At 41.1% G+C, this 140021-nt stretch overlaps 10 protein-coding genes and 1 long non-coding RNA gene across 17 annotated transcripts; 5 read left to right on the top strand and 6 right to left on the bottom strand.

The window, feature by feature from the left end:
* Positions 1-5862: 5862 nt before the first annotated feature.
* rxrba (retinoid x receptor, beta a) lies at positions 5863-24128 on the top strand. 4 transcript variants are annotated; one of them, XM_026299723.1, is made up of 13 exons: positions 5863-6087; positions 6782-6930; positions 7911-8146; positions 8803-8956; positions 9139-9318; positions 10931-10951; positions 12787-12947; positions 13116-13245; positions 13907-14039; positions 16194-16229; positions 17703-17794; positions 17941-18046; positions 18372-24128. In XM_026299723.1, the coding sequence occupies exons 2-13, from the start codon at positions 6915-6917 to the stop codon at positions 18517-18519; spliced, it is 1413 nt and encodes a 470-aa protein (XP_026155508.1). In that variant the 5' UTR covers positions 5863-6087; positions 6782-6914; the 3' UTR covers positions 18520-24128. The 4 variants fall into 4 exon arrangements, with proteins under 4 accessions (XP_026155508.1, XP_026155509.1, XP_026155510.1 ...); XM_026299724.1 differs by lacking the exon at positions 10931-10951; XM_026299725.1 differs by lacking the exon at positions 16194-16229.
* A 10324-nt stretch (positions 24129-34452) lies between these two features.
* On the top strand, positions 34453-73142 carry col11a2 (collagen, type XI, alpha 2). Of its 2 annotated transcripts, XM_026299718.1 has the most exons (65): positions 34453-34958; positions 46038-46199; positions 47570-47780; positions 47937-48099; positions 48337-48459; positions 52207-53193; positions 54394-54513; positions 55964-56179; positions 57165-57218; positions 57451-57492; positions 57650-57712; positions 57893-57967; positions 58218-58304; positions 58468-58524; positions 58673-58726; positions 58867-58920; positions 59177-59230; positions 59615-59668; positions 59787-59840; positions 59952-59996; positions 60238-60291; positions 60850-60894; positions 61101-61154; positions 61354-61398; positions 61822-61875; positions 61977-62021; positions 62136-62189; positions 62335-62379; positions 62556-62609; positions 62743-62850; positions 63173-63226; positions 63359-63412; positions 63540-63584; positions 63928-63981; positions 64179-64223; positions 64336-64389; positions 64585-64638; positions 64963-65016; positions 65132-65329; positions 65468-65521; positions 65782-65889; positions 65987-66094; positions 66259-66312; positions 66425-66478; positions 66702-66809; positions 66901-66954; positions 67061-67114; positions 67237-67290; positions 67414-67467; positions 67555-67662; positions 67862-67915; positions 68030-68083; positions 68168-68221; positions 68543-68596; positions 68724-68831; positions 68963-69016; positions 69171-69332; positions 69456-69509; positions 69590-69625; positions 69705-69758; positions 69851-70136; positions 70244-70356; positions 70529-70597; positions 70753-70989; positions 71201-73142. In XM_026299718.1, the coding sequence occupies exons 1-65, from the start codon at positions 34841-34843 to the stop codon at positions 71345-71347; spliced, it is 6309 nt and encodes a 2102-aa protein (XP_026155503.1). In that variant the 5' UTR covers positions 34453-34840; the 3' UTR covers positions 71348-73142. The 2 variants fall into 2 exon arrangements, with proteins under 2 accessions (XP_026155503.1, XP_026155504.1); XM_026299719.1 differs by lacking the exon at positions 52207-53193.
* Positions 73143-75578: 2436 nt separating this feature from the next.
* Positions 75579-79360, bottom strand: hsd17b8 (hydroxysteroid (17-beta) dehydrogenase 8). The gene is made up of 9 exons (XM_026299750.2): positions 79283-79360; positions 78310-78512; positions 78067-78183; positions 77598-77693; positions 77001-77086; positions 76829-76913; positions 76403-76445; positions 76199-76273; positions 75579-76072 (listed from the first exon to the last, which is right to left on the bottom strand). The coding sequence occupies exons 1-9, from the start codon at positions 79329-79331 to the stop codon at positions 76053-76055; spliced, it is 774 nt and encodes a 257-aa protein (XP_026155535.1). The 5' UTR covers positions 79332-79360; the 3' UTR covers positions 75579-76052.
* LOC113126020 (uncharacterized) lies at positions 76069-78315 on the top strand. Its single transcript, XR_003295240.2, has 3 exons — positions 76069-76308; positions 76838-76945; positions 77621-78315. It is a non-coding gene; the product is annotated as an uncharacterized LOC113126020 (long non-coding RNA).
* A 752-nt stretch (positions 79361-80112) lies between the features above and the next one.
* brd2a (bromodomain containing 2a) lies at positions 80113-91204 on the bottom strand. Its single transcript, XM_026299720.1, has 12 exons — positions 89056-91204; positions 85711-86023; positions 85162-85299; positions 84919-85060; positions 84587-84786; positions 83946-84464; positions 83689-83817; positions 83384-83575; positions 82987-83249; positions 82486-82805; positions 82249-82377; positions 80113-82123 (listed from the first exon to the last, which is right to left on the bottom strand). Exons 1-12 carry the CDS (start codon positions 89085-89087, stop codon positions 81996-81998), a joined length of 2505 nt encoding a protein of 834 aa, XP_026155505.1. The 5' UTR covers positions 89088-91204; the 3' UTR covers positions 80113-81995.
* Positions 91205-100273: 9069 nt separating this feature from the next.
* On the bottom strand, positions 100274-105667 carry tap2a (transporter associated with antigen processing, subunit type a). Of its 2 annotated transcripts, none has more exons than XM_026300067.2 (11): positions 105109-105667; positions 104557-104666; positions 104330-104460; positions 103865-104070; positions 103523-103720; positions 103247-103375; positions 102719-102907; positions 102265-102438; positions 101928-102087; positions 101544-101680; positions 100274-101152 (listed from the first exon to the last, which is right to left on the bottom strand). In XM_026300067.2, the coding sequence occupies exons 1-11, from the start codon at positions 105625-105627 to the stop codon at positions 100949-100951; spliced, it is 2157 nt and encodes a 718-aa protein (XP_026155852.1). In that variant the 5' UTR covers positions 105628-105667; the 3' UTR covers positions 100274-100948. The 2 variants fall into 2 exon arrangements, with proteins under 2 accessions (XP_026155852.1, XP_026155850.1); XM_026300065.2 differs by having other exon boundaries at positions 104557-104671; positions 105114-105667.
* A 193-nt stretch (positions 105668-105860) lies between these two features.
* psmb9a (proteasome 20S subunit beta 9a) lies at positions 105861-109208 on the bottom strand. Its single transcript, XM_026300068.2, has 6 exons — positions 108931-109208; positions 108763-108830; positions 108534-108665; positions 108070-108199; positions 106913-107054; positions 105861-106726 (listed from the first exon to the last, which is right to left on the bottom strand). Exons 1-6 carry the CDS (start codon positions 108979-108981, stop codon positions 106599-106601), a joined length of 651 nt encoding a protein of 216 aa, XP_026155853.1. The 5' UTR covers positions 108982-109208; the 3' UTR covers positions 105861-106598.
* A 1394-nt stretch (positions 109209-110602) lies between these two features.
* On the bottom strand, positions 110603-113330 carry psmb12 (proteasome 20S subunit beta 12). The gene is made up of 6 exons (XM_026300481.1): positions 113198-113330; positions 112732-112802; positions 112105-112236; positions 111683-111812; positions 111376-111520; positions 110603-110950 (listed from the first exon to the last, which is right to left on the bottom strand). Exons 1-6 carry the CDS (start codon positions 113243-113245, stop codon positions 110823-110825), a joined length of 654 nt encoding a protein of 217 aa, XP_026156266.1. The 5' UTR covers positions 113246-113330; the 3' UTR covers positions 110603-110822.
* Positions 113283-116261, top strand: LOC113126463 (proteasome subunit beta type-7-like). Its single transcript, XM_026300479.1, has 8 exons — positions 113283-113418; positions 113654-113741; positions 113897-113994; positions 114468-114608; positions 114724-114839; positions 115187-115245; positions 115586-115737; positions 115891-116261. The coding sequence occupies exons 1-8, from the start codon at positions 113357-113359 to the stop codon at positions 116000-116002; spliced, it is 828 nt and encodes a 275-aa protein (XP_026156264.1). The 5' UTR covers positions 113283-113356; the 3' UTR covers positions 116003-116261.
* Positions 116262-116571: 310 nt separating this feature from the next.
* On the top strand, positions 116572-125912 carry psmb8a (proteasome 20S subunit beta 8A). Of its 2 annotated transcripts, none has more exons than XM_026300743.2 (6): positions 116572-117004; positions 117259-117400; positions 117803-117914; positions 118350-118479; positions 119206-119410; positions 125750-125912. In XM_026300743.2, the coding sequence occupies exons 1-6, from the start codon at positions 116855-116857 to the stop codon at positions 125836-125838; spliced, it is 828 nt and encodes a 275-aa protein (XP_026156528.1). In that variant the 5' UTR covers positions 116572-116854; the 3' UTR covers positions 125839-125912. The 2 variants fall into 2 exon arrangements, with proteins under 2 accessions (XP_026156528.1, XP_026156527.1); XM_026300742.2 differs by lacking the exon at positions 125750-125912 and adding an exon at positions 119834-120584 and having other exon boundaries at positions 116573-117004.
* A 1369-nt stretch (positions 125913-127281) lies between these two features.
* LOC113126623 (H-2 class I histocompatibility antigen, Q9 alpha chain-like) lies at positions 127282-139371 on the bottom strand. The gene is made up of 8 exons (XM_026300741.1): positions 139212-139371; positions 137334-137600; positions 131920-132198; positions 131261-131560; positions 129483-129581; positions 129171-129188; positions 128997-129061; positions 127282-128572 (listed from the first exon to the last, which is right to left on the bottom strand). The coding sequence occupies exons 1-7, from the start codon at positions 139264-139266 to the stop codon at positions 129015-129017; spliced, it is 1065 nt and encodes a 354-aa protein (XP_026156526.1). The 5' UTR covers positions 139267-139371; the 3' UTR covers positions 127282-128572; positions 128997-129014.
* Positions 139372-140021: the final 650 nt, after the last annotated feature.

Below are 140021 nucleotides of genomic sequence, written 5' to 3'. Positions count from 1 at the left end.
AAACAGACACCCTAAAGTCACCCACATATCCCATTTCACACTGCTGGTATTTATGGTTCAGGGCGTAGGAGCTCTAACTTCATCACTGTGTTGTAATTATCTCCACTTCTTTTATTAGCCCTATTGTTTTCTCACATCCTCTGATGAGAAAAGGGGCTGGGGGAAGAGTTGTAAAGACACAGAGCTGAGCAACGGGGGATCTGTTTGCTAACCCAGAGACAAATGACAAACTGAATAGCATCACTGAGGAGCTCAATAAGGTGCAGCAGGAAAATGAACTGCAACAGTTTTGGTGCTAATCAGTAACTAACCTCTAAACAAGGTTGTGTGTGTTTTGTCCCCTTCTTCAGGGAGCACCTCTCCGACAGAGACAGTGAAAAGATTAAAGGGGAACAGTGTAATTACTGGTGCTGAATGGGGTCTGCACGGTGCACAGGACGAGAGGGGTTTACGCTGTCGAAACACACTTGTCTTTGTAAAGAGAGCTCTGATCGGCTTGGTCTCATCTCACACTCCCTGCCAAGAGCAAATAAAACAAGTAAACAAACAAAATGGCGACCACTGACATGGAGGCCTCCCATCTCAAGATTAGTCTTCAACTCTGTCTGAGGCAATTTTAGAAAAAAAGAAATAAGGAGAGAGAATTTTTCCATTAAGGTAACTTTAGACCACTTTATCTTCTTGAGGTAATTTTTTTGAGGTTTCATTATTTTGTTTAATGGAAATGCCTTAAATATGTGTGTGTATGTTTGTAGTTATATGAACTGGACTGACTGGGGAGCAGGTGGGGGCTGAATATTCAGGCGAAATCACACAAGCGAAGCCACTTATTCAATTTTTGGGATTTCGCATCCCCCTTCCATCCCTGCATGCATCTGCATCCCACTATCTCTCTAGTTTAACTCACCCCTCCCTCCACTCCTGTGTCCAGCACCCCCTCATCCTACCCTGCTCCCCCCTTTTCTCCCCCCCTCCCCCTTCCTCTCGCCCAGTTCATTGTACCAAAGGAGATTTTCTCCATTGAGGCCCAGTCTCTTAGGTAACCCCAGCACTGCATGAAATGAGGAGAGGGAGAGAGCAAGAGACAGGCAATGAGAGAAAGAGAGAGAGGGCGGGGAAATTGAGAGAGCGAGAGAGAGGGCGAAGGAAATGTAAAGGCGGAGGGAGGGTCGGACAGAAAGGGTTGAAGAAGGAGAGGGAGAAGGACGTAGGATCAGAAGAGGCAGAGGCGGCGAGAGTGAAAGATGGAGAAGTAGGACAAGTGCGGTCAGACGTCGACAGCGATGCAGCTTAAACTCGACCCAGAACTGAGGAGGAAGAATGAGAGGCGAGGATGTCTGTCGCACATGTAAGGATGAAGCCTCTGTGGCTGAGAAGGACTTTATCACGTGCTTTTTGCAGTAATTCCTGGTCCAGATTTTAGGCCCCAAAGGGTCCAAACACTGGGCACCACTGTGCTTTGGTTTCTTATCTTTTTCTTGTTTTTGTGCTCTGGGCTGCTATTAACTAATGTGAACATAGATATTACACTCTTTTTCAAATTTTTAACAGGACACGTCTTTCTGAAATGGGGTCCATTAGCCTGTGTGGTGAAGATCAGTGTAGACCAGGTTAAGTTTAGGCCTTCAGGCCTCTTTTTAGATCTGCTGTGGAGTTTTGGGGCGTTTTTTTTTTAGGAAAATGAAACTTTCTGCGTTAGTTTACAGTAGATAGAAATATACATGTGTGTTTTAATATAAGTGTTTAACAGGACCTGCAAACTTCACTGCAAAGTTTGACCTATTACTGGAAAAAGTTCCACCCATTACATGTTATTGGCATTAACGTCAGAAACTATTACTCCCATGTTCCTTAGAGAATACGAAGAACAGCAAAGTCACATGTTGTTTGCTTTACTGGTTGTTAGGTTATATACGTCCTTTCATGTCAGCATTCAACACCTAAATGCTTTTGCTTTTTAAAGTATGTGGTGGATTTTCTGTCTCTGTGCTCTAACTGTAAACTTTGTTCTGAACAGAGACTTTAACTGTAAGGAAAAGACTCTGAAACGCTGCCATCCTTTGTGGCCATGCTGCTCTGCACCTCAATGGTGGGCACACAGCACATGGGGTTCCCATGAATAGGCCAGGCCTCACCAAAGACCACATCATTTGGATAAAGACAGGCTCCCACAGAAAGAGAGAATGCCTCACGGAGCGACTCAGATAAAGAGAAAATGTTGCGTACGGCAAATCAGATTAGGGCGAGTCAGAGCTTTACTTTTTCGTTTTCAGGTTTTTTTCCTCCTCCACCCTCCTGCCTCAGTTAAATTTACTACCGTTGCTGCTCATGAGTCTGATAATAATGCGCTCTACTGCTGTGCTGAGTTATCATCTCAGGCTTTTGTCTTCTTTGATCCATGTGACCGTTGGGGGACCCACTTCTTCTTTTGTAGGGGGTCACATTGCCGGCTCCTTTTGGACGGGCCTGCCCCTGGGTGGTGACCCCTTCGTTCATCATGGTGTCACCCACACAGAGGAAAAGCATGAGTTAGAGCTTTCTCCCGCTCTTGTTCTCTTGCTGAGTTCTTTTCTTCATTTCTTTTTACCTTCCCTCTCAGTCCTCTGTTCTACTCTCACCATCACTTTGGTCTTGTCCGTCCATACGTGCTGACCTGAGGCACAGTGGGGGTCGAACACCGTTATGAAACTGAGCTTGAGAAAATGGAGGAAGTGATATTTGAGTGGAAACTGAACCACCTAAAGTTGGCAGCCAGGGAACCAGGGCATGCACCTGATCGTCCAGGTGTGTGAACATCCATCAAGAGAAGAGTGGAGGTCTGGAGCTGATTGTCCAAACGCAATTCTTGCGTCTGCCTTTGTGAAACCAGGAGTTGTGGATGGACATCACGCCCCTGATCTCCGAGAGTCAGCGAGGGACAGACCACCAATGATGGGCTAAACCTCAGTGGCTTTGTGGGCGGATGAGCGAGAGACAGTGAAAGGCAAACAGAGAAAGTGTAGAGAGAGACTGAATAAGGGAGAGTGTGTGTTTATGTAAATGTAAAGCCTTTAAGAACCTCTCAGGTCAGCTTAACATTTTTCCCAAACAAGATCAGAATAGTTTGAAGTTGCTCCTGTAAAACTTTCTCTTCCAAGCTGAAACTGTCATTTTTCCTTTTTCAGGCCGACTCAGGTGTGCACTGAAAAGTCTGTGTGAAAGTTTCCTTCTTCCTTGAATTCGACAAGTAATGGCAGCAAAAGGCGGCAGCAGGTGGAAAGCAGCCAAATAGGAAGTGAAGAGAAAGTCAGTTAATTAATTTGGCATTCACACAACAGAACTGTGTGAAATTCTGTGAACCCAACACATATTTCATGCAAGCAAACATTTTCCAAAATGAAAAACATACTCTGGACCTTATCTTTTTCACACTGACAAGAAAATGTGAGTTTCAACAGGTTTTAAAACGTCAGAGGTTGAAAGTGGCTGTGAACATATATCCATGTTAACATTCAGGAAGAGAAAGGAACGAATGATCCAACTGCCAATGTCCTTTTTTAACTTTTTGTCCATTTTCCTGCTCAGGTGTGAAGCCTAATGCTCTGACAGGCCTGGCTCTGCAAATCAGGGCTTAGACTCTGTCTGTGGAGCAGAAAGGGCTAAATAGCTCTCACCATGTTAAGTACAGTTGAATGTGTCCGGTTCGTACTTCAGTGTCGGAGTCTAGAGAGGGTCTTGCTAAATTTGCACGGGAGAAGGGGTGAGAGTGGCAGAAAAGGAGAATGAATGTGCAGAGGGAGGTGTGTGCATGTGTGTGTACTCACCCTCTCTATGTTTGCTTCTCTGTGTGTTTTCTTGTGTTGTACAAAGTTCAGGGGGGCAAACCTGCAGAAAGAAAAGGGAAAATGAGAGAAAGTAAAGGATTTGAATGAGGCGGAGAGAGAGGGAGATCGACACTGAGAAGGATGAAAAAGAAGGCAAAGATCTGACACAGAGAGAGGAGGACAAGAGGATATTTTTGGAGGGAAAAGAGGACCAGGCACCTTGAAATTTTTGTTGCAAGATAGTCTGCTGCTTCACAGCACGAGTGTCGTAAATTGGTGAGATTTATAGATTGAAGCTGCAGGAAGCAACAACTCAGTCTGGGAAATATGTACAGAGAAAGAGAAAGACGAGGCAGAGAGTGCGCGGGAGAGAGAGGGTGGGAGGGAGATCAAGAGCGAGGCTGCATTAATATGCTAATGGCCTGAGTGAATGCACAACAGGCCCACTGACCAGGCTAATCACTGGTGGACACACACTGAGGCTAATCCCTCACGCACACATGCAGAAACGCACGCACATACAGTGCAGACTGAAATATCTGACAGTAACATAGTTCGTGTTGCTTGGTCTCCTTCTTCCAGCACATCAGCTTTAAAATGAAACAGTATGAGGTTAAACTGTTTATTTCCATTTTAACAAAAGTGTTTATGTGTATGGTGTGATGCAGACTGTAGTACAGCAGCATCACTGTGAAGATGCTAAGTGTCTGCTAACGTTAGTGGGTTCAGACAGAAACTTATTCATTTAAGTTCAATTCAAAAACATGTAACTTGGTATAGAATAAAACCACGTTATCCAAAATGTGTCAGAGAAGACGGAAAATATAAATAAAAAACATCCACATGTTGATGTTATGTCTCTTGTTTTTATCCAGTTATGTACATTGATAAAACATATCCAGAGTATGAATAATAAATTTAATCTTTCAAATACTGCTTTTGTTCTTTTGGTCTGTTTTTTCTTCTCAGGGCATCTGAACTACAGAACAAGTCTCAAGTCTGCATTTTAGGAAACAGATAAACCTGTAGATTCTTTTACAAATGAATGAATTTCCACAAAATTTGACAGATGTGTCTGAAAACACAACTTTAGCAGTAACTAAACTAAAAATAAGCAGCACATACGAATTACTTCTCTCTGATAGTTTGTTTTCAAATTGTAATGTAATGAAGGCACAGTGAAGGTTGGCTGCACTGCAGGGAGAAAGGTATTCAGTGGCTTGTTTTATAAAGGCTGATGGCAACACATGAAATTTAAAATATTTCCTGACACCTGCTTGGATCTTTACTGTAGATGGGGTTTGTGTAATGCCACGTTAGCCCCCTTGAGGGTGATAACGCATAAAAAACTCAGCATACAAAAGATGAACTAAACCCCTTGACCACATTGTGTCTTATTATTTATTACTGGTGTGTTTTTGTTTGCCTGATGTTTTTAAAAATAATTGTGTAAATGCAATATCTGAAAACTGTGAAGGCAACACCCACACAGCCTCTGTCTAACCTTGGTGTCAAACACAGCCACAGCAAAAATAACAAACGTACTAATGAATATTTGAATAAACAAAACTGTGCTATAAAACACTCTTGTAATAGTATTGATTGTTGATAACATCTGTGTCTGTTGAACTTTTCTGTGGCTCTGGGGAGCTTTTTTTTTAAAATTTTTTCTCATTATTTGTCGTAATACTTATTATTATTATTAGTTTATCTTATCTTATTGTTAAGATGACACACAGTGTAGCCTACACTATACAGTTTATCATCACAAAAATGTACACAGCTGAATCCTAAAGCACTTTTGTGTTTGGAATCAACCCAGTGAAGATGTTTTTCTTTATTTTCTGATGTTTTATCTATTTCTATAAAGGAAAGCAGGCTCTTAATACTTAAGGGATTATAAAATATCCCATAATATGCTTCTCCCACAGAGACCATGGGACTGTCTTCCAGTGCGGCAGGTGCAGTGCCCTCCAGTAACCTTTGCATAAGCTACTGGGCTGAACTCGTCTTGACCTCTTGACCTCTTGCACTGGATGCGTCTCCCTCAGTCCGTCCCTTGTCCCGCGTTAAGGAGCGTGGTTGCGGTGTGTTTTTGCGGCGATTCAGAGCCGATGTTCCGCTGTAAGAGAGCTGTAAGACAGCCTGATCCTCCACCATCATCATGTTTTCATCCATGCAGGGGGAGGGAGGGCTGACTACGAGGCAAAGTGGGGGGAGACACAGACACGCACGGGGCCTAGTCGCCACATCTTTTCATGCGAAGGAGCTGTGCTGCTAAACCGTCAGTAACCCTTGTTATTTCCACTGTCTGCACCGGTTAGCTGGTTTATGACTCGTAGAGAGATGTACTGGTCAAACAATCCGCGCTGCGTTTGTCGGTTTTCGGTGTATTCGGGCTAACTAGCTTGCTAGCTCGTCTAGGTGGCTAAACGTAGTTAGCTGTAGCATTTAGCTTGTTTTGCCAACTTAGCTCCACCAAACGTAGCATGTTTTGTACAAGATGAGACGTCATAGACTTGTTGGCTTCAAACGCCACATGGAGATACGTTATAGCGATTTATTTCGTGTTGATGAAGGGTAGTAAACACAGGTCAGTTAGCTTTACGATAGGTAAATGTTAGCCGGTGAATGAGCTAACGTTATCGTTGTGTTGCTAACGTTTGTTGCCATATGTCTGGGATCTGTCTATGTGCTGGAATGGGTCGTTTTTTTACTGCAATGAACCAAGAGACATATTGAGTATTTAGTCTTAATATATGGGGTTGTATCTATTAAATGTTGTACTGCAATGCTTCGGGACAGCGCCGCTCCAGGCATCAGACATGAGTAGCTGGACCAAATGGCAAAAAAGTGTTTTCTGTCGATAATCACATTGATAGCTCATAACCCAGCAATGGGCTGAGGTTTATTCGTTTTGATTTTTATGGGATTTGTCCATGCCACACCACTGAGCTTCTCTTGTGTTGGCATTTCAGACCCGTCTTTGGTTTCCCCAAACGACTCCGGCCCGGGCCTCAGTCCGCGGTCTAGAGTTTGATAGCGGGCCGTTTGAGACGGGAGCACGTCGGTGTACAGCTGCCAGCCAGCCGCTGTGCCCCAGCCACCATCATGGGAGACAGTCGAGGTGAGAAAATAATTGTTTATTTTGTAAACAGCATCGCAACAACATGAATGTTTACCGCACTAACTATTGTTGACATTACCCAGACAGTCCAACATTAGTTATCATGGTTTCCTATGAAGTGTGTGCATGTTGTGGGAAGGTTGACCTATAATATAATGTCTCCCAGACGTATAAAATCATTTGGAATAATTCAGTCACAGACTTTACCTTTTCATTTTTTAAATTAGGTGTTTTTGAAATTAAGTTTCTTGTGTGTCTGAACATAACTTAATCATGTCTGTTACTGTGACTGTGTTAATAACATTTGGCATTAAGATGATCATTGTTTGGTCTAGTTAGAATTTACCCCTAACCAAAACACCTTTCAGTATCATCAGAGCATTTAATCCATGTTACACCATTTTGATTTGAATCTTTATTTCTACCTCAGGAAAAAAGTACAGTGTCTGAAATTTACTTTTGAGGTTATAATCCCCTAAATCAAGCATCATGAGGAGAAAATAAATGTCCTTAGTAATTAAGAGCATGATTTCTGTTGATGTATCCAAATGTTGGTGTGAGCACTGGCCTTCATAAGCCCCAGTAGATGATTTGTGTAAGCACATGATTGGCTGATGTTCTTTCCAGTGTGTTTGAGAGAAGAAAAACATAGATTAGATCACACGACAACTAAGAGCACAGCCTGAAGCAGAGAAAATGCAGCACTTGACCAGCTGCAGACGAAAGTGCCAAGTTTTTGGAAGGATGGTAGAGGGCTCGTAAAATCAGCAATAACTAACCAAAAATGTAGCAAAAAGTACTTTACATTGGTGGATTTGTTAATCACCTTTCCCCACCTTTTGGTTGTTTTCATGTTGATGCATCAGCTCTTTTATTCTATTTTTCAAACATGTTTTGCGTTTAAGAACATATTTGTGTATGCCCTTTATTCCAAGTGTTACATTAGCTATTTGTCCTTTCTCCTTGTTACTGTTTGTCAGATTCCCGAAGCCCAGACAGTTCGTCTGTGTCCTCCCCTCCATCAGGCCAACACTCACCTCCATTGGTTCCCTCAGCTGCAGCTTCCATGACCTCCCTTCCTCCCATCACCACCACCGGGGTCAATAGTCCCATCAGTAGCATCGGTTCCCCCTTTTCTGTCATCAGCTCTTCACTGGGTTCGCCCTGCCTGCCTGGCACACCTTCAGTGGGTTATGGTCCCATTAGCAGCCCTCAGGTAAGGGTCGGCTGTTGTTATTAGACATGTTTTTTTTAACATAAATTCCTGTCCATTCAATTGTTTCCTTTTCTACCACAGGTCATGACTTGGTTTGTTTTATGTGTTGGGGTCATGAGGTCAAAAGTACAATTGTTGTCATTGTGTAACATGATTTGAAGACAATACCATGTTTGTGTGAGATGTTTTAGCAGGTGTCTGTTTTACCAGATAAACCACACAACCTTATGAACTATGTAACTGAAAACTAACTGCACCCACGCACCCTTTGCCTTGTTTGTTCCTCACTATAAAAATAAAAGACTGCTCAGTGAAAGGAGGAAAAAGAGAGTCAAGGTCGCATGGGGGAGAGAAGAAAGTCTCTTCTCTCCGTCTGCAACTGAGGCGTTTTTCACTTGCAGAGCATATACTCGGTACAAAGTTGTCGTGTGTTTCATTGCCTTTAGGGAAAAGAACCATGTCAGTGTAGCGTAAACCTGACATTATGTTTTTTTACAGAATTTACAGTATAAATATGATTTGCCAATATTTCTGATAGCCAGAATTTTGTGTTTAACACCAAAGCAGGTTTTAAAATGACTGTATTTAATTAGAAAACGCTTTGATGTTTTGTGTCTTGTTGTATTCAGACTCTTTCATCTTTTCTGTCCTTCCAGATCAACTCAACAGTGTCCATGTCAGGGCTCCATGCAGTGAGTAGCTCTGATGACGTGAAACCTCCTTTGGGCCTAAAGCAGCTGTCGTCTCACAGCCCGGGGCCAATGCTTTCCCAGAAACGCCTTTGTTCTATCTGTGGAGACAGATCCTCCGGTGATTAAATTCCTTAAATACAACGTCTATGATTTATGCCTTGTCTTTGAGTACGGGCTATGTAATTTACAGATAAAGTTAATCAGAAGCCCTGAGATCCTTTAAATTTCAGATTTAAAAAATACTTGCCTGCTTGTCTTACTTCTTTGGCTCTTTTCCTCCTCCCTTCCTACACCCTCCAGGTAAGCACTATGGGGTCTACAGCTGTGAGGGCTGTAAAGGCTTCTTCAAGCGAACAGTGCGCAAAGACTTGACCTACACCTGTCGAGACAATAAAGACTGTATGGTAGATAAGAGACAGAGGAACCGCTGCCAGTACTGCCGCTACCAGAAATGCCTGGCAATGGGCATGAAGAGAGAAGGTGAGCAACAAGGGCACTTCAGAGTCATTTATTCTCAACCCATTCTGCCCATGACTCCTAACAGTGACTCCTTTTCACACACTAAGTTTAAACACACAAGGTTGTGCATTTTCTCATATAGTGATGAGTTATTTGTTATATGTAAGTAGTTAGGTGGCCGAGAAGCTGTGGTTATAGACAGACACACATTTGACTGAACCTTCCCACAGCACTCTCATGTTATGCATTGTCCGTTCTATATGTGTTTTAAAGACAGTAGCTAGAGGAAAACAAAGATGTCGTAACACGTCAGTTATGATATTTATTGATAAAATGAGGTGGAAGAAATCAGTTTCTTTTAACAGTGGCAGGTGGTGGGACTGGCACTACTAATAAAAAGCCCACTGCTCATTTTACTCTGGAAAATCTAAAATTTTGCCAATTTCACTGACACGATCCTACAAACACTGTCTGTTTCCTAGCTTAGGGGCTGCTGCTTTCAGAGTCAACATTTCGGTGTCATTAAGGGTCTCCCTTTCCCAGAACCTTTCCTGATCTGTTTACATAATGTCAGCCCTCTGCTCAAAATGTTCTAAATCTCTGCCAAGATTTTTTTTACCTAAAAGTTATTCACTGCATTGTGAGATTAAGGTCTTTGTGTTGTCAATCTCCATCCATTGTGAAATAATACACTAAGAAAATTTCAAGAGGGTTGAGTAATTTGAATAGGGATAATGGCGTGTTGTGGCAGTAGTGGTGAATACATCCCATCATTGGGACCAGGGTAAAAGTGAGTGCAGCAGCGAAGCCCCTGTATTGTAACTAAACCCTGTATTGTAACTAAACTGTAACACTGTTGAAAATATTGCTATCATATTTAAAACCAAACTTCAAACTTGCATTTGTTGATTTTAAACAAATGCAGTATATAATTGTTGTAATAGTGACAGCAATACGCCAGCTGCACAACTGATATGGCAACTTTTATTCAGTAGTGCTCGAAGTGGTGTACCTTTTAAAAATCTGTAAAAGCTACAGCTGTTCTGTATGCTGTGTCTAGACACTAAAAATCACATTTGATCCATTTTAAGCTTCTCGGTCTGGGATTATTTCCTGTTAAGTGTTTTAAAGTTGAGCAGAGAATGTAAGGACCGACTGTACTCATCTGTCTTTTCTATTATTAGATGATTAGATTAAGATCAAATTCCCCAGCTCACTAAGATGTGGGTGAAAATAACTCAGTTTATGTTAGATAAATTGCTGAGATGTGTGGTGGCTGTTGTTACTATAATGATCACTGTAGTCATGGTGTATTGGGTTTAAACAAATGAGCTGGTTTCTCTGGCAGATATTTTCCAGATACTCTGCAAAGCTTCATGAGCCTAACTTAAATGAGGTCTTATACCTCTTCTATCTATCAATCAGCCGTCCATGATTGTTTTAGTGTTATTTTTCCTGTGCATCTTAAGACGGCTCCAGTGATATTTCTTAAATAGGGGGCAGAAAGAACGAGTACTGAGGTGTAGAGAGGGAGATGGGGGGTGGGAAAACCTTGTAAACACTAACCCCCTTTCCCCCTCTCTTCCTCTTTTGTTTCCTCTCGTTCTCTCTCTCCCCCTTCCTCCTTCTGTAGTGGCCAAGATGAACGACAGATGTAAGGAGAAGAGGGAGGGAGGGGTGTGTGTCTGTGTTTGTATGAGTGAGCAAGAAGCAGAGAGATTTTACATTGCATATTAAGTAGATGGAGCTAGTTTAAAATATTTTTCTTGCCATTGCTCAGAGGTGGGCCACCATATGTTTTTTTTTTTTTAACATTTAAAGGTGCAGGGAAAGTTGGCTCAGGGTGCACGCTCTGTTTAGTCCAGTAAGGTCGTAGTTACAGCCACAGCGCAGTTCCACCATGAAGGAAACTGAAGCTTCTTGTGTAGGAAGTACAGATTCTGACTAAATTTCCCACACAGACTTTTCCAGCCAATCTCGACATCCAAAGTGGCAGCTTCCCATCACAGGCCCACTCTTCAAAACTGCTGTTTTCTTTTTTTTTTCTGTTTCTTTTTTAATCAAATACACACAATGCAGACTGATCGGGATTTCATTACATTAAAATAAAAGGTTTTTCAAACCATTTTCTTTGGTTGACTTTAAATGCCCATATAAGGATTCAAACATTAAACAATGACTTTAATCTATTGCAGAACATGTTTAAATCAATATCAACTGTATATTTTAAAAAACCTTTTTGGAGTTAATGAGAAAGTTGTTTAACACTGTCATCCGTTTGTATTTGAGCAGGGATATTTTCCACTATATGACAAGAGATGAGATGATTGGTAAACATTTTATTCACAGCATCAAATTTCAGGACAGTGAGACTGTTCATTTATCAATCCACCAAAACACCCTCAGACAAATTTGAAGGATCGACCATCTGGATGTTCTTGTCCGACCACACACCCTCAGGCAGTGTCTGCTGATGTCTGTGGGTGGTGACAGTCTGACTGCACAGGATTTGCGCTGATATATAAAATAGTGACTTGAACTCTGTTCATTTAATTTGTCCAGTTATTTTAGTCACCTGAAAGTGGTGTACTGTGTATAAAAAAAAAAAAATTCCAGACATTTTTGTCTGAAGTGAAGGAAATTCTCCATCCGTATTGTTTTACCTGGCACATTCTTTAGAACCTCAAGTAAGGGAAAACAGTTAGTGCACTTAAATAATTGTCGTCTCAATACCCAGTTTTTAAAAATCTTATGAAAATGAGAGATCTAGTTTCATTAATCGGGTTAAGGGATTAAGAGAAACACCGTCATTGTTTTTTGTCATGATCAGACTTGATGTTCTCAAAATGAATAATTGTGGACCTGTTTTCATAAGTTCCCTTAAAACCTGACTTTAAAATGGATAGTTAATTTACGTTTGTCTTGTATAGTTGGTTTTTGCCTTGGTAGTGGCCCTTAAAGAAGTATGAAAGAGTATGAAAGACTGAATCATGAATTGTGCACATCTCTCTTCCTTCTCACTGTTTGCACAACTTTTCACATTAATTTGATCTTGCTTTTCTATCTTTCCCCTTTTTTGTATGCAAACCCCTTTACTAATCTTTCTTATTTCTCTTTATTGTCCACAAATTTTCTGTTCATCTCCAATTATATGCCTCTCGTTTTCTCCGTTTTGTTATAATTTCTACTGATCCCTATCCCACTACCTGAAAATGATTTTCTTTGGCGTGTTCTCCTCATCTTGAATGATTCCTTTCGTTCTCTGCCATTGCCTGCCTGCCTATAAACCCTTTGCTTCTCTTTCCTTGGCCATTCTTCACCTTTTCTGCTACTGCATTCTGTCCCATTGATCATTATTTACCCATTTCCCCCACTCCCCCACCCACATTTGTTCTTTATGCTCTTCTTTTTCTCCCTTCCTTCTTTATCCTTTCCTTCACTGTTTTCTCCTGTGCTCCTTTCTGTCCACTCCAATCCCCTGTCCTGCAGCTGTCCAAGAGGAGCGGCAAAGAAACAAGGATCGAGAGGGCGAGGTGGAGTCGACAAGTGCAGTGAACGAGGAGATGCCTGTGGAGAAGATTTTAGAGGCGGAGATGGCTGTGGAGCAGAAGACGGAGCTTCATGCAGATGGCAGTTCGGGTGGCAGCTCTGTGAGTAGTCGGGATGGTCGAAATTAACCACAAACATTTAAGAATATTATCAAATGCAAACATTAATTTGACGCGCTAGTTTTAATGTTTCCTGTTGGTATGAATAGTGTCGTGCTTCCTGGTCAAGTCATTTGATTAGTAATGATCCTGTAACTCTTCCCTCTTCAGCCAAACGATCCTGTCACCAACATCTGTCAGGCAGCAGACAAGCAGCTCTTCACCCTGGTGGAGTGGGCCAAGAGGATCCCTCACTTCTCTGAGCTGCCCCTGGACGACCAAGTCATCCTGCTACGTGCAGGTAAGCTGTCAGGCTGACTTGAGAAGGTTTAGAGAATCGATAGTGACTCTACAGATAGATTTTTCTCTCTCTCTCTCTCTCTCTCTCTCTCTCTCTCTCTCTCTCTCTCTCTCTCTCTCTCTCTCTCTCTCTCTCTCTCTCTCTCTCTCTCTCTCTCTCTCTCTCTCTCTCTCTCCCCTCCATGACCTTGTTCCCATATGTCAATGCTGTGCTGCCTTTGTGTCATGCAAATGAAGTCAAACAATAGCTAACACAAGACTGCTGACCCAGACCTCAAAGTTTTGGAAACTGCAGCAACAAAAAACAAATTTGATGCAAACTGAATATGTTTCTGTGTTTCTTTTATACAGTGGCTTCAGTGTTTTAACCTGCACTCCCAGCATGAAAATGAAGGGAAAATAAGTGGGGCGTATGTTATGTCACTGCTACGTGACACTAAAGTGTGTAGCACTTGACTTTTCAGGGTTTTGTGCTGCTCCATTTTAATTTACTATTGCGTCATCATCAGACTGCTCCCAGTACAGCATGTGAGCTCCCTAATGTATGTAAAGGGGAATGCTTGAAACATTAGATGCCGTTGTTAGATAGTAGAGTGTCAGACAGCAGTAAGAAGTGAGTATTTTCATTCGCTAGAAATATTGAGACAGCAACTCTTCAACAGGCTGGAATGAACTCCTGATTGCGTCATTCTCCCATCGCTCCATCTCGGTGAAGGACGGGATTTTACTGGCGACCGGTCTGCACGTCCACAGGAACAGTGCTCACAGTGCAGGTGTTGGAGCCATCTTTGACAGGTAATACACAGATGCAAAGACGCAGACAGTGGAACTCTGACAGACATTGCATTAGTTTGGTTGGGTGACCTAATTAGAGAGGACATGTCATCATAAAAATATTCTGTTTGCTGGAGAGTTTTAGCATTGGAGTCTTCTTCTCTACTTCCAACCTGCACAGGATAACAGATTAGAATAGATCCATATTTGCTGAACCTGAAAATCCAGGTAAAATCCAAAATCCCCTCTTGAAATCACCCTGTAAATCCACATCAGTCCTAAACGGTAGATAAATAATAAAGAACACTGTCTTTATTTGTACACATGACCCTTTTTGTTTTTGATGGTTTTACTCTCTGCTTTTGCAATCTGAACACACGTTGTTCAGGTTAGGTTAGATTAGAGACTTGGGTAAGAATTTAGGATACTGCATTTTCATCTTTGGTTGGCTGCAGCTGCTGTGTTCTGCGTGGGCTGTGATTGGCTGAGAGACATTGTGGCTTTAGTAGTTTGACAGCGCATGTCAGAAAGGCTGGTGACTAATGCTTCCCAATACACTTGCACATGCACACACTCAGTGGCATAGCACCTATTGCAGCATTTGATAATGTGATAATGGCTGGCTAATGTACAGTACTAACGTCAGAATATATAATCAAAATGTCCTGTAAAATATTTTTAAAAAAGGTTCATTTAGTAGTTTCATGAACACTGTAGAAGACATGAATACATGATTGGGTGATATATATTCTTTTCCTGCTAACTGCAGCATAATTGTGATCCCATCTTGATGTAAAGACCTGTCCTTGGGTTCATACATTAATTACCATCTTCACATCGATCACACTGTCTTTTTAGGATCGTTAGATCCAAATGCAGATCATTTTTATGCTTGTGACTAATTTGTAGGCATAAGGAAGTCACTGCACTGCTTTATACCTAGTCTGAGATCAGTGTCGTAAAATAACTTCTTTGATTAAATTATCTGCAGATCTAAAACCCCAACTATGTCACAACGTGTCAATTCATTGTTAATTACACAGTAGTTACATTGGTAAAGGTTAAGTTTACCTGAAAATCTAGCCAGGGTTAAAGCAAGCTAACTGGGCTCAATGCATACGGCTCAATAAACCAGTTTATTCTTTTCTCATAGCACTGCTTTCTTCTAGCAGCAGGCCTCTGTTTCAGCATGGCATCAGTGTCTGTCTGACACTATGAAATCAGATTTTATCAAGAAGGATATGACTAGTCAGATATCTGTTATTCCTTTGTAATGCATTACTTGAAGTACACGTCTCACTGGGGAGCAGGGGCTGAAGTGCAAAACACAGCAACCTTGACAATAATGCAGAAAATACACACACGACGGCAGGACAAACACGATTCACGACACTAATTGACAAAAGATAATATGTCAGGAAACACAACGTTATTCAAACGATATTGGGTGGGCACCTACTATGTTTGTCATTCCAAGCAGTGTGGGGCTCTTGTCAACCCAGGTACCCCCAAAATTTATCAGTGAAGGAATTATGATAATCTGAAACGGGAGCAAGCACAAAAAGCTTTTGTTTACATACTGTTTGTACTTGAATGGCAATGATAGTAGGAACCTCTCTCTATGAAATGTTGTGCTTTTCTGTTTTGTCAATATGTTTATCTATTTGGTTGACTTGTGTGTTAATTCATTTTAAAAGCTGTATTTTGCACTTTGAGCCTGTGTTTTTCAGACACTATCCATAGTTCAGTAAAATATAAAGTCCCCTTTTAAGATCTGTTAAATGTTTAGGAAGCAGAATCTATTAAAGTATGAAGGTTTTAGTGTTTTTGAGCATTTCTGTGTATTTCAATTTTTTGCTGTTATGCATTTGGCTCATAAGATTAATCATGACCTCCTTTCTGCTTATTTTAATACATGTTAATATAGTGGTGCCTTATGTAAGACTGTAGTTCAGGTTGTTATAAAACAGATAATATGTTTAGGTCCACATTTAGCACAACCAGTATTGAGGTGCCAGATAAAGACCTGGAGCCCAGACATGAAAAAGTGAAGAATCCCAAATCATACAACTTAAATATATTTGACAATGTAAAATGATATGCCAGCCTTAAGACTGTAATGACAATGTAACCGTGTAATGACATTGTAATAACACATTGTGATTGAATACACAGGGCGCACAATGCTGAGGTTGGGGCCATATTTGACAGGTAATTACTCCACTACACAAACACCTTTCTTAAACCCCTCCTCTTGAGTCAATATTGAAACGAGCACAGAACCAAAAGGTCGGTGCTTTTAAGTATTTCCACAGCTCTGCAGAAGCCAGCCTGTTTTCACTAAACGATATTATTCAGAACAACGTGCAGTAAGAATTGTTCGAACCAGTCGCTGGGTGAACTACAGCGACGTGGTTTAGATGCGTTTAGCACCATATCTGACTTTGACTGCTAGAAGCTTCTTCCAGTTGCATGTGGAATCATTTTCATTTTATTCCCATTGCTGATGCCTCGTCTTACCAAACCAAGTGCTCGTTGAGCCCCGCCAGACCATAAACAAATCAAAATGTGTGCCCTGGCTTTACCAAGCTACTTTTGGGATTATTTTTGGTATCTCCATTGTATGGGGAAAATACTTCAGTCCAGGATGCTGCGTAAGACAAGCAGTTACCCTTTAGGTTGTGTAATTTACTGTTGAGCCTGTTGGGCGTGTTGTTGGTCCTTTTCAATCCAGAAATGACTCCTGCTTTCCTCCACTGTCCAAACTGAGAATCAGAAGCAATTATCTCTGGTGCTGGTGTGTATAAAATTTGGCAGTGCTCTATTGTGTCCAGTCCACGTCACTCGTCCCCTATGGTCCATCTAAGTCATATTCCTTACAGGAGAAACCTCTGAAGTTCAGACTGATGTTCTGCATGTTATTGTGCTTCTTTGATTGAAGTTGTATTGTTACATAAGATAAGGCTTTGGTGTTTATTTTGTTTTTGCCAAGTTATTTTAGATACACATACAGGGTAGCACCAGAACTCATCAGGACTCGTTTCATTCTTGTTTCAACTCTTTCCATCTTAAGTAAAACAACTTACACTTAGAGATGCATGTGGATACCACAGCAGTTTTAACATTGAGGATTTTGACCAAAACCATTGGCAACCTTAAAATGAGCCATTTTTAATTTTAAAAAGTATTAAATGTTTGGTGTGTTTATTCCTTTGTGGTGGTGAGAATGTTTGCCTGAGCCCATTTTCACTGACCATCATTGTCAAGACAAAACAGCAGAAGACAGACCTTGTGGAAAATGTATATTTCTTTTATGATTTTTACTCTCCAGCCTTGGTGCAAGTATATGTACCTGTCAGTCATGTTTTCCAACACACATTAGCTAATCAGTCAAAAATCTGAATGAGCCACAGCCAGAACCAGTTTGCCACCCTGGTCACTTTAATAGTGTGTGTTTGTTTGTTTGTTTTTCTGCAGAACCAGCAGTGCAGCCCTGCCTTAACTACTCTTGTCATTTCTGTGATAAGTAGTCATAGATAACATTATAATTATGGAGTCTGTTGTTCTTACACTCCTTTTCCCTCCCTTTCTTCCTCGTTTTTTTATCACTTTCCCACTGTTTTTTCCTTATCCTCCTCTGCTCTCCTCTCCCCTTCTCCCCTCCTCCCTTCCTCTTCCTCTCAGAGTTTTGACAGAGCTTGTTAGCAAGATGAGAGACATGCAAATGGACAAAACAGAGCTAGGCTGCCTTCGAGCCATCATCCTGTTCAACCCAGGTACACAGTTGCAATATTGAAAATCGTGCAAAATGTGTTTGTCACCAAACTAAAGTGAAGAAATAAATTGGGGAATTTCAAAACGAGAACACGTAAAATGTTTCATCCCTGGTTAGAAATGATGCAGATGTTGTTTTTATCTGAAGATGCAAAGGGTCTGTCCAACCCCAATGAGGTGGAGCTCCTGAGGGAGAGGGTGTATGCATCTCTTGAGGCTTACTGCAAACAGAAATACCCCGATCAGCAGGGCAGGTAAGTTACTTCAAAAGTCTACATTTTGTTCAGTCTTCCCATTTTTCTGTAGTAATCTGTACATTCAAGACCAGGGCAGTAGGTTACTTTTGAGTAGGTCAACACAATTAGCATAAATTAAGCCTTAGATGTTATTCCATATAGTTATGTTTGGGAATGCATATTGTGATGTGTCCCAACCCACATGATTCAGCACTGAGCACAGTAAGCAATTAACTCTTCTCTGGTAAGTTAAGTTTCCAGAATACCCTCCAACAATAATTATATTTTCATGTATGTTCTCTGCTTCCTGCATCTTCTGAATTACTTCCCTCTGTCTGTCCAGGTTTGCGAAACTCCTCCTCCGGCTCCCAGCACTGCGCTCCATTGGTCTGAAGTGCCTGGAGCACCTGTTTTTCTTTAAACTGATTGGTGACACGCCCATTGACACCTTCCTGATGGAGATGCTTGAGGCACCTCACCAGCTCACTTAGAGGAGCCAGGTTCGGTCCGGTCAGGATCTGATGCACACCAGGATTGCCGGCACGTCGCCCCGTGTCTGGTCATTGGCTCTTCTCGTTGGGCCTCACTTAACTGCAGCACCTGCTGGTTTAAACGTACCGGCTCTCACACTTCAACACACACACATACATATTCTCTGTCATCGGCTAATTGTCTTGACACATGCACATGCAGCTCATGCATACATGAGGTGACATACAGCATAACAAATTCACAGATACTATGGCTCTGAACGAACAGTATGCTAACACATAAACATACAGTAACACACACACATTTCTACCATCTTTTCCCATATTCAGTTTTCCACCATAGGGGTTATGACTTGAGGAATACATCCCCTTTTTAAATCACATATACAGTAAATGTCTTAATTTTAAGTTAGAATATTAGCCTTCAGTTTTCACGTCTTCATCTCAGAGTGGGTTTTTGCTTCTGCAGAACTGGTATACTTCCTGTTTCTACTTGGGTTGCTTAGCTACACTGCATCTCTGTATATTCTATCCATCACTAGCCGGTTAGTTATTCATGTATGGTTTTAGCTGAAAAATCAGGTGTGTAGCGTTTCAGTCAGCTGTCCACCATCAGACAAGTTCAGGATGTGTCATATAATGGACAGGCAGACACACCCTCCCAGTGAGTTCATCCAATCTTGTAAACATTGAAATATTTTATGCTTTTTTTTTTTAATATTCGTGCTGAAACTTGTTGAAGTTTCTATTTTGAAGTACTGTACTCATAAAATGAGAGCTTTTTTTCCAAGGCATTGAAATCCAGGAAAAGGGGGCTGGGAGCACTTTGTCAAAAAAAAAAACTTAGTCCCTCCCACCCTGATGCGCACAGCGGGCTTTGTAAGACGAGAAGAATGACTTGAATTTTTTTTTTTTTTTTTTAAAGTTTTGATTTTATTCTTTTCTCTACTTTGGCAGTTGGTTGGCATTTTCACAGCTTGAGGCTCACAGGAAGTACAGCTTCATGCCTCTTCATCCTGTTCCTCCAAATTTGTTCTTTATTGGTGGTCATTTATGCACTTTTATTAGCTCTGACTGTTGAAACGTTCCCATCAATTATCAGACACCTAAGATGACCTAGAAGGTACTATGTGTAGGGTTTTCACATCGAAGCATCATCAAATCACGTTATATAACTTAAGTAATTGGCCACTCCGTGTACGGCGGTTTTGGGAAATAACACTAACCATAAGTCAGATTGTTCAAATTTTGACCAGCCTGTCCGGACACCCAGTCCAGCTGAAAGCCTATTGTTCTTGGTAGGTCGCTCTGTGTTCCAACAATCTTCTTTGTGTGAATTGTTGATCAGCCATGGAAGAGAAAAGTCTTTTCTGTGCTCTCTAATCATTTCAGCGTGTAATTAGTCAGACTGTGTCTAAGGTCTGTGGCCTGTCACGTAATTCAGTCTGGCATTTGACCTGCCTATTGAAGTGTCCTTGTACAAAATGGCTTGGGTTTGAGGAGCATTCCTCTGTGTTCCTATGCTGCACTCTGTATTTTCTGTAAATGAGATGTGTAAAGCTGGATTTTTGACACAAAACAGCCTCAGAGATGGGAAATGCAAAGAGCAGCTGAAATGACCTGACAGTGTCAGTAATGCAACGTTTATTTCACCTGGTAGTACATCAGTAACTACAATACCACCACGTGTTTTAAAATAATTCAATTAATTAGTGATATATAATGGAAATCCTACACCTAGTACCTTTTAGAAAGGTTATTCAGTGTGTATTGGCTCCATTGTTCTGATTTCTGTCTTGCAGAAACAAAGGCCTGTTCACACTCATGTGAATGTGAAATATATGACCCCAACAAACAAATTTAAAAGCTCTATTTTCTGCAGTCAAACCTGCATTTGACTCACCTCCCATGTGATCACATCAGTCTGAAGTTGTTTTTGAGCCCAGGGCCAAACTGGACCTCACTGCTGCTTATGCACCAACTTCTGCCAATGTTTCCTGGTGTTCTTGATAATTGATTAGGTGGATTTCAATGGCAATGGCACTTGACAATTACTGTGATAGAAAATTGTGTAAAACTGCATCAGAGTATTGCAGTGAGAAATCCAATGCAGCTACCACGTGATCAGGAGATCTAAAGCAAACTATGAATGAAACCGTCTAAACACGCTCAGCGATGAGCAGTACGGGGGTACACAAAGATTTATTACCATTTTAGTAAAGTTATTTAAAAGAGTGTTGACATTCTGAGGTATAATTACCTTCATTAGCAGTCACCACGTTTATTAGAAGTTAGAAACATACATTTTGCAGTATCATTCTACAGGGAAGAGGTAATGCTGTCCTCTCCCAGGTGCTAAATAACTAAAAAGGTCTTTTAATTTAAGACTTGAACATTTACATCAATGCAAATACAGTATGCAAGTAGACAGATCAGACATCCATTCTTCACTCTTTAAACAGGTCTAATGAAGTTGTTGATGTCCCTCATAGATTCATATTTTCTTTTTATTTTATGAGCCCTAACTTTATTGCAGAACTTTATTGTGGAACAATGACCACCAGCTAAGTGTTTGTACATTCTGGCTGTGATTCAACCAGCCAGGGTCTTTTGTGTTTTAGAAAGCAGTTAAACTGGTGGAAACAATGAAGGTAGCTGTTGAATTTTGAGGTCCACTAACTACAGAATAATCAGCGAGCTTCCTATCCTGCAGCTAGTCCAAATACGTCTTCTCAGAGAGGATCTTTGGCCACCGATAAATGGTGTGGACCTGGAGGGTGATGGCCTGTAAGACAGGTGGCTTTTTTTTTTTTTTTTTTTACCGTGTCAGTCCGTTGGGCTAACCTTAGAGTGGTGGTTTTTCAGTTTTCCCATATCCATCTATATATTTAAGGCTCACTCAGTAAGGTTGTCTCCAGATGTCCTTTCATTCCTGCACGCAGAGAAAAATCAGCTCTGGCATCATCGATGCCTCATTTCTGCTGTTTGTTGGAGAACGAAGTCAAGGTGGTGGTGAGGTTATGAATTGATGACAAACATCTGCCAGTCTGTACCTATCTGTAGTATCGCCTCAGTACTTTAGTTTAGTTGAGTTGGTTCAGCTGAGGTGAAACTAGAAGTCTGGGTCTTAAGACTTGAGGGAATGGATTTTGAGGCAACCAGGCTTTGAAATCTATGATTTGGATTAGAGTTCAAGTGTCCTGCATTGTGGATTAAAGTTTGTAATGCAAAAAGAGCATTTCCCCTGATGTCTCTCAGAGAGTATGCTGACTTTATGGTGTGGGCTTTTGTAAATAATCTCATCTTCCCTTAGGTTGACATATCAGCAAGCTTCTCCATAGGATTATCTTTTCAAAGCTTCCTCCGTTGAAGGTTTAAGCTGCTGCATCATGTTTATAGCAGGGGATGGGGATGATTAGAGTCAAATGGCTGAGGACCACTGACATTTAAAATATTAGTACACAGCAGTTTGAACAGTCTTTGTTGGGAGTTTATCAGCCAGTTACAATCTACAGCTAGTTTGTTAATATTGACGTAACATGTCGGGCAATAAGTTCACTGTGTTTCTGACACATGTACGTTTAAGGCTTAGTCTGTTACAAATTTTGATTATTGGCATTATAAAAATGAATTCCCATCCCTCCAAATAACAGGAAGGCAGTTCAGTTTTGCTGTGACATTTCTGTATTTTTTACACTGAGCCATGAGCTTAGGTTATTTAGAGAATCATTTCGGTCAGTGCAGGTTCTGCTAAGCCACTTTCAGCTATGATGATCAGGCAGACTTTTTACCCATGTGCCTGGGTATTCCAGTTTTTTTAGCATTAGTTAAGTTAGGGTGTGTGTTGTCACGAGTGTATGGAAGCTGTCTGCAGCTACACTGGCAGATACTGTAGCCTGGGCTGTGATAGTACTGAGCACTGATCATTTTACTTGGGCAAAACATTGAAAGGATGCTCAGACTATGAGTCTGGTTGGAGGGGCAGTTAACTAAACAAAAGCTTTTTCACTGACCCACATGGACTGAAAATTGCTGGGTCTGCATCAGTAAATAAAACTATGGTTTTTTTGGACTGTTTTAAAAAGGATGTGAAGCTTTTCGTGGGATAAGTGTTGGCGAGCTGTAAGGAGGGGATTCAGTGCCGTGTGTCCCTCTTTGCTTACTGTACTTGACGGCAGAGCAGCCGTGATCTGCAGTTGCCATGAGAAACTGCCGGATCGCACCACACGGCCCACAAATGTTTGTCGTTGCAACCATGTGCACTCAAGGCAGACGCATGCTGTGACCTTTGGATTGTGTAGCAGTATTGTTGTCGCCATCTTTGTTACATTTTAAAATGACTGGCTTTTTGAAAGTAAAAACATTAATGAAAATCCTTTTCTAAATGGATCGCAGGCTGCGACTGAAGAGTTGATCATCGTGTACAGATTAGGTATCAGGCGTTTTTACCTATTGACGGGCCCCCTCTGTAGCTGAGGCCCGTCCCGTTAGGATCAGTGAGGCGCAGTGTGAGCTATGCACCCCAACCACCACCACCCTCACTGGTTTATTTATCACTGCCAAGCTCTTCGATGTGGCTGAGTGAAATGCAGAGCCACTCAGTCCCCAGTGTTTGTTATGGACGTGTGATTCTTGTGCAGCACACTAGGCAGCATGTGCTGTGTAGTGCATCTTAAAGTGGGATCCTGATAGGAATGGAGCGACAGCTCGTGTGGAGAGGGGACGACTGGTCACGGTAGAGAGACGTAGACCAGGATGTGGACCCCTCTCAGGGTTCCAGCTGTGCATTGATGCTTTTTCTAGGGTCCCCTAGCCTGAAAACATCTGCCTTGGTTTCCAGTGCACAGGTAAATGTAGATATGAGATGAATGCAAATGAAGACTGATTGAACAGGGTTAGATTAACCTATCCCAAGACCTGATCTTCAGTCGGATTTGGTCAAATGTCTTCTGCAAAACTTCCAGAAACTGTTGAAGACTGAGGGGAAAACTGTGGCTCTAAATGTAGACACAGTTAAAGGGCCCTGAAATCCACAGGTCTGGTTTGCAGGCAACACCTCTGAGCAGGATCTGATTTCATTGAATGACCTTGATGGGAGGGATTAAATGAATATTACTGGTCTTCCTGTTGAGGAGCTTGTTGTTTTTAAGGTTGGAGGAGTTGTCAAGTGTAGGTCAGAGTGTAATGGAAATAAACAAAGGGCAGGGACATAAAGAACTTGGATCAGGTCTTCAATGGATGATCTTGAAAAACAGAAAAACCTATTTTCTGGTAGATCTAGAATCTTCCTAAATTTACTCTTCAGCTTAAAGATTTCGCACATTCTCTTTGTCTCTCTCTTCTCCAACTATGCTGTTCTTCTTTTGTTTATTACGGAGTATTAAACAAATACATGAACTGTAACATGAGGATGGAATCTGTCACTATTTTTAATTTTTCTTCCTCTTGTCTGTTCTTTGTCCTGTTTGTATCCTACTCCATCGTACATGTGGAGCTGATGATAACTATCGTGTGCTTTGGGGATTGAAGAAAAAAAAATTCTTTGTCATTAATTCTGAATTTTGTTTCTGTTTGTTGTATCATGTCTGAGTAAAGGTTTTAATACTGTATGAGGTGTTTTTTCATTTTAAATAGCATTTGATGCTTCATGATTTTACTGTTAAATTTGCTAAGTTGAGTCAAATAATTTGAATATAATGCAAGATGTAAATAAATTTAGACTACGTAAAACATTTAAAACATGTTCTAGGTTAAAGATGATCATTTCTTTTAGGCTCTATATAAAACACCCACTCTGTTTCTATGAAATGGACTGTCCCAACTCCGCTGTGTCCAGGAGAAATGATGGTACACTCCTCAGTCCAGCAGGACCCCAGGGCGCTGGGTGACTGCCGGCACCACACTCCCTCCTTTTGACCTCTAGAGGGAGCGCTGACCTCTTATCCTTGTCCAAGTTTGAACAACGGCGTCATGGTGCGCTCCACCCAGCTCCTCCTCCTCCTCCTCCTCCTCCTCCTCCTCCTCCTTTGAATGCAGGATGGTGAAATTGCTCTACTTTCCCTCGTCTCCAACTTTATGCATCTTGGCCAATAAGGAAGCAGCAGAAATTAGACCAGACAAATTTATAGGTAAATCACACCAACCAGTGGGTCTATTCCCCCTGAGTATGAGTTTCTATTGGTTTCCCCCCTCCACTGTGACAGTCCACGTTAGCTCTTCTTCCTCCTGTGTCACTGCAAAGTCCCTTCACAGCGTAGCTCACACTCACACAAGGCCTGAAATGATGTGCACAACTTAAGTTCCACTCCTGTTATCTATAAATGTATTTTTAGGTCATATTATTAAATGAATTGAAAGTTATAAATCCACACCCTTGGGGTTTGAGGTTGTTTTTTTCCTAGAATTTGTTAATGGTTATAATTCATCAAATGTATAATCCACCTTTTTAGGCTGAGCAGTGATTCACTCGTGGCTAATTTACATTTAAAAGCTCAGTATTTCACACTGAACATCTGTCATTTTCCTAAATCGAGTTTTACTTCCAACCAGGTTTAGAAGCTGTGGACATAGCAGTAGTTCTAGTTTTATATATACATATGTATATGTGTATGTATTTCCTCTTTGCTTAATGTGTGGTTGGAATTTTTGGCCTCTTTTATTTTTGTGTTTTATTGAGTTCAGGGTTATTCACCCTCTCCCTTACTCTCCTCCCCAGTAGTGGTGAAAATGCTATAAAACCAGGGTGTTTGGTCCCCCTAACTTGAATAAAGGCAAATGCAACAGCTTCACTGTCCATGTTGCAAATGTGTGAGCTCCTGTAGTTCCAGCAGCAGCCAGCAGAGGGAGCAGGCACAATTGGTTCTCTGTTCAGGACCATGAAGCACATTTCAGCCATGTGAGCAGCATCAGCATTAGGGAAGACCCTGAGACCCGACAGCTGGTAGACAGTAAATTCCCACACTCAGTAAAGTAGCCTCCCTAATCCAAAGTACCATGTTCAGTTGAGTTCAGAGCAGAAACTGTTTCTATCATCTGAAAAATTGGCCCTTTGTCAAGTCAAACCAGTTAATTATCAGTGACTCCTTTTTGTGTTAAACACCTTGTCCATCTGACAACAATATTCTCTCTGGATTTTTAATTCAGCATCTTGTTCCTCCTTGTCTTTATATTCCTGCCTCACTTTTCTTGTCTCAGATTTTTGTTCTTGCATTCTTCTCATTCACTTTCTGTCCACCTCTCATTCAAATTCAACTCCCTCCATCTGTATCTGTCCTCTCACCCTCTCCTATCTCCTCCTCTCCAGCCTGTGATGGTGAACGCTGCAGAAAGATACCTTTATACCCGGGGTCACATTCCTCTTCGTTTCTGCTTCACAAACAGCAGTTTTCACCGGGTGACCTGCTGTGCAATCAGTAAATGAGCCATCTTTAAAGTCACTTGCCAACAGCAACATGGTGGATGCTGTGTGGCTGAGATACCCCACACATTGCATCCACACATACACACACACACAACACACCACACCACACAGAAAGACAGAGCTTTATTGAGCTTGTGTACTCTCTGCTCAGGGCAAATACCAACCAGGAGGGCAAGATGTCAGGTGTGTTTGCTGCTCACTGTTATTTTCGCTTCTCTTGGGTTGACCTGCACAGTCAAATAAATACTGTGATCCTTCCAGGGTTGGGTTGCATCATTTTTGCTCAACTGTGCAAAAAAGGACCTTTGTTAAGTCTAAATTTTAAACTCTGGCCCAAATACAGGGCGTTAATGCTGCAGTTTTTTGTTTTTTGGTTTGCTGTTTAACAATTTGTGCTCCTTATGGCTGGTTATGCTGATTAAAGTGTAATTATAGTAAGTGTAATAACAGATGTTGGACCTAGTCAAAATTTGCACCCAAAGTTCATGAAGACATTTAAAAAATTCACACTCTAGTTGCTCAGTTTTAAACATTTATCTTACTGATTAAAACCATAAGTGTTTACTGCAGTAGACAACATATCCAACATATCCATGTTCACTTTCATTCTGCAGCAGGTTATTATGTCTGCTGGGTGACAGTAAATGGTGAAAGCATTGCTGGTTTTTGTCAGTTTTATTTACTGTCTCATTCATGTGTTTTATTGCTTTAAAATGAAACTGATGCATTTTAAGGGCTGTTTCTTTTGTGGGGCTCAAACCGTTGGGATGGGAAGAGACTTTGGTATGACAAGTGACAACATTTAGCAAAGCCACATCACTGGTCAGTCACTGTCCCTGTGTCCCTTCAGCACTAATGATATTCTTGGATTAGGGTGTACAAAGACCACATGTGAGCCAGGGTACACTTAGATGACCGAGAGCTCCTCCTGAGCAAACCTAAATCTGGGTGAAACTGAGAATAGTTCTCATGTAAAGTATATGATTCTCTCTCTGAGGGTTGAGCCTACTGTGTAGTGAGGGGAATGTGCTGAGAGAAGCGTTTTAGAAAGACATGATCATGGTGCCGCTCACAGCTTGGGATGGACTGTTTCAATATTTAATCCAAACTGCATTCAATGTAAAAGCCTGCATCATGAATTTAAATGCGTTTCTTGTATAGTTGTGGAGCAAATATCGAATTTAATTATTTAAAATAAAATAGTCTGTGCATGAGCGGTCTGCAGAGGAAGGGGGAACTATTTTTCCTGGAAAGACAGCGAAACACCAACTCTTAATTCCACTGTCATGACGGGAGAGACTGGGCGTGTGTGTGAGTGTGAGTGTGAGTGTGTGTGTGTGAGGATTAACAGGCTCTCGTGTGTTTACCAGGAGGGAACGTGTGAGGGACGACGTGTCAGCGAGGGGAAACCAGCGGACGGGGGAGGCAGAGTGGAGTGTAGATGGAAAGACAGAACAAGGAAGAGGGAGGGCAGTATTTTCATTCTGCAGCATCAGTAATTTGTCCTGCTGCTCTGGCATGTGCATGTTTTGTTGGTGCGGTAATGGCCCGGATGTGACTGTGCTGAAGGCTGAGATGAAAAGCTCTTTGATGGCTCTTCACAGGACGCACTGGAATGAGCTCATGGCCGTAACAGCACAGATTGTTTTTATTGCTCATTTTCCCTGACCTCATTAAGAGGCTGCTGTGTCTGTTCACATTCAGCCTCCATGTTCAGCCTCTTGTTGTGGAAATCACTGATTTATTTTCTCCTTTTTGATCTTTTGTGGTCCTCCTTCAAGTCCCACCAACCACACAGGGTCCTGATTCTTTTCTCATCTTTCTGTTCACTCCTTCACTTTCATCTCTTTCAAATCACTTTCTTGTTTTAAAATATCCCCTAATTAACCCAGCGGCATTTTGGGTTAAAAACATTCACACAAATGGAAGTTAGATAGAGCAGATCCACTGGAGCAGCCGAGAGTTCAGGGCCTTGCTTCAGGGCGTCTCGGTGGTGATGGTGATTCCAAGTGCTGATCTTGGCAGGCTTGTCTTGGGAATAAACTGGCTGCTTCCTAATCTCATGGCTGCTTCTGAGAACTTCATGAGACTGTAATCGATGTGCTGGTGTCACATGCAGATTTTATTATTATAATAATTGACTGTGTTCATTTTAAGACTCAAACTCCAAGTCGTCTAACTACAGGAGAAATAAACACCTGGACACCCAGTGTGACCCTCCCCTGCTCTGCCACCTCCCAGCTGTCGTCTTCTTCCCTCACGTTGTCTTCATCCACTCCAGTCAGGTCTCTCTGCTCCACTACTGTACCCACAGAGAGGGCCCTGGTCTCAGCAGCTTCCCGTCTCACAAAAGACCCCTCTGTTCGGCCGCCCTCCATGTTTCCTCCGCTGCCACCCCACCCCCTTCCTCAACACCCCTGTGGTACATTCCCTCCCTCTCCCCTGGTGCATTCCTTATGGACCTGGGCCGGTTGAGGGGCTGAGGAGTCCCTCTGTCAGTGGCTCTGTGAGAATGGACCTGAGTCTGCACTGTGGAACAGTTTTTAGGTTTGACAGCACAGACTATCCCTTTAATTTACATTAGTGCATTAGGACACAAGGTGATTGTTCATGAACTTGCCTTGCTGAGCTCACAGTGAGTACGGTTCTTTGTAATGGTCAGATTGACCAGGTACATCCAGGTGTCACTCCGGCGACAAAATGACCCACCTGACCTTCGCCTCGACCTCACAGTGCCCAGATGACCAGTCTGACCTCCAGCTGGGCTTAGCTGCCCTCCCTTCACTGTTCAACCACCTGAATGCTTTTAATGCTTCACATACTTGCAGCTCTTTCATCCCTTACAATGAAGAAACCCTTTAAAGACAGGCGTGTTTTTTTTATTCAGTCATCACTTTCTAAAAATGGCCTCCTGGCCTGGTAGAGTCCACGGGGACTTCTTTCTTAACCCAAACAGTTCAGTGTCTTTTCACAGAAAACTGCAACTTGAAATAGGAAATGAGTCAAACCTTCGTCCTGATTGTTTATTCATTCTAACCTGCAGAAATGAAATTGGAGCATTTAAGTTAGAGTAGCCTTTACTGTGGCAGCACAGTGTCTTTATTGCACTTCTCCTCAGTGGGAACCCAAGAGCCTGTTATGTTATTATGCATTTAAGTCGAGAAGGTTTGAAGGAGCCATGAAACTGTTTAGATGATGCCATTTTGTTCTTCAGTTTGGTGTTTTAATTAGTTAATGCAGACAGATTCACACTGGGAGGAGGTTTTGAAGATTGATTGAAGCCCTGAGCTGTGGAAAGTTATTGATCCCCATAAAACACATTTATGATCATACCCTGGGGTTTAATGTTTGAGATATTTGGAGATATTATCTAGTGGCAATGTTGTGCTTTGGTATTGGGGTCATATTTTATTCCTAGGTGTTTTTAATAATAATCTGACCTCGTGTGTAAACGTAGAGGTCAAACACCTCTCAGTGTAACATAGTCTTGAACTATGACCTCAGTAAAAAACATAAATGATTTTAAAACTTTCTGAACATTGAAAGCTTTGAACTGCATTAGTCTGTATAGGTGTACCTATTAAAGTGGCCACTTTGTGTCTGTTATAACAAATTCACCAGGGATAAAAGCTCAAGATGTAAAAAAAATGGTCTTTTGTTTAACTGAGTAACCTTTTGTGTGTTTTTTCCCGTCCTGAAGGAAACTGCAGGACACGTCTGCAGGCTGCTGAGAACTGCACCAACAGCCGCTGACGTGACTTCATTTGTGGAAAAACTTGCAAATATGTTGCTGTGTCAGTCACCATGGTCCCGCTCTGTGTTTCAGTCAGTGGGTCAGCAGGAGATGCTTCTGTCCATCCTTCCATGCATCCACCTTTTCCCTCCCCACCTCAGCTTTTTTCTGAAGCCTCCGCATGTAAATACCTTTGATCCCTCATTCCTCCTGCTGCTCTCGCTTTCTCTGTCCCCTCTCTGCTTCTTCATCAATGGCCCTCATTCATTCCCTCTCACCCTCTGCATGCCTCTGTGCCCCCCACCACCAGCTCTCCCCCAGTCATTCCTGTGATTTTTTTTTTTTTTTTTTTTTTTTGGCTGTACCTTTCCACAGCCCTAACGTCCCCTCCCAGGCAGCGGTTTCCTCCAACCCTTATGTGAGTCCTATCTCTCTCCTCCATCGTTGGATGCGTTTCATTTCAGGGATTTTGGAATTTAGATGCAGGTCTAGATGTGGTTATTTCAGGCTGAGGCAATATTCACCAGCATTTATGTGGGAAAAAATGAACTGGTGCTGCTTGTGGGCAGTGTTAGGTATTTGACTGTTGGATGCAGGTATTTCTGCTCCTGCCTCTGTGTATCACAATGAGACTTTTACTTTAGGCTTGTGAAAAATTAAAATACTCTACATGTGCTGAAAAGATTTTCATTGTGGCTCTTTGTAGTTCATGCTGTATCACCAGTCCGTCTAACTGCCTTTTATTATTACAGCCATTATGCACCGTTTGGGCAAACTCCCGGTGAGTAATTGTGCTAAATTGAGCAAATCTCTCTGAGTTCACCTATTGCTGCATTTAACGTCAAAGAGTCAGCAAGCTGCTCTTACACTCCTAAAAAAAGAAAGACTAAGCATTTAAAGCTAGTACTGAAACACGTACACAAGAGATCCTGAGAATGAAAGAGGAGGGAACACACACACTGCATTTTTTACTTCAGTTTACCAAATATCAAGAAACTAGTATACTTTGGCAGAATGTCTTGTGTACTCATGTATATAAGCGCTATCTCTGTCCTGAACACACACATACTTTTATACATCAGTTAGGATGCAAACCTGGGAGCCTGTAAACACTTACCCCGAGAAAACACACCCAATTGTGTGTACCTTTGCTGGACCTGCCTCCCCTTGCCCCCTCTTCGCTCTGGTCCTCCCTCCTCCTCCTCCTCCTCCTCCTCTCCTGCCTATTTCGAGGTATGTGGTTAGTTGGGTGTGTTCTGTGGCCAGATTCAAAATCACTGACCCATTCTCTGTCTAAATTCCCCTTTTTACCTGGCCCTGCACAGCTCCAGCTCCTTCACCGGGCAGAGCAGTGTGTGTATTCATCACACAGGCATACACAAACTCTTTGACTCCACTGTTAGTGCTCAGAGTATCAGTCCACTCCTTTCACCGTTTCCTCCCAGGCGAGCCCCTGCTCTGATCTATTTCGGTGTGTTGTGGCTAGCAGGGTGTGTGTGCATTTGCGGCCCTGCCCAGTAAAATACAGACTTTTCAAGGAAGTCAGCAGTATAATATGGCTGCTTTACTGTAATTACAAGTTTCTTCTTTTGGAAGAAGCACAGAGAGCTGCCCACAGTCACTTGCTGAGTGCCACCTCTTGCTCTTGTCTCCCTCGCTTGCATTGACCCAGATGTTGCCACACCAGGCAGCTCAATCAGCTGGAAGCTAGTCACCCTTTGGCACTACAGCCGGTTCAGATTCCAGTGCCGTCTGACTGGTTGTGTCAGTGGGTGGCCACGTCTGCTAGAGTTTCCCCTCAGGGAAGTCTTGTGGTTGCTGGGCTCTTATAACCCTCACATTACTGCCCTGCAAATTATAAGGCATTATTAATTCAAATATGACTAAAACATATCCAATTGTGTAATTGAAGGGTCACGTTGACCTGTTCACAAATGGAAGCACTGTGACATTGAAGCAGCCTCACCTCTTGGTGAAGTGGTCACTGGGATGTTACTCCAGTCTGTTTCAGGGTGATGAAGTCATGCAGTTGGTGGGGCAATATATGCAACTACTGTTCTTTGGAATCTGTGATACCTCTATAATGTGGATGCTCAGCAGATTTTAAGGATCATACTGTTTCGTGCCACAGTTGGTTAAGGGTGTGGGCACTGAAGCTAAAACTGATCTTTCATCTTACATGTTGTAACAGCAGAATAATAATGAGGTGCCACATTAAACCAAGTGGTGACACTAAAGCAGTGTGAATGTTTGATACTTCAAAAACTATGAACATGTACTGTGGTGAAAAAACATAATATCCAGCTTCAATCAGTTCCTGCAGAGAAATATGTGTATGTTAGTAGGATCATTACTATATGTGTTGTTGGTTGCTGTTTTGTGTTTGTGTTTTTATGTTTCTTCCATTTTCAGACTGAGTCCACATCCAGTCACGTTACCTAAAGGGACCCACAACCCGTCAAAGGAAGTGGAAGCTGCAGGGCCAGTCTGAAAACAGGTAGGCACCTGGTAACACCTGGTAACACTGAGGATAAAATTAGTTTTAAAAAGTCAAACTATAATATTTGGTCAAATTCTTGCAGTTCATGAATATGAATTGTTGAGTCAACACCGACACATACCAAATGTCTCTTGGGGTGTCTCTTTTTTACGGCCTGTGGCATTTACTTTCAGTGCACAGGCAGAACAGAGCCAAACATCAAGTCCTCAAAAAACACCCTGTGTCCAGGAAGCCAAAATAAAAACCCAGAGCTGCCACACTGAGGGAGAGTTTCCTGGACCTTCTGGTTCAGTCCAAATATCTGTTTGTAGACTGAGCCCACATAGAGGAAAATAACTACCAGCTAGAATTTCAGGTCATTGACAGATTTAGGATTTTGTTTGTTTCTTCTTCATTTGACAACATCAATATTTGCAGCTCTCCTGCTGCTCTGTTGATTTCCTCTGTCCTCTGGGTCTTTTCACTCCATCAAAGAAGCAATTTATGTTTTTTCTTTTACATCTTTTACATATACTTGTATATTTTCCTTTCTAATAGTAATGTTTGCAATATCCTCCTTTTTTCTATGGATCCTGATGGATAATTGCTGGGTGTAGCAGCTTGGTTTGATGGTTTGACAGAAAGATCATACAACAGCTGCTTCTTCTTCTCCAACGTACCTCAACATTCTCCACTGTAGTTTCTTATGAGAGGGCAGAGCGGTTTTCTTCTTTTGCCACCATCATAGACATTATCACTGGACACGACCTAAAACATGGCCATCGTACTTTAAGCGTGTCCCTTTTCACGTTACCTGGTGTTTATCATCCAACAGACATGAATTCAGGGTAAGAGCCTATAGGCCTAAAAAAGAAAATCATATGTTGCATTAAAAGACGTGAGGGCTATAGGGTTAAGTTGGTGACCAGGTTAAAGCATCATAAGAGATGACCGGTTGTAGTTAGTGATAGTAGATTCAGTAAAGAGAAATCAGTACTGACAGGAGACGGACACTGATGATTCATTTAAAACAAATTGAATGGACAATCTGCCACAGTGATAGAAAAAATATGATAAAACTGTAAGTTCTGGATGTTTCTGAGCAAAACACTATAAAAAAAAACCTAAAGAAAACTGAGTGAAAAGTGTTGAAACTGTTTTAGTTTATTTTGCTCTAAAAAAAAAAACTCCAGAGATAATCATCTGTCATCAGGATATATTATATTTGTTTAATCGAAGGTTTTACTCTTTATGATCTTTTTTTATCTGCTAACCCGTGAAGGAAAGATAGTGAGGGCTGTTATTATGAAATACCACAGAATGCAAACACATCCCTCCTTTTCCTCAGAGAATCAGACAGAAATGAAAGGTAGAGAGCGTGAGTGAGTGGTATAGAGCATCAGGGGATGATTATGGCTAATTACTGCTTGGTGGATGTGAAGTCTGCATTCAAAGAAAGTAACTACCCATAGGCTGTTTGACTGTGGAAACAGCTGAAGTCAGACGACTGCAAATAGAAATATCACTGTGTGCATGAAAGTGACTTTGGAAATGTAGAAGAATGTCTCTGTACAGCTTCAGGTAAGATTTATGTCCCAGTCATTTGATGTTGTCTAGTCTGTGGTGTGAAAAAGTAAAAGTATTGTTTTCCAGATGTTCATACAGTGAGTGCATGCAATATAACAGAACACCTGTTGAACACAATACAGGCAGAAGCACCTTCAGTCTGACAAGATAAGTCCAGTCATGCTCTGTATTTTCTTATGACCAGTATTCATGGCCTGATATACTGTAGTACTGCATCACTGTGTTGTACTGTAGTACTGCATCACTGTGTTGTACTGTAGTACTACATCACTGTGTTGCACCGTAGTACCACAGACAGGTTTTGGAAGATGGATACTATGAGATGCAGGTCGACCTCTTGGCGTCGTTTCGCTCTTTCTCAATTCCTGCATACCTGAACTGATGCAGTACCCCGAGGGGGGACTGACCAATCGGGAACAGCTCCCGGGATTAGGTGAAAGGGGCGTGGCGAGCAGCGCGGACAAAAGTCTGATTGGCTGGCCCAACGCTCCCTGAGCAAGCACTAACTCACAGCTGAAAAGGCCCCATTGTTGGGTATGAGCTGAGGTATTTGGATAGGCCTGTCATTAGATACGCTCAGGTCGCACTCTCAGACGCTCCTCCGTGCTCTGTAGTGCGCAATTACGCACGCCCTCTCTCTCCCCCTTTGCCCTTCACTCTCTCTCTCTCTCCACACACACATTCACACACGCTCTCACTCTTCGTGGGAGAAAGTAAAGAAGGGAGAGGGAAAGACAGAGAAGGGAGAGAGAGCGTGCTTCCAGGTCTCTCTCTGCTGCTCTCTCCACTTTGGGTACCTGTACCTAATCCGACTCAATGGGGCTTTAGCACTAAGGGGCTAAACGTTAAAATTAAAGATATTTATTCACCCCAAGCCCCTTTTAGTGCTCAGGTTTCGTGCATCAACACAGACAGACATAGGTAACTTAAAGACAGTCTCCGGGAGAGTGGTAGAGGCGTCTCCAGAGGCGTGCCTTTTGTGTCTGTCGCCTCGCAGAAGGTTCAGTCGGGACCCCGTTGTCGGCTGGCTTTCTGTGCGAGGATAACTTCCACCATATCCTGCATTTACAGCTCACCCAGGCCGACACACAACTGCAACACTATGGATATTGGAGCTTGTCACTGCCGGAAGAAACCGAGACCATGGCACATGAACTTCTCATCCTTCGCCTTGCTGACCGTGGCGCTCGCTGTGTGCCAAACGACCGTGGCTCGGGCAGGTAAGACGATTTCTCTCGTTAACTGTTTATTTATTTGTATAAGGTGCTTTTTAAACATAAGCTCTGGAAATTATTTGGCTACTTTTTGTATTTTTCACTCCTCGCTGTCCACACGGATTAACCTGTGTGCAATAAAAATACTCTGCATCCATTATCGGACACTTGCGCACCTGTTTCTATTTTCTCCCCAGAATAATTTTCAGCAGTTTCCTGAGAGAATCAAAAATATGAATCTATTTGACATTTATTGCCTGTAGAATCTTACACCACATAGAAGCTGCTTTCTGCATTTTCTAAATTCCTGAAGCACCCCAGGGTGACAAGTTTTCTCCCTGGTCCTTAAAGGCCTTATGTGACTGGACCATCATACCGACTGTGAATCTGGCACATGACTGAGTGGAAACTTGTGAGATCTTAGTCTGAACATTCAGCCTTTAAAGACCAAACAGTAAAATGACACTGACGTTGTTTTCTGTCTGATTGTTGTGACTCAGTTGAAAACTTTTTTCTTCTTATCGGGAAGAATCAAAGCTCGTCAGTACGTCTGATAAAGGATGTTACGCACGGTCACTCGCTAATGACCACAGAGGAGAGAGGTTCCCAAACACTTGCTGCTGTTAAACGAACAGACATTATTGCGTTTTTGCTTCTGTGGACAACTGCGCTCAGTTTAGTCTCTGCGCTGACAGGTGTCATCTCACTCAGTGTCACTGAGATGAGCTCTTTCTCTTTATTCTCCAGTAAACTTGATTTTATATTATTTATTCTAATCAGTTTTTACAGCGCCCTCCATCCTGAGGGGCCATAGGGTAGGACGGTGCCTTTGAGGCGGTTAATCGAATAAAGATCCCTTTAATGAAATGTGCACTGGTATTTTTCTGAACTACAGTCTGTGATTAACTGGCAGCAGAGACCGTGTGCGGTCGGCTGGAGGTTTACCAGCTCAACCTGTGCACCAGTCTCCCCATCACTGCCTCTGGTTGCACAGGGAGGAGGAATTTCTGCGTCAACTTAGTGGGACGTGACAATACGAGGATTTTGCATTTCCCCTGAACAACAGGTCGTGTTTGCATAGTTAGTGCTAACAACATACGTACATTGACTTTAAGAAAAATGGTTTGCACTTCAGGATTCAGACGATTTTGAGGACATTTTCCCGAGTCAGCAACTGTCAGCTCTGTTTAACGCTGTGGTAAAGTGTTAACCTGAGTTAGTTTTACACGGACTGATTCACCTGAGCCCAGATCAGATCTGACTGGGCAGTTTTGGTGCGGACACATGACTCAGAATTGTAACGTTTGAATAAACTATTAGATGTTCGCATAATGAACTACAGGTGATTTTATTCGACTTCAGCAGATCAGGGTTTTTTATTATTTTCTTATTTCAATCTTTTCTTACTGAGAAGCTTCATTCTCGGCTGAAACATATGATGCAGTTTGCTTCAAAAGCTCCTGCGGGCAGATGGAGCAGTGGCGCTTTATTTTTCTTTGGTAGTTTGACAGTTGTGCAGCTTGTGGACCAAAGGGGCTTTTGTAGCATAAATTGCCCTCCTTCGGTGTATTCTTTGGCCCCGTTTCCAATTTCAGATCGCAAGCGGCTATTGCACCTTCCCGTCGTCTCCCGTGTGTATTTTGGAGGCGGAAGCCTGAGACATTTTTGCTTCTTATGAATAGCTTATTATGCGGGGTTTGGGATTGAAAGCGTTTAGTGTGTCCGTGTCTGTGAGCTATGGATGTTTTTCCCAGGTCAGGGTGTGGAAATGTATGCCACATATTAATGAATGTGCCTCTGTGTGCTGCACCTTTAGCCACGTTATGTTTCTCATCTCATGGCTGCGGAATTAACGTGATGTGCGCGCGGGGGGTGTTCATTTAATTGGAGAAAACATTTTTTAATGATCTGACCCAGTGATAATGTCAGAGTGACATAAATCAAACACGCATCTTACATCTGTGCTCGTACCTGGTCCCCTCGCGCCCACGGGATTATAGAGGTACCCTTGGCCAGATGCGCTAAACGGTGAGTCTATGTGCGCGTTCCTGTGCGCACAGTGCGGCGCAGGAGCAGATGTTGGTGTGAGTCCTGACAGCGCCACACCCAGGCAGTGAAAGACCGATTTAGAGCCCAGAGTGGTCAGAAGCTTTCATGTTTATTCTGTCTTCTCTGGGAGAACTGGACTAGAAAAAAGGAGGAGGGATGGATGAGGCGCAGTCCTCACCCATAGAGCTGTGGCCATAGGAAAAGCCATGAAAGGCGCATTTTGTTCAAAGGAGGAGAAAATCAGAGCAATATTTTCTTGACATGGATGTTCCCAACCTCATTTCAAAGCGAAGTGTTCCTCAAAGGGCAGTTTGTCTCAGTCTGGCCAAACATAACATAGCCCACTCTCCCTCCCCCTGCTGCTGAATGGAGCTTCTGTGAGTGATGGCCGAGCAGGGTCTGACAGCTCACTCCCTGAGACTGTATGGAAGTGTCAGGTGTTTCAGGCTTCTGCTGCTCACTTGACCTGGTCTGGCTGCTTTAACCTTGGCCCCTTGATTTTCCTCTGCTTGCCATCATTTTCCCATGAGGCCTTGTGGTGGCTCTGATGATTCACATCCATCATGTCTCCGCTTCTTGTCCTGACTGACCTTAGTTAAGTGCTTCAGATGCCTCAGATGTCAGTGCTGCACGTTTTTCTCAGCAGCCATAGTCATGAAGCTGAGACGAAGAGCTATGAGCCATTCAAGAAGATACTTTTCAGCCGTGTAGTCATCAATTCATTTGGTGGTTGTAATTTAATCTGACTGGGTTTTCACCTGTAAGAACCAGACTGTCACACACAGGTGTGTCAGGTGCTTTCATATGGCTGAGGGGACCCTTTGCTCTGGCCTGAGCCTCCCAGGCTGTGCCTGCTCACATTGTGCATTCAAATTCCACCTCCTGTGCCAGGATTAACAAACTTAAACCACAGCTCAACCATAACCCTAACCATGTGTAATGTGAGATTGCTATGTTGGACAGGCTGCCTGGGAGAGTCTGAGACAAAAATCCTTTTCTCAGAATGGCCTGTTTTTTCTTTTTTTCTGTCGACATGTCATTCACGTCTGCCTCCTCACAGGCTGATTTCAGTGGACAGCTAAACATGTAGAGGCTGATTTTGTTAATGGATTAGTTTGGATGTGAACTGATCACCCTCATCATCACTGTCAGTCTGTCACAGGTGCAGACTCACATTGTTTTTACACGGACAGATGAGGCCCAGGCTGTGGGTCTGGATTAAAACTCATAGAAGTCAAAGCGGAGACACATAAACATTTTTGAGGCTTCAGCTCTTCACCATGACATCCCCTCAAACTGTGAACATGTGAAAGTTGTTCTCAGACAAAACCACAGAGTTAAGGGAACAAAGTGAGTGGAAGATAGTATTTTCTTCTTCATTGGTTTCATAGATGATGATTTAGTGGTTTGTGTCTGTGGAGATCCAGGCGTCGTGACTTTGAGACATTCTGTTTAGCAGAAGATGTACAAGGAGGATAGGAGAGTGTGCCAGTTTATAATGACAGGCTGTCTGTATAGGATGCTATTCCCAGATTCCCAGTCACTGTTATTTTGCTGCTTCTAGGAAGTTGGTGCAGGAGGGAGTGGAGACCAGCGGCGTGTCTTTACGTGTAATGTACATCTTTTCCAGACATTGAATCAGTCTAAGAAAGTGGAAATAGTCTCATGTTGGTGTAGGCTGCATGCCTGACTGGGATGAGTGGAAGATGTTGTTCTTTGGTCTGTTGACTGGAGTTTAAAATACAGAAAACATTTAATTTATCACTGGAAAGCACTTAGCATACCTCTCCATGCAAGTTTATTACTTGTCTGGAGCTATTTGAAGTGGGCCAATGCTGTAATGTCCAGTTATCTAAAAATATAAGTAGAATCCAACATTACAACTCAAGTCAAACCAAACATGCACTGGGAGGAAGACAGGAAAACACACAGGAGAGAAAACACAAGTAAACAGGGGAAAAGTGCTTCATATATAGAAAACAACCCGGTCATGTAAATAATCAGTGTGACTGTGCAGTGTTCACCTGCAGATAATCATTATCCACTACAAGCACCCATGAGTTCTACTATATTTAGTAAGACCCTCCCCCCCTCATAGCTTTTCACCCACCGTCTCCTCACACTTGTTTTTGCAGCTAAATTACAGCTCTGAGGATCCTCAGAATGTAGGGTAGATTTCTCATGTGGGGATTTCCATGCTGAAAAGGAGTCGTTACAAACAGTGATGATGATTATTATGTCATGGTCGCCCACCGCTCTTTTACCCTTCTCTTTATTATAAGTCTGACTTGTCACCTCCTTGGCTAGACTTTATAAATGTGTATGTTCAGAGAGACGAGTTTCACATCTAAGTTGGTTCATTAGGGTTCGAGCAATGAACTGAGGAAAGTGAGGTTGAGGGTTTTAACATCTTCAGTTTATGAATGTGTAATAAAAAAACAACAACTTTGAGTTTTCCATAAAAGACAAGTTTAACTGTTATTTTATTTGTTTATTATTGTGTGTGATTTGCATCATGGACCAGTTTTCAGAGGGAAGATAATATAATATTGTTTAAACTCTTACAGCTTTACTCCAGTTACACTGAGCAGTAATATGTTATTTTTAGTTGAACTCAAGTCAAATGTCAGTGGCTTTTGTTTTATTGTTTAGTTTCTTTCCCATTAAAATGGAAAACTTTGCTTTCTAAACTAATGCGGTCAGACGGTTTTCCAATCAGCACAGACACATCAGGCAGCTGAAGATGTCTTTCTAATTTGTGCCTTGCTGGGCGTCTGTCCATGTGATAGTATGTTACAGGGAACCGCTGACTGTCTGCTGGTCAGGGCCCTGTAGTCTCCTGTAGGCCTTGTGGTGTCAGTATCCACCCTCAGATCCAAACTAAGACTGTGGCCTGCAGCCCTGAAACCACAGCAGCCTCCAGCACGATACACGTTGGCAGCACACAGACCGGCTGGGTCCACATCATGGTTCACATGGGACTGTACAGGCCCTGGACACATCCTGGCAGCATATCCTCAGAAACCACAAAAGGCTGTAGTACAGTGTAGTACAGTCCTGCACAGGGACCGTTAGATTCAGTAGTACAGATACTCTGGACTTAGACCAGATAGAGTCAGGTGTTAAAAACATCAGAAACAGTTTCTTGCTTATCATAATAACTGAATATTGTTTGGGTTTATTATGCTGAAACACATAAAGTCGCACAGAAACTCTCAGCACATGTACAATATGACTGTTCACAGGTTAGAGCCTCTTCACCTCTGTCACCTCCTGCTGTTCATGTTGAAGATGCATTGATAAAACAGATATTTAGTTTCACTTTAACATGATTCATTCTCCCTTTAGTTCTCCATCCTCTCTACAAACCTTCTGAAGTCACTAACTCATGGACATTCAGCATTGTGTTCATTCACTTTTAAAAATGGGTGTTTGACTCTCTCTGTTTCTGTGTGTGTGTGTGTGTGCGCGCGCGCGCGCGCGTGTGTGTGTGTGTGTGTGTGTGTGTGTCAACACAAACCAAAGCCTGGACTGGAGCAAACAAACTGGACAGTGTGAGACAGCTGAGCTCCTTGTTTGTTCAGTGATCCGTCTCTTCTCTCAGACACTATTGCAGAGTTACACTGTGTGTTTTAACTCCTCTCAGCTTTTCGTGGAGATGTAGTGCAAAAGGAGAAGTTAGACGTTAGAAGGTTGTTGCACATTGTGTGTCTCATCCTTTATGAAACTCATTCATCAGGTGTGTAGTAGATCAGTTGCAGCACAGTGTGTGTTTGAGTTGATGTGGAATTTGATCAGATTATAAATTAGCATGTTGTTGTTCAGATGATCTGCTGTCACTGCCATCAAGGCTCAGGTTCATTTCATCAGACTCTTTAACGTTTCATCTACATCTCATTTCCAACTTTCTGCTGAGACTGATATTCACTGTGACAACAGGATCACCTGCTCACTGCTCTCACACCTGTGGATCTGTTAGTCTTTCTTCTTTTATTGGTCAGACAGATTTGCTGTAGCTTCTACATGATGATCAACCCCACACTGATCAATGCAGCTCATTCTTTTTTCCATAGAAATAATATAAATTCTACTCACCCTGTTTTTACAACATGGGTTCTCATAATGGCTTTTCTCTGTGTACACAAGGCATTATAAATAAATCATAACTATAGGGCACCATGCTGAAAATTATAACCTACAGGAGCTCGTATTCCCGGCCATCGTGGTCAGGTGGGTGGAAGGGGACACAGCTGGTGACTGAGGAACAACTGGAGTTTAGTTTATGGTTTTCAGTTTTGAAAATATGTTTATATCTGACTTTTTGTAATTTATTATGCTTTTATTTTTGAAAATGCAATTGTGGTTTATTCTTGGAAATGCAAAGGAAACTGAAATACTGAGAGAATTCATGTACGTGTGTGTGTGTGTGTGTGTGTGTGCGTGCGTGCGTGCGTGCTGATATTTGGTCAATATCACACGTCCCTCTTGCTCTGTGCCTCTAACAATGTGATGGTTGTGTAAAGGTGAGAGGTAAGAGGTCAATGTGTCAGCTGGAGTGTGTGTCTGGTATTTGGCACAGCTGTAGCAGAAGAGGAGAGGACACACACACACACACACACACACACACACACATCTTTACTGAATGTACATAGAAATGGTCACACACATCACCTAAGGCAGAAAGAGCAGCAGAGGAAACAAAGGTTTTCCTCTGAAACAAACTGAGAATCACACAGTTGTCACCTCACACACGTCTGCAGTGATGGTAGGACACACAGGCCTGATATAACTGTGTGTGCACTATATATGCACACATATAGTATTTTAATATAATTATTTTTTTAATATACTGTTAAGCTGACTGTGGTGCCCTCTGCCTCATGCTGCATCCAGACTCCAGTAATGATACTTTGCATCACATCTATCCCCCATAGATGTTTCCTGATTGAATTCTTTATTGAGTCATTCTGTGTTGTTTTGTGGTGTCTCTATGACAAACACAAGCCTTTACTGTGGAAATGTCTTGACCAGTGTGTGCAGGCTGTAATCTGTGCCTCCAGCTGCTGTGTGTTCAGACAGATGCTCTGTGTGTGTGTGTGTGTGTGTGTGTGTGTGTGTGTGTGTGTGTGTGTGTGTGTGCGTGCGTGCGTGCGTGCGTGCGTGTTCGTGTGTGTGTGTGTGTGTGTGTGTGTGTGTGTGTTCTGGTGGTCAGTTTGTTTGTCCTGTTAACCGACACAAGCTACAGACTCTGCTGCTTGTTCAGTCAGTTTTAGCATTGTTGATTTCTCACTCCTGTGAGTGTGTGTGTGGATGTAAACATTGATATGTGTGTGTGCGCCTACAGACTTCACTGTACCTTGTTAACAGTGACACCCATCGAGTTAATTTAATTTGTTTCAGCTCCATCTAGTGGCAGCTTAGAGGAGCTGCAATACTCCGAGTACAGCACATTTCACTGATTTGTTTTAGCAGCACATCTCATTTGACACAGTGACTGCAAACCTGGGCGTCACACATGTTTCCTATCAGGCTGTGTGTGTTTGGTCGGTTGTGGTTTTTTGTGGAGTGTGTTGAATATAACAGTGACAGGATTGTTTCATTTCTGGGTCACCTGATGAAAAAAAACCTTACCCCTAGGTACAGTGCTCTATTATCCACCAGACAGCACATCATTATTTCAGTTGTTCTCTTTCACATATTATAGAATAGAACCAAGAATTTATTGGACACTCTTCAAAATATTGGTATTTTAGAGATATAAGATCTTTTGATTCAGCTACAATATATTGTCACATTATTTAACTTCAGTGATCATATTATTTTACCTAACCCATAATCCCTGTATTATATAAATATATCAAATAACAATTAAAGGCCACATTTCACATTCACTTGAGTATAATCAATTAATGCTCCCCGCTCAGTGTCGTGTGCACCGAGGGACCTGGACAGTGGCCAGTGCAGCTGTCAGTAGGTATAACTGTAATCTGTATTACAGCACGGGCTGTAACTGCCCTCACGTGCCTGGGAGCCCTGTTTCCCGTCTTAATGACAGCAGTGCAATAGACCCACTTTACATGAAAGAGGTGCAGCCATCTGTGAGTGCTTATGGTACGTAGGTCTGATGGGGCGGAAAGGGGAGGAAAAAGAAAGTAAAGAAAGAGAGTGTGTGCCCCTGGGCAGGCTGTTTTCCTACCTTGTCTAGTCCTATATTTGCCACCGCTCGTCTCGTGAGGTGGATCGACACACTTTTCCTGCCTGGGCTGTGTGACTGTGTACCTCTGTGGTTCTGTGTATTATTTTTGTGGGTGTGTTTTTGTCGTGATTGTGGTCCTGTGGGCAGGAAGGGCCTCGGCTGCAGATGTGAGCCGGGCAGGCAGCGGGGAACAGAGCGGCACATTGTGCTGGACGTGCTGGGGGGAGCTCAGGTTGCAATCTGATCCAGCATCCTGGGATCACAGAACCACGCTGCTGTCACTGGTCGACCCCTGAAACACACACACACACACACAGTTACACACAGTTACACACTCGCTCCACCTTTGCCTGAACATCTCTATCTTTCTTGCTCATCACTGCCCTCCATTCCTTTCCTCCCTCCCCCACAGTCTAATTCCCAGCGTTCCTGTCCAGGTCTGCAAAAGTCCTTAAAAGTATAGAAAAAAAATTCAAGGCTCCTCATGTGTTTGAGTTCTGATTAGACCTGTCACACTTTTCATCTCCACCTTCAGGCAGCTGTTTGCAAGGAAGTTAAAGTTTTGTATGTTGAATGTTCACCTCTCACTTTCCCTCCTTACAGAACATACTGCAGCTTCTACACCTTCCTCTTTTTCTCTCTTCCCTCTTCGCTCCATCACTTCCTCCTGCTCCCCTCCTCTTCCTCTTCCTCTCTCTGGTGACGTTAATGGGCTGTGGTCAAGACGCCCTGTGAGATTAATGCACCATTTGCTCTGTCTGAATAAATATTGCCATCTGTGGGCCCATTTGACCAAGTGTTAGCTCTGACACACTGGGTGTCACCTAAACACACTCCCTGCTGATGGGATCAGTGTGATTTCAGAACAAACACAAGGGAACGTCACATTAGAAGCCAAATGAAATATTGTGAGTGGTTGATAAGCACATTATGATGCTTTTATCCTGCAGTGTTACAGCATTGTCAGATTGGTGCTTCTTTCTGTGACTTTGCGTCTTCACAGCTCCAGGCTGTGGCAGTAGATCACACGTTTAGCGAGTGCTAATGGGACGCCTCATCTCTGGGAGGGATGGTTACATGATCTCTGCATGAATATGATGCTTTTAAATGTGCCTGGAAATTACAGTTTAATAATGTACGTAGCTGTTACTTTAAATGTTGAATCACAACAGGGCTCAGTAAAAATCTATTTTAAATGGAGCAATGCATCACTGCCACTGTAAGTTTATTATGAGAGGTGGCACAGCAGTGCTGCCTGTAAACGTATTTAATTGGTTGTTAACAGCAAAGTTAGCTCTCTGGTGCACCTCAATCACAGGACGGCTGGCCAAGACTGAGGGACGGTGGCTTCCTTCAGGAAAATGTGAATACCGCTTACTAAAAACTTTGACTTTATATTTGTCTCATTTCAAAACCATAAGGACACATCAAGATGGTGAAAGTGCCTAAGGTGGACTTTACAATTACATTAGATTTAGGCTCTCGGTCTGCAGCAGTGTGGGAAAACCTTATTGCCAGAATGTGTCGGACATATTTGTCTGTTGTCTTGAATTAGACAGCAGGGCACACGGCAGCTCGGCATCTTGGGAGAAAAAGTGAAAATCTGTAGCATGCATGATAATCTAACAAAAAATGATCTAACTTCTCATCTGTCATGAAAAAAGAGCCAGCGTTAATGTCAGAGTTATTTAAAATAATCTGTTTCCCAAACAGTCAGTCTTCAGGAAACATTTTCAAAACAGAAACTACATGAAGCGTAACAGAGACTTTGTAGTGTTGCTCCTCTAGATTTCCATCAGCTTTTAACATGAGCTGCTCATTTATGGAAATGAATTATAATAAAATATAATCTACTCAGTTGTTTTTATCCAGAGTGTTTGATGGGAAAGTATTTATTTTAGAGCGTCTGAGCAATGTGCAAAGGTTAAAGTAAATGTTACTGTAGACTGAGGCTGCAGAAGCTGGTTAACCTCCCCGTGTGAAACTGGAGGGAGGATGTGAGACTGGTGCTGCCGAGTCTGTGTGTGTTTGTGTCCATGTGATGTGAGGATGCAGATATTTGGAGCATGTGGGTGTGCATACTTATCCTGACCAGCCAGACTAACTTTTCCCACTCTATACAAAAGGTTTTGCTAAGAAAGCAGTGGGTCTGGCTGGCCAGGCTGGTGCATACCTGCATTTTTGTGTGTTTGTGCATGTTTGGTGAAACTGTGAAATGATTATGTGTCTGCAGGTTAACATTCACTTGACTCAGCACCATCACATCAACAGCCACTTGTTTCAGCTGCTTGATAAATGTGAGGAGAACAGAAGGCTCTGTGTCCACTCGGATTCAGACTGAGCTTTACTGTACCTGCCCTGCACTGCTTCACATATATGACTGGGACTGTTGCCCATTTTCTCTGGCACAGTGCTTCCTTTATTGCATTATACCTTAATGTACAGTAGTAACCAGTGTGTCATCCCTTCTGCCATCTCTCACATTGCATTAGTTAACATTTAAGATTAGTTTCAAAATAAAATGTTTTGACCTTCTAGCCAAAGTGAAGTCACTGCAGCTGTAAAGAATAACTGCAGTAGAAGACAGAAGTGTTCTTTATTTTGGATTTTAACAATATCACAGTGTAGAGTTGGGTTTTAAAATGAAAGCGTCTGAAAAGCTGTTGGAGGAAATGCCAAACATATTTAAGTCTGCTGTAATTTATTTAATAAACTGTCTTGTTGACTTGTTTACAGTAGTAAAGGACTGAACCTTTGTGTCACATCATTGCATGTATTCTAATGAAGTTGTTATTAATAAATTTAATCTCACAGTAAATGTTTCTCTCTCTCTCCGTCAGACCCAGTGGATGTGTTGCGGGCTCTGCAGGTTCCCTCTCTCCCTGAGGGTGTGAAGAAAGTCCCTGGTTTCTGTGCATCCCGTCGCTCCAGCAGCCCCGATCAGGCCTACCGCATCAACAAGAAGGCCCAGATCTCAGCCCCCACCAAGCAGCTCTTCCCAGGTAGGATCCAACTGGACCAGACATCCGGCTGTTTTTGAGAAACTGCTGTGTAAATTTTACATTATGATGCTGTTTGATCTCTCTTGATGGAAAAAACAATAGAAAAGTTCTTTAAGTTTCTATAATTGTTCGTGCATGTGTCAGATATTTATTTTATTGGTTAATGTAAACGAGCAGCAAGCAGCTGGATCAAACCAGACACCTCAAACATAAAGTAGATCCTGCCAACAGATCTCAGTCAGAATGCAGTGGTATCTCAGTGCTGGAAACTGCTGCTGCTTTCTCCCCTGATAATAAGATGCACTGATCTATGGATTTCACTTCCAGTGTGAGGCAAATGCTCAGTGATGAAAAAACATGCAACAGTAGTGTCCTGATGTATTAGTGAATGCAACAATCTTTTATATTCAGGGACCTTCCTTATGCAGTTTAAGGTAAATTGCCATAACAGTTATCAAACATGTTTATTGCTGTGCTGCTGCAAAAATAGCCAAGATTAGGCAAAGTAATTCTTCATGAACGATTTTTAGAGCATTTAATTGTTTTTCCTGCAATAGCAAAAAAAGCAACCACTCTGTGCACTTTATCATGGGCTTAATATTTAATATTTAACATTAATTCCTGAGTGCAGAAAGCTGTAATTATCATTGCAGGCTGCTATTTGTGTTTGGATGCATTTTAATTGAGCTCTCTGGAGTTAAGTGAGGCTGTTGTGTCCTACTCAAGATTGCCCAGGGATATAAAGTGTAATTATGTGTTGCGGCTGAGTGAGACTGTTTAGGAGAGCTATGACAAATGAGCAGTAGACACCCTGGAGTGAGGAGAGAAACGAGAAAGTAGCACTTATGTGGTTGGGAATAAATCCTCAAAAGTCAAAGCTGATTTTCTTCAACTCATTTTCTGAGGTTCAGGCCTCGTTCTCTGGCTGTGCCCACCTGTTATTATGTGTCCTCATCATCTGTACCAGCTTCACATGGGGCTATATTCTGCTATTCCATACGCCTGACACAAATCTCTTACTTCAATTACTTTAAATTCGTAACTAGTGTGATTTTCACATTTTGTTTTTCATCTCTCACCCTACACTACGTCTGCATTCTTGTTTTTCTCTCCTCCTTCACCATTTGTTCATCTCTCCTGCTCGAAACATGTTTCTCTTGCCTGCATTTTCTTTCACCTTTACCTCCCTGCCCTCATTTATTTATTATTTATTATATATTATATATAGTCAGTGTACACACCTTCCTCCTGTGACCATACACACCTTTTCTCTTTCTAAAATACCCACACACACCAGTCCAGCAGCTGTCCATGATTATGATCTAACCTTTCTTCCATGATCTCTCCTACTTCCCTTCCCTCACCCATAGGCCGTTTCCCAGAGAACTTCTCCATCATGGCTCTGGTTAAGGCCCAGGCTGGTCTCCAGGCTTTCCTCCTCTCCATCTACAGCGAGCAGGGCATCCAGCAGCTGGGCATAGAACTGGGCCGCTCACCTGTTTTTCTGTATGAGGACCAGAACGGCAAGCCAGCCCCTGAGGACTACCCACTGTTCAGAGGCGTCAACCTGGCTGATGGCAAGTCAGTAACCAGCAACTGAGATTACACGATCAGGTCATGTGTGTTTGGTGGTTGGGAGTAGTGTGTGTGTGTGTGAGTTGGTGTGATGTCTTTTTTATTAGACCTGCTGTCACATTAGACATTTATTTGCCTCTGGCTCCTCCTCCTTGTCTCTAGGTGGCATCGCATCGCTTTCTCTGTTTCCAAGAAAAATGTGACACTGCTGCTGGACTGCAAGAAGACGATGACCAGTTCTCTGCCCCGTGGCAACAATGCAGAGATCGACACCAATGGCATCACGGTGTTTGGAGCCCGCTTGCTGGATGAGGAGGTTTTCCAGGTCAGGATTTGATCAGTATAACCAGAAAACTATGGACCATCTGCAGCAGCAAAATGCAAAAGGAAAATCATATATTAGTTGATGCTTTGGTTTGCAAAATTACATTTTTTGGTCAGTTAAAGCAGATGGAAGCATTAATCATAAAAGGTAACATTAATCGCAGTAATACTTTGACTCAGCCACCTAAGATGAAGCAGCTGTGCAGGTTTTGTTGATCTGTTTTTATTCTGTCCACAGGGAGACATCCAGCAGCTGCTGGTCGCCTCCAACCCCCAGGCTGCCTATGACTTCTGTGAACACTACAGCCCAGACTGTGACTCCCCTCTGCCCAAGACCCAGGCTCAGGACCCCAACACATACGTGAGTAACACCACCACAACCTGAGACCCAGTCCTCCACACGTCACATTTTAACCTGTAATTATCCTGAATACCTTCCCACACAGTACAATAACTAGACTTTATATTTCACACCTCTGTCTCTTATAAAGGTCACACTAAGTGAATGCACAGGACTACAGTTACATCAGTTTTATAGCAGATAACCTCAGATATAATCCACATAAAATTACAGGCTCATCTGTGTCTCCAATAAAAACAGACCCAGTCATGGACTTTGCTTTTCTTTTCTCTGGCAGTTTTTAAAATAAAATAGTCTCTTTTCATGTCATTGTTTTTTTTTACTTTAACTACATTTAAAAATTTACAACTTCAAAGAAAAGATATGAAGGAGAAATATTAGGAATTTAGGAAAAACCAATCACAGTTCTAAAAATGAAAATACCAAAGTTTTTCTTCTCTTGATGGTTATCTATATTCTGTAGCAAATGAGACTGGAGGTCATGGTCGTCATTTTAATAAGATATCTGAGTCAGTTTAGTCAGTCAGGGAACCTTCTAACTGAAAAATACTCTTTACATGTACAGAACCTCTCATTTAGTGAATTGTCACTTGAGCCCAGTGAAAGAAAAGTCCTCAGGTTCAGTCTGGGTCATCTGATAAAAGTCATCAAAGTGCTGCTCTGCCTTTCTGTCTTTCTGGCACATCTTCGTCATCAGCAACAGTTTGTATCCATCCACTTTCCTCCTCAGCTCCTCTGTCTGTGTGTCCCTGAGGTAAAGCACAGGTGCTAAACATCACCTTCATTTCCTGCACATTGAATTAGAGAAACATAAGCTTGAATTGTTAAATCAGTGGATTAGTTGTCACTTTATTCTGATGTACTGCATTACAACACAGAGAAATATGGGAAAGAGGATGATACAAGCCAACATCTGTGTCTGTCTCTAATTATTTCCCATGGATTGAAAGAAAGAAAGAACTTCTGAATGCAGATTAGTTTCCTGTTAAACCGAGGCCTAGGAGGATTTGGCATGAAGATGGCTTAAGGTGGAGTCTCTTTTCTTACTGAGACTGGTTATGCACATTACTTTTCAAGCACATTGTGACTTTTGGGCTCTTGAAACATCCAGACATTTGGGAGCTGACAGTTCCCTGACACCATTTTCATCTGCATTCATCCATCCAAAGTACACACTTATAAGCTTGCATGTCGGATCTTAAGTCAGATTTATAATCAGTCACTTTACAGACTCTTTGCAGCCCAAACCCTGATGATGCTGTTGAGATGACTACCTCCCCATGAATATAAATCATCATGGTTTTATTCAGTGGCTTCACCCATTGCTTTCTTGTTATTCCGGCTTCTCATCCATCTGATTCTGTGTATGTCCATTTTAATATCAGCATCTTTTAACCAGCAGTACAGATTCCTCCTGATGATGGGAAAATAAAAGCTTTGCATTTTGTTATTGTCTCTTTTTCTGTGTCTTTTATTTTTCCTTGACTTGCTGCTTCACCCACATTCATGCTTTTTCTTCTTTATCTTCATTTATTCCTCTGTGGTCTCTGAAACTCCTTGTCACCCCCCGTTGGAAGCCTGTGCTCTTCATGCGTTTATCTCCTTTCATTCATCTTGCTTTCGTGGACCGTCCTCCCCCTGCCGACTCATCCTTTCAATCTTTCAAGCCTTTCATTCGCTCCATCTCTCTCAGTACTTTGATGAGGAGCAGGATGACCATGAATACCCCTATTATCATGAGGACACAACACGCGTTCCCTCCTACTCTGTGCCCCCCTCTCCCCAGTCTGGGGCCCCCAGTCAGCAGGTAAAGAGGGAGAACATGATTGGGGTTTGTGAAAGGGAAGAAGGAGAATGAGAGAGAGAGAGAGGTGTTAAATAACAGAAATACAGCTTCAGTTTTAACTGACATGGTCCCTAAAATATTTGTTTCTGGATCTACGTGTTTGGTTCCAGCTCTCCATATGCCTCTCAACCCTCATCACTCCATGCCTCCCTAGTTTTATTTACACATTTTCTTCAATCATTTCCACTGCCTCCATCACACAGGATTACCTTTGCTGCTTTGGAATTTCTTTCCTGTTGTCATGTCCATGTTGTTATATATATATAAATATAAATATATAAGTGCTCAGATGTGGTCCAAGTGGGGGCACTGGGGTGGTGTAGGTGTAGCTGTGTTGTTAATACACCCACACACATTTTGTCTCACATTCTCCTCCACTCATTCCCACGAATAGTCATTTGATTTTCATATATCTCTTCCAGTTCCACCCTGAACCAAACCAAAAACAAGTGAAAAAAATTTGAAAACCTGAGTAACAAAAATTTCACTCAGTAAATGATGAACTGTGCATGGAAAAAGCTGAAAACAGTCAAATATGTATGTTATCATGAGAGAAACACACAAAAAAATGTCTTTCTATATATATCTGCTCTTGGTCAAATAGTTTTGTCTCAACATAACTATAGGACATTTAAAGATGTCTTGTGATTGATTGTTTAATTACCTGACACTTAATCCATGTTTGTTTATGACAAGTCTTGTCCATTTGCTATATTAAAACCTACAGGTAGATTTGCAATGCTGTTTGACCAGTGCATGCATCTGTATTGTCTTGTTACCTGCATGATTTCTTTAGTGTCTTGGAGGATCAGAGCATGCACTTCCTGTCAACATGGGAATATCAGTGCACATGTTTTTTTGCTGGTAAATTCATTCATGGTTGTACATCTGACCTTTGTACAGCATATATGACATACACCATGAGGTGTACCACTGTCTGTCTCCTTTAAGCCTGTTTGTCTTCTGGATTGCTCATATGAGGAGTTTATATTCATGTCGATGGCCTGTTTACTCTTCACACTATATTTATATTTTTTGGGTGACAGTTTTGTTTTGTTTACAATTTTAATTTGCACGAGTTTTCATTGTAGCAGCATGAGTAGTAAAGTAGTAAGGATTTATCATGTACAACAGTTTTCAGTTAGTTTTTTATACAACTAACATGCATGTGCATGGCAGCCTGACATCCATCCTCCTTTGTCTGCCCAGCTGAACTACAGCAACCTTCTCTGTCTTACAGCTGGACGGCTCTGTGCACTATAAGCTGTGTGTGTGTGTGTGTGTGTGTGTGTGTGTGTGTGTGTGTGTGTGCGTGCGTGCGTGCGTGCGTGCGTGCGTGCGTGCGTGCGTGCGTGCGTGCGTGCGTGCACAGTAAGTCAGTGCATCAGTTAACTGTACAGTATGTTGTGTGTGTGTGTGTGTGTGTGTGTGTGTGTGTGTGTGTGTGTGTTCAGCACCAGCTTTACCTGACCGGTCAGTGCCTCTGCCAAACCACAGGCTCCAGTTCTTATTAGCACAACGATGCTGCTTTGTTATTGACTATTGGGTCTGGCATTACTGGAGAGATCAGCAACAACCTGTCAATCACTCAGGCCAAACACGTCAATTTTCAGATGCTGTGTATTTATGTATTGGTACCTTTTCGGTTGCATTATTGTTTACTGACTTAAAAACTTGTATTAATCCTCTGCTGTATCCAGTAATGCCTGTACAGTCTCAGTAAATCATCCAAGCCTTAGCCATCTTTATGTCATTGTTTCTCTCTTTCTGTCCACCCCTTGTGCTTTTCACCCCCCTCCCAACCCCATGTGTCTTTGTCGTCCTCTTCTCTGTCTCCTTGTCTGCCAATATGCACTTTTACATGCTAAACAACATCTAAAAACAATAACCGTGGGTATTAGAAGAAGGAGCTCAGTGGAAAAGCAGTTCCCACTAAACCCAGCCCTGTCAAAGCCAAACCCACTCCAGCTAAGTCGGCCAAGACTGGATCATACAAAGTTGTAGTCAAGCCGCCTATGCCCACCAAAGCTCCCAAGGCCTCCAAAGGAAAGCCCACTGCAGTAAAGAGCTTCTTGTCTAAGATCAAACCGACAGCAGCAGCTAAAGCTAAGCCCACGGCTGCTCCAGCTAAGAACGGCAATGGTAAACCAGCTAAGCCTACAGCTCAGCCCAAGGTGAATGGGAATGGAAATGGAAATGGGGCTGAGAAGAAAGTCAATGGTAATGGAAATGGAAAATCCTCAGCAGAAAAAAAAGCCAGTGGAAATGGAAAAACCACTGTTGTGGCTAAGGCTAATGGAAACAGCAAAACCTCAGCAGAGAAGAAAACAAATGGAAATACTGTCGAGATTAAGGAAGTTAAAGTCAAAGTTAATGGCAAAGCTGAGAATAAAGTCAATGGGGAGGCAAAGGCTAATGGCAAAGTTACCACTGTGGTAGAAAAGAAATCCATCAGTAATGGTGCTGCAAGTCAGGCAAAAATTGAAACCACTACAAAAACAAAGACTGAGAAAGTTGTTAAAGTACAAAAGACTGTGGTCAATGCAGATAAATCGGCTAAAGCACCTAAACCCACCAAAGTGACAAAGGCCATGGCCACCAAAGCTCCAACAGTAAAAACTCAAGGGAAGGCAGAGGTCAAAGAGGTCACCAAAGTTAAAACTGTAAAAGTCACCAAGTCACCAGCTGAGGCTGGGACAGTTTACGTCTCCAAGAACAGAGCTCCGACGACCCCGCCTCTCCGGCCCACTCCGTTCAGACCTCCGAAATCCAAGCCCGTACTGGACATTAATGTCAAATCCCAGCACAGACCTCTCCCGCCCTTTGGCACAACTGCGCTGAGTGGAACTACAGTCCCAGGGAAGAAAAATATCAACGGGTATCAACAGGTACAACAAGTGGGCTCATGTTTGGGTCAAACCTCCAGAGTCATATGTCCCATCTGGCCCATCTGGTTGTCGGCACTTTCCGCCATCCAGGCTCTGCAGCAAAATAGTTGTGAGACTTCGTATTCTGATGTAAAGCCTTGATGGTGGACAAGCTGGTGTCCAGAATGGACGTTGGTTCATACGAAGCTGGTCTCCTTCTTCTCTGTCTGTATATCATATGATCTTCATGATCATCCCAACTTCTCCATATGATATGAAGCAGCGGTGCACACTGAAGCATGGCTGATTGTACAGTTTCATTGTTCTTTACTTCACTTCATGCTTGTGCCCTCGAGCTGCTCACACTGGATCTCAGAAGCTGAACTCCGTCTCTTTTTCTGGGAGACCTTTAGCGTGTCAGTGAGCTGAATGAGCATGGACCTGCTATGGCACAGAAACTAAACCTGAGAAAACCTGAACACTGCCACACTCTGCACACAAGCTACACAACAGCCTGTCACTCTGCCGTTACCTGTTTCGTCTGAAGGATCCTGTGTTTTCTCTCTGACACCTGTCGCCCTGTGTCTGGTCATAGTTTGTGTCGAATATGAAAACAGCAGCTTCACAGAAAGTTAAAAGCAAACCTGAAGTGTGGTCTCACTGTGAGGTCTGCTCTGAAGCTGTGATGTTTCAGGCTAGACACACAGTGAGAGGGTAATTCATGTGTTCAGAGCATGGGTTGCCTGTTTATATGAACAGTATTATGTTCTGTGAGGCTGTTAACTGGGTTTGTCTCTGTTTTCTGGTCTCGGGTGAAACTAGACATCCAAAGCATGAAGTCATGATGTTTTAAGGGATGGATAGAGGCTCTCAGAAATCTACCAATGAGAGCAGACTTCACCCTTTCATGAAACTTGGCTTTGTGAGCTTTAAAAGGCAAAATGGTTCAACAATGCAAAGAAAAGAAATCTCAGCAGTGTAGTCTCAGACTCCCTAAATCTTGCACCTGGCAAAATTTATAGTCACAGAGACTCTGAAACTGCTTGAAACTTCTTTTCTAAAATGGATCTCGACAGCTTTAAAAACGTGAGGACCATTTTATGACGTGTTCCATTTTCTTCTTTTAACTCATCATTACCTACAAGCAGACTTTGAACTAACCATGCTCTTCCAATCAAATCTGCTTACCTCCTCCCTGCTCCTGTCCACCCGACCACTCAGGACGTAGACACTGAATATGCCGAGGCTGGCCACACCCCTACAGAGACTGATTATTTCTATGAGGAGACGGTCCCACTGCCAGAGGGTGAGGTGGTTGGACAAGAAGAGATCCCTGTGCAGGTAAAAGGAGAAATCCACATTGATCAGTGACACAAACCAAAGTGATCAAACAGTCCAAGACCAGAGAATAGAGAGGGAACATACATGTCAAGTAAATGCTAAAGCCCCAGACAGATTTGCACAGTGAATATATATTCCAGATGTTAACAATAACAAATAAGAATAAATAATCAGCTGAATACAAGAGGTCGCTACAGGGAGAGGACGGTGTGAGACCTGTGTGGTGGTGAGCCCAGTCTTCGTAGTTAGAGCTCCATGTCTCTGCACTTTTCTAACCACACATCACTGTTTTGTCGGCACTGATGCCACGTGATGAGACTCTGTCAGAAGAGGATGCACCACGTTCATCTGTTTATATTGTCAGACATTTTTATGTGGTTCCACTTTTCTCTAACAGCAAGATTTCCTGTTTTGTTCTCATCTCAAGACCCTCTGTTGATCAGGTTTGGGTCTTGACATAAGAACAAAGATCTTGTGAAAAGGGGGATTCACATGGGAATATCTGACATCAGATTTACCCCGAGCCAACAAAGACAGATGAATATAGTGCATTCTGGTCTGAGAGAAAATCTAACAGAACCAGAGAATAGAGCACTGTCACTCACTTTACAGCCCATAACTGTGAGAATGAGCTTCTCACAGTTATGATCTGTTTCTCAAGGTTCAGATATTTTGGCAATAATCCTTATTGTCATCGTGACCATTTTATGTATATATGATGACTTCATTTGGTTTTCTGCTACTGTGTTGGAGAAAAACTGTTCTATACGGCACATTTTAGGAACAAATATACTCTGTTGTTGCTTTTTAAATAAATAAATAACAGTACAGTATATTGCCACTGGATTTATATTTGTTTTCCAACCCTTATGGTAAGTAAAATAGAATATAACCTAGTTCTTGCTTTGCATAGAGAGTAGCAGCAGCTTGTTTTCATGAAGTGTTTCATATCAGATCAGTGTGTTTAGTGACTGTGGAAACACATTTTATATCCCAGTGTCTTTAAAACTAACTTTTACAGTGGTAACTCAGGTCATCACACACAAGCTGATGATGATACGTCTTTATGGAAACAAATACTATTATAAATGGAATAATAGATAATTAACACAGTATTTGAGGCTGCAGGAGAAACCTGCTAATCCATAATTCACCTGACAAAAATTAGGCTGAAGTTACAGAGAAGTTGCACATCTGTTTTTTTTGTTTTCTGTCCCTGTGTCACTTTTTATTTGCAAAGGTAAGACTCACTTCTTTCTATATATGCCTCTCTCACCCCATTTTTCATTCTGAATTTCTCTTTCTTTTATTTAATGTTTCCCCATTATACATTTATCTACCTCCTCCTTGCACTGTTCCCTCTTCCTCCTGCACCTTTATTTCCTTTGCTTGATTTACACTTTCACCCCACTCCATCTGTCCCATTGTGGCTCTGATAAACCCAACCCAGCCCCAGGTGGAGCCGACGCTGGGGGGAGAGGAGGTAGATGGCACCAAGGCAGGCGGTGTGGGCGAGGAGGCCTTCACTGAGGAGTATGTGACAGGGGACGTGGGCCTTAAGGAATACGACTATTCCTACAGGGACTACAATGAGCCGTTACCAGAGACCGGAGAGATTGAAGGCAACATGGGCCCTGCCCTGTCTGCTGTGACAGACGAGGGAGGCGTAAGTTATTTTGCTTCAGAGACAAAAACTAAATCGATTTCAACCCGAGCTGAACCCTGGTCTTTGTCAAATTGTGTTCAGTGTCCTCTGAAATGATCTGGTTGAGGTTGCCTTATGAAACACACTCATTCTTATTGATCTTCCTGTCCATGGTGGCTCATTTTCAACATGAGACATGGAAACATCTTGAAACACTGGGATAGTCTGTAGACATAGTCACCTTGACTTTAACACAAGGGTGGACTTCAGATACACCTAAACATTAGAACATATCAGGACCTGTTAGTTACCTGATCAGTCTAAAGCTTTTTTCTAAGTCTTAAAACCTTAAAACTTCAGACTTTGACCCAAAGTATGATGTAAGTAAATCCAAAATATCCACCATGCACATAACATCTCCATACAGATTCAGTTTCATACCAGTCAAGCTCAATCAGTCACAGAAACATGGATTTGAATGCATTTCAAATACCAAGACCTGGTCCTCACTTCGAGGTTGAAATGGGTTTAGTTCTCTACGGTGTAATGTGAGTAACTCTGGAACAACAGCTCTTATCATGGTTGAAGCTATTTGGGATCCTAATACACATGAACAATAACTTCAACGATCACATTCACTGCATAAAGAGGCATTTCGAGCGCAGCCACCAACTGATGGCTGCACCTTTAGTTCTGAATGCCATCTTACTGCAAAGCTCAGATGATTCTCTGTGTCTGTGCGTCTGGACCAACAGTTTGGAGAACCATTAAATCAGGTTTTCACTTTATCACAGTGACATAATTAAGTTTGACTTAAGGTGGCAAACTAATGTGGGCGTGTTTATGTCAGTGTGTATTTTCCAGCCAAAACACTATTGTTCATCTTATGTATTCTGTGTGTGTATTTTTTCTTTTCAATGTGTGTGTGTGTGCGTGTGTGTGGGAGTGTGTGTGTGCCTCTGTACTGACTGCACTGTGTTGTTTGTTACATGTATGTTTTCCTCAGGCCACCATCAGAGGCCAGAAAGGAGAGAAGGGAGAGTCAGCAGTCCTGGAGCCTGTGAGTTACTAACAGTCTTTAAGCAGTTTTACCTGGACAGGTGTGTTTGACCTGTAGAAGACATCTGTTCATCCTGTCCTGTTTCCTGTTTCACATTCATTTGAGTTTATGTTTAAAATGCACCTTTTAAAGAGCCTTACCTGTTCTCTACCTATAGCTGTAATCACTAGTATTCTTTTAAAGTGCACAGACTTTTTGTTCCTTATTTTTAACTTCATGTTGACGTTTGCAGGGTATGCTGATTGAAGGACCTCCAGGACCTGAAGGACCTTCTGTAAGTAAACAATATTTATTTATTACCATAGTTTTATTTACCTTTTACCATTAGATTCATTTGCTCTGCTATGTTAGAACCTTCATTCTGTGAGCTATGAATGATTCATGGTAGTTGGTAATCAGAATACCTGGGGTCTCTTCCCCCATCTCTTCAGGGTCTTCCTGGCCCAGCTGGCCCTTCTGGACCTCCTGGCTCTGTCGGTGACCCTGGTGAGAGGGTGAGTGTTTGACTTTATCTGAAGGAACGCAGGTTTGTAGAGACATTAGTGCTGAATCTGTGCACAGACCACTGTGACACATGATCCCTCATTGCAGACGCACTTTGAGAAAGAAGCAAATTTTATTTCCACTCTTTCCTTGAACCTGGCAGCTCACCGCTCCCTCTCTCCATAATGCAGGGCCCTCCTGGTAGACCTGGTCTGCCTGGAGCTGATGGAGTCCCTGGACCTCCTGGAACCTCACTCATGCTGCCTGTGAGTCACCTTTCACCTTTGGTCCTTTTGGGCGAATATTTTGTGGATTCCTTCATTGTGTTATATTGATGAATAATCTTTGTACAGTTCTCATTTTCTAATGTGATGATGAGTTTTTATTATATTGTTAAAGCTTCACTCCCAGTGAATATGAGTCTCTTCAGTAGAGCTACAGCCTGTTAACCTGCCGTCATAGCTGTTGTTCATTTGTGCTATTTTAAATGTGTCCTGTTGATTTTTGTTTCTGCAGTTCCGCTTTGGTCAGAGTGGAGGAGATAAGGGTCCGGTTGTTTCTGCTCAGGAAGCTCAGGCAGCTGCCATCTTGTCTCAAGCCAGGGTCAGTCGTGTTTTTGTCTGGTTTGCTTTAAGGCTCATGTCAGTGGATGTTTATCATAATGTATAATGAGTATGAAGAGAGTTCTTTTCTTACTACACTGCACCATATTAGAAGCAGCCATGTGCCTCCATCATCTTTGACTTTGAGGTGTTGTTGTCTCTAGATGGCTCTGAAAGGACCCCCTGGACCAATGGGATACACTGGACGCCCTGGACCACTTGTATGTTTCACAGTCTGGTTGATTTTAAAATAATAGGACAGACATTTTTGTTTGGTGTCATTTAAAAAAAAAAAAAGCTTTTATTTTTCTTGTCATCATTAAATGATCCTTTTAGAGATGATGGTGATGATGACTCTGTCTGTTTCAGGGAGGTTCTGGAAGTCCTGGTCTGAAGGGAGAGAGCGGAGACCCTGGTCCTCAGGTACAAACCTTCCATCAAAGTCATTTAAAGCTTTTATATTTTAAATAATATGATTAACTGGCCCGTACATAGAACCAGATTATGTTGTAAGTGAGCTCAGATCTATAAGATCATAGTGTGATCACAGCACATGTTTTCAGGGCCCCAGAGGAGTCCAGGGTTTGATGGGTCCTCCAGGCAAACCAGGGCGAAGAGTAAGTATAGACTTTTTTAATACGTTTATTGTGTGTTGTACTCTTTGTTAACCTAAAGTCCACAGGTTTTATTGTTGTTTTTACAAGACGTGGGGGGTTTCTATTAGTTAAATAAATTCTGTAATAAGTCCTGACCTCCAAAAGTCTCCAGATGGGGGTTCGTCATCCCAGACACTTTCCCCTGAGTATTTAAAACTGTGTATTTAATGTTACAACTGTTTCTTATTAAAACCTGTTGTTCCTCTGCTGCTCACAGGGCCGAGCTGGAGCTGACGGTGCCAGGGGAATGCCAGGAGAGTCTGGCACTAAGGTAAACCTCACTGCTGTCACTTTATAATGGACAACCTCAGAGTCAATGGTATTAGTATCTGATTTTGTTTTCTAGATGACCTTATCTCATGGCTGGCATTTTGAAAAGAACACAGAATATGGAAATTGATTAATGACGATATTGGAATGATTTTAGCACCAGGAGTAAATAGGTTTTCTTGTTACCTGTTAAGCTACATTAGTTTGAGGTAACCAGCTTTTATTTGGTTTTGGTTTTGGCGGGACAATAACGTCCACTCAAGCATCACACATTTTATCATGCACATCAAAATTTCAAACTCAGTGTGACTTCACCAGCTGCACTTATGACGGATTACTCTACAGTGTAGTAATAACAGCTGACACAACTGTGTTTCTGTCTCAGGGTGACCGAGGTTTTGATGGTTTACCTGGTTTACCTGGGGACAAAGGACACAGGGTGAGTCCACAGCAAAACACACACACATTCCTCTCACAGTGCAGAGTATGGCTGACATACCTGGATATCAGTTTGAAAACAGAGCTAAAGAGCTTTCTGATTCCTCGTTCCTCCGCAGGGTGATCCAGGGCCCATGGGACCCCTGGGGCCTCAAGGAGAGGACGGAGAGAGGGTATGATGACATGAGAGATGGACCTGAAGACATTTTCACCAACAATTGTCACTGTGTCACTTGTTATGTTCATAATCAGCATCTTTTCTGTCTTTGACTTTGTGTTTCTAGGGAGATGATGGAGAAGTTGGACCCAGGGGTCTCCCAGGTGAACCAGTGAGTGTTTCCATGACAACCCAGTCGATTTTAAATCTCTCCCTGTTACCTATTTCACTTCTGTGTCTGTCATAACCTCCACCTGTTGTTTCTGAGCACATCAGTAACACCTGAAGGGTTCACTGTATTTACTGAGAGGCTGTTTACTAACAGACCTCAGCCTGTGTGTGTGTTTCTTCCAGTCTGTCCGGGGGCATGTGTGTCTATTTATATGTCCTTTTGTGTTTGTGTGTGTTTTTAGGGACCTCGTGGTTTGCTCGGACCCAAAGGTCCTCCTGGAATCCCTGGACCTCCTGTGAGTAAAAACAAGCAAACCCAGATTATTTCAGCAGCATTGTTTATTTATTGTGACCACAGAACAACCACAGCACCTCCTGAACCAGCCACAGTGTGCAGATATAAAGACAAGGAGCTCCAGTAAACTAAAAATGAACATATAATGTTCCTGCACTCACCTCAGAACAAGGCCAGAACACCCAGTATCACCACGGATTTAGACCGCCTAAGTCCCACTATCCATCTGACATTTATTAATAATATTTTTATTTAAAGTGAAGCGGTAGAGCTCAACTGATTTACCATACAATGTTTTTTATACAATATTTTTTTAGAGAAGGATCAAAACTGAAGCAGGAGAACCAGAAACATTGTCCTTTACTGTCAAAGCATAGGACCTACATTACCCACAATGCAACTCACTGCCAGTACTTTGATTGGAGAGTCAGGTGTGCTTTATTAGTAGCAGCTGCATTGCAGCCAAGTTGCAGAGGCCACATTTACTCAACACCTGTATCAGACATTTATGTGTGAAATCAGTGAAGTTCTGTTTTTTCTATTCATTCTCTTTTTTCAGGGTGTACGAGGAAATGACGGGTCCCAAGGTCCCAAAGGAAACTTGGTCAGTATCTCTACTGTTATCTACCATGTTGTTATATAACCATGTGTTTCTGAAACAGAAGATAATTAATATTAATATTATTTGTGTTTCCTGTTACAGTAACATGAAGTAACTTTTAGGTCTGATCGACTCCTGCTATTTATCCTTCATGCTGTCCTACTATTTGCTTTGTGTCTGTCATCAATTCTTCTGTTTCTGTCTCTCAGGGCCCCCAAGGGGAACCAGGACCTCCAGGTCAGCAGGGAACCCCAGGAACTCAGGTGAGACAGAGGACGACTGAACAATATCCAATACATGTGACAGTAACATCATTAATTGTATTTTAAACAGCAGAAGTGTGCAACACATGCACACAAAAACAAAAGGAACCAGTAATGTTGAGGGTCTACGTCCAGTCAACACAATGAGCAGAGGTTCAATGTGTTTTTTGCTTATTTATTTCTTTGTTTCTATTTCCAGGGAATACCAGGACCACAGGGACCTCTTGGACCCCCAGGAGAGAAAGTAAGAAACATAAAATATATGAGGTTTCTTCAAAGTATCACATGATACAAGTAAGAGTTGTAGAAAACACAAGCACATGAACATTGATTAGACTTAAATGGTACAAACAAAACTTTATTCTCACTCAGTAAATCAGCCATGTGGCTCATCCATGTGTTGTTAGTACTAATCAGCTACACACATTTTTAGCAGGAGTTATTTTCTTCTGGTACTTTATGGGAGTCACCACACAGGTTCAGGAGTAACACCACCCCCCTGTGGACTGGAGTAGAGCCTACAGGGCACTGGGTCTATATTGTGATCTGCTTTATGGACCAGGCCTAAATTACATGTAGATTTTAACTGGATATGAGCAACTTGAAATAAAGTTGCATTGGATCCACTGATTTATTTCACTTAGAACTGTCTTGTCTTCTTTTCCAGGGTCCCACAGGGAAACCAGGTCTGCCAGGAATGCCTGGAGCTGACGGCCCTCCTGTACGTTTGTCTCTCTTTATGTCGTTACAGCTGAATTAAGTTAAATTCATTAATGTTGGATATCATTTCTGAAACTCAAGCTTTCTATCTGCTTTTCTCAGGGTCACCCAGGAAAAGAAGGGCCTGCTGGCACCAAAGGAAACCAGGTGGGTGTCAGTCGTAACCCTATCACAGCAGATCTAAGAAACTCAGTTCACCAGTTGTTGTCTCATAACAGGAGATTGATTGTGTTGCAAAAATATTTCTTTAATCTTCTCCAGGGTCCCAATGGTCCACAGGGAGCCATCGGCTATCCTGGTCCTCGTGGCATCAAGGTCAGTACAGTTCATCTTTAGAATTCAGGTTTTTTATTGTGAGGCCGTTTTGCACAGTTTAAATGATTTATTCTTGTATAGCATGTACATTAAATTGGACCAAAGTAACACTGTGTGTATTAACTTTATAATGTTGTGATTACAGGGAGCTCAAGGAATCCGTGGACTGAAAGGCCACAAGGGTGAGAAGGTAAAGTGACTTATAGTTAAAATATTTTAGAAATACACATCACACACTCAAGAAACACTGTCCCATAAATGACAACTGCTCATAAACTATGAAAATAGTTCAGATGTTCAGGATTTTGTCCTAAATGCTAAAACACGTTTGACATATTGTCTGTTTGCATCTGTCATGTTTTTCAGGGAGAAGATGGTTTCCCTGGAATTAAAGGAGATTTTGGTCCTAAGGGAGAGAGGGTAAGATGGACTGATGGAGATGTTGATTGGTTGATGATGAATGAAGAGCTGGACTGGAATCATTAACTTATAGCTCATAATCATTTTATAGCTTTACTGTATTTTCTGAGTTATTACTGTCTCCTGTTGGCAGGGTGAGATTGGAGTGTCAGGTCCCAGAGGAGAGGACGGTCCAGAGGGGCCAAAGGGTCGTGTCGGACCCCCGGGTGAGCTCGGACCAATTGGACTAGTTGGAGAGAAGGTAAGACCTGTTTAATCACAACAGGAATTTAAATGATGGCTTTCAATCACTTGAATTGGGGAAATAATATTATTAGCAGTATGACTCATTGTTAGTACAAATTTCAGGACTTTACTCTCTAAACACTGAAATTTCTAATAATTTTACAAAGATATTTCTCCATTTTAATGACAACACTTTACAACCTATGGGGAAAGTCTGGGTGCTGCCCTCTTGTGTTCGTTTGTTGTGATTGTCACACGATAACAGCTGATTCTCATTTACCATGCACATGTTGTGATTGATCAAGTTGATGATTAACAAGTTCCTCCCATGATTCCAGGGTAAAATCGGTGTACCGGGACTTCCTGGATATCCTGGAAGACAAGGACCCAAAGTAAGAGAAACTCACAGCATCTTTCATCCACACTGACTCAATTATTCACCCATGTTAGTTTTCACACTGGCTATCAGTGTCCTGTATCAGGAGAAACAGTCCTGATGTTGAGATGCTGATTTGTTTTTTTAGGGATCCCTTGGATTCCCAGGATTCCCTGGCTCAAATGGTGAGAAAGGAACAAAGGTAAGTCAGACTGATCAGCTCCTTATGGCTCTCAATAAATAATTCAATGATTGACAGCAGTGTTCACATGATTTTATCTGTTCTAATGTAGGGTTTACTCTCACTGAATCATAATTGTGTTTTTCAGGGTCTCACAGGCAAAGCAGGGCCCAGAGGACAACGAGGACCAACGGTACCATTTCACATTAATTCATTCTCACTGTGAAAAGGCTTTTCTGTCCAGAGAGGCTGATGGTCTATGGTCTTATTTTATTTATCAGCCTCACTGCTGTATGGGGTGGTCAGAAATGTGCTTTTTTTTTTTTAATGAACACACCCACAGGGTGGTGGTGATGTAACAGGGTGTTAGAGTACACCTGTACATCACTGCAGTAAGGTGAGATGTAACACCACTGAGGTTCAGGAACAACAGGAGGCCTTAGGTTAGAGGTTAGAGCACTGATTAGATGTTTATATAATCACATGTATGTAGCATCACTTTTGCATTGACTGATGATGGTTGTTCACTAATTCAGGGCCCCAGGGGGCAGAGGGGACCGAGGGGCACAACTGGGAAAGGAGGACCAAAGGTTTGTCTACTGAGGAACTCATGACTGTCATTATGATGATTTATTTGTTATTGTTGATTTGTTTTCTTTGAATTGTTTTTCAAATGTTTGTCTTAAAACAACATGAAGCAATATTGGAGTTAAAGATGTTAAAGAACAATAGTTTATGGTTCCAAACCTTTGCTGAGCTTTGTTGTGTTTTGGTTGTTGTGCATCAGGGAACCTCAGGAAGCGACGGCCCTCCTGGTCCTCCTGGAGAGAGGGTGAGTGCTGGGTTTTCATTAAACCTTGTGGGGACCCCTGTATCAGAGCTGCATTTGAATCTGTGCTTTGGTTTATTATATTTTATCACATCATATGTTGTTGTCTCATCAGGGATTGCCTGGACCTCAGGGAGCCAGCGGTTTCCCCGGACCAAAGGGACCCCCTGTAAGAAACAGTTTTCATACCAGTTTTTCTAAACTGATTGTAGGTGATGAATCGATTCAGGGAAATATTACTTGGCTGTTCAAATGATAGATGTAGGACAGTGTTCGTAGAGGCTTTTGTGTTTGGGCTTGATCTTGCCTCTTGAATGTAGGGGATTTATTTATTTATTGATACCTGATTGATTTATCTTTACAGGGGCCACCAGGAAAGGATGGGCTGCCTGGACACCCTGGACAAAGGGGAGAAGTTGTAAGTTTGATGCTTGTTCATCCAAAGCTTAGTTTATTTTTAGGACTGAATAAATGAAGGAGCAGTGATGTTGACCTGCACTCCTGAACTGAGGATCTATATTTCAGTATTTTTTCCTTCTCCAGCTGTTTCCTAACAAAATATTCACAGTGTACGTCATCACGTGCTGTAGACTGGGTCATTGTTTTCTGTCACTCACGGAAGGAAAGAAGAGACTGAGCTGTTCTGATGAGACTGAGCTTTAAGCCTTTATGATGCAGCTCAACAACAGGGTCAAGGTTCAGTCTTTGTGGTTTTTATCTTAACTCAGTTTCTCTCCTCCAGGGTTTCCAAGGTAAAGTGGGTCCACCTGGGCCTCCTGGAGTTGTTGGACCTCAGGTCAGTTTCTTAATCCTAAATATTAATCATAAAAATGAATATCATATCAGTTTTCATAACAGCACAACTTCTTTCTTTTCTGTCCATCCACACTGATCCATCTCCATCCTCACAGGGCCCATCAGGAGAGACCGGCCCCATGGGCGAGCGAGGCCACCCCGGACCCCCTGGTCCACCTGGAGAGCAGGGACTTCCTGGTCCCTCAGGGAAGGAGGGAGCCAAGGGAGACCCTGGACCCCCTGGAGGCCCTGGTAAAGATGGACCCCCAGGCCTGAGAGGCTTCCCCGGAGAGAGAGGACTGCCTGGAACTCCTGTGAGTTTGACTAAGAGAAATACTAGAGAAATCAATCAGCCATGCTATTATATATTGATTGCTTTATTAGCAATAAATAGATTGATGATATTAAAGTGTCCAGCAGAAATGAAGTGGAGTTCTTGTCTTTCCTTCCAGGGAGGTGGAGGACTGAAGGGAAGTGAAGGACCACCTGGACCTCCTGGACCTGCTGTATGTTTCAAACCACATGAAAAGTTCATTTTCATAACAGCTGACTTCCAACTAATGGAATACAAATAATCATATAATAATGTCTAACTACCCCCCTCAGATAATGTACTAGGAATTTATAGATATTATACAGTTTTTGAGTATTTTATTATGGGATGGCATGAAGTACTTAAGCCTGATAATAGTACTTCTTAGCCCATCTACTATAAACGTTCACTTTATGCTGTAATTGTTACTGCATTTATCATGTCATTTTCTAGGGGTCTCCTGGTGAGAGGGGACCAGCTGGCACTGCTGGACCTGTTGGACCTCCTGGCAGACCAGGCCCTCAGGGGCCTCCTGGACCTGCAGGAGAGAAAGGAGTTCCTGTGAGTCTTCTCGAAATGTTTGTCCAACATGTAGTCGTACATTTATCTCCACCCAAACCTGAACTCCAAACTTCTTTATTCCTCTTCTCCCACAAAGGGTGAGAAAGGCCCCATTGGCCCAGCAGGTCGTGATGGAGTGCAGGGTCCTGTGGGTCTGCCTGGCCCTGCTGGACCCCCTGGAATCCCTGGAGAGGACGGCGACAAGGCCAGTAACTCTGAGTAACAGTTTTTATACCAACATGTCCTTCTAAAAAAACTTTAGTTACATTAATCACTGCATTACTGAGTTATGGAGTTAAGTTGATCTTATCAGAAGTGATGATCATCAGTTTCTCTTCTTTGTTGTAACGGGACATTTCTTTGCTACAGGGGGAGGTTGGAGAGCATGGTCAGAAGGGCGCCAAGGGAGCAAAAGGAGAACATGTGAGTGAAGTGGACTTAAGGATTTATTTCTGTTTGGAAATAAATGAATTGACTAATGATGTTGTTTGTCTTTCACGTCACTGTTGTTCATTGTTTGCCTGTTTGTTGATAGGGTCCTCCTGGTCCACCTGGGCCCATGGGTCCTGTCGGTCAGCCTGGCCCTGCTGTAAGTAAAGTCTTTACCTTTTGAAGAAAAAAACACAGTTTTCAGTTTTTTGTTGGTTTTTTAGTTGTACTTTTTCCAGACTGTGTAAACCTGCAGTTTGATCCTTTAATGATCCTGCTCAACCTACAAACTCTATTGCTTCTATATCTATTTCTACCAAGACTGTTTTCAGCTGACCTGTTGTTACATCCAGGTCTTTATTTCTGGTTCTCTTCTGTTTCAGGGTGCTGATGGAGAGGTTGGACCAAGGGGCCAGCAGGGGCCTTTTGGAGCCAAAGGCGATGAAGGAACCAGAGGATTCCCAGGGGCCCCAGGACCCATCGGCCTGCAGGTAAAAGCACAAGACTTCATTTAAATCTTTAAATGAAACTTGTACAGAACATTTAACTAGCTGATGCTGAGTGTTTGACTTTTTCATTCAGGGGCTGCCAGGACCACCAGGAGAGAAGGGAGAGACTGGAGATGTTGGCCCTATGGTGAGTTTCAGAAAAACATCATTACAAAATTATTGTATTGGTTAATTCTTTCATCACAATAAAATCATAAATTATGATAAAAACATGAACCTCTTTATGTTTCCAGGGTCCACCAGGCCCTCCAGGACCCCGTGGCCCAGCCGGACCCAACGGTGCTGATGTGTGTATTTACATGTCTTATTTTAAACTTTCAACAGGAGTCACACTATAAAGAACTGTTGCAGAATTAACCATTTTAATGTAAATTAATCAGTGTGTTTATCTGAACCTTCTTTTCTTTAGGGTCCTCAAGGTCCTCCTGGAGGTGTGGGAAATCCTGGTCCGATTGGAGAGAAGGTGCAGAGATGAACAAAAATTAAAGCAATATTTCTGCATGAGTTTATGGTTTCTAAAGAAATAAAACCTAAATGAATTTAACTTTGTCCTGATAACTAACACAAATGGTGTTTTAACACACAGGGAGAGCCTGGTGAGGCCGGACCACCTGGAATTGTTGGAGAGCCTGGAAAGAAGGTTTGTGTTTGAGATGTGATGAGAGGGTGCCTTCACTGACTAGACCTGACTGTGGGTTAACACAGTTTTCCGTGCTTCTGTCGGTAGGGACCTCGTGGAGAGCATGGAGAGAAGGGAGAGGCCGGACAACCTGGAACTGCTGGATCTGCTGGACCACGAGGACGACCTGGAGACGATGGACCCAAAGGAAACCCGGTGCGACTCCTTCAATAAAACAAACACACACACAATGACTGGGCCACACAGGTCAATGACTTTAAACTCTAGTGCTGAGAAAAATAAATGATTCTCTCTCAAAATTTTTATTTTTTCTAATTTTGACTGTTAGAAATTCAGATGACATTTTGATTTCTGCCATTTATTCCTGGGGTTTTGCTTTTGCCTTTAACTTCAGGGTCCTGTCGGTTTCCCTGGTGATCCTGGTCCCACTGGTGAGGTTGGACCCAGAGTGAGTATATTTTATGGAAGAATCCACATTTAAAGGTCATATGAATAAGATTATCTGTTAGACTGTAAACATTAAAGCACAGAAACCACGAACTCTGGTCTGCTTTTCCTTCAGGGTCAAGATGGCGCCAAGGGAGAGAGAGGAGAGGACGGAGAACAAGGAGAATCTGTGAGTCTGAAGAAGCAACAACACAGATACATGAAGTCTTATAAGAACGTCTGTCTCCTAAATCTTCCCCATGTCCTTTTGCAGGGCTCCCCTGGACCTCCTGGTGAGAACGGACCTCCTGGCCCCCCAGGAAAGAGGGTAAGGTCTTCTTCCTTGTTTTATAGACACCTGGTTCTGCCAAACAGCACAGTGGCCATGATGATGACATTTTTCTATCATGCGTCTATTCTGCCATATATAGATGATCTGACCGTAGAGGTCTCAGCCTTGAGTCAGTGTATGGCCTGGGTAGAAACAAAGAAGAAGAAATATTTGACTCTTTAGTGGCGTCATGCAGCAGGTTTCTAATGAGAAGTGCAGTCAGTGAGGCTGTTAATGTGGATTTGCTCCAATAAAATGAATTTAGAGAGAAACTTATATTTTGGATTTAAATGCTCTGTCATTTGTTTTATTTGTCAGGGTCCTGCTGGAACAAGAGGCCCAGAGGGACGTCAGGGAGAGAAGGGAACTAAGGTGAGTCCAAAGCTTTTAGTGCATTAAAGTCTAAAGTTTATTTCTTCTCATCTCACTTTTGTTTTGTTTATTTAATGAAGAAAAGCATTTTAAAATATTTAAAGTTTCTTATCATTGTTATTTGCAGGGAGACCCAGGTGCTGTTGGCCCCCCAGGAAAGACTGGCCCTGTTGGCCCCCAGGGTTCACCAGGAAAACCAGGGACAGAAGGTCTCAGGGGACTCCCAGGACCAGTGGTCAGTGAAGATTTTCAGTTATCTTTATTTTTCTAAATGCAGCAGCTAAACACTATAATAGTCAGACTGTGTACAACATTTACTGTGCTGTATGCTCATCGTCTTAAATTAAATTTGTTTCTATGTTTCAGGGTGAGCAAGGATCTCCAGGAGCTGCTGGACAGAAAGGACCATCTGGACCAATTGTACGACGACAGTAACTTTTATCTCCATTTATACGTCTGCTCTGCACTTTGACGTGGAGTACAGTTGTTAAAATAAGTTTACTTCTCCTTCAGTCCTCCACATTTCCTGTTCTTGTTTTCCAACTGTCCCCGTCTCTCTCCTCTTCTTCTACAGGGACCTCCTGGTCTGCCTGGTCTACGTGGGGACCCTGGTGCCAAGGGAGAGAAGGGACACTCAGGTCTTCTCGGTCTCATTGGACCCCCAGGAGAGCAGGGAGAGAAGGGAGACCGAGGTTTACCTGGTCCTCAGGGATCTTCTGGACCCAAAGGAGAGCCTGTAAGTCTGACCCCTATCACATGTGTTTGAGATGCAGCAACTCAGACCATTTTATTCACATTTAATCTGACAATAATCATGAAAACTATTCTCATGTTAGACACATGTGGTGTTTTATTACAGGGAATGGCTGGAGGCACCGGACCCCTTGGCCCTGCTGGTCCTCCTGGTCTGCCTGTGAGTGTCATCACTGGTTTATGGTAAATAGTGACAGCAGGATGGTCACAATTATGAAACTAAACCTCTGTCTTTTCCAGGGTCCTCCAGGTATCAAAGGAGCTAAAGGTGCATCTGTGAGTATAATCTGAGTGTTTGCACTTTAGTCTGTATCAAACTATTCACACATTCACTTTGACACTTTGCTGTGTTCAGGGAGAAGCTGGTCCAAAGGGAGAGAAGGGTGTACAAGGACCCCCTGGACCTCCTGTAAGTGCTTCATCTTAAAGTAGGATTTATTGTTTGAATCCTTCTCTGTTCACTTCATGGTTCATTGGTCAAAATGTAAACTTGTTTCCCAGGGTCCACCAGGGGAGGTCATTCAGCCCCTGCCCATCCAGAGGAGTCCAAAGTCCAAGCGCTCCATCGATGCCAGCCAGCTGCTCCCTGAGTCCGACCCCGACATGCCTGCATCTGACGCCACAGGCACAGAGTTCCTGATGAGCAGCGAAGGCATGGAGGAGATCTATGGCTCCCTAAACTCTCTTCGGCAGGAGATTGATAACATGCGTTTCCCTCTGGGAACCCAGGACAGTCCTGCCCGCACCTGCCAGGACCTACACCTCAGTCAGCCAGACCTCAAAGACGGTAACAGTTTCCCTCCATCCAGCTTTGGTCCTGTTTTCATTTCATTTATTTTTTTACATGTTTTGCATCTTTTTCACTTTGCTTCATCTCTCTATCACCCTCTGCAGGAGAGTACTGGATCGACCCCAACCAGGGCTGCTCCAGAGACTCCTTCAAGGTCTTCTGCAGTTTCACTCATGGAGGTGAAACGTGTTTGTACCCAAGCAAGAGCATCAGCACGGTCAGTCCAGCTACACATCATGGGACTTTAAAAACACCTACTGCGCAAAGGCTGATTGACACTAAACATTTAAGGAACAGAAGTGATTTGTGGTGCTCATCCCTGCAGTCTGTCAGTGGTCATGTTTCAGGTTCTATTAAACTAAATGTGACTGATCTGATTGTGGTGGCAGGTGAAGATGAGCTCCTGGGACAAAGAGACTCCAGGATCCTGGTACAGTCGGTTCACCACTGGCAGTAAGGTCAGTAGCTATGGTTCTGACACATCTTTTACCCTCATGTTTTCATTTTCTGAGTCCAGTTGTTTTCCCTCCTCGTTCACCATTATCTCATTTCATGTTCATCTCTTCATCTTTTCCTCCACATTATTTTCTTCTTCTCTGTTTTACCTGCTCAGTTCTCCTATGTGGACTCTAATGGTGAGCCTGTGGGAGTAGTCCAACTGGGCTTCCTGCGCCTCTTGAGCGTCCAAGCCCGCCAGAACCTCACCTACCACTGCCACCGCTCTGTGGCCTGGGCCGACCAGAGCTCCAAGAACAGCTACGACAGGGCGCTGCACTTCCAGGCGGCCAACGACGACGAGCTGAGCTACGAGACCAACCCTTACATCAAAGCCTTGGTCGATGGCTGCTCTGTGAGTTTCCACACAAACTGGATCTGCCTGCTCAGCACACGGGTCTTTCTAGAAAACTGTCTGCACGAGTGGACACAACACATCCAACCTGTATCCTGTTAGATCAAACTGAAATCTCACTGGTTTTCACACCAAAACAGACAAACTTTGCTGATAATCACCTCATATGTTGATTCCCTGTTGTGACGTGTGTGTCTGTCTGTGTCCACAGTATCGTAAGGGCTTCGACAGGACGGTGCTGGAGGTCAACACACCACAGGTGGAGCATCTTCCTCTGCTGGATATCAAGGTGTCAGACTTTGGGGAGAGCAACCAGCAGTTTGGCTTTGAAGTGGGACCTGTTTGTTTCCAAGGCTAAAAACACAAACACACATCATGCACAGAGCAACACATGCAGATACTCACACACACACACGCACTTAGAGACACACACACACATATATAACAAACATACATGCCCAGTAATTTGTAAATTAACTTGTAAATGAAACACACACGCAAAGCAACACACACACACACACACACACACACACTTACACACAGATGCTGTTGAGAGACAAACACACAGTCACACTCAAGTACGTGCCTGGGGAAGCAAAATCCTCCCAACAATTAATGGACGTAACAAAAAGCAAAGAGGAGAGAAATGAAAAGCTCGCGGAGAGGAGACCATTGTTTGGGTGCACGACCGCGAGGCAGGAAACAACAACCAGGAAAGAGTGTTTTTCAGAATAAAACAGTGTTTTTATTACCAGCAGCGAAAGGTGCCGGCCTGAGAACAAGAGAAGCCGGCAGCTCGAGGCCCGAAGCCCCCGTCTCCGACCCCCCTCTCACTCTTCTCTCCTCCCCGCTGTCTCTGTTTTTCCACTCATCTCATCAGCTCTACCTCCCCCCCACCCCATCCCAAAACAGGGTCCCACTCAGACACGTTTCCATTGCTTTATTCCCACATTCACAACATGAGCAACCTCAACAAGAGCTGCAAGAGGTTTTTATGTATCTGTCTGCATCTTTAGTGCTTTGAGCGGTTAAACTGTGTATTAGGCTACACAGTGATGGCATTTGTTGGTGTTTATCAGTCAATCAGAGGAAGTTGCTAAACCAGCCGTCCAGGACCAGCTCGTCTGGTCGTCTGGTCGTCTGGTCGTGGAAGAAACGAATGAAAGTCCTGTGACGTTTCATTCATGTTGCTCACAGTGAAAACACAGAGCAGCTCCCAGCTTTAATTTTACTGCATCAAGAAAACCAAAGAGTTAAAGCCACCAGTTTCCATCCAGAATCAAAACGAGGGAACTGATGATTCCAGCTGGTTTGTTCATGTCTTGTTAAGCTGCCACCAAATGTTTTATTCTCTTCATGACTACCTTGCGGATTTAATAAAAATGTGATTCATAGCTGAACCTGATGGTTGATCTATATTTTCTAAGAACATCATCAGGGCTTTAATATTAACTCAAAGTTCCCTCCTTTGCTTTTTTTTTTCCTGCAGCAGTGAATAAAATTTATGCTTTACTCAAAGAAACTGTGTGGCAAGGTGCTAATTATACCAAAGCATAAAAGTTTTAGTTTTCACTACATTTTCATGAAGTTTTTTTTTTTTTACTAGGGAAAATGTGCATTACATTCCATTTGTACAGAAATAGTGATATTCTATTGTATTTATTTAAATCAAACAGGGTGCTTTGAGATTATAAAGAAACAGACCAGCAAATATTCCAGTCAAATGTGGTATATTTCATTTGTATTTATTTCCTGGAGCTGACGCTCGAAGGTCAAGTGAAGCGAGTGGAAAAACATGTTCAGCCTGAGTTATGGTGCTTCTGTTCACACCCTGTCCAAACTCCTTGTGTCTGACCAAAGAATCTGTGGCCACCTTTTATTGTAATGTCCCTTCTTAGTGTTTTCGTCAGCTGTACTGTGCTGTTTATTTTTGCTTCCACTGTAATGATTAAATGGTGACTCTCCAGTTCCTGTTTTTGCTACTGTTTGACTTGGCGTTGATTGGTTTCAGGCTCAGCTTGTTGCTTCGCTGGGCTTTGAAATGCATCACAGAAATACAGTTTACTGAGTCAGACCCTGCACTGGTGTTGATTGGGGTGATAAAACCAATTATCTGGTATTTTTTATTTCCATCTGAGACCACAGCGGGTAGGGGAAAGTCTGGGAGAGGGAGGGGACGACTATCAGCCACCATGGGATTAAAAGTAATGAATAAGATTTCTGTTTGTAATGTGGCTACGGGGTGATATCGTATCATGGGTCTGGATTTATTTGCTTTTTTTTGTCTTTTTTTTTTTTTATATAGCAGGGAAAAGGGGTGGGATGGCCAAAAGCTAAAAATAAACATTTGTCCATGAGATTCTCCAGAGAGAATGACCTCAACTGTTTTGTTGTGTTGATGATAAAACATTTCAACATAAAAAAATATGGTGCTGAAAAAGAGAAAAAGTATTATTTGATAATGTGTGTAAGTAATTTTTTTAAAATTCTTGTTTCTGTAATATATAATCTTTTTAAAAAGAGCTGCTTGACTCTTGTTTTTCTTCCAAACCGCTGCTTTACCCCAAATGGCCACAGGGCAGCGCTGTACAGGAACTTTATTGGCAGAAAATGTAAATGTTTTTAAACTTCTCTCTGTTTTTGTATATCCCCACAGTATATCCCGTATTATTCTGCGTGTTATTTTCTTATATGTGTTATCATTTAAGTAGGATTCACTGTAAATGTAGAGAATGGAGATTTTCTTTGTGAATGATGCGTCTCTTTTTCATTTAGAAAAGACATTTTATACCAGTCTTCTGTATTTTGACCTGCGCGGCACAATTTACATTTTTCTGGTAGAGATTTTGATTATTTAACTGAATTTATTTGGTAGTAGGAACTGGAGTTAGAGGCTGTTGCAGCCACTCGGGGCAGTTAGGAAGGTGCACACAGTGTTACTGGCTAGCGTGCTAGCGTCTCCGTAAGTTCAGTCATTAATTTGATTTAAATACTGATTTATTTTGATCTTTACTGTGGTTTTTAGCTGGAGTTGGCGTCTGTTGTCTGTTGAACTCGGTTTGTTTGACGTCGCTAATCGGATTTTTCGGGAATAACGATCGTTTGTTGTCTGTTAGCTTGTTTAGCTAAAGTTAGCGACACGACTCACCGTTTGATTCAAGCTCAGGTATCGATGTTGATTTTATCGAAATATTTCATCTTAAACTGTTATTTTTTTATTAGTTCTGTGATTTTTAAACCGTGTTTTTGCTGATTTGTGGCTCCACGTGACGACGAAGCGACAAACTGGTCAGTTTATTGAAGTTGTTTTAATTAGAGGCAGAAATTGATCTGAATTATCTCATGTTTTATACATATGAACTCAGAAACAGAACCAGTGTAGAAACTGTAGTTTAAATTGACCATTTGTGTCTTTTACATTTAAAGACTTAAAGTTTATCTTTAAAAACAACTTTACTTTTTTATCGCTTTTTTAAATTGATTTCAGCGGCTGCTCAGTTTAATTACACATTGAATCGTCTGTAGAGGCGGAAGTGTCTCAGCCATAATAACAAACCTCCATAGTTGATTATGGCGTTTGTCAGATTGACTCTTAATTTTTAGTGGTTTAAAATCTAAAACTGGAAAATTGACACAAATCAAATTGTTGTGTCGCTCAGGGGGAACAGAGTTTTCTGGTGGTTGGGACCTGATGTTTTTAATGAATCTCATTGATTATGATTTTTTTATTATTTTCACTTGTGTTCAGTTTTCATTTACAGGTTGGTTCACAGATGTCTGTGTTTCCACTTCATACCTTATGTTGTATGTTCCTACTAACCCTGTCTCAGGACACTGTTCACCCAAAGGAGCACAGTGTTCCCAAGGTGGTTGGTGGGAAGCATCTGGGAGAACGGTTCCTCAGAGATGTAGGACAGTGAGAAAGAGACAAGTGTGGAGGGTTAACTATCAGGTGAGGATATAAGGTTTTGGATCATAGCCTTATTAGGGACTGACCTTTATAGTAGAATAGGGAGGTAAAAGAAAATTACCTGATTATTTGCATTTAATTTGCATGTCTGTATAAAGTAGCAGTCTCAGCCCAGTAGGAGAATAATGAGAATAATAAATCAATAAAAATCTTATCCATGACACTGACAAAGGCAGAAACATCAGGTCTCAACCATCAGACAAGTGTTCCCCCTTAGTGACACAATTTTTGTCAGAAGAGTCTGATTTTAGTGTTTGGAAAAGCAGGAGACTCAGTAGCTCAGTGGGTTAAATAGCTGCAATGAGATCTGATCAGAAGCTGAGAGGTTCATGTCCAGGTCAGACCTGGGTCTGCTGATTCTTTATACATCAGTGTCTAAGATGAAAACATAAAGGCCTGTGAAGAACATAGATTAGTAAGGAGGCTCTGGTGGTGCAGTGGCAAAGTTGGTGGTTCAGGAGTCTCAGATTTGTGTGGAGACCTGGGGCAGCTGCTTCAATCCCAGCTGGGCCCAGAGGAGGATGTGGAAGAAATATGGGGGAAACTCAGGCTCAGTGGATCAGTGAAAGAAGAGGGAGGGTCTTATACTTTACAGACTTAGTAAAATATGCCAGAGAAATTACAAACAAATGTTTATTGGCACAAAAAGTATGTGTACATGTTCACAGTCTATTTTGTTACAGCGTCTAAATCGGGTCAAATTTTCACAGCTGAGAGAAGAACAGAGGAGCAAGAACAGCATCTGCACACACAAGGAAACGACAACACACTGGTGAATGTCTGACTGCTGAGCCCAGGACAAAGTACCTACACACAAATCATCCTTATGATTTGCACACAGGTACACCCCCTCCCCCCCCGCTCATCAAGCAGAAATTCACTTGTGTGTTGTCGTTACCTTCTGCATGAAGGTTCTGGTCCTGGTTCTCCGATGTGTTTGGGGTCTGTGCTTCTCTCAGCTGTGGAATCTTGCCCCGATTCTGACGTCACACACACAGTCAACAGTGGTTATTGCTAAAGTGCAGTTAGAAGCAGCAGAATTGAACAGAAACTGGTTTCTCATTGGTCGTCATCAGTTTGACGGACATTAGGTTTAGCCAATGAAAAGTCCACCTGATGAAAAACAGAAGAAAAGTTTAACAGTAAACCTTTAAAATGTGACATTTACACCTTCATTGTTAAAAGTTCAGCTGAGAGAAACATTTCTGGTGAAAATAGTTTTTACACAAACTTCTGTACCTGTCACTTCCACACTGGCTCCTGTGATGTACCGAGAGTCGTCTGAGGCTAGAAAGGCACAGACATCGGCGACCTCTGCAGGACAGACAGGAGAACACATCAACAGACTGGTCAGTGCTCAGTCACTGAGGGAGGATGGATTTTCCAACAAAAAAACTGAACTGGTTTTGTCAAATATTTAGATTCTGCTGTATAAAAACAAACCTGCAGGTTGGCCCATCCTTCCCATCGGCACCAACGATTTCATCTGAAACACAGAACAGGAACAGGAAATAATCCTCAGTGGGATCTGTTTGATACCACAGGCTGTTTTTCTTTTGGTAGTTGGTGTGAACTGACTTTAATGTTCACTGCTACTAAGTCAAACCAACATGTTTAAAGTAAAATGCAGTTAATTCTAGTAATAGAAAAGTTTAGCTCTAAAGTACAAACAAAACTTGTGTTTACTGGATTAAAAATGAGAAATAAAAAGCCTGATTTTATATTTGTGTTAAAGTTTTCATGTTATTTAAACTGATTAAAAAGCACAGAAGAAGATCTACAGCCTATTGACTGACTGATTATTCTGATTTCTCTCCTGCTGGATGATGTGACATGTCAGTAACTGCAGCTCAGTGTTTTCTGCTGTACCTTGTTAAGAACCTTTTCTGGAACTTTGTCCGTCATCGGGGTGGATATGAAACCTGGCAGCACACAGTTACACCGGATCCCAAACCTGCAGACGAGAGAATAAAGAGAAATGAGGAGGTTTGTGTGTTTTTCCTCCAACTGTCCAATCAGCTCCATGTTCAGCTGCTCCCACCTGCTGAGCTCTTTGGCAGCGGTTCTGGTTAAACCCTCCACTCCGGCTTTAGAGGCGGCGTAATTCACCTGCCCGATGTTTCCCACCTGCAGACAGTGACCACAGCTCCTGTCAGTTCAGACCCACCAGTGTTTTCCCTGAGGACTTAAAGTCCCTGTCAAACAACAAACCTTGTTCTGTTTGAATCTGACACCACAGGGAAAATTTCTAATCTCACACTAAAACCTGAACATGTGCAAAAAAAGGTCTTGTTGAAATGAAATAATTTATAACTTGAAATTTTTCTGAATAACAAGATCTTCTTATCTGTGGCTTTTAAACTAACTGACTAACTCTGTTTTTTTTAAAGTCTCTACTCAAAAGTTTGTTCTTGGATCTTTGAAAAGTTGATCAAGGTGAAAACAGAAATTCATCGTCCAATAAAACTAATGTTCTTTCTTCCAAGATGATTAACAAATCAACAGAATCATTTAAAGTGTCATTTATATGTTTGTTCAGACTTTCATTTGTGTTTTTGAAACTCACCAAGAGAAACTTGATTCTGTTAAACCTTTTAGCACAAAAGCTTCTACATTTCAGCTTAATATATTATCTGACCTTTCCCACGATGCTGCCCACAGTGACCATGGATCCTTTGGGTGCTCCACAGGCCACCAGAGCCTGAGCGACAGCCTGAGTCACCAAGAATGAACCCTGAGAGAGAAACACAGGAGGAAGACGACTCAACATTTAATATAAAACTGACCAGAAAGACAAACATGTTTTACTGACTGTCATGTTTTAGCTGTTACCTGTTTTATTTTAGTCTATTTAGTTAAACTGGATGGTGCTGCAGTCTGGTCTGTTGTGGACAGAAACAGCACAAACTCATGAAAAAGATAAAAAGGATTAAAAAAATAAAACAAGCTGCTGTTTCCTGCTCCGACACATTTAAACCAGTTTCCTACAGAATTTACCAGAAATGATCAGAAATAATCCAGAATTGAAACTGAAAGAAACCTGAGACTGTCACTGGCACCACTCGACCTTTGCTCAGCGGGAGTGGGACTCTGATCAGGCGTCGCACCTTCAGGTTCACCTGGATGACCCGGTCAAACTGCTCCTCCTCCATGTTGAGCAGGAAGTCGTCCTGGGTGATGCCGGCTGCGTTCACACACACTGAGGGAGGCTGGAAGTAACGAGTCTGCAGAGACAGGACGACGTCAACAGCTGCCACAAAAGAAAGACTGAAACAGAACAAAGATTCTGACACTGGCTAGAGAAACACAGTGTGTGTGTGTGTGTGTGGTTACCTGTTTGAAACACACACCTGGATACTGGTGAGCAGCTTCGTCACGCTCTCTTTGGACGACACGTCCACCACAGCTGCCATGTGACTCTGCCCCCTGAGGTCTCCCTGCAGCCTCCCCAGCGTCTCATTGGCCGACTCCTGGCTGATGTCAGCGACCACCACAGAGGCGCCCTCAGAGGCGAAGCGCTGACACACCGCCTGCCCGATCCCACTGCCGCCTCCTGGGTCAGAGAGCAGAGGACGGTTAATCAGTCAGTCACCACTGAATTAATCTGCAACTATTCAATCAAATCATCATTTTACCCACCAATCAATTACTTCACAAACTGATTATCAATTATTTTAACTCTGCTGATCTATTCTGTGTATGTGTATGAATCTGTGTTTCTCTATCCAGCTCCATGAACCAGAGCTAAAACATTATTGACAAAGAGCCAGTGATGCAGTTTTATCATTGATCTCAGAGATGGATCAATAACTCATCAAAAACTAATTTGGTTAATGTTTAATTCGTTTAATTAAAGTACAAGTATTAACAGAAAAGTGTCTAAATATTCAATGACAGGTCAAACTACTGTATTTCCACTCCTGCTGTAAAACAGGTAAAGTAAAACAAGTAGTAGATATTTTTATCAGTCACTGGTTTTTGTTGGTTTATAAAGGAATAAATTGAATATTTGTGGATTTTAGAAAAAACGAACTGAAGATTTTGATGCTTGTTTCACAAGGACGAAAACTAAACAATAAAACATGTTAAATTACTGAATTAAATCCACCTTGACTGGAATTGAACCTTTTTAAACTGCCGATAACTAGTTTAGTGTTAAATTAGTAAAACTAGTTACAAACCAAACGTTGATATTAACCGTCACTTTAAGCTAATTGTTGGTTTGACACCGACGGCGGCAGCAAAACACAATGAAATTAATCAAAATTAAAACGTGTATCTCTTTATCCACCTGTACAGACTTTATGGGACATAAAAACTCACCTGTGACCAGCGTCAACCTTGAAATGAGCCTCGTGGCAGCCGCCGCCATGATGGTTTTATGTTGTTTTCAGCTTGGCTAAATTCAGGAAATACATTTTTTCCACTTCCGTCAAAAGTTTTATTTTGAAAGTGATCGCCGGATGTTGTACTATGCTATTGTATCTGTCTTTACACCCTGTGCCGCTGTGTCAACACCGCTCTCTGGTGGTCACAGTGCGTCACCGCACCTCGGTTCAGCTTAACCACATTTCACCTCGTGTCTTTTATTTACGCGACAAATTTCCTCAGATATATTTTAATTTGATTTATTTGTTGTTGCAGAAACAGACTGTGTCCACAAGAGGGCGGTGCACACAAAGCCTGAGTGTAAAGGTAGACACAATAGCATAAGATTACTTCCGTTAAACACTTACAAAATAAAATAGCTAACTAGCTAAAACTGCTAATTAACGGATGTTCTAGCAGTAAAATCACTTTCTGTCAGTAGCAACAAGGCTAAAAATATTAAATATTCAGCTCTACAGTTTCTCTGGACTATAGCTGGAACTTCTTTAAGGTTTTTAGACAACTAAATAAATATTTCAAATATTCACGAGTTACGTTTGTGATATATTTGATATAAATGCAGACTAAATCTGAATTAGATGAAAGAATAATTAGCTTAAAGCATTTATGCGTTATGTCCACACAAGTGCACGTTTAGTCATACAGGTGTGTGCAGTTTATTAGGTACACCAGGTGAATGTTCCTCAGAACAGTAGTAAATATATTTTAATATACTTTCTCAGAGTAATGTCGCTCTCATGTTTGTAAAGAAATGATGCCCACAGTGAAAAGATGAACATGTCTCAGTTTATTTATGTACAGCTGAAATAATGGAGTCCAGTACAGATGTTCATAGGTTTCTGACAAGCTTCAGAAAAGTAACACTGAAAAATCTGGAGTGTTTTGTTAAAAGAAAAATCCTAAATTACTGCAGAAAAACCAAAACATGCACAAAGGTTGAGACTGTAAAGTATCTACACTTCTACAATCCTGATGGTTAATCTGTGCATATCTCTGAGCAGACCTCGACTTAACAGCTTTGATTTACCTTCAGTATTATGAAAAAAAGTATCTCCGTTCAAATTCCTCCTAAATAAATAATCAAACATACAAAGCTCCAATCTCAAACCATAGGTGATTAAACAGAAACAAACTGGTACACACTTCACCTAAAGTCACCAAACTGTTCAGTAGTACCCCCAAAACAAACAGTGCATCATCATTCATCACAACATTAAACCATCTCTTTTCTCTGCTGGAGCCCACAAGTCAAAAGCCACATTCATGTTTTCACCAGCCTCGATGTTCAGACTGTGAATGACTGTTCACCTGAGAAACTCCACCATGCACAGTCTCTAGTTTCTGGTACTTCCCAAACCTGTAATACTAAAGTTTTTACTCACACAGATAAGTAAACTTACTCAACAAAACTCAGTTAACATAGAAAATAAAAACTTCAGCTGCCAAAGATCTTAAAGGCCAAACTGTCTGAGTCAAACCTGCTTTTCTCATGTGACACCATGATGTTACGAAGCAATGGCCCATGGGAAATCAACCCAAAGTGCCTGAATTACACATCACATGTATAAACGTCCTCTGGCGACTTGAAAATACTGAAGTATAGTCAGATGTTTTATGACTAAATCCAAAGAAATCAGAAGAACAAAGATGTTATTGGGCACGAGTGAGTGGACGAGACACGTCCTCACAATTTATTAGCAGATTGGTCACGAAGAAAAAAGCAACAGATTTACAGAGAAAAGGGATGAGAAGACAGCGACATGTACGTATGAACTGATGTGGAACTATGTCACATTTCTGTACAGTGGCCAACCCTTTCAGACAAGTACATGAATACACGGGGATGCAGTAAAGTAGTACATGAGTCAGCTCCTCTGTATTGCATGCATTCTGTATTCTACTGAACCAAGGTGCTTCTGAGTGCAGACTGATTTTAACGCCTGCGTCAAAACTATGAGGAACAAGGCTGCACTTACGTGCCGGATCTCACACTCGCGCATGTGCATGCACACACATATGACATTCATTCATATACACACACACACACACACACTCACGATTCCCCTCTTTGTCAATCTGAAAAAACTAACAAAAAAAAAAAAACTAAAACTCCGCCCACACATCTCCATCTTTCCCAGAATAAGGGAATAAGTTAGTTCCATAAAATGCTTCTTTATAAAAGAAAAATAGATATGTATATAACTGTACACCTGGTCTATACAGCATCGGACAGGGAGCACGGTACGAAGGGAAATTATCTCCAGAAATAAGACAAGATTCTGGCTCTAGCACCCTTATCCCTCCACCACGCGTCGCTCTGCTCCTTTATCTGTAGGAGATGGAGCATCCCTCGCTCCGCCCCAATAGGCCAGTTCTCCAGGGAACGACAGGACTGTACAATGAGCCTCCAACCATCCATCCATCCATCATCCATCCAGGACTGGACTGATGAGCCGAGCGCAGGGAAAGCCCCATCTCTGTTTCCTGCTGTGACACGTGCTGAGTCGGACCAGTTGTACCTGGTCTCGTCTAATCCGCCGTGCGGCTCCGTCCTCAGTAGTTCTACTTCAGTTCAGTTCCACTTGGTGGGAAGAGAAAACACCCAGGGTTCTTCACACGACCCTGTCATACAGAGACCTCCTGCTTCTCAGCCAGAGTCTGAGTCACTTGTGTCTGAGGAGGAAGAGGAGGAGGAGGATGAAGAGGAATCCGAGGAGGAGCTACTGGCGCTGAGACGTGACGGCTGGGCGTGGGTCTCTGTCGCAGGTTTCTCTGCTGGAGATAAAAAAAAAACAAGACAACATCAAGAACATGACACATGCTGCTTTTACTTCATCTGTCTTCTTCATTTCATTACAACATCTGACATTTCACTAGTAACAGCTGGACTGTGGACTTACGTTTGGTCTTCGGAGGCTTCTTCCCAGAGTTCAGCTGACCACTGACATCCATCAACCTTCTCTCCAGCTCCATCTGTTTCTCCAGCGCCAGCTCTTCCCGGGACTTTCCAGCACTGTTCTTCTTACTGGCTGCACACACACAAACCAGCACCAGTGTCAGTGAGTGGGAGACCAGCACTTCAAAGATCTACAGCTGAAATACTTCACGTCTACTGCTTCAGCTATGGTTCTACAAACCGTATGGCTTTCGAGGTTTCTTCCTCAGACATGTCATGACATATCTCTCCAGCTCCCGCAGAGTCGACGGCTTCAGCGTCTCAAAGTCGATCTCGATCTCCTCGGGGTTGGTGTCTCGGAGCGACGGCTCACGGGACTGGATGATGTAAACCACTCGACCCAGCTTCTCTCCAGGCAGCTTGTTGATGTCCAGGCTGAGCTGACGCTTCTCGTCATACGACATGGGCGCCGTGTCCTCCTCTTCATCCGAGTCGAAGTGACTCACAATGGGATCGTGGGCCGGCTGAGGCATGTTGAACATCATGCCACCCTTCTTGGCTCTAAAGGAAGACACACAGTGTTATAGGTTGACTTCATTGTTTTACAACTAAAACTATGATTTCACTTTACTAATCTGCCAAACATCTAGCAAACTATTTCAGGTGCTTCCTCCACAGCTGCAGCACATACAACATCACATATTTCCAGTTCCGACACTGTCCAGCAGGTGTCAGTACTCACTTGCTCTTGCTGTTTTTCTTGCTTGGAGCCTTTTTAATCGGTATGACAGGACAACTCATTCCCCGGTTGGTCTTGGGTTTTGGAGTCTTGGCGATTTTGGGGGTCTTGGCTGGTCTTATCTGCTGCAGCTCTTCTTCTATCCTCCGATGCTTCTCTTTTTCAACCTTTTTCTTCTTTTTCTTGTCCTTCTTCTCTTTCTTTTTCTTGGGTTTGACGATGGGGCCCTGGGAGAGTGCAGTGAGCTGCTCGTGCACAGCTTTTAGCTGAAGGAGGCAAAAAGACAGACATGTCATATAGAAAAACTGAGGAAGGATTCAGAAACATTAGTGGCACAAAAACTTTCTAACATCCTTTAAAGACCTCTGGTGTGATGGTGTCTCTGTAATGAAGTACAAACCTGTTCCTGCAGCTCTGCCAGCCGGTTTGCCCGCTCCTCCTCAGAGTCAGAGCTGGGACTGCTCTCGCTCTCCTCACTTTCACTGCTGACCTCGCTCTCAGATGAGGAGGAAGAGGATGAGGAGGACGATGAGGAGCTAGGTGGTGCTGGAGGCTCGTCTGGCATCTTAGCAAAGCAGAACTCAAAGACGTCCTAAAGAGGAAACCAATGAGTGAAGCAACATAAAAACAAGAACACTGTGGTTTCTGAGGTTGAACACAGAGTGAAAGAAGAGAAACCTGCAGTAAAACTGAATTCTGCTCTACCTGCAATTTTCTGGCCATGGCCACCACATCATGATCTGGGGGGTTGTACTTGTAGCAGTTGGAGAACATCAGTCTCACATCAGCAGAGAACTGCTGAGCATCTCGATACTCTCTGCTGTCCATTTTCCTCTAAACACAACAGAGAAGAGAATTTAGCCAAACACAGATTAACAGAAACCAGTTATACTGAGGCAGCCATGACAGCTGTGTGTGTGTGTGTGTGTGTGTGTGTGTGTGTGTGTTCCTAAGTCATCTACCTTGATGGTGCTCAGGTCCATGGGCTGCTTGATGATGTCGTGGTAGTCGTGGAGACCGAGTGAAGATGCGTCAACAGGCTTGTAGAAGGGCCAGGCGTACGCAGCGTGCTTCTTTGACAGCAGCTCCTTTAGGACACCACTGCAGTAGCGCAGCTGGGGGCTCAGCTTGCTGCGGCGCACCGGTGGAGGCTGTATGGAATCTGGTAAGTCCTTCTTAGGAGGCTTGATGGGTCGCCCACTCACTCCTCTCCTGCCACTTGCTGCAGCTTTGGTTCCCATCATTACTGCTCCTCGGCCCATCCCCATGCCCATAGCCATCCCAATCCCCTGACTAATGCTGAGGGCTTGGTTCATCCCCAGGCTGGAGCCGTGGTCTACCCCCAGAGAAGTGAGGGTGAGCGGCGAGTCATGCCCCCCGCCCATCCCCAGGCTGATGCCGCTGACGCCCATGGTGCTCATGATGGGCATGGCTACAGTGGTGGGGGTGGTGGTGTCTGCCTTCCTCTTCACGCCTTTTTTCTGTGGTAGAAAGAAAACGGGGAGAGGATGGCTCAGACCAGGACCTTTATTGTGCAGACTTGACAAATTTAATTCAAAACACTGTCAAGTCCTGATACAACATGTCCCCTGTTAAGTGTTACCTTAGCAGTGGGCTGTGTGGGAGGCAGAGCCGCAATGGTAGGAATGCTCTGTTCAGTTGAAAGGGTAGGAGGAAGGCTCTTGGTCACAAATGTCTGTGGGGGGGTGGATAGGATGGAGTCGGGTGTTTCCGGGGTGGGAGGAGAGTACGCTGACTGGGAGACAGCTGGAACCTGATGAGCTGTTGTCACTCCTCCAGAGACTGGGAGGAAGACAGGAACAGGAAGAAGCATATTCAGTCATAGTCAGTAAAATGAGTCCTGTTGACACTAGAGTGTATGCATTTCAAAAAGATCACATGCATATCCTGTATGTGTGATCACTGCAGACCTACCTTTGCCTTTTTTATTAAGTTTTCCTTGTTTGCTCCGCGGAGGAGGCGGCGGCAGCTCTATCTCCTCCTGGGGCATCTGAGCCACTTTTTGCAGGAACGCCTTCTCCAGAGACTGAGCCATCAGCACGATGTCATCTGTAGGCTGCAGAGGACACACACTGATTTTTCCCTGTCCCATAACACTGAATGATGCCACATGACCAGACTACCAGCTGTGTGAGGTTCACACACCGTAATTCTTACCTTGTTATAAATGTAGCAGTTGGTAAACATGGTGTTGAAGTCCTGCATGCACTCGCTGGCACTGCGGTAGTAGTTATTTTCTAATCTCTTCTTAATAGTGCCCATGTCCATGGGATTTTTGATGATCTTATGATAGTCCTGGAGAGAGACAGACATTTTCAGGATAAGAAATAGTGACCACTACATCAACAAATTATTTTTGGGACACTTAACACATAGAATATGAAAATACACTAAGATGAATGAATAACCTGCATAAGTGACTATCAAAGGGCCTCCAGTTATCTTAACAGTTTTATTATAGTGTCATTATTGCAATGAATTATCACAAGTGACATCTAGATACAATGACAGTGATGGTGCCACTGGCTGAGTCAGACAAATGGATAAAAGGATGTTTTGAATAGGGTCAATAGTTCAACATGACTTTTGAAATGAAAACATGTCAGAATGAGCTTTAAGATTCTTGACAATGAGGTTTTCTGTTTTGCAGAAAGGACTGAGGTTGTAATAGAAATTAGAAGAGTAATGTCTGACATTCACACTCACCGGCAGGTTGAGCTTGAGAGCATCTACAGGTTCATGGAAAGGCCAGGCGAAGTGGTGCCGCCACAAAGACTTGAGCAGGACTTTCTGTAGGAACTGAAGCTGGTTGGTCATCCTTCCCTGCCGACTGGGGTCTTTCACCGGGGGCTGTGGGGGTCCTGAAGGGGCCATCTGACTGAGGGGGGGCATCCCAGGACTCTCAAACCCCTCATAAAGCAATGAAGGTTTTCGAATGCGTTTTCCAGCTGCGCCAGTGCCCTGATCCATCGCTGTGACTCCCATTATGCCAGCATCAAGCCCAAGCCCGTGATGGGAGCTGGACAGAGCACAGTTGAAAAACCAATGAGTAATAAGATGTGGTAAGAAAATAAGTAATTATTTCTTCCCCGTTCCTAATAAGGTTTGCACATCACCTCAAAAAAATAAAATCCTGCCTTCAACAAGTAAGCTACTATTGTCATTTTGCTGCTGTAAAATCAAATGTACTCCATCTAATTTGCCTCTGCAGCGATTCATTATGATTGCAACTAAAGATGAATGTATATTCAATAACCACAGTTTAAATAACTCCCATCCACATTATCAAAAAAATGTATTTGTACTAAGTTGATACTACTCCTGTAGCATCAAAGTCCATGATATTGAGCAAATACTTTTCTTTTCTTTAAAAAGGCAGTGGTCTGTGTACATAACCAGGGCTTAGAGTAATTAAAAACATAATTAACTTCTCCTCCAGGCACAAATATTTCTGACTTATGGTTGTTCCATATATATATATATCCAAAACATAGGATTAATATAAACATGTTCACTTGATGACTTACACTGTATGAATCAAACTCAACTAAACCTGCTCACACTCACAAGTGCACACTGCTGAAAAAAATCCCCCTCACAGGGTGTCCACCATCAGCCAAATCAATACATCAATCAACAAACATATATATCAGCCTGACTTGGAATTTACTCCTGCCAAATCAGCACCGTCAGACCCAGGAGAACAGGCGTAACTACCACTTCCGCCTCTGTATGTCCAGCTCACAGACTAGCAGACAAAAGCTCCGCCCCCACATTGCTGTAAAAAAAAGTGTTTGTGGGTGGAGCTTCAGCTGCCATGTTACAGTATTGGTCACACTATTCTGGACTTTTCCAACAGAAATGTCCAGAAATTTATGTACAATACTTTCTGAAATATGTTTGCCATTGGCCACTCTGCTAATGATCTCTGAACTTTAAAGTAAATGTCCTGCTGTTGTACACACCCACTTGTCCACTGTGAGCAGCAATGGGACTTTGTTGGCCAGTGCTAAGTTAAATGTTGGTTTTCTAGAGAACAAGCAAACAAAACCCACTACCAAGTAACAGATACATAACATGGACTGAGTCTACAATTTTTTCAGCAGAGAACATCACTGACAGACAGAGCTGTCTGGCAGGAAAAAAAAATCGTTACATACTTCTTATATACAAAGTGATCTTATGGTTATTATAGTTATTAAGAATAAAAAGTATAATTTAATACCTAGAAACCCAACTGTGTACATAGTGATTGCCTACAATTCACATTATCACCCACAGTTCTGTTATTTTGTTGGTGCTACAGGTGCAGACTCCACCCTCATCCTCCTCCAGCACAAGTGCTGCAGTCAGACAACTGTAACAAAAATAACTTCCAGTCAACAGCAACGCTTAAGACCGGTGTTACTCACCCTGCACAAGGTTTATAACATGCACATACACATTACCATGAGAGAATCATTAGGTGATAATACCAGCATTTAGTCTGTCTTTGTTTTAATACTACTCAGATGATAAACAGCTACTTTATGGTGCTGCCATGTAATTATGAGATATATACAGCAAAAAATACAGCACCATTAATCCAGTCAATGAAGATTTCCTCTACCCATTACCCATGAACTCACCACCTCCCTGCTCACCTACTGACAGTTTACCTGTAAAACACAATGATTTCCAAGAGCAAACAGGGACATTTAGGTCCATCTGCTGAAAAACCACTGAAGCTACTTAACAGTTGCTGTCCATTGGTTTGTGATGCCAGAAGCTGAATGTCCCCTTCCAATCCATGGATATTTTTTAAAAAACATAAAAACCCATAGATTCGTCTACAGTACATCAAGAGATCTCTTTATTTGCATCACAGTGATCATAGGGAGGTCCTGTGGTTAAGATGCATCCATCAATATAATACCTCTGGCACTGGACCATCCTACTAGTGTATAATCAACTTGGCTGCCAATCCAAGGACAGGGTTTTAAGAAAAATTTAAGTTTAGGGTAAAAAATAAGCTGCTTTGAATGATACAACTTTTGGAAACACATTTGACAGTCAGTGTACTTTATTATTAAAAAAGAGGTAATCAAATACATAACAGTAATAACACTAAACAAAAACAATTCAGCTGGAAAAATGATCAACAAACTTGGGAATGGTAAAATGAAGTATACCAAAATAATAAAAAAAAGGAAAGTGATACAGTGGAACTAGTTTGAGTGACACTGAGCTCTGTAACCAGGCAACCGACTCCCAACACACAACCTCAAACAGCAACCAAGACATTTTCACACTTACCATTGAGAACTGGGCAACTCTACGTAACGTTATTCTTTTGTTTACACTAGTCATAGATAAATAATCCGTGTATCTTTGTAACAAAGTACCTTAGCTGTTGTTAGCATTGAGCTACAATGTCGTTGTAACGGAGATCACAACAACCCCTGTACGTCACATGGCTACCATAACAAACCACCGGTGAAACAAGCGGAAAGGCCGGTTAGACATCGCTCACCTGATTCTACCGATACCTGTGAGCTCCTTACCTGACTGAGCTAGGTCAACGCATGTTTTTCAGAACATGCGTCCTGTATGTCGCCAACATACATGCAGTTATAAGTCAAATACACTCTCAGGTATTTTAAGAGCACTTAAAATAACATGAACAATGCTGACCTACTGTGGCTGCGAGCTACAGACAGAGCAAGGATGGAGTCTGCGATGCTAATGCTAACAATGCTAGCACCAACTGCCAGGCAGCGGGAGAGAGCGGCCAACGACTGAGGCGAAGATGGCGCCGGCACAGTGCGATCAACAGCCGCTGTTTGCTACAGCACACAAATAAATTTTTATCTCGTCCATATGAATTTCTCTTCAAATCTATTTAGCAAGTCCACACCTTTTGTTCTAAGTACATTAATGTTCAGTTTCCTTTCCCCACCTATTACGGCAAACTCGGGCTGTCAACGACGGTATTTTTGGAAAAACAACATGACAAATGTTTTAAATATTCCCTCTGATGGAAAGCTGAGAGTCAATTTCACCGGTAGATACCTGTCAAGGGGCGGGTTAACGGCCATATCCATCAGGATGGATCCGGATTCTGTTTATTGCTAGACTCAACCCGGGACCCGTCTCTGTTGGTCAGTTTTCTCCGCTCCCCGCCACGTCGAGCTCCTTCGAATCTGCTTCGGTGAAATGGCGACGATGCGACTACACCCGTTCTTTTATACACCGACCCCTCACCGTATTGGACAGATTACCTCAGGATGTCCACGCCCTCCAAGTTCCTATTCGCTGTTTATTAAGTCAGTCAAAGTCACCACACCCCTAGACAGCGAAGTTTCACAGACAACCTTTTGGGCCAACCTATTCGCAAGTTTCAGCTGTCCGTCAAACATATTGCGCAACACTATTGGCTCAGCCTGCTGCGTATTAAAGATACGATGTCTGTGATTGGCTCCTCTGTGTAATCCGGCACGAAATACAAGCGCCCCGATACCGCCCTCCTCCTTATCATATTACATTACGTCAACGTGTGCAAAGCGACGCCGGGGATTGGTCGACGCGGCTGCAACGCGGGCTTCCAGGGTAAACACCAAGAAGCTCATTGGCTGTTCCACCCGGTCACGCGTACTCCCCTGGAGCCAAGAGCCTCTCCCCACGAGCTCTCTCCTTACCAGAATATCCGCATTTCTGTTTTTCAGAACAGGCACACGGTCGCCATCTTTAAGCACGATGGCACAATGTATTATAACCGAATTATTTTAAATTATTAAGGTTAAACACCAAGCAAAACACGCAAAATCCTACACACTTCGCCTACAAACACAGCTGATATAAACAAATCCCATCTGCTGATGAAAAACAAGGCACAATTTGAGAACGCAGTCAAACAACAAGGCCTCCATGGTGCAAAGATAAAGCCCAGTCTTATCATTTCAACTGAATGTATAACTATAAAGATATAATTCCATCTTCTATCGAATAACACAAATGCCAACATGAACAGAAGACAGGCCACACCTAACAGGACATTAAAAACAACTACCCACTGAATGACACAGCATTTTTTCCTCACTGACCTCTGCCTGTTTCATCAAAGTTCAGTCTGCCTTTGTCCAGTCCAACCACTGAACGACCACTAACTAAAACTAAAGGAAGCCACGAAGAAAATTAACCATATTAACATTTGAAAATACAAATACCATACCAGACCTTTGAGAGTCTACAAAAGAGTAATCAAAGTTTAAATATATTTAAACCATGTCTTATTAGTAAAGTCAAACTTAGGCTTATTATAATTTTAAAGGACCGAAACTCTACAAATTCAACAGACACAGAAAATGGTTACCTAACCACATGCGCCCAACCCCCACACCAAGGTTACAAATTCCCTACAATGTCACTCAAATAAACCATGAAAAGTAACACAAAACCTGAAAATGATAAATATTACCAAAATGTTAACAACTAGACGCCATAAAAACACAAAACAGACTATTGTTTAAAAAGAAAATCAAATGATCTAAAAAAGAAAAAAAACAAAAAAAAATTCAAGGTATTATATAAATACCTTGAATTCAAAATAAATACAAATTTCGGTTGGTAAATCCCAAAATAAAGCGAAACCTTTCTTCAAATAATCTTCTTGTCTTCCACCTCGATACTTTTTAACCAACACATTTCCCTCAAACATGTCCGCCTTCTTCCCCCATTCCCAGCGCCGGGTGGGGGAGGGGAGTCATGTGATGAAATAATAAGCCTGATCAGCGCCCTGTTCATCAAACCTGAACACGTGGCACTGCGCTAAAACACGCAATAAACCGTATCCACAGATGTCCTTTATCAAAAAACGTCCCCTCCACATCCACATCCTGTGATTTGTGCAAAGTATTTGGTTCAGATTTGGCGATAAAGTTGGAAAAATATCCGAACAAAGAGCATACTTTCCGTCGAATCTGGCTTCCTCCGATTGGTCAAGCTCGACCACGTGACAAATGATTTTTTTTTAATAACTATTATTGATAGTGTTATTTCCCAAACTTCCTCTATTGGAATCCGTGTAGGTCGCAATAATCCTTCAGGTTTCCTACAGTGTCACTCACTTTGTGTTTCTCAGTTTGTTCAGCGGTTACAAAACGTGTGTTTCTCTTCATGACGGTTCCTGTCGAGCTCGGGTCTGTTCATTCACTACGCACTGCGCATGCGTCTCTGCCATGAACACGCATGATGCACAGTGAATGCAAGGGGCTGATCCATAGACAGTATCCATGGGCTGATCCAAGAGCAGCATGTTATTGCACATGATAAAAACAACTGTGTTGGCTGAGAGAAGAGATTCAGGTACAGACGCAGATTAAAGCAGAAAGAAGAAAATAAACACATACAAGCCCCGTTTTTATCCACCTGTCTATCTATCTATTGCTTTTATATTTGAAATGTACTATTCAAATAAGGTTTTCTTATATAAATAGCCTGCGAATTTTTCAAAGGGTTGTTTAGAATTAAGACTAAGACTGAAAATTAGGACTGATCTCAGCATATAGCCCAGCCAACTCAAACCAAAACTCAAGTACAGGGTATTTAAATTGCTTTTGTTTTTCAGCGCTCCTTTTCTGATGAGTCAGCCCCATAAATGATTAAATTATGACTACATTCACAATGAGACAAGCTCATGTCTAATCCTGTTTGTTTGTTCAGTCTGACATTAGAAATGGAATTTCATTGCATGAGATTTAAATTTTTTTTCAACACATTCAATTTTTTTGTTTTGTTTTGTTCTAAACCAGCTTCTAACTTTTATTGTGACCACTTTAAACTTAAGTCAATCAGTGAGTGTTGTTTTTTTTTTTTGTCCTATTGAAAAAAAAATAATAATATGCAACGGGAGCACTGTTGCCTCACAGCAAGAAGGTTCCTGGTTAGAAACCCATCAGGGGCCTTTCTGTGTGGAGTCTGCATGTTCTCCCTGTGCTTGTGTGGGTTTTCTCCAGGTACTCTGGTTTCCTCCCACAGTCCAAAAACATGTATGTCAGGTTGATTGGTGACTCTAAATTGCCCATAGGAGTGAGTGTGAGTGTGTGAGGTTGTTTGTCTCTATGTGGCCCTGTGATGGACTGGGGACCTGTCCAGGGTGGACCCCTGCCTTTCACCCAAAGAGAGCTGGGATAGGCTCCAGCTGATCCCTGGGACCCTGGTTAAGGAATAAGTGGGTATAGAAAATGGATGGATGGAATTTCACTCTGTTTTGTTCTGAAAGTTGAATATTAATTTAATTATATCCTGTATGTGATATGTAGTATTATCTCACCAGACTGTATATTGATAAGCAGAGAGTTTTATTGGTTTTTCAAAGATGTAAAAAAAATAAATAAATAAATAATTAAATTAAATTTTTCACCTGTAAAAGTATTTTCCAACAATGGGTCCAGACTTCAACCATGAATTATAACAGAATTTCACTGACTGTATTGTTGAAAATATCTCTTATTTTTGTTATTAATATGGTGATATATAATAAATTTAAAAAAAACAAAGATTCACATCTTAAGTGTCTTGTCAGTGCTTTTACCACTTTGGCTGAACTTATAGAAAAACTTTGAAAATCATTCTGTTTCTAAAAAGTGAGGACAAACAGAATGGGTGAGCCAAATATTGGTGATCATAAAATACACAATACAACACACATATACACACACGTCCTCTATATTTTTGCGACCTGGACATCCAGGAGCAGCTGTGGGCAGGGAGCTGGAGGGAGGGAGGATTACGTCAGAGTCAGCCTCCTCTGACTCATCAGCTGTGCTCGCTCTCCCTCTTTCTCACAGACAAACGCTTCCCGTCTGCCTCCCTCTGTTGTTCTCAGCTTGGCTGCATCAGCTCGTCACATGATGACAATCAGTCCAGAAACGGTTGCCAGGGAAGCTCTTCCCCTCACAACACCTCGGTCTGTCAGCGATTACAGTAAACAGGTTCAGCATTTACAACTAGACCCCACATTACAGGTTACTGTTATGTTGTTTGCATAGACCTGAGCTCATAAATAGACTAAATAGTAAATATATTCTCAATATTATGTGCTCTTGTGGTGTTTGCATAGTTTTGTATATGTAGGACTCTGCCTCAGTGCTTTGACTTCTGTACCCAGTGGTTTGCAGCCTTCCTGAGCAACAACAGGCTCTTTGAAAACTCATGCAAGCAGCTTTTTACAGGAGCCCACTATGCATGTAAAGTGCATATTCAGTGGTGTCATCTTTTTAACTTTACATTCACTGTGTAAAACTGCCAAGTGCAAGACTACAGAATTTTACGCTACACTCACACAGACGCACACCTACACACTCTGTTACATGATCATAGAATTGTTTTGTACTTGGAATCCCAGTATTTGTTGATCTTTCCATTCACGACTATTTTCATTTGCATCTCAGTCTGTTCCTGTTTGTTTAATATAGACTATATTCAAAATCACACCTGTAATGTTTCCTGCTGTGTTGTGTTATTTCTGCAAATATATCAACTTTCTTCTTTTCCCTTTATCAGAGCACATGGTACTTTCTCAGAAATTAAACAACAAAGTACCTTTTTCATGAAATCTTCCTTCTCATTTACAGCAGTGTGACGTGGGTATTCTTGCAGTGTTTCTCCAAAAGTGCATCTGTAACATGGTCAGCCATACATACCTGTAATATTTTAAAATATTAATGGACAACAATGAAATGACTTGATGCAGTAAATGCACAACAAATAAATGCTGTTTGTGACAGTGTGCATTTCATATGTTTATCTATAAATCAGAGACAATGAGCCAGAGAGGCAAAAACTGAAGGTTTCCAGATAAATGATGAATTAATAATATGATATATTATTGTGTCTTTAGTTTAATCTTTTTACTGCTCATGTATTTTGAACTGATCTGCTTCTTTTGGAAATGAAGAGACTAAAAGTTGAGATGCATTTAAAGGCTCATGGTCAGTCCCAAGAAGGCAATTATCCAGGTCTAGGAAAACAACAGCTCTGTAATTATGCAGCCATGCAAAATGAGTTGTAAATGTGTGAGCCTGAGGGACACTTCATTATACTCTCAAAAAAGGGAGCAGGAACAATGAAGTGAATGATTTCCATTTGAATAGAGGTGGACTTTCTTCTCCAGAAGGTAAGCTTGGTGGAGAGAGAGAGAGAGAGAGAGAGAGCAATAACAAACTTATAAATTAAAACTGTTTCCAGTGCATTATCAGTTAAGCCTATTTCTAATTTAATTACCTTTACTACAGACAGCAGCTGTGCTTCTCAACTCATTGGAAAGGAAATGCTGAATCCTGGAACAGATTATATCAGCAGAGATGATCACTTACATTAAATGAGATTAACATGATCCTGCTTCCTAAATCTAAATAATCTTTCTTGCAGATTATGTCTCTGAGACTCTATTGCAGTTTACTATAGTCAAAAAGAACATCAGAACACGAACACGAACATCAGAGCTCAGGTGTGAACGCATAAATGTCTAAATTGTTCATAGGAGTGTGTGTGTGTGTGTGTGTGTGTGAGGTTGTTTGTCTCTATGTGGCCCTGTGATGGACTGGTGACCTGTCCAGGGTGGACCCTGCCTTTCACCCAAAGAGAGCTGGGATAGGCTCCAGCAGATCCCTGGGACCCTAAATGGGAATAAGCAGGTAGATAATGGATGGATGGGACCTTATGAATAAACTAGTACCTGGTTATCATATATAATAGTGTAAAAATATGGTGTTAACTCATCAGGTCATTTTTCTTTATTACTTTTTATTGTAAACATGCCAACACAAAGAAATAGCAGAAGTGTTATAGTTCTCTACAGGTGTTTAGAGGTCCTGTTATTTCTCTGTCTTGTGGATGATGTGGTCAAACATGTTCACTAAACCTGCCTCTGGGCTGTGCACACAATGTCTTAGACCCACATACGAACACAGAGAGTTTAAAGTGTTTGTAAAAAGCAACAAACTCATAGATCATGAGTGGAAAGAATATCTGCCTCAAGCCTTATAGCTTATAGGTTAGATTACACTGACCATTTAATGCTGTCCTGTAAGAATAATAAAAAAATACAGCTTTCATTTATAGCAAAATATATATTGTACATGTGAAACCACAAACTGAAAAACTACCAGATCCACTACCAGCATAATGTTCCTTCTATTGACTGCGGCAGGTCACTACAGTTCAAGTGGTTTAAATTTATTGTGTTATGTCGCCATCTGGTGGCCACTAGTTAAACTTAATTTGTTGATCAGTGACATCACATTTGATCCCAGTTACATTTTAAGTCACTGGGATCAAAATAATTCAGTTCAGCTAAGTGATTAACAGGCTCATTTGATCTGAATCAGAGCTGTTAGTGTAAATCACTGAGATCCAAACCAACTGAACTGAAACTGGTTGTTTGCCTGTAATCCATAAACTAATGACCCCTTGGTATTTTCATTTAGAAGGGCAGATATTGAGCAGCAGCAACATCAGCAGGCTCATTTTAACTAATGAACAATTTTTCAATATATTTATGTGCATGCAAGTCATTTAATTATTTCTCACCATGTGGCCAAATTAAAATTAATGTAAACATGAGGTTTTAGTATTTGTCCAATTAGAGACCAGTTACATAAAATGCAATGAAAATATAACAATCATACAAATCCAGTATCTTATATTAAGACATTTTTATTCCCTCTGTTATTCCTCCACAAGGAAGGACCAACAAAAAGTGAATTTTATGCCAAAACAACTGTAACTCAGGAAGATACACAACATAATTGATGCCATTAACAGAGTGATGATGCCTCATATTTTAAGATTGTAGATTAAGATTTTATTAAACACAAAAAGGAAAACTAGGAGAGAGAGACGTGGGAGGGGAAACTGGGAAACAGGGAGCAAACACAAGTGAAAGTAATCAATGAAAATGAACATAAAGCCACAAGGAACTAAAACAGGAGACACAGGAAATAGACACAAAATAAAAGTCCCCAACAGGAAACCAAGACATGGATCATGACCCAGACAGACATTTCTTTACACAATGTAAAGCAAAATGTGAACTGAAGTTACATCACAAAAGTCACAAAATTACACACTGGCACAAATATAATAGTCTACCACATGAAATGGTTGCTTTGCTTTTTGTGAACTTTTCAAATGCAAATTCTCTTAACATGTTCAGAAGTCATTAAAAATACCACACATATAAGTTAAATCAAAATTTATACATAACAATTGGCATAACATGTTGCAGAAGACCACTGATAGCACAAATGATATGTGAAACTTTTCAGCAGAGCAGCAAATTATCATCTAACAAATATACAACATTAACTCTGCTCTGTGGAAATAGAGAAAACTGTGTTAATGGGTTTTTAAACTGTGTTATTTTAAAACATAATGACACTAATGCTACTGTTTTCTGGATCTGTTTATTCCAACACTTCAGGTGTGTTAGTGGTTATATGTTGTGTCTAATATTAGATGAAAGTATCATAGTTAAGTGCTTGAGATATTATTTTTAGTGTGTTTTCCTACATTTACTCCATTTATCTGTTACTTTTATTCAAAGCAAACACTGAGGTCAAAGGGTCCTGAACAAGAACAGTCCATTATCCACAGCTGCTTTATTATGTATCTATGACGTTGTAATTTTCATTGTCTGAATATGTTTGAAATGGTTTTCTTTCCTGATAAGGATTTACTAGATTCATTGGATTTGATTCATTTCTTAGTTTATCCCACTTGGGGGCACTCAAGTTCTATTTAATTCAGGCACGGCTCACAGCAGCTACCTCACTGTGCTCACCAGACTGAGGCGTTTACAGGAAATCACATGTCTGCCTGGTTTTAAGGTGACAATGCTTGAGATAAACAGTGGAGGTGCTGCTGTTCTTTCTTTTGCTGTTCATCAAAGATCTGATGTCCAGAGTACGACTGGTCCTGGTGGAAGATTGAACCTTTAAATTGTTATTTATTGCCATTGTTATCTGTAGGACTTAGTAGTAGTGTGATGGTGAGAGACACTGTCCTGAAACTAAAATGTCATTGAATGTTCAACCTGCTCATCCTGTCAGATGAAGAGGATATAACAAGATTATGGAGAGTCTATATTTGAAATATTGTATAAAAACATAAATGTATACATCTTAATCAGATTAGTCAGTAACTAATGAAAATAACAGCAAACCAAGGTATTTCAAATTCTTTACCTGATGTATTGATCTCTGTCAATATATCAGCTCTGATATAAGTGTGTCTTGGTTTGCATTCATGTGGCCCTGAGGCTTCTCTGTGGGTTCCTGTCTGCACACACTGACAGCTCCAAACCTCTGTTCACTGTGACATAACACTTTTGGTGCCAACCACTTCTCAGCCACAGTGGTTTGATATTTTCAACATACAGCAGGTATGTGGTGTATCTCCCACTAGATGTCAGTCTAAAGCAGCGATTCCACCACTGACTGGATAATCCCCTGTTACCGACTTGCCGGGCTGGCAGCTTCCAGGAAATCACATGGTTTTTGGTAAAAGTGCCAAATAAAACCATGTGGAGCGCTGCTGAGCTACTGAGCTGCTGAGCTGCTGCTGAGCTACTGAGCTGCTGAGCTGCTGAGAAGCTTTTTTCAAGGTTGCTCTGTGTTAAATTCAGTTTTTATTAGCCGGGACTTCCCTCAACTGATTTTATGGTGCGAGTTTGATTTGATGTTTTTTGTCAAACCACACATCAACTACTTGATGGCTCAATAATCTCTCAAACTTTTGGTGCCGAAAATGTTGCAACTGTCACCCTCCCCAGGGGAAGTTAGGGGATTCACAAAGGACTGTGGGGCTTTACCTGCTATAAAACAATACAAACGCTCTGCGGGCACATGATAAAGACTGTGGGGGCATGTGGTTACTGTTTTCCACAGGCTTATCATGTGATATGTGACTTATGAGAATCGCTTCATACTCAAAGATCAATAACTTCAGGAGATTGTTTCAGATTTATTGATCTATATCAACTCTCTGCTTCAGTCTGTTCACACCTTGTTCTTCAAACAAAATGAGGTGAAGTGAGAAAAAGAAGCTACATCAGTGTCAGTTTTGTTGAGCTTTGTGCTGCATTATTTCCTTTATCACTTTTGGTTTAGGGAGAAGAGAAACAAATATAATGTAACACTGAAGCTCATTTGTCAGGTGACTCTTTTTATTCCTGAACTGATGCACTTTTGATTCAGTTTCTATGAGCCAGCAAATTAGTGTCAGCAAGCAGACAACTTAGAAAACCAAATATAGTGAAGTGAATTTTCTAAAAGTAATGCCTGAGCTAATTAATGTTTGTTCTCATGACCATTAACTAAAGCAGATGTAGGAGAGTAGACCTGCAGGAAGCGTTTTGATAAATCCTGAAATATTCTATAAGAAGAAGAAGAATGTCTTATAACCAAAAGGACAATAGTTTGAGTTCAGTATAAATTAGTGTTTGTCAACAATCTCACATCCTGAAAGTTACAAAACCAAAACCAAACTATTAAAAGATTATTGGGTGTGTCAGACATCTAAATGTCTATTCTGACATTATAGAGAAACCTGCCCAACCCTAATATTTGGCCTAGGGCAGGCTGTATCATAGGGACGTAGGCTGAACTATAAAATACATCAGTGTGATAAGTGCTGTAACATATAAACATGATTCAGACCAAAGAAAGAAGAAAGAAAGCAGACCATGAGCTGTGTGCCTGAAAGAAAACCAAAGTACTTTCAGTCACAAGAGCTTGGGCTTGGCTGTGGTTTGGTTACAGAATGCAAACACACAAAAGAAAGAAAGCGAAACAAAAGTGAGCAGGTACTTTCCAGCTCGGCACTGTTGGCCAGTGGTATGGTGCAGAACTGGTAAGACAAATTCTTCTCGTTACATACGCGTATCCAAAGACACAAACATACAGTATATCTACACTAAAGTCTGAGGCTGTTACATCACAGTGAGAGGTACGGCCACTGGGCCACTATCACTTTATTTATTTATTGTTAAACCTTCATCTTCTAACTCTTTGTTTACAATATCGGCCATTTTGTGCTTAGATCTTTGAAAACCTGACCCTAAGATGGCGGCAGCTTGGCATTTCCACTTTGCATCCTTGTGTCTTTGTCACCTGCAGGCGGCACACGATGGTTGATGGGAAGCAGCCAAGTTTTCTGATGAGTCACGGTTCCTGCTGTGAACCCTGTATCTCTTGTATTTAGGAACAATGAGAGATAGTTTTGGTTTTAGTTGGATCAGCACAGAGTTTATCAGGGTTATCAAGGGTTTAATGAGCTCCAACAGGAAATAGAAGAGAGGTTTGACACAGAGAGCAGCAGGTGGTCCTCTGATTAATGGTGTAACACTGAAATATGTTAGTTTATGGGTAGGAGACATTTACTGCAGTCTGTACAGGCCATGAAGGCAAAAGTGTAGATTCAAACTTTAAATGTTTTAAATGTGCTGAAAATAACAGGTGCAGCTGTTTTAGTATAAAATCCTAATGACAAAGTGTGAATTATGGGCCAACATTTTAGACTTTAACAAAGAGATAAAACAACAACACACATGTTTATTGAACCTTGTCAGGATGCATTAGGCTTTAAAAGTATCATTAACATTTAGCTGAAACGAAAGTCTAACCTGTCTGAGACTCGTGACCACAGCCGCCATTTTATCGATGAACTGAAGCTTTGACAAAATGGTGGCGAGTGTTACCTGAGCTGAGGCTGATTTTGGTCGACAGAGGGTGTGTGTGTGTTTGTTTTGACATCAAGTGTATCACCTCACTGCACCTCTGGTGTTTATGACATAGCACCAGGCAGTTTTCCAAAACACCTCACAGTGAAAAAAACAAAACAATGCTGGTAATCAGGGACTTTCCAGACCAGCTCGAACACTAAAACCAAACCCAGCAGGACTGATTCAATTTGACATAGAGTACTGCAGCTAAAACTAAAATAGGACTTAGACATATGTGATATGTGATTACAAAAACACAATAACATATTTCTAACCATCTGACCTCAATAATACTAATAATGTTTCTTGATTCAAATACGGTTTCTCTTCTTTCCATCATACACTATAGTACAGGTTTTTACTTTTAGGTACTTTTGTTTGGGAGTCATTTCTATTCTTGTGCATCATGTACTGGCATCTTCACCTTTATGACTATTTACTTTTTTATTCTGTGAGGAATAAACACAGCCCTGTTTGTCAAAGCTTTGTCTGCCATGTTTAGTTCTCATTTAAGTCATTCGAATGTCCTGTGCATATATTTGCCTTTATACATGAGTGGCATGAGGCTCAAACTGAAACTAAACCATTGAGATAAAGCTTGAATGATGTTCTGGCAGGAATCGAATGAGGTTAATGTCCATCCATCGTCTATACCTGCTTAGTCCTAACCAGGGTCACAGAGATCTGCTGGACCCTATCCCAGCTCTCTTTGGGTCAAAGACGGGGGTACACCCTGGACAGGTTGCCAGTTGAGGTTACTGTCAATGATCCAAAATGTCTAGTACTGCTGATCAGTGTTTTATATGGGACCCACAAAAATGACCTTTGGCTGCTGATAATGAATGGTGTCAATTGTGGATGTCGTGTCAATGGTTTATTAATCTTTATCAAATACAAGGACATGACATTGAAAAACCTGTATAGATGAAATATCCAGCAGATATACCCCGAATTTTGATTAATTCACAATATCTAATTCAAGTCTGCAAAATAAATAAGCTGCACAGTTACAAAGGTGTTTTTTTAAAACACAGGAAAAACTGGAAAAAGTGCCAAGTCTATTTACAGAATTTGAATGTAATATTTACATAAACTCCAGGTCAATATTAGACCTTTCATCAGGCTGGTTGGTCCTGCTGAGGAACATAAAACACTGTCATAAACACAGTCCTCTCACAGTGTTCATGAAGCTACAGCATCGTCGGTGAACAGCTTCGCTCTCAGTCTGTAGTAGCTCCCCTTCAGGTCCATCAGCTCCTGGTGGGTCCCTCGCTCCTCCACCCTCCCACCACCAATCACAACGATCTGATCTGCCTTCTCAATGGTCTTCAGCTTGTGGGCGATCACCAGGAGGGTCTGGTTGGAACGAGCCAGGGCCTCCTGAACCTGTGCAGCCAATCACAGAAATATTTAGCTCTGTTTTTAGCAACATTTCAATAATTATTTTTAATTTGTCCAGAGATAAATACATCAATGCAAAAATAACCTCAGTGCACATATCACCAGAACAGTGCAGGTTAGAGTTTAAATGGTCGTATGTGAAAAGATGAAAAGTGAAATACTGAATATTCACTAAGAATTAATATGATTAGATTTTCAGTGAGCACACAAACATCAGCAGATGAAATGATGTTATCGATCAGATGGATTTCTCTTTAAGATTGTTCATAAAAATAAAGAAAGATGAAGAAAGTCTTCACGTCGACTTGTTACATGTTACTACACTAATGGCAGACCTATAGGAGCTGAGGCCACAGTGCTTGAAGTAGTGACATACCTTATTTTCACTCTCAGTGTCCAGAGAGCTGGTTATTTCGTCCAGAATGAGAACCTGTGGCTGTCTGACCAGGGCTCGAGCGATGGCGATTCGCTGCTTCTCGCTCTTGGATAACTGGCCACCGCCCTCACCCACCTCTGAGAAATGGACAATATATTATAGAGTCGTAACAGGCTGAAGTTAAAGAACTTAGAAACCAACCTGGTGCAGGCAGATATGAGGATTTTCAAACTCAAACACTACAATCAGAGTCAACACTAATCTTCACTAACTAGTCTATATTTAGCCTTTATATTATTTTATATTGTTGAACTTGCTTTTCACGTAACTTCAGGTCTTTATTTAGGAATGAAAACAGCATGAGGGGCAGGTCAAACAGTTCACCTGTGTCGTAGCCTTTCTGCAGCTGGCTGATGAAGTCAGCAGCGTTGGCTTTACGTGCCGCCTCCTGGATTTCATCCAGCGAACATTCAGAAAGTCCGTAGGCGATGTTGTCTCTGACGGAGCCGGAGAACAGCACAGGGTCCTGGCTCACCACTGCAACCTGTTAAACACTCTCATCAGCTTCACTCTGAATTTGTGGACGATACTGAATGAGTAGATGTTATTCTATTAAATTATTAAATATTGATGTGGTATATGAGAATATAAAAGATTTGAAACAGTAGCTCCCAGCAAACAGTGTTGAACCTCATTAAAACTTGCCCTAATGGTTAATCACCTTCTTGTGGAGGAATCGATGATCATAGGATTTGAGCGGTTCGTTGTCCAGCAGGATTTCTCCATCCTGTGGCTCGTAGAATCTCTGCAGCAGACTGACACAGGTGCTCTTTCCTTCTCCAGATGGGCCCACCAGTGCCGTCATCTGGCCCGGTTTCAGCTCCAAAGAAAAGTCCTGAACCATGGAGACAACAAAGGTTTAATGCCATATATGACATTTATCCTAAATGTTGACCCATAAAACCTGAAATTCTCACTGAATTTAATTTAAAATTTGAGTTTTGTATCTCTGTGATGTGTCTCCAGCTCATTCTTATAAATAGTTGGGGTAATATCTTCTCTAAATCAGTCAGTTTAGCTTGTCAGTGTTTTATTGTTTTCTACTAATATTTTTCATTAGGTGCCCAAATTGAAAGCAAAGAATGGCCCTTGTCTCTGTGACACTCAGAGCTCACCTGCAGCACTGTTTTGTCAGGGTTTGCAGGGTAGGCAAAGTTGAGGTGCCAGAAGCTGACGTGTCCTGTCAGCTGATCTGGTTTGAGTTTTCCGTCTGTGCTGACTTCAGGTTTTCGGTCCAGATACTCAAACACTTTTCCTGCAGCCCCCACTGAGTTCAGCATATCACCAAAGATGTAGATGAGAGTCTGGAGGAAAAAGGATGGAGTTAGAAGACCAGTCACTTACTGAGTGCCAAGTGTCAGGGTCAAGGCTATGAGTGGCAAGATATGGTTTAAAACCACAAACAGCTTTATATTTTATATGATGCAGCATTACTCTCCACCAGACCAACCATTGGTTAAATCTTCTACTTCAATTTCTTTATTTTATAAAAAGCATTTCCTTTTCCTGATCATGTAAAGAACATTGAGTTTTCCCTATAGCATGTAAATTATGCCCTACACTCTTTACTGTGCTTTGCCAAACTGTTCTTAACCAACTAATAAGCTAATGCTGTTAGGTGGTTACAAAAACCATTGATGTACCCTGATGTTTCTTCCAAGGTCTGACTGGTAGAGGATGAAGGAGACCAGGTTGCCAGTGGTCATCTGTCCACGCTGGATAAACAGCCTGCCATAGTACAACATGATGACCTGCATACTCAACCCTGTCAACTACACGCACACACACACACACACACACACACACACACACACACACACACACACACACACACACACACACAGCAATAAATAGTGTTAAATGGGGTGTTATAAATAATTGGATCAACAACAACCTCATGACCACAAAAAACTTCTCACCCTCCGTGCAAGCAAGTAAACAGATGTGACAATGTCCCGACGGATCTTGAGGTTGTGTGTGTCCATCATGCGTTTGTCATAGCGACGGGCCTCATGTTTCTCTGAGTTAAAGCTCCGCACCACCTGAACACCAGATACTACCTCACTTGCTGCTTCATTTGCCAAAGCCATCGAGTCCTGAATTGCCAAGGAAAGTTTCTGAGGGAGGAATAAAAACACAGGACTCTGTATTTAATCTTATGATTATTCACTAGATTAAAAAAAATTATTAAAAACACAAAAGAATTTTGACCTTCAGGGTGACATATGGCGTTAATTCATATCTAATTAACCAGTGTTTACCTGATAGTGTGTGTCATAGATGTTCTGAATGAGGCCGGTGATGGGCGTCTCCATCAACACGAGGAATGTGAGTTTCCAGGAGAGGTTCATCATCAGGGAGATCATACCCATTGTCTTGATAAATGTCCTCAGCAGCACATTAACATTCAGACACACTGTTCTTGCCATCAGGGTGGTGTCTTTAGACAACCTGGATGTGATTTCACCTACACAGAGAATAGAGAGAATGAAGAGAAATGATCTTCTGTCATGTGCTGGCCTCTCTGTGCTGTTCCTTTTAGCTGGTCTCTTATGTCTTGTGCCTAGAATGGTCTGTCTGATCCAACATGCCTTGTCCTTTCTTGTCTTTCTACCGACCTGCATTATTTTGTTTTGTTTTGTCCTCTAATGTCTCATTTTGTGCCTGAATTGCTGTCGTTCATATGCACTGAAAATGCAGCATACTCTGTGTTATTAGGGTCTTACCTGTCTTTGTGGTCTCAAAAAATCCAATTTCCTGTTTGGTCAAAGCCTCAAACAGCTTGCCTTTCATTCTGCATGTGAAGGAACTGATGGCACAAAGGAGGACCCCCCCTCTGCAGCCTGCACTCACAGAGCTAAGACATGAAGCAAACAGAAAGTCAGTTAGGTTTTACCACTGAGCCACAGACATTTGATGGTGGATGAATATGGAGGATAAACACTGGCCCTACCTGCCCACAGAGTACAGGCCCATGAAGAGCAGTGCAGACAGGAACTCATTCTGCTGGTAGTGACCACCCAGGATGTCAATGACTCTCCCAGTGTAGAACGGGATGAACATCTCACCTGAGAAGGGACACACAGGTAAACAAGTAAAGAATGAGAGACCAGGGTAACTGAGTCCACATCAGATTATCATCAGCATCAGCAGCAGCAGCAGCAGGATTGTCATAAATGTTTTCCTCAGTATCCCAGGAACAGAGTTATAACTCATCATCATCAGCAGCAGCAGCAGCAGCAGCATTATCATGAATCTGTTCCTCATTATCCCAGGACCAAATCTACAACTGTTCTAATACAAACGTTCCTCTTCCCACAGACTCATATTAATATGCACATGATGCTTTAAATAATTCAAACCAAAACATGTTTTACCACCACTTTCTATTGTTTTCATAGTTGATAGTTGACCACTATTAGCACCAGTTTGCACCATATGACTTCCTCTGCTGTAAACTCAAACCTTCATCATCATCATCATCATCATCATCATCTGTTGTAAACTCACAGAGAACAGCCAGCGACAGGAACACAAGTCCTCCGAGCAGCAGCGGGTAGTCTGGTTTGAACAGGCGGAGGACTCTCATAAACTGGACTCTGGCCTTCTGCTTTCTCTTTTTACCGGCAGCCTCTTCTTTGGTGTCCGGGATGGTGATCTCCCAGAACAGCGCAGCAGCCAGCGACGCTCCGGCGCACATGAGCCAGCAGCGAACATCCACCAGCTGTGAGCACTGGGTCTCCTCATGGTAGATCACCTTGGTTCCGGTCTCAAACACCACAGGCACCAGACTGTACGCCGTTACAAAACGGACCAACAACAGGGGGAGGTTTCCTAGGATGAGCAGACCTACAGCAGTTAGTGCCAAGAACCGGAGAGCCGCAGAAACCCAGAGACGCGCAAAATGTCCAAGGACGCTGTGGGTGACTACAAGTCCCGACGCGTAAAACAAAGACAGGTCGACGCAAACTGCCAAAATTAAAGCAAAAGCTTTGGACGTGGTTGTTGCAGCGTTGCCTGCCATTTTCCTCTGACTGTTGTCCTCGAATGACCAGTGTTTTAGTTTTCATCCACTTTCACTTTCGTTTTCAGGAAGGAGCAGGGGGTTCCCTGAAACCTCATCAGCACAAAAGCTGGAGTGGTTGCAAAAATGAAATTATCACCATCATCCTAAATAACCGGCATTATTATAACCATGATCCTGAACATGAACATAAAAACAGCTTTATAGTTCAGTAAAGAAGAAAACACAAGAAGTAAACAAACATGGGGCTTTTATTTCATTTTAAATTCACATAGTTGACATAAAAGTTGGTTAGGACATGTGAGTCTATACCTTTAGTCTGAACCAGACATCTTAATAGATTCTCATAACCAGGATATAAAGTAGTGTGACATGACAATCTGATGATCCAACAAATTTACTTTCACTGTTTAGTGATGGGCTTGGCACTGAAAATCTAAACAGTGAGATCTTCAGTGTCTCATGGTAAATATTTCAGCTAGTTGAGGAAAGGCATGTGGACATAATCTATGCTAGTCAGTCAGTGGTCAAGGGATAGAGCTAACAAAGGGATCACTATCATCCCTGTGGTGAGATAATCTCATTTCAGTTAGATGAAGTAACTGACTGAAGACTGAAATATTAATGAGATTATTGGTTAAATCACTGAAGGTCACACAAGCTTCATTTTCTTATTTTTCAGTCTATTAATGATGGGTCACAAACCTGATCAGCTGTCTAATGAAAACCTGTTTGACTAATTCACTGACACAAAGGTTGTCTGACATTATTGAAATAGTTCTGAGAATTAGAGGAATATGAGTTTTTCCTTTTAACAAAATGAACCCTACACATATTCAGTATTTTTCAGTTCAGAAGCTGGTTTAGCTTAGAGCTCAGTATCTGACAGCTGAGGGAAAAACTATGTTTGTAAAGACTTTTGTGTTGAAAACAGGACCAAACTACATCCTGCAGTGGCTTCACACTACCGATCACTGATCAAAGAAGGTGGGTAACTCATTTCCTAAAATGACTCTCTCCTCTGTGCTGTGTCCATCGATGGTGACGAGATAGGCCACACCACCACTGGAGCCGTCACGGTTCATGGCCAAAGAGAGAGCTACGAGAAGGAGGAAGACAGTAACGTACAGGTGAGGAGCCCGAACCAGAAGACTTCAGTTTTATAATGAAACAATATAATGAGAGCAGTTCTCAGGAGTGAGAAAGAAGCAGCAAATGTCAAGTTTCTGTGTCACCATCCAACATGTCTGACAAAAAAGAAGTGCTGTGTAAAAAACAAACTTACTGTTGACGACAAACTGCTGGCACTCCTCCTTGCTCATTCCTCTGCGATACTCAGCATCAACAAACCCATAAACGTACGAGCTGCCAGAGCCACCGACTGCAAAAGGCTGTCTTGTCAGGAGGCCATTCAGGGTTGCAAACACCTGGGAGAGGTCAAAGGGCACAGGACAGGTATCATTCTCTATGGACACCCAGGGGCGGTTCTAGACCCTTTTTAAGGGGGCATTAGCCTCCCTGTCTGTCATTTCAGCCCCACTAAAATGATCAACTATAAAACTATTAAAATTTATTGAAAGCATAATTTTTACTTTTTAAAATAAAAATGAAAATAACTAAGAAATGCAGGACTTGATTAAAATAAAAGATCCAAGTGTTTTTTCATATTTTTAAATTCTCTTTGCTATTATGTGCATGCGTGATAGGCCTCCCTATAACCCTTCCTCAGAAGTACAACGGCTTGTGCTGTAAGTCAGCAGAAGTCAGGAAACGAAACGTGCAACTCGTAGGTGGTTATAGAAGGTATAGTCTATCTTTTTTTTTTTTTTTTAATTGTTTAGCCTGTATTTGTGCATTTAATGTGCACAGTGGCTACGGAAATTTGCCATCTCAAATTAGCTGTCCATATATACACAGTACAGAGCCCAGCACATGACATGCAGACAAAATATATAATAATGTAGCAAACTAGCCACCAATCAAAAAATTGTAATTGTTTTCAGTTAAACTGTGGGCCGTGGCTATGATTTACTAAAATGAGGTAACATGTTAATATGTTGTGAGAAGAATGAATACTCCATAATAATCAACATCCAGTTTATAATTCAGCATTGTTTGGTCATATGGAAACTAAAGCAATGGAGTTTTTGCCACAATACAACACTAGGTAGTGTTATCAGCAACAACAGTGAGGGCTAAGCCCCCCTAAGGATGAAGTCCTAGAACCGCCCCTGTGGACACCTTCAGTATAATATCATGATAGATAAACATGTTTCATTCAGCATGTTAGCAGCTGCTCTGCTGCTATGAAGAAACATGAAGGTCACGTTTGCAGACACATTCATGTTGACCCTGTTAACATTAATTCTTCACAGGGATCTTTCTTCTTTAAACCTCTGTCTCCTCCTCCCAGACTGAAATCAGCTACATGAGTCTACTGACCTGACCTCCAAGACTCCTGTCCCAGCCGGCCACGATGAGATGTGCCGACAGCTCCTCCTTGTACTTGTACGAGATGTTCTTCACCAGAGTGGCAGCTGAGCGAACCTTAGGGTCCTCACCTATCTCAATACTGACAAATGAGACATGGCATTATGTTTTAAGTCCTGTACAAAGAGAGGCAGGTCCCAGACACTGGTGGTCCCTACAGAGCAGGACGTCCCATCTTTAATATTATCAGAGAAGCTAATAATAAAATAGAAAAATATTACCAAGTTAGCAATGAGTTTTACTTTTCTTTAGGTTTGGCTTGGTGTTGATAATAAATTAAAAAGAGACTGTACATATATGTTAAAATCTGTTTATACCCTGCCAGAGGAGGAACACACACTGATTCAGCCTGATCACTGTGTAATATCTAATAAAACATGTGTCCATGGTCCCCGTGGACTCACCTGTGGACTCACCTGTGGACGTCCAGCTGGTAGTTGACTATCTCAGCTATGGCCTGAGCGTCTGCTGCAGATCCTGACAGGGCGCAGTAGATCTTGTCATGGAGAGGAGACAGTTTGTTCATCACCCTGTTCACCACTGACGCTCTGGATGGACAGACAGAGTGTAGATGTTGTGTAAAGAAGATATTAGGAAAATAAAAGGACATTTGCAGATTATTGTTTAGTGCAAACACCATCTTACCCTGCAGATACTCGGGAGTCTGAGCCCAGGACGACCCCTCCATTAAACTCTATGGCGATAATGGTTGTCTACAAACAGATGGTAAAAACAATAATCATGTTACAGATCAGCAGCAGTGAACATCCACAGGACATACAAACACCTACAGACATTAAAGATCCTACTTACTCCGGTTTTCACCTCCTCCGACAGCCACTCTGGCCCCGTTTCCTCCAACATGGTGATTCAGACCAAAAACACCGACTGACGCGAAGTTAAGGTGAAAAGCCGTAAAACGAAACGTCCAGTCGAGCAGGTTTCTGTTGTTTTGTTGTCGAAAACCTTCCGTGCAGCTAAAGACCAGCAGTTTGTGATTAATTCAGTTTATTAACCAAATCCTACCGTCATGCATCAGACAGACTCCATGTTTCCTGAATTAAACCGAAACTGAAAGTTAAAGTGTCTCCTCTGCAGCAGCTGCAGCCAGTCACAGCTGTTACTTACACACACACACACACACACATATATATATATATATATATATATATATATATACAAATAATACTTTGGGTCATTCCAGAATTGGAGGACATTTTACGTCCCACCCATCAAATTTTAAATAATCCACATACAAAATACTAAAAAATGTAGTTTCTGGGTAAATTTACTTGTCCAGAGATCAAATCTAAAAAATCTAAGAGAAAAGAATGCTTGAAAATAGTTTTAAAAATAACAAATATGTCTGGAGTACCCCCTAAAATGCAATTTTTCTCTTGTCCCACCCCCTTAATGACCAAATTTAATCTCAAATAAAACAGTTTAAATCAAAATTTAATTTTATTTTTTTGGTATTATTTGTTTCATGCCTGTCTCTTGTAACTGTGGAATCTGTTTTAAACTGTTTTAATTAACATAATATTTCAAATAATAATAATTATTCATGGAACGTGTGTCCCACAACATGCACGCAACCCTGTTACCATAACCTTTTTAGCATGGTAGAAGAAGAAGAAAGCAGTGAATGACAGGACATGCTGTTCATGACAGCATCAAACAGTTTTCCAAAAGAATGGGTAGAGCAAAGGTATGTCCTCTCTTCTATTTTTCATATTTTCATAACATATTTAGCCTTGACTGAATGTCTCAATCTACCTCATGCAACCCTATTATACATATTATCAGAATAAGAGGATTATTTTTGTATTTTTTCTTCGCTTATTTACATAAGTAAGTTTGTCCTCTTGGTCAGTAGTAACAGCTAGATAAACAGCTAGCTCCTACTCCTGAGAGAAAGCTAACATTAGTAAGGATTTGCAACCCTGTTACCTGCAACCCTGTTGCACCAAGTAAGTAAAGTAGTAAGTAAACACCAGATAAATCATGTAAAATAAATTGTAAAATTGATCTGTAAGCTGAGCTAATCAAGCCTTTGATAGTTTATTATCTATTATTGATGAATATGTAGCAGAAAATCAGAAAAGTGAAGCCCAAATGTCCTCCAATTCTGGAGTGACCCCTATACATTATATATTCACATATTTATGATCAGTCAGGATGGAGGCTAATGTTTAATAGTCTGTTTAATAATGAGCCACAGAGGCTGCAACTGCTGCACAAATATTGAGATCATTGATAGAGCACATCACAAATTGATGAATTTTGAAGCACATCAAATAAAGAGAGCAGGAAGAATTATAATCACAATTTTTAAAATGATTTTTTATTTTCTCATATTTCCTCACATAGAAAACAACACAAAAACATGATGTGGAGACAAAAAGGCAAAAACATTAAGAAATGAGTAGAGTTTTGTAGTCTGGTACCTGCTTATCATCCTGTTTTCAAATGTTTGTCATTAACCAATTGGAGTCTGATTTCAGGTGAATGCGTCTGTGTAGTTTGTTACATTGATGTCAAACACAGAGTGAATTAATAAGAAAGCTGTGAAATAAAATTCAACATATTTATTCCATAATTTAAAAAAAAAAAATCCAAATGTCATGTTGGTCATTCTAGGCTCCAGCAGATCTCTGTGACCCTGGTTAAGGAATAAGCGGGTAGAGATAATGGATGGATGTTGGTCATTCATCATGGAACTTGGGTAACTTGTCCCCAGGTACAACCACATGCTCCACCCCTTTTTCTGTGATCACCACCAGGTGAGCTACGCCTCCACTGACGTTGTCTCTGCCCATAGCCAAAGCCAGAGCTGCAGCAGGAACACAAAACAAGAAATATCAGACATGTTGAACAAGCAAAGACATGTAGTTTATGACATTTCTACATTTCCTGGGTCATTAAAACACATTTACTGGAGTTTAAAACTTATTTCCATTCAACACTTTTCCTTTTCTTTCAGTGCAACTGGATGCCTTATTTTTGTAACACCACAGAACCAATACATACAATACATACACAAATGTTCTTTAAGTCTGAATGACTTCCTCTAAAACATATATCTGATCGCTGTTCAGTGTTAACACCTGGGGCATCTCCATGTGACATGTTGAAACCTCTGGAAAACCATATTTTACACTTTAATGAATGAATCACAACTCAAGTTTACCCAAAAACATTTTCAGATCCTGACAAACCAAATCTATTGCAGTTTGGGTACATAAGTAACTGAAGTACCATTAGTGGCGAACTGTAGACATTCCTCTCTGCTCATGTTGGGTTTGTATTTGGCGTCAACGTAGCCATAGATGTAAGTGCTGCCTGAGCCACCGATGGTAACAGGCTGACTGATCAACATCCCACCTAAAGCCACGATGTACACCTGGACAAGGATGAGAACATCAGGAGAGTAGATATATGCACGTAGGTGTCCCCAGTACTACTGTTTTCATCTTCACTGCTTTTACTGTAACTACTCCAGAGTATTGTTATTGATGATAAAACACTGGCTCTTGCTGTTTGCCTCTCATCATGACCATCCTACCTGTGGTCCTTTCTTCCTGTCCCAGCCTGCTGTGATGAAACCGGCCTGCAGCTCCTCTTTGCTTTTGTAACACAGATCTTTCAGCACTGAGGCTGCTGCTATGACCAGTGGAGGCGTCTCCATCTGCACACTAGGACAGAAACATCAGGGACAGTCACATTTTAAAGTTTGTGCTGAGTAGAAGAGACTTTGAATCTGTGGCATTTGGAGCATCGAATTAATAAGGTGGGTTTGCAGCTTAGTTTGAGTCAGTCCACAGCTGAAGGTTAACTAGATTAATATTCATATCATTTACACTTGAAATGTAACGTGAAAATGTGATGAACGTGTTTAATCTGGGTGAGGACTCATGCACTAAATGCCAGTGTATTCATATATGTGTGTGTGTGTGTGTCTGTGGTGTGTGTGTGTGTGCGTGACACCTGTGGAAGGACAGGTGAGACTTTGCAGCCTTGGTGACGGCCTGAGCGTCTGCGAGTGAACCAGCCATACAGCAGAAGATCCGGTCATGGACCTGAATCACCTTGTTAATGGTCTTAGATGACACATATTCTCTAAAGAGAGAGGAAGAGATAACAATGCCATGATGAGTGTTGACACAGCTGCAGCAGGAAGATGTTTAATCTCTGGCTATAATTGTAACCATGAAGCCCACTGTTACATGACTTTAGCAAAAATATATGCAGAATATATGTATGTCTGCTGTCAGACAGTCAGATCACTGACACCTGAAATATTACAGTTTAGGACATCAGTAATATTCTTGCATAAAAGTGCTAAATAACCTAATTTTAATATATTTATATAATCGACCTTTGGGTAGTTTAATCTACAAAAACATATTATAAGTAAACATTATAATATTAGAGGGTAGGCTATATATTATTATAGATGCAATGTAACATTTGCAAAGTGCATCAAACTGTTTGGTTTGTCTGTGTCTTGTTGCTTCATATCAACTTAAAATACTGGATTTTATCTTCATCATTTATGTTATAATTTCTTTCTTAAATATGTTTAACTTCACTTTATTGTCACAACATCCTCACCCTCCCATTGAAGCTCTGGAATCTGAACCAATCACGACCCCCCCATCAAAAATAGCAGCCAGGATGGTGGTCTGAGGAGAGGAGAGTCTTGTTAGATAATATGACAGAAAACAGTCATACCAAGGGGTTATGGCATCACAGGAACACGTAAACTCGCTTCACGTTCAACAAAGCTATGAATTCTGGGATTTAGAGTTCTACGCCAGGGTAGTTTTTCAGGGGATATAACTGAAAATGAAAGTGTAGCTGGACCTTTATTTTGTATAAGTGTATAAAATAAAGTTTTAGTGATAAATACAAACACTGTCTGATAATAAAATATGTAAAATATTACATTTATGTTACTGATCAGGTACTGCATCACCTGTTCATCTACGAAATCGGTTAACGATCATTTTAAGGCAAACGGCGTTTGGTGCTGAGCCAGTAGACAAATCTACAACCGAACCGGTCCGGATTTACTCACCCCTGTGCTGACTCCTTTGACTTGTGAGTCCGTGCAGCGTTTCTCCATTTTCACTCCAAAACCGAAAGAGAGGAAGGAGGTGACAGGGCTGGAGCTCAGCAGCGACCTCCGGCGCACCGAGACGCACCGAGACGCTCAGAGACGCGCAGTCGGTCCAGTATGGCGCTGTCAACCGTCCTCGAACCTCCTGCAGCTGGATTCAACTTCGACAACGCAGTGAGGTAAGAGCTTCTTCTTACTGTGTGTGTTCAGATCAGCAGGCTGACAAAATAAAACAGTTGGTCACACTGAGCATGAATGAGAATCAAAAAGTGAAAGTAACTTGTTCAGTTTGTTTATCAGTTTAATGAATGAAACAATACGGTGATAATGTGTTCACGGTTATTATAGACCATCTATAATAGTCATCAGTTGTTGTAAATACCCCATATTGCTCTGTTACTCCTCCTCTATCAGAAATGCTGCGTTAGAGGGTCTTTTTGGAGGAGGACAGACCCCCAAACCCATGAAAACAGGCACCACCATCGCTGGAGTTGTGTTCAAGGCGAGTATAAAGCTGAGAGGACCACAGTTTCTGAGGGAAATGTTCATGTAGAAAACAGATTTTAGTGAATGATGTACTTTCTCTATGGTATTGTTGTTGCAGTACATCTCAGGTATATACTTGTAATAAACTGAGGTTCCTTTGTGCTGGTGCAGGATGGGGTTGTGTTGGGAGCAGACACCAGAGCTACGTCAGGTGAAGTTGTGGCAGACAAGATGTGCGCCAAGATCCATTACATTGCTCCGAATATCTAGTGAGTTAAAGTGTGTTGGTCTGAGAAGACTCTACCTTCAGATACTCTCAGTGTCATCAGTAATGTTCAGTGTGTCTCCTGTTCTCTGATGATGTTTGGTCATTTACTCTATAGGTTCACTGCACATTTAACCATAAACTGCTTCCTTTAATTTAAATGATTTACTGCATATCCCAGAATGCCTCATGGTGACCCAGTATTTATTCAAGTGTACTGAAGTGATAAATGTAAATGCAGTATTACATTACTGATGACAGGCTGTCTGGGAATTTTAGGGTTGCATTGCATTCTGGGAATTGAGGCTACATCCTTTGATTGATTTTTATAATTTTTTTTAAACCAAAACAGGCTCCAGGAAAAAGTAATCGCTGTATATTTTCCTCCTCCTCTTCTCTTTAATCTTTTCCTCATTTACCTCTTTAGCCTCTTCACTTGTTTCCCAATAATTCCTCCCTCTGTTCTTCTCCCTGTAGCTGTTGTGGAGCAGGAACAGCAGCAGATACAGAGAAAACCACAGACCTTCTGTCGTCCAATCTCACCATCTTCTCTCTGAACAGTGGGAGGAATCCTCGTGTCGTCATGGCCGTCAACATATTACAGGACATGTTGTACAGGTTTGTGCTGCAAACACACCTGTACTGGTGAATAAATTAAACAGACATTAAGATTAATGAGGAGGAGTTACAGTCTTGAAGGCATCAATAATCACTAATCGTTTTGATCTCTCAGGTATCATGGCCAGATTGGGGCCAATCTTATACTGGGAGGAGTGGATTGCACTGGGAACCACTTGTACACAGTGGGCCCATATGGGAGTGTAAATAAAGTGCCTTACCTTTCCATGGGTATGTCCCATAACACTGCACTGTTACTGTGATATCTGTCTTTAATTTTCTCTGATGCTTTTGCCCCTTTCACTGTTTTATTGGTCCTCACTGCTCAGTTTAACATCTTGGTCTTGCTCTTTGTTCCTGAAGTGTATGATTGTCTGTATGAAATAATTTAGAGAGACCTGAGAGTTTGAAATGGTGAAATGTCTTGATCATATCAAACCATGCTCTGTTTTAATTGAACATAATAGGGGGTTATGATTTTTTTCTATATTTCAGCTTTACATTATATCTGTTAATTTGCTACAGGTCTGAGACTGTGTTTAGTCTATGTCTGTTGACTTTACTTTGTGTTCGTGCAGGATCTGGTGATATGGCTGCTCTTGGGATTCTGGAGGACAGATTCAAACCTGACCTGGAGGTACGTGCCTGAACACCTGTTGTTGCATTTGGTGACAGTGACATGACATTTGTGATGGTTTAGATGTTTTCTCAGTGATTTCACTTGTTTAGTCATTTTTAAATTGAATGAATCAGAGCAGTAACACTGGACACCAAACAATTCTCTAGATTATGTGGACAGAACATGTGAAAAACTGTTCTTCTTCCTCTTTACTGTATTTGTGTTTAGTATCAAAATGAACAAATAGCATTTAAGCACTTGGGAATTGCTGCATTTGGATGTTAAACCCTATAAAAGTCTATCGCCACCTGTCCTGGATATCTCTGCCCTGCTGCCCATGATTTCTCTGATCTCTCAGCTGGAGGAGGCGAAGGAGCTGGTCTGTGCTGCCATCCATTCAGGAATCATGAGCGACCTCGGATCAGGCCACAACATCGACATCTGTGTCATCACCAGACGAGGAGTGGACTACATCAGACCCTACCAGGAGTCAGAGTACAAGGACAACAGGTATGACCTCCTGCAAGGTCTGATTTTCTAAAAGAGGAGGATTTAGAAAGTGATGTCATATATGAGGGGATGGTTGGTGAATTTTTATGTTGAACCATGTTTGAAAATCAGATTTTAAATAGGGTATAATAAAGCATTGTTTTTTTTTTCTAGGAAAACAAAATACAGATATCGTCCAGGCACAACAACAGTCCTGACAGAGAAAGTCGTCCCCTTAAAGCTGGAGGTTGTACAGGAAACTGTGCAGCAGATGGAAACAGCCTGAGTGTCAATGCAAAGCTCATATAAATCATCAACATCACAACATTTAGCAGGAAAACATGTTTTTTTATTGCAATGTCATCCTGGTTTCTGCTGCTCTGCTTCACTTTGTTGTAGAAACTTTTTAATACTACAGGAGCTACTGTAGTACTACAGTAAACAGGGAGGCTGCTACTGGGCCATAATGATGTAACAAGTTTTTTGCAATATGGAATAATAATAATAAATAACGTTCAATAAAATTACTATCTGATCAATGCTGACACTTTTTGCTCATGTTTTATTATTTTCTATTTCCCTCTAATATTGACATATATGTAATATATGACAGACTAAAGAGAAGGTGACTGTGCTGCATTTTATGGTCATTTATATGATTCTCCCTCATCAACAGGTCGTTGACATTTGTATTTTTATCATTTTGATACATGCAAACACGCAGTAACTATAAAATTACATTTGCAGACTTTTGAAAACCTGAATCCTGCATTTTCACTTAGAGACTGATGATGAGGAAACTATGATGCTTTCTCATTGGCCCATGTGGTTTTGTGCCAGTTTCTGTATTAAAGCTGAACATCATAAGGGTTTGGTTTGGATCAATGAACTTTCTCATTAAGGAAGAGTCTGTATTGATCATAATATATTTAATAATCGGTGCGTTGGTTTGTGTTGTTGCCCAATTTGCATGTTATTTTACGAGACAGTGACAACAGAGAAATAGTTTGTTTCACTTTCGAGTTCTTTGTCACGAACAAGGAAATTATCATTGACGCTTTGTTAACAGCCATCGTCATATTTGGAAATCCTGCACTACAGAAAATAATCTGCTCTAGTTCACCTACTTTATTTAATAATGGCTCTTTTAGACGTAAGTGGGTTTAAAGCTTATTCTGAGCTTCGTGCGCAGATTTACTCAGCAAGACAGAACCATCTCGTCGACCGGACCAACCACTACAATTTTGGGACCAAAACTCAAGAATTCGCTGTTCCCCTGGGCCTAGACGTGAGTATCATGGGTTTTGGTGTGAAACTGATAAAACTGAATCCTGTCTCATAAACCTGCCACAGTCATGACGCGTCAGACTCTGCATGGTTCAGGTTTTACGCGTCTCTGGTTATAAGTGCGCGGTTTGCTTCATATAATATTTCATATGACACGTTTATCTTAACCACCCAACTTATTGTCATAATATTATCCTATGATAGATACTTTACTCTCACACACTGTGCCATTGTACGTCTGTGGTTTCATTTTAGCCCTCAGGTTTTCTAAAGTCCTGCAACCGTGACGGGGGTGTGAGTATCGAGCTGGACCACGGTACGACCACCTTGGCCTTCAAGTTCAGACATGGAGTCATCGTGGCTGTGGACTCCAGAGCCTCAGCTGGCAGTTACATAGGTAGAGTAAATACACGTGTCTGGTATAGTATATAAAAAAAGATTATTTATGTTCCAGACATGGAAATGGTAAAAGGTGAAACTGTGGTGGTGATGCAAGAATGTCTGGCACAGTTTCACAGCCTGTTATCTGTAAAGAAAAGGAAGGAGTTAACATGTACCATGGCCCAGTCAATGGTAAAGAAATCCAGCCACCATCAACACATTGTACATCATATCTAAAACACCAAGTGTAGGAACAAGTCAATGTAAAACTGAGGGACACTGAGTGGTCCCAATGTATATAAGACATCAGGTGTGACCAAGGAGCTGCTGCTCTGAGCTGCATCATAGTGTTGACTCGTCATCCTCTAATGTTGGTCTCTAAGTAACTTCTTTTACCTATTGTGTCTTGATGCTGCAGCCACCTTCCGTTTCAACAAGGTGATAGAGATCAACCCGTACCTGCTGGGCACCATGTCGGGCAGTGCTGCAGACTGCAAGTACTGGGAACGACTGCTGGCTAAAGAGTGCAGGTCAGTCAATGGTTTGTTTTCTGTTTCTCCCTTTTGTGATGCTCCTTCCCCCATTTGGCTCGGACAATAAGTTTAACACTTCAACATGGTGACTGAGCTTTCTCAGTCAGGTTTGTTGGCTCACTGATGATGTTTCATGACCTTAATGTGCAGCTGGAGTAATATGTGCTCAGTCACAAGGAAAATATTTGATTCAGTGGAATTAAAGTGGGTAGGACTGTATCTGTATCAGAGATTTTTAAATTATATTAAATACCTTCACCTTCTTCAAATTAAAAGGTTCAAAAGTAAATGTCCTTATAAAATCAGGAAGAGTATCATGAGTTTTTTTTTTTCTGTGTTGGTAGACTACACTTGCAGACTAGTCTTCACCATCTAGCTGGTTGAGATGCTTATGAACTGATTGGCACCTTCTGTTGTTCTTATTTCATCCAGGTTGTACAGGCTGAGGAACAATGAGAGAATCTCTGTGGCTGCTGCCTCCAAGCTGCTGTGTAACATGATGCTGGGTTACAAAGGCATGGGCCTGTCTGTGGGCAGCATGATCTGTGGATGGGACAAACAGGTGAACTGTGATCTGTTATGGTTGGGTTTGTGTGTGTGTGTCCTGCAAACTGTGGAGAACATTGCAACCCTTTTATCACTTGCTGTGAAGCAAAGCCTAATATTGTACTTCGTCCACTGGTAAAGAAAGTTCCTTTAGTTATTAGTAAATTGTAGTTTTGTGGTTTGTAGTAAAAGTCTGGAGACTGTTCATTTGGATAGTTTCTGATATTAGTACAGAAATGCATAAAAAATTAGGTTCATTAATTTAAGAAAACAGGCAGTGTCCTCACATATACATATTTACACTGCAACCAGTCTACACACAGCACTAAAACATGGAAGTGATCACAATATAGAACATTTAGAACAAATGCATTAAAGCACAAAACACTGAAACTGACTAGACATGAACATGATACATAAAAAGTACCAAATGTTTCCAAAACCTCCAGCTGTTATATGTTTTTGTTTTCCCCAGAATCACAATATCTTTAACAAGAAAAGTACATAACCTTGAAATAATAAGAAGCTAAAAGCAGATCTCTTTGAGAGAGCAGCTCATTAAATCTTAAAACAAACATGAAATGCAGTTGTAATATTTATTCAGGTCCCTTTAGAGGTACACTTGTATTGAATTCACACATTGGAAGGTAAAATAATGTTAATAATTACCAGAAACTGTGACTGATATAAAAATGAATAGCTAATTTTCCTGCAGACCCTATAATGCCTGTGTGTTCTCCAGGGCCCTGGTCTGTTCTATGTGGATGAAAATGGAAACCGCCTGTCTGGCCGTATGTTCTCTACTGGCAGTGGGAACAGTTACGCCTATGGCGTCATAGACAGTGGATACAGGGAGGACATGACAGTGGAGGAGGCGTATGAACTGGGCCGACGGGGCATCGCTCACGCTACTCACAGAGACGCTTATTCTGGAGGGGTGGTCAACAGTGAGTATATGCTCAGAGACTGTTCCTTTAAGTACAGTATATTTCAGGTTTTTATTTAAGGCTTTTTTTAACCACATTGGCAGCATTGCTCATGTTTTTGTTGGCTGGTTGAAATATTTTTTAAATGCCAAAGTGTGTATCTACTACAAGTGTGTAGATATCTACTGTAAAATATAGATATCCACACAGTAGAAACAACTAGAAATTACTTGCTCCTTCTCCCCATTTTCTGTCATCTCATGATTATTTGTTATTTAAAGACATAAAAACTGCAAAAAATTGCCCTTCAATATTCAGCAAAGACTGAATGTTCTGTTGACCTAATGGGACTAAACTGAGGTCTGTGGACACTTGTTTTTGCTGTTCTGTCTTTGTGCTGTTCTGTGTGTACACATTTTGATTTGTGTGTGTGTGTTTATGTAGTGTACCATATGCAGAAGGACGGCTGGATAAAAGTGTGTCAGGAAGATGTGTCAGACTTGCTGCACCGCTACAGGAAGGGAATGTTCTGAATTTGACCTCTGAACCCAGATCAGCATCAACACTCCGACTGTGGCCCAGTGATGTTTTCTTTCCAAAAAGATGCAACTTTTTTTTTTAAACCCAATAATTTTGGTGTAGGGGATGAAAATGCAAATATATTGATTTTAGAAATGAATGACAATGTCTTATAGGGGGGTGTGTAAAGAAGTGTGTGGTCCATTTTTAATTTCGATCAATAAAATGTTGAGCATGGAATGGGCTCAAATTGTCAATAAATTAAGATCGTTTTTTTTACAGTAATGGCATGTTGATACTGCAGCTTTGTAGGCTTGTGTGGTATCCTTTTTCCTATTTGTCCAGCACTTTGGGCAGCAAAAGCTGTTGTGATGTGCTATATATACTGTAAATAAAATTGACATTAAATCTTCAATATAGAGTAAATGTACGACTGATGTACCTCATTGGAGTAGCCTACTATGTTGTGTAGGTGTAACCTACCAAGCATTGCATCTGTTAGAAAAGTTGTTTATTTTGAGGAGCCAGTGTCATTAGTTGTCAGGCAGATTTCAGTGCAAGTTTTTTTTCCAGGGGAAAATCAAAAAACTGCAACTGTGCAGGGTGAAGACCAGCTGAGTGGATCTGTCTTTAGTCTTAAAACTCAATAAATTAACAAATACGAAGTCAATTTAAACCTGTATTCCCTATTTTCTATTAAACTTCATAACTCAAAACAGCCAGATGAATCTAGGACATGTCATATGGTTATTTAAGAACAAGCAGACATAAAATACAAAATGATTCCACAAAAAGAGAAAGTCATTTGTTGTGATGTGAAAAGTCAGTTCTCATTCACTTGTGTGTAATAAATTGTAGCACACATTTCTGTTGTACCTTTGGTTTTACATGTACAGGTCAGAGCTATGATCATTAAATACAAAATACTGCAGCAGTATTCAAACTGTATGAATGTGTGTGGAATCATGAAAACAAATGTGGAATTTTAGGGATTTTATTGAAGCAAAACAACATGAAAGAAACAGCAGAGCAACTTCATTTGACATTTATCATCTCAAACAAGTGATTTTTGATATTGCAGTTTTAAATATAAGCAGGAAATATTTTTCAGACATTTCTATTAGTGCAGAAGAAATTTCAAACATCCCACGATCCTTTTACAGTCTCAGATATAACTGAAAAACAAACAGATCAAATTGTGGATATTAAACAGCATAATCCTGATTCATTAAACCAAACCTCAGACAAACTATGACGTGCTGAAGTCTGGTTGGAATCAAAACATGATCTATAACTTTGAAACAAGTTTTATTTACAAGATGGAGTTTTAAAGAAATATATAAGCTCAGTATTTACATGTGTGTTTATAGGGGGGTGCTAACAATACAACATTCAAACAGATCTGTAATTTTATGTTGTTATGTCATATGTATCATGAAACAGTATTTCTGGAAAATAAATTAAGGACCCATTTAGAAATTTGAACACTGGCTAGGGGGAAATATTATATGTTTACAATGAATTAATTACAATAATAATTTCATAATTCCTGTACTGCTGAGTTGGAGAAGCTGTGTTGATCTGGGTATAGTTTCCCACCAGACAGACTTTGTGAATGTTGCTGATTTACAGTTTATGAGCTGACACAACCAGAGAAGCAAAAAAACTGAACAGAAAACTGACATCTGTTTTCTCAAAGTATCACCATATCAGCAGAGCCCAGATATACAAACAAATATACATATATAGGCTCACATTAATGTAACAAAAAAACACCAGACACATTAACCTGTAACTATGATGGATTTGAACACAAATATCTAAATTGTGTATTTATGAGAAGCTCTGAGACTGACTTTCCAATAAACATTTTCATTCACTATTTCATCACAGAAACTTCTACTTTTGATTTTAAAGCATGAAACCATCTTCATACATTTAAAATATTTTGAAATTCCTTTTTTTAAATCAAATTTTTTTTAATCAATTAATGAAATCTAATGCAGACTCTAAAATCCTGATTCCATCAATTTATCATAAATCACCAACAAATTCTCATTTTTACTGAAGACAGTCTGGTGGTACAGCTTTAAAATGTATCCACAGACCTAAAGAGAAAGAGGAGGAAATACATAAAACAAATAAATATAACAGGAAACAGTTCAGTCACAATAAATGTTTGCAGAGTTTAATCTTGCAAAATAATATTTACACAAATCCAAAATATTTATAATTAATTTAAGTGCTGAGAGTTAATAAATCCAGTATTTACCTGCTATGCTCATAAATCAGTTTTTATTTACCTGGTTTATCATTGATTTTGTAAATGTTCAAGTCTTTAATAAAACAGTTTGGCTGACAATGACCCAGTTTTTCCTCTTAAACTTATTTTCATATTTATCAAATTCATCTTTGTCATAGAAATCAAACATTTTCTCAACTAAATGTTTTACAAATTTTTTTTTTTCCCAGTGGAGAAAGTCACAGGATCAATAGTGCAGAGTTTAAGCAGCTGTTTAACATGAAGTGACTCACTATGTTCAGGAGGTTTTATCATTTAGGCAGATTCAGTTGCTCCCTGACTGCAGGGTTGCTAATAGCTGCAGTTAAACAGTTCACTCAGTGAACACAACCAGAAAAAACAGAAATCTCATAATCTAATTTAAAAATAAAATATGAACAAGTTTTATTTACAAGATGGAGGATGCTTGGCTGAAAAAAAAAAAAAAAATTAATTTCAGTTGAAAATGACTGAATTTCTCTACTTACCAGTGATCCTGTTCCCTATTCACTCAAACTGATCAATTCTTTCTATGAAGATCTCACATCATTTATTTTACCATCATCTTTCCCTTCACATCATTGTACTATTGTCATGAAACTGGTTTTCTTGGAAGTGATGATTGTTTTACTTTTGTAAGGTGGAGAAAACAAAGTCAAACAAAACACTGAAGAAAAATAAAGTGTTTCTCTCACCTTTCTTCTGTCTGTACATGTAGAATCCAATCCCAGAGATGATGGAGAGAAGAACAACCACAGCAGCGATGATGATGATGATGATGGTCATGTTAGTCTCTGTGAAACAACAACAAACAAATCCAACATGAGCAGATGAAGCAGGTCAGAAGAGAAAAACCTCCATGTGACAACAGCCACAGTCCCTGTGTACAGACACTGATTTTTGTCTCATGTTTGTTATTACATTAAAGTAAATCTAAGTTTCCCACAGTAACAACTCTGGCAGCTGACTGGAGAGGAAGGAGTCTGAGTAATTATATTTCAGAGTCATTTTTCATCGATTCCATATTATCTGTATAGCCCCAAACCACAATAAAATCATCTAAAAGGCACTTTACATAGAAAACAAATCCCTAATGAGCACCAGTTGGTTACTGGTAACCAAAACCTCCAGCAGAACCGGGCTCAGTCTGGGCGGCCATCTGCCTCGACCGGTTGGGGTGAGTGGATAGAGCAGAGAGAAAAGAACAGCAACAATAAACAACAAATAGACACTGCAAGTTGGTGGGGCCAGTAACTGCACATCAGCGATATACAGCTCCAGGACCAGGGACACCTGCAGAAGGTACAGAGAGAGAGAGAGAGAGCACAATGGTCCTCGGGCAGTCTAGGCCTATAGCAGCATAACTAAGGAATGGTTCAGGGTTGCCTGAAGCCAGCCCTAACTATATGCTTTGTCAAAGAGGAAGGTTTTAAGTCTAGCCTTAAAAGTACAGAGAGTGTCTGCCTCCTGAACCCAGACTGGGAGCTGGTTCCACAGGAGAGGAGCTTGATAGCTAAAGGCTCTTCCTCCCATTCTGCTTTTGAGAACTCTGGGAACCACAAGTAGGCCTGCACTCTGAGAGCGAAGTGGTCTATTGGGATAATATGGTACTATGAGGTCTTTAAGGTATGAAGGAGCTGGATCATGAAGGGATTTGTTGTCAATATTACTGAGGGATTCTTTTCTATTGATTGACCTAGTTGCAGCATTACACACTGTGGGACAGTGGGAGCTTTGCACTGTCAGTGTTTTTTTCTTTACCCAGCAGCCTACAGAAATACAGTATTGGAAAAAGAAATTACTTCACATCACACATAACAAAGATGTGTCATCTTTCCTGCTCCTTTGTATATGTGCTTATGAGCATTAAGGCTATTTGAATCTACTTTAAATGACAAAAAAGCAAGCAAAATAATATAGTCCAAATTAAGCCAAACCTAAAATTAAATGACTTTAGTGATTTGTTGTTGGTCCCTTTTATTGTTCTTATTTGTTTAGGTTGTACAGGCTGAGGAACAACCACAGAATCTCTGTGGCTGCTGCCTCCAAGCTGCTGTCTAACATGGTGCTGGGTTACAGAGGCATGGGCCTGTCCATGGGCAATCATTTACTATACACAGTAGTATTCAAAATAGAGGAAGACAATGTGAATAAGTATGAAACTGTATCACACAGTACGTATGTTACTTATGTGAATAATTAATCTGATTAAAATGTGAGGAAATAAAACATGAAGTGTAAGATGTTTATGTTTTCATGCTGAGCTGTCATGAGGAACTGTGGGTTTTCACATAGTCTCCCTATACCACTTTTTTTGTCACGAATCAGGGTTTAATTAATTTCGGACCAATAATGCACCCACTCTGGTACTCAAGGATCAAAAGAAACAAGACTTCATTTAAACAAGAACAGAGGAAAACTGGGGACGAGATATTCAAAACAAGAACAAGAATTACCAAAAGCGTGAGCACATGAAACAGAGGGGACAAGGCATGGGACCTGGGGCGGACGGACGCACGCACAAGACAGGGGTTCAGACAACACCAGGAACCCACCAGACTTTAAGGGAAACATGAAACAAGAACACAGAGGACTAGGCAAGAACATAAACACCAAACACAAGGAAACAGAGCACAGGAGTCTGGGTATCACACACTATGGGGAATGTACCAGATTACAGAGAACATGAAACACAAGGGAAACAAGGAATGAGGGCTAGACAAACACGCAACACAGGGCAGAAAACACTCAAAAAGAAAGAACCAGAACAACTGAACTTAAACCGGGGAAAACAAAAAGTAGTCCATGAACCAAATCCAAAAAGGGGAATCCAGTGGTGAAGAAAGGGGAAAAGCAAAAGGCAGACTCAGAGTGTGGCAAAAACACAGGGCAAATGCAGGGAGGCAAAGAGTTCAGTCAGAACAAGGAATGTAGTGAGACAACCTAGCAATTGGACTGTGGCTGACAAGGTGTATATAACTCAAAAGACAAAACAAGGAACAGGTGAAAACAATTCCATAATCAGGTCAAAGTAAAAATGCTACTCACGCTACTCACAGAGACGCTTATTCTGGAGGGGTGGTCAACAGTGAGTATATGCTCAGAGATGGTTTCTACATTTATCTCAAATTTTATGAATTTGTATTCTTTATTTTTTTTCTTCAGTTTTAAATTTAGATTAGTTTCAAGAAGATGCAAGAAGTGTGAATATACAAGTATCAGTAAAATGTAATGATTATTTGGTACATTCTGGAGTTTCATTGTCAGTGGATTATTTTTTTCAAGATGGACATCAGAAATAAACACTGCCACTCCAACCCTAACCTCACTATCTTCTACACAATAACCTTCTGTTGTGCAGTACACATGCACCTGTTCCTTTTAGTACCTGTAGTCATGGGAAGACATGCACTTTGACATCTGCATATCATCCTCTAAAATCTTTAGAAATTTGTGAAAGTTAAACTTGTATTTGTGTTTATGTGTCTATACATGGACACCCGTATGTATATAAGTGTATGTGTCCATCTCTATTTTTTTGTGTGTGTGTGTTTATCTAGTGTACCACATGCAGGAGGACGGCTGGATAAAAGTGTGTAAGGAAGATGTGTCAGAGTTGATCCACCGTTACAGGAAGGGAATGTTCTGAGATTGAACACTAAGCCAAGATCAACCTCAACACCCTGACTGTGGTCCACTGATGGTTTCTTTCCAAAAAAGATGCAGCATTTTTGTTATTTTTAACTATTCTTATGTAGGGGATTAAAATTCTTTGGGTGCATAAAAATGAAAATTGTTAATGTCTGAATTTGGAAAATATGTCATTACATGTTCTGGACATGTTTATTCTGCAGCTCTCCAAGCTTAGATGGTTCAGGGTATTATTTTAGTTTATACACGTCTCCAAATAAAGACTGTTGTTTGACTCACTGCTCTGTCCTGTTTATTATATAAAATGTTTTATCTTTTGCTGAAAATCAAGTAAAATGATCACAAACATTAGAAGTGAAAAAAACCAAACCCTGAACCTGTTTGGTGAGATTTCTATCATTTTCTTGATAGACGACTCTTCAAGTGGTTGTATAATAGCTCACCAATATTCATATTAGTGCTAAAGAATTTATTATATAAATAGGTTTTATAATTTAATGTAAATGGTTCTTGCATCTGTATGAATAATCTATAGTTTGAAATGTCCTATAGCTTGGTAATGTAACACAAAAAGATTTGGTCACAGAATACAAAACACACTGTGATGCCATGTGTTTCTATGCAGAACTCATTCCCAGACGTCTTGTTGGTAAAAGTACAATCTTAACCATGAAAAACCTGGTTAATGTTTAGAAGTTTGTAGCTTCTTGCTTAACTTGTGAAGCTTCCAGAATTTAATTAATCAATTATTGCTATGACTTTTGAAAAACATTCAAAATAATACGATACCTTTAAAAACATGACTTAAAAAAACACTAAACATTATCACATACTGTATATTAACAAATATATACCATACAGGACATGAGTGTATTGCTAGAGATATTTTACACTGTAAAACATCACATTAGTTTGATAAGATTTTGGAGAATTGCAGAATGAGACAATGACTGTCATCAGTTGCCAGGCAGAATTCAGTGTAACAGGTTTTGTTTAGGGGAAAACCAAAACTCCACATTGAGCCTTGTATTTGTGCAGTTTAGAGAACAGCTGAGCAAAGTAGTTTTTAAGTCACTGACAAATTAATATACTATGAGAACTGCACAAACACCAGTGATTTTAAACAATATCAGATGTAGTAGTATTTAACTGGTATTTTTTTTAACCTCCTATGACATTAATTTGTGTTAAAACCTTTTTGATTATTAAAACCAGTCCACAAAAAGGTCTCAGGCAAGTCTGTTTCTTGTCATGTGAAAAGTCCAGTTTTTTTTTTACAGGTTTGCCCAATTTTGTTCTTACACTTTTAACATCTAAATGTACAAGCCATGTTCATTTAATCTATGTTAAAATAGTGAATGATATATAATAATATATTAACACTTTAGCTACAGTGACATATGTATAAATATGTGTGAAATTACAAAAAGAAACAGAGATGTGGAATTTTGGGAACTTTATTGAAGCAAAACACAAAAATAAACAGAGCAATTTAATTTAACATTAATCTGATCAAACACAGAAACTGATATTTGAATATTGCAGATTAATTTCTGTGAAGTCCCTCGCCCCTAAATATGAGCAGGAAATATCAATCAACGTGCTGAGAAACTTAAAACATCCCAGATCCTTGTATAATCTCAGCTATATTTAAAAACATAACATTCATAAACAGATCAAACAACTAATATTAAAACACAAAAAGAAAGAAAAAAAGGCACAATCCTGATTCATTAAAACAAACCTCAGAGATAAATTACCTACACACTCTGGTTGGAACTTTGATCACTTTTGAAGAAATATACAAGCTTAATATTTACATGTGTGTTTATAGGGGTCTGCAAATAAACATTTCAATAGATCTGTAATTTTATGTTGTCACTTCATATATATATATAATCAAGCAGTATAACTCAATTACAAAAACTATCTAGAATTTAACAGTCACTAGCTGAAAATATTGTATGTTTCCAATGAATTAGTGAAAAATCATAATTCCTGTACTGCTGAGTTTTAGGAGACTGGTGTTGATCCCAGTCAACTGGGTCAGAACTGCTAGAGTTTCCAACCAGACAGACAACCATTTATTTTTACAGCCAATTTTTTCACGAGTTCATGCAGTTTGTTTCTAAATGTTGCTGATTTACAGTTTATGATCTGACACAACCAGAGAAGCAAAAAGACAAAAACAAAAATAAAACAAAACAAAACAAGACAAAAAAAAAACACTACTGACAAATATCTGTTATCGTAAGGTCTCATCATATCAGCAGAGCCCTGATGTGTAAGTCTATATATGGATATTGATCTTTGTATAGTTAATGTAAAAGAAACCCCAACACCAGACATTTTAAACTGTAACTATGGTGGATTTGTTCCATATGAACACACAAATATTTAAATGAATTGTGTATTTATGAGGAGCTCTGTGATTTTTTTCTCCTGAGGAAATCAATAATCATTTTTGTTTCATCTACCAATATTTAAACTTTTTAACAGAGTAAATTCTGCCTTTAATTTTAAAGTGTGAAAATGTCAATATTTCATTTTTGTAATAAGCATTTGTAAAATATTTAAAATTTTCTTTTTATTACACCAAATGTTTTTATAAAAATCTACTTGCAGGCTCCAAAATCCTGATTCTATCAATTTCTGATCAGGGTTAAATCACCAATAAATTCTCAGTTTACTGAGGACAATCTGTTGACACAGCTTCTTGTTTAATCCAAAACCTAAAGAGACAGAGAGGACGAAAAAGCAAAATAGTTAAAAGTTAATTAACATCACATGTTTGCTGATTTCACTTCTACAAAATAACATATTTACACAAATCCAAAATATCCATGATTCATTTAAGTGCTGAGATATAAATAAATATTTACCCTCTATGATTTTTAAAGTTTTTATTTGGTTTAAAACTGTTTTATTGTTCTTGTGACAGATTTTTTTAAACATTAATGTTCAATAAAATATTTTATCTGACCGTTCCTTTCACTTAACTTCATATTAAACAGCTTCACTTTTGTCACAGAAATAAAATGAAACATTTTCTCAACATCTAAAATGTTTTTCTGATTTTTTTTCCCAGTGGACAAACAGTCACAGAAAGATCATTAGTGCAGAGTTTGAGCAGCAGTTTAACATGAAGTGACTCACTGTGTTCAGATGGTTTTATCATTTAGGTGGATTCAGTTGCTCCATGACTGCAGGGTCACTCACAGCTGCAGATAGAAACACACAGTTAGTTCACTCTGAGTGAACACAACCAGAAAACCTAGAAATCCTTTTGTAATCTAATTTAAAAATAAAATATGAACAAGTTTTACTTACGAGATGGAGGACGCTTAGCTGAAATAAAAAGAAATAAAAATTAATTTCAGTTGTTACAGTTGAAAATGACAGAATTTGTCTCCTTCTTTCCAGTGATGATCCTGTTCTCTCTTCACTCAAACTGATCATTTCTTTCTATGAAAATCTCACATCATTTATTTTACCATCATCTCTCCCTTCACATCTTTGGACTATTGCTATTAAACTGTGGTTTTCTGGGAAGTGAAGTTTGTTTTACTTTTGTAATCTGGAGAAAACACAAACTCAGAGTCAAACAAAACACTGAAGAAAAATAGTGTTTATGTCTCTCACCTTTCTTCTGTCTGTACATGTAGAATCCAATCCCAGAGATGATGGCGAGAAGAACAACCACAGCAGCGATGATGATGATGATGGTGGTCATGTTAGTCTCTGTGAAACAAACAACAAACAAATCCCAACATGAGCAGATGAAGCAGGTCAGAAGAGAAAAACCTCCATGTGACAACAGCCACAGTCCCTGTGTACAGACACTGTGTGTTTGTTTGTCCTGCTGTTCCTGTTCAGGTCATTACTGTTCCTACTGTACAATAATGACTGGACCTCTGTCTGTTGATCCTGGTCTGGATTTGTTGTCTGTGTTAGTGTTTTTGTCTCACATGTTTGTTACTGTCACACGAGGAGAAACAGTGGACAATACTTTGACTTTAAACAAAAACATTGTGTCCTGTCAGTCACATGCATGTAGGTGTTAAAATTAAGTAAGTAGTTAACCCTCTGGGGTCGACGCACGCGCTGGCGCGTTGTGACGCATCTTTTTCTGATAAGGCCGAAACAAACTTAAATTACTCCGTCACTTCTGATCGTACAGATAAAAGAAATGTATCATTCAAATCTGTAAAGGGTCTAGTTTTAGTGGTATACCATCATAATAACAACAAAACGTTGTGCTTTTTTTAAATAAAGAAAGCCGTCAGGGTGCGCTCTCAGACTTTTCTGTCTCTGCCATTTCTCTTCACAGACGCGTAAATAAAACAACCAGAATCTCAGCGAATACTTGGCTCATAAAAATAAGAATTATATGGCTAGAAAGCTTGAAATGTTTTCTTTTGAGTGGAACAATTCAAGTCAAAAACAAATTATCACTTTTTATTTAATCCGTATGAACGTAAGGAGAAGTCCGTTTTTTCCTGTCTCACCTCATTACAGGTAATGCGGTCCCGCCTTGTACTCTGTCCACTGTTCACATGTAAATAATCTCAGGTGAACCAGGTAAATATGTGCACGCCCCCGAGAAATGACACAAAATATCAAACTTCATCATAGAATTTACTCACTTTTTCTGCGCGTTTGGATGATGGCGCGTTACGCACGTGAAGCGGCGCTCCTTACATTCCTCACAGAGACAAATAGTTTGGCTTGTCCTCAGAGTAAAAACACTGATTTTAACAAATGAGGATCGTTTGGATCCTCATTGTGTTGTATTGTGCTGCACTAATCCGTCCCATCTACATTGACTGAAAGGCTCATTATGCGTCTTTGTCTGGTCGTTCAGTGGTCTTTTGTCTTCTCAGGTAAATCACATGACTATTCATCCTCAGACACACCCTCTTGCATATGGCCTTTCTGGACAAAAAGTGTCTTAGAAAATTTAAATCAGTGTATTGTTTACTGTGAATGTGTGAACAAGATGACATTCACAGCACTCTGAAGTAAACACTTTAGCCTACAACATGCTGGTCTCCAAAGTCTTGTGAACCAATGTTCTGTTTGTGTTTTATGGTCTTATTTCAGTGAGTAAAAAATTTTAGTTTTTCACTAGCCATGCATAAAGACTTTTTTCTCAAAAACACAATAATGTATAAACTTGCTGCTCACATATTATTGTAGCCAATTTTGTGCTGATTACAGTGTTATTAGACTTTAGACATTAATATGTTTAAAAGACACTGAAAAAAGCACAAATGTCAGGACATGTCAAAATTTGTCCAGGCCCCAAAAACCCCCTCAGACCCCAGAGGGTTAACAACCCCATTTAACACTGTGCAGGATTATTACATTAAAGTAAAAATAGGTTCAACCCACAGTCATAACTCTGATCCCAGTCTTACCGTTGGTCCTGATCTGGTCTTTGTCCAGTTTGGTGACGATGTTGTCCTTAACACCAGAGAGCTGAAACACACAGTCGTACCTGCTCCATTCTTCAGGTCTGACTGATGAAAGTTTCAGGTCAACCCTCATCTGGAAGGTCCCGTCCTTGTTGGGGAGGATCTCTCCGTGGTCCACGTCCCCATGAAGCTGATCTCCATCTTTTCTCCAGAACAGGTCAGCTTTGTCAGGGTAGAAACCTGTAGCGTGGCAGCTGACTGGAGAGGAGGGGGTCTTCTGGAGGAGAGACACTGAGGGGAGGTCTGCAGAGGAAAGAGGAAGACAGGTTAAGGTTTATTTATCATGATTTACTGCAAACTAAATTAGATGAAGAGACAAAGACACAGAGATGATTGAAAAGTTGCTGCAGACAGAAAAGGCCCAGTCAGGACAAACATGCAGACAAAGATGGTGACACTATAAATATATAAGAGCATGACAGAGGGAAAATGGTGGAAAAGGGAGAGAAGTGAGAGAAACTAAAGAGAAATGAGTGTAAACTGAGACACAGTGGGTCTGTGTGTTAGTTCAGATTGAATGTCATGTTACTGTTGGTTAGAAACTGAGGAGACATTTGAAGATTATTGTCTTCATGAATCTACATCAGGTCATGTGACTCTACCTGTTCTCAGCAGAGAGCTCTTTCCATAGTCCACATACTTCTTCACCCACTCAGGACAGAGCTGGGTGTAATAGTTCTTCAGCTCTGTGTTCAAACCATTGTTATTGTCCCACTTGTTTTTGGTGATGACAGACTGTTGTGTTGGAGCGATCCATGTCTGTGTCTTCAGGTCAAATAATATGAAGTCTTCTCCATCATAACCATATTGATCATAACCTCTAACCTCTCCAGTCTCATCATCCCATTCACAGCCGTACATGTTCTGGAAAACATGAACACCTGAGACAGAGACAGAGACGTCATTAAAGCACAGTGAGATCTGAGCACAGTCAGTCATTAACAGCTGATATCACATCTTCAGCACAGACACACACCCGAGGTGGAGTCCTGAGCTACATCAGACCTGGTCCTGGACTGGTTTTTTATTTTGGTATTTAATAATCAATTAACAATTTACATTTGAACATTTATCAAGGTGGAATATTCAAATTGCTTATTTGTCTGATCAACACTGATCAGTATTTAATTTAAAATGATAAAACAGACAAAATCAAAAGATTATCTTTAACTGAATCAACATGTTTGACAATTTTGTTTCATAAAAGACTTAAATCATTATTTGAATGTCAAAGTTTTTTAAGGTGAATTTTCTTTTGATCAAATAATTTTTCCAGCAGTTTGTTTATTATGGCAAAGACACTGTTCATGAAAAGTTCACCTAATCTGTTGTTCTGTGTTTTTATTATTGGATGGGCAAACTGGTCAATGTAGCAAAACTGCTGATCTGTAGTTTTACTTTTTGTCTGTGTGTGTGTGGCTCAACCTAATTATACTTGTAATTATTTATATATTTATTAATCAGTGAATTGTTTACACTGCATTACCGTATATCAGAGCACTGTAAATAGTGATCATAAGTTCACAGAGCCTGAGGTGAAATCGTTAAATTACTTATTTTGTTTCACTAACACTGAACATTTTATATCACCGAAATGATATAAAACAAAGAAGCAACAAATTCTTAATTGAAGAACAGGAACATGAAAAATATTTTGCATTTTATCAAAACTCTTACCAATTCATTTCGTGTTGATCAACTGAGTGATTAATTGACATGTTTCAGAACTGTATAAGCTCTTAGAAGAGATGTGTTGTAAATGTACATGATTACTGTGCAGTACTTTCTTTGGTACATTTTAAATTAAACTGTGTTGGATGAGGGCAGCATGGTGGGTTAGCGCTGTTGCCTCACAGCAAGAAGGTTCCTGGTCTGAAACCCATCAGGGACCTTTCTGTGTGGAGTCTGCATGTTCTCCCTGTGCTTGTGTGGGTTTTCTCCAGGTACTCTGGTTTCCTCCCACAGTCCAAAAATATGTATGTCAGGTTGATTGGTGACTCTAAATTGCCCATAGGAGTGAGTGTGAGTGTGTGAGGTTGTTTGTCTCTATGTGGCCCTGTGATGGACTGGGGACCTGTCCAGGGTGGACCCCTGCCTTTCACCCAGAGAGAGCTGGGATAGGCTCCAGCAGATCCCTGGGACTGGATGGATGTGTTGGGTGAATTAAGCAGTTTTACGATTATTATTGTTATTACTAACCTGGCTAGATTACAATGGTGCTTTATGCTACAAACTTAACCTGGTCCAGAGAAGGTTCAGTTCTGAGTTTCACTAAACACGTCCAACCATTTGTGGAAAATCATAATTAACATTGTTTGGGTGTCATTAGAAATGTGAAGTGTTCAATAGGTTAGGGTTACATGTGGGATGGAATTTTATTAAAATCTATCAAACTGTTTTTCAAACGCCTTTTTAATTTAAAAAGTGATGAATGTATGAATGCAGAGTACAGACAGACCTAAAGACAACTCTTGAGTTTAAGTTTAAATCAGCAGCATAAAATGTAAAATGTCAGAATAAAGTGTCTGAATATTGGACGTACTGAGAACAAACTGAGTGGTTCAATAGATTCACTTACAATATTAACTCAGTCTGCAGTTTTTTCCCATCATTCCTCTGTGGCTTTATTTGTAGCTGCTGTGTTGATTTTTATGGTTATTACGGTTTTAAAGTCCTGCAGCCCTAAAAAATTACCGTAATATGTGGTCTATAAGTCGCACTTCGTTTTACTCCACCGGCTTTTCCTGCAACTTAAACAGTGAAGCGACTTATAGGTGAATATTTACAGTAATTTTGTCGAGTAGTCGTCAGCGTTAGATGGCACTTTGGACTCAATTGACGTTAATATTAAAGTAAAATCGTTTACGTTCGCGCTAAACTACCGCTAATTTAGCGCCAAACACAAAGAGCTGAACTGCAGATGTCAAAGTTCAGGTAATAAAGTTTGTAGCTAAACCAAAGTTTGTAGTGAGTCGACATTAAGACAAACAGATGAGGAGACGATGTTTCATCAGTTTAACTTAACACAATGAATAAATATCCTAATGAAGTTTCTGCTTGTTAAGTCCAGTCCACGTGATTATCGGCTCATTTAGACCATAATTAGTGTCATTATAAACAAACTGAAGCAACTTTTACACGTTTTATTTCTGTTTTAGCTAAAAGAGACTTATAGCCTGAAAATACGGACCTTGCTCCTCTCAGCTAAATATCTGACATGTATCTTTTCTCAGTCGTCTCTGATTGTGGCTTTAGTCTTAGTGGATCCGGATCTGAAGGGGAAAACCTGCGTATGTTGAACCACCTTCACAGTCTGATACCAGACCAACAGTTTGAGGCTCATTATTTAGTCTCATCTGATTCATCTGTTTGCTGATCCGGATCAGACGAGTCGACGCTGATTTCTGCTCCTGTGATTCTTCAGATCAGGTTGAGCTGAAAAGGTTTTTCTCAGGTTTGGTTGACGCAGCCTGGTTCATCCAGATCAGTTAAACCCCGTAGCTCCATGTGTCTGACCCACTTACTGCCTGTTTTCTTACCGACTTATTAAATATTTCTCATAGTCAGGTGGTAATTGCTGTTTTGTTTTTTTTTTAGTGTTGACTGTAAGTGATAAATCCAGAGCTGTGTGTTTGAGCAGCTGTGAGGATGATGTTTGTGTGTGGACTAAAGCTGATTTACTCTCAGCTGAACCTGGACCTGGTCTGAGACCAACTGGGTTTGATTCAGCTTCGGTAGAAAAAGCTCAGAGTCGTTTCAGGATCTAAAGACGTTATTAACTCTGCTCAGATCTTCACAGCTGGATCTAAAAACTGGTTTTTGGGTCAGTAACTTAAAGAGGAACTAAAGTCCAGGTCTGAGCCTCCCTCCACCCACTGCATCGTTTTAAAAGGAGCCAACAAAGTGGGGCTGAGGGGGAGAAGGGGGGCTCAGTGGGGGAGGACTGTGGACTGTGAGGAAGTAGCTGGACAGTCCACATGTGCTACAGAGAGACCTGTGGAGGGGGGACGACTTTTCTGCTCCACAGTCCCTGGAAGCGGACTGAGGGTGGAGGGGGTGGAGGACGACGGTGGTCTCCAGCTGTTTCAGCTCCAGCTGTTGGCTCCAGCCCCAGTAACATCCCACAGCTGGAGCTGTCAGAGCTGAGGCTGTGCTAACTGATGCTAAGCTAAAGTTAGCTCACACACACAGAGCTGAGCTAAGAGCTAAAGCTATAACGTCGCTAACAAACCGACTAAACACTATAAATCTAGACTGAAATCATCTCTGCTGACAGTCCAGCTGCTTCATTTATTTGTAACAACACGTGGAATTAAAATCCTTTCATTCAAATGTCCAGACCTGGACCTGAACCATCAACGACACTAACTGTCCATGTACATTTTGGTTCTCGGCTGAAATAAAAGTGGTTTCTGGGTTTAGTTGCTCTTTAAATGGACGTTTCTGAAGACGACCCTGGACCTGGACCATCAGCCTCTGGAGGAAACTGATCAAATCTGCTCCAGCTCAATATGATCGTCTATAAATGTGACACTAAACCAGGCACCAACAGTTTATCACCAAGGCCTGACTACACCTGTGAGTATGTTTTATTAAAGTGTCTCACATTATGTTCACAGGCTCGTTTCTCCACAGGGACAGAGAAGACGAACAGCGTCTCTGCTGGTGATTTTGTGGAGAGGCCTCGAGCGTCAGTTTGTCTTTTTGCTCTTTCTGCTAAACGTTGGATCATCGTCTGTTCAATAACGGGCGTCGTATATTTTACTGTCACTGTGGAAAAGGAACCCGCAGCCTGATCTACGCCGCTCGTGACGCCGACGCACAACTTCTCCTGCACGACCCGTTTGTGTTCACATGTCGTTGTGGCTGCGTGTTCACCGACACCAGGTTTAACAGACGTTCATCCGCGGGTCACAATAATCAATAATAATCAATTATTTCAACACAGACTCAAACTGAAATGTGGAGGAGAGTCAGACTGAAACTATAATGATGATAATGTTATTAATCAGTTTGTATTGTGGGTCATTAGTTTGAAAGTGTGTGACAGCGACTGTAACAAACAGACACAACCACTACACTGAGTTGGATCCTCCAACAGATGAACAGTGTTACATCTTAAACTCTGTTTATATGATGTTGGGAACTTTGTCGCTGCCTTTTCCTGCAGGATCACTGAGATGTTTTATAATGAACTATCCTCAATGGGCTCAAGGTCTCATCCCACTCTTCCTCTGTCTGTCTCTGACTCTGTGGGTTTGGACGAGCTGCTTCTCTCTGGAGACCAGGACACGTGATCTAACAGTCCTGAGTGTTGACAGGCTGCTTGGTAAAGTCACAGAAAATCAGTCTGTGGTTAAATAAAGATAAAAATATTATGTGGGATTTATTGAAATTAAATTAAATAAATATTATAATGGTTTTTAAGATGAGTTTTTAAACAAAGTGTCTGTTCACACATATTTAAGTGAATCTTCCTGACACAGTCCATGTGTTAATATCATGACTACACTGGTTCTGTCCCACAACAAACACACTGATGTGTAAAAATGTGTTTTCCAGTCATTCAGCAGCCTGAGTCCCATTTCCAGTCCTGCTCCCAGAAACCAGGCAGTAAAGTTCCTCTCAGCTGTAAAACTGTGCTGATCAACAGTTTCTACACTTATTCTGGATTATTCTGATCCAGCAGAGACACAGTGTTAATAATCTCTGTTGGTTATTATGGGATGGACAGAAACACTGAGTTGACTTAGTTTGAGCTCAGTAACGTGTGTTGAGTCTGACTGTGTTTCATTTGTGTCTAAGTGAAGAAAAACCTGCTCATCAGTTCAATCCATATTAATGAAACTACATTTCAAAATAAATGACCAAATGAATCAAGTCCTAGAAAACACTGTTGATGGCAGAGGAGCCCACTCTGTGTGTGTGTGATGGAAACTACATGTGTTTCTTTACTTTTCAACAAACCAGGATGGAAAAACAAACATTTTCTAAGGAAACAGGAAAAGAAACAAACCTCCAGTTTGGTTGAAGCGCTGCTTTAAAGTGTCAATGTTGACTTTGTAGGTCTGCTGGGTACCAGTCAAAATATCAGTCTGCCTGTCCCAGTACTGTGGATCATCTGCTGTGACTTTGTCCATCCAGTCCTGTTTGGGTACATCTCTCCTGGTTTCACTGTCATAATAATCAATCTGAGCGTCATCAACCAAACCAACAACCACAAACTCTGGGAAGTTTGAGACTCCAGAAGATCCAGTGTAGAAATACTTCAGAGAGTGAGTCACTGTAAGAAAAAGATGATGTTATGATTTTAGTTTTCAGAATCACTTTGTTATAAACCACTGTGTTATTCTGTTATTTTCCTGCAGCAGAATGAACAAGAACAGCCCATAATAATCTGTAGTGCAGCCAATAAATACAAACAAAGATACAGAAGATTTTTCTCTAGAAACTCTTTAATATTTCTGATTAAATGTTTTATTCTGAAGTGTCTGTGTTTTCTACTGCTGGACGTCTCAAACTGAAGTGAGACTCTAGTTTGTTTTCCTGTTGGGACAGAAATTTATTTTACACTTCATGTAACTATATTTTGTCCCAAATCATTTTCTAAATTTTATAATAAATTGTGACCATTGAAAACTAAAGTCAGTGAGTTTCACTTTAAGTATCTGTGGAAAAGGCGCCCTCTGGTGGACTGTGTTAATAATTGAAGTTTCTGGCACCTGCACATTTTGAGTTAGATGGAAACAGGGAGGATTCAGTTGAGCTGCAAAGGTTCAGGCTGCAGTTTGTTTTGACTATTGTCTTCATCATATTTTAGTGTCTGATCAACGAGTTACAGAAACCACCTAACACAGTTTAGCATGAAGCTGGTGATGGATCAATAAATCCCTGAACCATCAGTGTCTCCAGTTTCATCTCTGACCTGATGCCAGTGGTGGTTCATCTGTCCTGGATCAGACAGCTCTATATGTCTCAGTGTTTCTCAGGGTCTTTGGGAACTAACGTTTGATGTCAAACCACATTTTCTGAAATTTATGATGATCCCAAAAAGTGTAAATCAATATAAGCAGCATTATTCCTCCTTTTTATTTTATAGACTATATTTATTTTATTTTTTATTATGAGACCAAGCTGATTATTTAAAAAGACATTTACAATTTAAAAACAAATATCAGTGCTATGGCGGAAGGAAAATGACTTTACCAATAAATAAATAAACAAATTTAATTGGAAATCTAATTATGTGTGTTAAATTAGAAAGTTTTACTTTTATTAAATTTCTGTTTATTTATTTCTAAAGAGAGGGGGCAGGATATTTTATATTTTCTAAAATATGAACAGGAAATTGTTCAGTGTCAGCAGTTGTGAAAATCTGACAAGTTTATAAAAGTCTTAAAACTAAACTGTACAATTGATGTGAACTGTGAAATGGAATAAATCATACCTGGGGAATAAATAGACCAATAGAAATATTTACATATATTTTAAAAAATATCAGATTTTATTACAGCACTAAATTAAAGACTAAACACTGAACATGTGTTTTTCATTGTTTGTTGAACATTTGGAGCTCACAGCTTTTTCTACAGACTAACATGTGGTTTAATTAAAGATTAGAAACAAGTTCACAGTTTATAGTTTTACAGGAAAGACTTTGGTTGATCAGCTCTTTTCAGAAATAAAAACATTTGTTTTGTCAAAAATATCAGGATCAATAACTTTCACAGACAGAATCTACTAAAATGAACTTTAAATATTTTTATAATGAACAAGTTTAGTCTCCATCAACCAAATAAACAGTAAAGACTGAACGAACTGAAATTCATCCACAGGCCTGATCCACATAAACAACGTTTGTTTTAAGATCCACATTAAAAAGTTTCAGACTCACCTGCAGTCACTGCAGTTATTCCCAGGAGAAGCATAAAAATGACCTGGGTCTTCATTTTCACCTGTTGGGTCTGAATCTGTGACAGAATAAAAACTGCTGCGTCTTTGTCCAGAGACAGAGTCACTGTGTGTCCAGCTCCACTGTCTGCTCTGAATAAGGAGAAAACAGGGAGAGGACTCGACGTCAGCCTCCACCTGAGCCAATGAGAATTCAGTCTGAGCGTCAACGTCACTAGTATCTGGGTGAAACTGAGCCACTGAGGTTATTATCGAAAGTGAAAGTCCAGTCTGTGTGAGAGGGCGGGGAGACCTGCGGCTTTACTGAGGCTCTTCAGTTTGGTCCTGTCTGACAGGAGACTTATAACATCTGCTGCTCACATCTGGAGTCATGTTTGAGAGGCTGATGGGGTCAGAGGTCACTGTCAGACTCAGTCAGATCCTCTGCAGTTTGTGTCTGATCATTGTCCCTTTATTCTGTCTGACTGTCCTGGACTGAAACTGTTCTGATCCAAAATAAACAATAAATGTCCAAGTTTGTCTTCAGTTCAAACACCCTCAGACATTTAACTCAGATCATTTGGTCTCGTTTCTTTAACTGGGTCAGTTTGATTTATGAATATTCCCCAAACAAACAGACATGTGTCACATCTTTTATCTAAATATAGTTTTTATATTTTCTCTGACTTGAGTCTCAAACATCAGCTGTGTGACAGCGCCCCCTTCTGGACACATCATGTATCCACCTTTGACCTGTTCAGAGAAAAACACCTGATCCATCATCTTCTGAGCCTTGAGTCAATATCACAGAGCT

This window comes from Mastacembelus armatus, chromosome 11, assembly GCF_900324485.2.
Source record: "Mastacembelus armatus chromosome 11, fMasArm1.2, whole genome shotgun sequence".
In the NCBI taxonomy this organism is placed as follows: Eukaryota; Metazoa; Chordata; class Actinopteri; order Synbranchiformes; family Mastacembelidae; genus Mastacembelus; species Mastacembelus armatus.
The sequence above is the reverse complement of the archived record's forward strand: the minus strand, read 5'-3'. Positions and strand labels throughout refer to the sequence as shown.

Excerpts from the sequence above, each read along its gene's own strand:
- rxrba (XM_026299723.1), top strand. Across the intron at positions 9,319-10,930 it reads AATGGGCATGAAGAGAGAAG|TGGCCAAGATGAACGACAGA; the intron begins GTGAGCAACAAG and ends CTCCTTCTGTAG. Across the intron at positions 16,230-17,702 it reads GTTGGGGCCATATTTGACAG|AGTTTTGACAGAGCTTGTTA; the intron begins GTAATTACTCCA and ends TCTTCCTCTCAG.
- col11a2 (XM_026299718.1), top strand. The coding sequence starts at position 34,841 with ATGGATATTGGAGCTTGTCACTGCCGGAAGAAACCGAGACCATGGCAC. Across the intron at positions 62,380-62,555 it reads AAGGCCACAAGGGTGAGAAG|GGAGAAGATGGTTTCCCTGG; the intron begins GTAAAGTGACTT and ends CATGTTTTTCAG. Across the intron at positions 67,291-67,413 it reads CTGGTCCGATTGGAGAGAAG|GGAGAGCCTGGTGAGGCCGG; the intron begins GTGCAGAGATGA and ends TTTAACACACAG.
- hsd17b8 (XM_026299750.2), bottom strand. The coding sequence starts at position 79,331 with ATGGCGGCGGCTGCCACGAGGCTCATTTCAAGGTTGACGCTGGTCACA. Across the intron at positions 76,914-77,000 it reads GCTGCCAAAGAGCTCAGCAG|GTTTGGGATCCGGTGTAACT; the intron begins GTGGGAGCAGCT and ends TCTCGTCTGCAG. Across the intron at positions 76,274-76,402 it reads AAGGATGGGCCAACCTGCAG|AGGTCGCCGATGTCTGTGCC; the intron begins GTTTGTTTTTAT and ends TCTGTCCTGCAG.
- brd2a (XM_026299720.1), bottom strand. The coding sequence starts at position 89,087 with ATGGATATGGCCGTTAACCCGCCCCTTGACAG. Across the intron at positions 83,576-83,688 it reads CCATGGCCAGAAAATTGCAG|GACGTCTTTGAGTTCTGCTT; the intron begins GTAGAGCAGAAT and ends TTTCCTCTTTAG. Across the intron at positions 82,378-82,485 it reads GAAACCTCGAAAGCCATACG|CCAGTAAGAAGAACAGTGCT; the intron begins GTTTGTAGAACC and ends GTGTGTGTGCAG.
- tap2a (XM_026300067.2), bottom strand. The coding sequence starts at position 105,627 with ATGGCAGGCAACGCTGCAACAACCACGTCCAAAGCTTTTGCTTTAATT. Across the intron at positions 102,439-102,718 it reads CTGACAAAACAGTGCTGCAG|GACTTTTCTTTGGAGCTGAA; the intron begins GTGAGCTCTGAG and ends TCCATGGTTCAG. Across the intron at positions 101,681-101,927 it reads GCAGAAAGGCTACGACACAG|AGGTGGGTGAGGGCGGTGGC; the intron begins GTGAACTGTTTG and ends TCCATTTCTCAG.
- psmb9a (XM_026300068.2), bottom strand. The coding sequence starts at position 108,981 with ATGTTGGAGGAAACGGGGCCAGAGTGGCTGTCGGAGGAGGTGAAAACC. Across the intron at positions 107,055-108,069 it reads ACAGGAGTCTTGGAGGTCAG|GTGTTTGCAACCCTGAATGG; the intron begins GTCAGTAGACTC and ends GACCTCTCCCAG. Across the intron at positions 106,727-106,912 it reads CCAGCAGTTTGTCGTCAACA|CTCTCTCTTTGGCCATGAAC; the intron begins GTAAGTTTGTTT and ends TCCTTCTCGTAG.
- psmb12 (XM_026300481.1), bottom strand. The coding sequence starts at position 113,245 with ATGGAGAAACGCTGCACGGACTCACAAGTCAAAGGAGTCAGCACAGGG. Across the intron at positions 112,803-113,197 it reads TCAAAGGAGTCAGCACAGGG|ACCACCATCCTGGCTGCTAT; the intron begins GTGAGTAAATCC and ends TCCTCTCCTCAG. Across the intron at positions 111,521-111,682 it reads ACAGGAAGAAAGGACCACAG|GTGTACATCGTGGCTTTAGG; the intron begins GTAGGATGGTCA and ends ATCCTTGTCCAG.
- LOC113126463 (XM_026300479.1), top strand. The coding sequence starts at position 113,357 with ATGGCGCTGTCAACCGTCCTCGAACCTCCTGCAGCTGGATTCAACTTC. Across the intron at positions 113,742-113,896 it reads TCGCTGGAGTTGTGTTCAAG|GATGGGGTTGTGTTGGGAGC; the intron begins GCGAGTATAAAG and ends GTGCTGGTGCAG. Across the intron at positions 114,609-114,723 it reads TTACAGGACATGTTGTACAG|GTATCATGGCCAGATTGGGG; the intron begins GTTTGTGCTGCA and ends TTGATCTCTCAG.
- psmb8a (XM_026300743.2), top strand. The coding sequence starts at position 116,855 with ATGGCTCTTTTAGACGTAAGTGGGTTTAAAGCTTATTCTGAGCTTCGT. Across the intron at positions 117,401-117,802 it reads CTCAGCTGGCAGTTACATAG|CCACCTTCCGTTTCAACAAG; the intron begins GTAGAGTAAATA and ends TTGATGCTGCAG. Across the intron at positions 117,915-118,349 it reads CTGCTGGCTAAAGAGTGCAG|GTTGTACAGGCTGAGGAACA; the intron begins GTCAGTCAATGG and ends TATTTCATCCAG.
- LOC113126623 (XM_026300741.1), bottom strand. The coding sequence starts at position 139,266 with ATGAAGACCCAGGTCATTTTTATGCTTCTCCTGGGAATAACTGCAGTG. Across the intron at positions 137,601-139,211 it reads AATAACTGCAGTGACTGCAG|TGACTCACTCTCTGAAGTAT; the intron begins GTGAGTCTGAAA and ends TTTTTCTTACAG. Across the intron at positions 131,561-131,919 it reads GAGCTCTCTGCTGAGAACAG|ACCTCCCCTCAGTGTCTCTC; the intron begins GTAGAGTCACAT and ends TTTCCTCTGCAG.